Source organism: Xyrauchen texanus, chromosome 35, assembly GCF_025860055.1.
Source record: "Xyrauchen texanus isolate HMW12.3.18 chromosome 35, RBS_HiC_50CHRs, whole genome shotgun sequence".
NCBI lineage: Eukaryota > Metazoa > Chordata > Actinopteri > Cypriniformes > Catostomidae > Xyrauchen > Xyrauchen texanus.
This window is the reverse complement of record NC_068310.1, coordinates 781,477-925,655: the sequence shown is the minus strand read 5'-3', so window position 1 is coordinate 925,655 and position 144,179 is coordinate 781,477. Positions and strand designations below refer to the sequence as shown.

Sequence of the window (144,179 nt, the reverse complement as noted above, 5' to 3'; positions counted from 1 at the left end):
TGGAGGGGGAAGTCCATCCCGCTGCCACACATATGTCGTGAATGGAAATCCCGCTGGACCATGCCCACGAGGATGTCATGCCTCTAGTGGAGTGAGCCCTAATGCCCAACGGGCATGGCAGGTCTTTTGACGCGTATGTAGCAGCAATAGCGTCCACTATCAATCTAGATAGTGTCTGTTTCGAGGCAGCGAGACCTTTGGTGCGCCCTCCGAACGAAACGAAAAGCTGCTCAGAGCGTCTGAAAGCGGTGGAGCGCGCAGTATACAATCTCAGTGCTCTGACCGGGCAAAGGAGATTGGCGTCGCGTTCGCTAACGGGTGCTGGCAGCGCCGATAGGGAAATGACCTGTGCTCTGAAAGGAGTACCGATCACCTTGGGAACATAGCCGTGTCTAGGCTTTAAAATGACCTTGGAGTCACTTGGTCCAAACTCAAGACACGCAGCGCTGACAGACAGCGCGTGAAGGTCTCCCACACGTTTGACTGATGACAGGGCAGTCAGAAAAACGGTTTTGAGTGAAAGGTATTTCAAATCCACGGATTGAAGTGGTTCGAAAGGGGGGGCTTTCATAGTTTCGAGAACTATAGAAAGATAGGAACCGATGGGGGGCGCGGGGGGGTTCATCCTTCTAGCTCCCCTGAGGAAGCGGATGACCAGCTCGTTTTTACCCCATGACTGGCCGTGCAGGGGTTCAGCAAACGCCGCAACGGCCGCCACATACACTTTGAGCGTGGAAGGGGATCTGCCCTTATCCAGCAGCTCTTGTAGAAATACGAGCAGCGACGACACCCCACATGTTCGCGGGTCCAGGTCTCGGTCGGTGCACCATTTTGAGAACACAGACCATTTTGACGCATAGAGTCTTCTCGTGGAAGGGGCTCTAGCGTGTATGATGGTGTTTATTACTCCTTCTGGCAGAGCGACGGGTAGTCGCTGATCACCCACGCATGCAGCCCAGCTCTGGGTGGGGATGCCAAATTGTGCCGCGAGCTTGAGAGAGGAAATCTGCTCTCACTGGGATGGGCCACGGTGCTGTCAGTGACAGCTGCGTAAGCTCCGGAACCATGTCTGATTCTCCCAACGCGGGCTATGAGGAGCACCGAGTGACGCTGTTTCCTGATCCTCTGCATTACCTGTGGCAATAGCGAGATGGGAGGGAAGGCGTAAAGCGGCGCCTGGGCCAGTCCTGGGCCAGCTGCCCTCGCTCGAGAAAAATATTGGGCAGTGAGAGTTCTCTTTGGACGCAAAGAGGTCTATCTCCGCTCTGCCGAATAGGTGCCATAACGCCTGGACTGTTTGAGCGTGCAGGGACCATTCCCTGGGGGAATATTGTCTCTGGACAGTCTGTCCGGGCCGCCGCTCAGGTGGCCTGGCACGCGCGCCGTCCTCAGCGAGCGCAGGTGGCACTGGGACCAACTCAGTATGCGTTTGGTCAGATGGAAGAGGTTCCTGGATCTGACACCGCCCTGACAGTTTAGGTAGGATACCACAGATCTGTTGTCCGAACGGACCAGGACGTGGTGACCCTGAATGACCGGGAGAAAGCGCACGAGCGCGCACTCGACCGCTATCATTTCCAGACAATTTATGTGAAGGAGCTTTTCCTGAACTGACCATAGGCCGAAAACCGAGAGCCCTCGCGAGACCGCGCCCAACCCGTGTTGGACGCCGCCTGTCGAGATGACTTTTCGGCGAGATACAGCTCCCATTGTCACTCCCCGCTGATACCATTCGGCCACTGTCCAGGGCTGCAGAGCTGAAATACAGGTCTGAGTCACCTTGATGGGCTGGCGGCCTGTGACCAAAGCCCGGCGACACGCTGGTGTTTAGCCAATGCTGAAGCGGGCGATGTGCAGTAAACCCAGCTGAAGTACTGCTGCGGCTGAGGCCATGTAGCCTAGCACTCTCTGAAATTTCTTCAGAGGTGTGAGGCTGTTCATCTGAAATGACACGGCTAGTCGCTGCACACGCGCCGCTGTGTAGATAAGCTGAGCCGGCATTGCCACTGAGTCTAGTTCTATTCCAAGGAAGGAAATTGCCTGACTGGGCTGTAGTGAGCTCTTGGTCCAATTGACTGCAAGGCCCAAACTGTTCAGATGACTGAGGAGAACTGTCCTGTGAGACAGAAGCTCCGTATGTGATTGTGCCAAAATCAGCCAATCGTCCAAATAGTTCAGAATTCGCAAACCCTGACTCCGCGAGGGGTGCGAGCGCCAGCGTCCATGCACTTCGTGAAAGTACGGGTGCTAAGGACAGGCCGAACGGAAGGACGGTGTATTGATAAACCTGGCCGTCGAAGGCGAATCTCAAGAATGGCCTGTGACAGGGATTTATCTGAATCTGAAAATATGCATTTTTCAGATCGAGAGAAATAAACCAGTCCCCCTGGCGCACATGCGTGAGGAGTTTGCTGGTTGTAAGCATTTTGAACTGTCTTTTTGCAAGTGCTTTGTTCAAAACCCTGAGATCTAATATTGGTCTGAGGCCGCCGTCTTTCTTGGGGACAAGAAAATAACGGCTGTAAAACCCCGACTCGCTCAGGGGAGGCGGCACTCTCTCTATGGCCCTTTTGCACAGAAGGTTTGCTATTTCTGAACGAAGCATGCACGCTGCTTCCGTGTTCAAAGTAGTTTCGAGCCACGCTCTGAAGCAAGGAGGACGGCGATCGAACTGTAGCAAATAGCCCTGTTTTATTGTGCTTAACACCCATTCGGATATCCCTGGAATATCTTCCCACGCTTTGAAGCGTAATGTTAGAGGGTGAATGGCCAAATCGCTCTGATTGCCGCACACAGCAGCTGAACAGAATGTGTGAGCGCGCTTACTGTGCTTATGCTGGACTGCTCGCAGACAGCATGGACAGGCTGTTCTGTGAGTGACTTCCGATTGAGGTGAATGGGGAAAGAGTCACGTCTGTTAAGTGATGCGCAAGCATAGCCACGGGCACGGGACTTACATACAGAGAAGTGTTTGCTGGCCGTGTGACAGAGCGGGCAGAGAATGGGCGCGCGCACGTATTCGTGAGCGCATTTATTGACTCTAACACTCGAGTGGTTCGTAACCGCTTTTGAGTGTGCTCTGATGGGGACACGGAACGTGTAATGCTTGTGTGTAGAGGTGAACACTAGATCGTGGGCACATTTTCTACACATAAGGCTTTAATTTGGGCCGCCGTGGAAACGGCGTTTGAGTGCAGGCAAGCGGGTAATATCACCGGCTTGTTGGCTGCTGAATCCACCACTGCAGTAGCCTGAGAGAAGGGGACTGACAGGGGGCGTACGGGACTTACATACAGCTGGCCGTGTGACAGAGCGGGCAGAGGAGGGGCGCGCGCACGGGCTCGTGGGCGTTTATTAACTCTAACACTCGAGCCGGTCGTAACCGCTTATGTGAGTGTGCTCTGATAGGGACACGGGATGTGTAATGCTTGTGTGTAGGGGTGAGCACTGGATTGTGGGCACATTTTCTACACATAAGGCATGTTTACTCTTTACAAGATTTCTTTGGGTCGCCGTGAAAACGGCGTTTGAGTGCAGAGCAAACGGGTAGTATCACCGGCTTGTTGGCTGCTGAATCCACCACTCCAGTAGCCTGAGAGAAGGGGACTGACAGGGGCGAAGCTTTGACGGTGGTCCGGCCGTGGCGGGACTGAGCCGTCGTTTTCTCAACAACGCTAGGAGGACTTCGGTTGCTCAGGTTTCAGTACAATCTTAGGCCGAGGCCCGCAGGAGGCGGCTGTCTGAGCCGTGATTAAGGGCGGCCGCCCTGTCGACGCTGAGAAGTCTGGCTTGTTGAGCTGGGTGCTGTGAAGAGGCTCGTGCAGGAGGCTGGTCATGTGGGCGGCCTGCAGAGGAGCTAGCGCGACGAGGCAGAAAGAGATTCATGGCTTGGGCTTCGAGAAACGGTCAACAATGCCACTCACCGCGGAACCGAAGAGACCGGACAGAGAGAGCGGCGCGTAGTGCGTTCAGCTTCTCCCAAGTTGGCTAGTCAGATCTGAAACAGCCTCTGTCTGTAAGACGGCCATGGAATGCAGAGCAGATGCGGCTTGGCCGGCGGCGGTATAGGCGCGGCCAACACAGGCGGAAGTAGTTCTGCAGGCCTTAGACGGGAGCACCAGCTTAGACCGCCATCTCGCGGAGGGCGGGCAAAGGTGCGGCGTGGAGTCTGTTGGGAGCCTGTTCAGGGGGCGGTGACCATTCAAGCCCGAGGCGGTCGACGGCCTGTGTGAGGAGGCGCGTTAGTTCCCCTTCGACTCCGGCGCGGGTCCTGCTGGATTCCTGGGCCGAGGAGGAGGCGTGTGAGCCTGACCACTCCTCGCTGTCCGAAGCCATGATGGAACAGCCCTTATCCTCCGCTTCTTCGTCCGAGATGGCAGCAGAGCAGCCGCTCGGCGGCAACTGCGCGTCCGAGTGGGCGGGGAGGGTGAAGGCGATGCTCGAGGGAGGGGCTCCGGCGAGGCAATCGCTTCTACCACTGGTTCCGGCAGCCTTTGAGAGCGGCGCTTTTACTGCGCGGCTGAATGGAAGGCGCGGCGGCTTCGGTCCTGAGCGCTGAGTCGAGCCCGCAGGGTCGGCATCGAAGCTCCTCGCAGAGATCGCATCCGCCTTAGCGAGGGCGAGCTCTGCATGCCCCAGTCCCAGGCAGAGAGCGCAGATGACGTGACGGTCTCCGGTGCTGAGAGGGGCGCGCATGAGCGCAAGTGGAGCGAGGCATCTTTAAAAAGACGCTCGTACTCTTTTGTGAAGTTCATAAGAACTAGCTTGCTTTAAAAGGATACGTCGCCGGATGGCGTAGCTCGCAGGACGGCTGTAGGTGGCGAAGACGGCCGGCTTCTTCGAGCGCTGTCCACGCTTGCTTGATGCCCCTCGAACGGCGACGCGGCTTCCAGTTCAGAGATGCGAAGAGCTTCGCTGAAGAGATGAAAATCAGGGTTCCAGCCTACGAACTACGCTTATATGCACTCTAGTCACGCCCATTTTGGCGGGCTTTGTTGCAGTGAGCGCGCGGACGCCTCTCATTGGATGCGAGTTCGCCCAAGCTCGTCTATAGGCTGCAGCAGTTGCCGCAGAGCAACCTATGAGCTCGCTAGCTAGCCCGCTCAAGGTCTGCAGCTGCCGCACTGCGTTGACAATGGATACAAAAATTAAGGATAATTTTTTGGCTTCAATATCTCAGAAAAGATGAATCTTTCCCGTAGCGTAAGCTAGCTTACGCAATACGAGAGAACCTCTCGTAAGAGAACTACAACTCCCTAGACCCCTCTTCAGTACTTGTGTTGACGTCAGCACCCCAGTTGTAGTTACTCCGTTTTAGGGTCGTGCTAGGGTTGTGAAAACATATATCTACCCAATATATAAAATATCACACACTGTCTGATAAATAATTATACAGCATGTATATGATCTATGCTAAGAAAAGACAAAACATTTGCTGCTCTGCTCACGTGACGCAAAGCGGAATGTCCTCATCTCCATAGTAACGGCCACTGTTGCTACTTCCGCTATCAAAAATGTAAAAAAAAACCACACATTTATTTTTCATAACTGAAGGCGTAATTATTAAAACCGTCATATTTCACGTCATTTTACTGTAGTGCTGCATTATAAAACACAAATATCTTTAAGAAAAGAGATAATTAATTTTCCACTTAATGTCCGCCGTTTTTGTTTTCCCGACAGGAACCTCGAGAGTGAGGTTACCTTTTATATATTTATATATATATATATATATATATATATATATATATATATATATATATATATACACAGGTCCTTCTCAAAAAATTAGCAAATTGTGATAAAGTTCATTATTTTCCATAATGTAATGATAAAAATTTTACTTTCATATATTTTAGATTCATTGCACACCAACTGAAATATTTCAGGTCTTTTATTGTTTTAATACTGATGATTTTGGCATACAGCTCATGAAAACCCAAAATTCCTATCTCAAAAAATTAGCATATTTCATCCGACCAATAAAATAAGTTTTTTTAATACAAAAAAAGTCAACCTTCAAATAATTATGTTCAGTTATGCACTCAATACTTGGTCGGGAATCCTTTTGCAGAAATGACTGCTTCAATGCGGCGTGGCATGGAGGCAATCAGCCTGTGGCACTGCTGAGGTGTTATGGAGGCCCAGGATGCTTCGATAGCGGCCTTAAGCTCATCCAGAGTGTTGCGTCTCTCAACTTTCTCTTCACAATATCCCACAGATTCTCTATGGGGTTCAGGTCAGGAGAGTTGGCAGGCCAATTGAGCACAGTAATACCATGGTCAGTAAACCATTTACCAGTGGTTTTGGCACTGTGAGCAGGTGCCAGGTCGTGCTGAAAAATGAAATCTTCATCTCCATAAAGCTTTTCAGCAGATGGAAGCATGAAGTGCTCCAAAATCTCCTGATAGCTAGCTGCATTGACCCTGCCCTTGATAAAACACAGTGGACCAACACCAGCAGCTGACATGGCACCCCAGACCATCACTGTCACGTTCCTGTGTTGTCTGTCCCGTGTTTTCTGTTTTACTCAGCACTTCACACTCCATGTCAATTTCCTTGTGGTCTGGCCCGTGTTTTCACTAGTCCCTGTCTAAGAAAAGTACACTTCCCATCTTTCCTTGCCCTCACCACCTGCTAGCACTCACTCATTGTGTTCACCTGCTTATCGTTTAGTTCCATCACCTCTGTGTATATAACCCTGTTTATTTCTCCATTCCCCTGTCCGTCTTTGATGTTCGTGGACGCCTGTTACCCGTGCTCTTTGTCTTCATGTACTTCCCGTTGAACCCTTTGTATGCCCTCCGTGTTTTGTTTTACCTTTTCCCTCATTTAGTTTACCTTTTCCCATCATGGATGTTTTCTTTGTTTGTGTTTTTTTTGTTATTCAATAAAGCCCTGCATTTGGATCCTCTCTCCTTGTCTGCCTTCACTTACATTCGTGACAGAAAGACCGACCAATAATGGATCTAGCAGCGGTTTTCACCACACTGGCCCAGGCAAACCTGACCATTCGCGAGTACTCACGTCTCTTCTCCACAGTCGCCATCCACACCGGGTTCGACGACGCTTCCCTGAAGACTATCTACCAGGTCGGGTTACCATCATCCCAGCTGAGGGAAGTGCCGGAACCCGGAGACCACACATGGAGGGAGTACGTGAGTCTCGCTCTGAAGAAACTCGCGGCCGACGAACCACCCCTCGAGATCCCGGTTTTCGAGCCTGAGCCCATGCCTACCCGGATCAACTAGCCAGCGCTGCCAACTTCGTCCGCCCGGAGGAGGAGAACAAAAGCTTCCGCTCTTCAGCTCACGCCGGCCACGGTCAGCGAGCCAGCACCCACGCCTGCCACGGTCAGCGAGCTAGCGCCCACGCCTGCCACGGTCAACGGGCCAGCGCCCACGCCTGCCACGGTCAGCGAGCCAGCGCCTGTAGCCTCGACCGTCCCAGAGCCAGTGCCTGTAGCCTCGACCGTCCCAGAGCCAGTGCCTGTAGCCTCGACCGTCCCAGAGCCAGCGCCTGTAGCCTCGACCGTCCCTGAGCCAGCGCCTGTAGCCTCGACCGTCCCTGAGCCAGCGCCTGTAGCCTCGACCGTCCAAGGGCCAGCGCCAGCAGCCATGACCGTCCAAGAGCCAGCGCCAGCAGCCATGACCGTCCAAGGGCCAGCGCCAGTAGCCATGACCGCCCAAGAGCCAGCGCCCGTCGAACCTTCTAAGGCTCCGCCTCCCAAGTCTCTCGAGTCTTCCAGGGCTCCTCCCCCCGAGCCTCCCAGGGCTCCACCTCCCAAGTCTCTCGAGCCTCCCAGTGCTCCGCCTCCCAAGTCTCTCGAGTCTTCCAGGGCTCCTCCTCCCGAGCCTCCCAGGGCTCTGCCTCCCAAGTCTCTCGAGACTTCCAGGGCTCCTCCCGAGCCTCCCAGGGCTCCGCGTCTCAAGTCTCTCGAGCCTCCCAGGGCTCCGCCTCCCAAGTCTCTCGAGCCTTCCAGGGCTCCTCCTCCCGAGCCTCCCAGGGCTCCGCCTCCCAAGTCTCTCAAGCCTTCCAGGGCTCCGCCTCTCGAGCCTTCCAGGGCTCCACCTCTCGAGCTTCCCGAGCCTCCCAGGGCTCCGCCTCTCCAGTCTCTCGAGTCTTCCAGGGCTCCTCCTCTCGAGCCTCCCAGGGCTCCGCCTCTCAAGCCTTCCAGGGCTCTGCCTCTCAAGCCTCCCAGGGCTCCGCCTCTCAAGCCCCTCGAGCCTCCCAGGGCTCCGCCTCTTAAGCCTCTCGAGCCTTCCAGGGCTCCGTCTCTCAAGCCTCTCGAGCCACCCAGGGCTCCGCCTCTTGAGCCTTCCAGGGCTCCGCCCCACGAGCCTCCTCCAGAGCCTCCTGAGCCTTCCACGGCTCCGCCTCCCGAGCCTCCTATGACTCTTCTCCCCGAGCCTCCTACGGCTCCGCCTCCCGAGCCTCCTACAGCTCTGCACCCCGAGACTCCAGAGCCTCCCGAGCCTCCCTCGGCTCCGCCTCCAGAGCCTTCCAGGTCTCCGCCCCTAAAGCCTCCTACGGCGCTACCTCCCTCAGCTCCGCCTCCAGAGCCTTCCAGGTCTCCGCCCCTAAAGCCTCCTATGGCGCCCCCTTCCTCGGCTCCGCCTCCTGAACCTTCCTCGGTTCCGTCTCCTGAGCCTCCCTCGGCTCCACCTCCAGAGCCTTCCAGGCCTCCGCCTCTAGAGCTGCCTACGACGCCACCGCCCTCGGCTCCGCCTCCTAGGCCTTCCTCGGCTCCGCCTCCCAAAGGTCTGTGTCCCCTGTACCTTCTTGGTCTGTCTCCGTGTCCCTTGTGCCTCCTTGGTCTGTCTCTGTGTTCCTTTGTGCCTCCTTAGTCTGTCTTTGTGTCCCTTGTGCCCCTTTGGTCTGTCCGTTCTCCCCCTCGTCTAGCCCCCCTCTCCTGGAACTTTTGTTTGCTTTTGCTATTTTTTTGTTCTTATTTAGGACCGTCTGGAATCCGGTCCTTTTGAGGGGGGATTATGTCACGTTCCTGTGTTGTCTGTCCCGTGTTTTCTGTTTTACTCAGCACTTCACACTCCATGTCAATTTCCTTGTGGTCCGGCCCGTGTTTTCTCTAGTCCCTGTCTAAGAAAAGTACACTTCCCATCTTTCCTTGCCCTCACCACCTGCTAGCACTCACTCATTGTGTTCACCTGCTTATCGTTTAGTTCCATCACCTCTGTGTATATAACCCTGTTTATTTCTCCATTCCCGTCGGTCTTTGATGTTCGTGGATGCCTGTTACCCGTGCTCTCTGTCTTCATGTACTTCCCGTTGAACCCTTTGTATGCCCTCCGTGTTTTGTTTTACCTTTTCCCTCATTTAGTTTACCTTTTCCCATCGTGGATGTTTTCTTTGTTTGTGTTTTTTTTTGTTGTTCAATAAAGCCCTGCATTTGGATCCTCTCTCCTTGTCTGCCTTCACTTACATTCGTGACAATCACTGACTGTGGGTACTTGACACTGGACTTCAGGCATTTTGGCATTTCCTTCTCCCCAGTCTTCCTCCAGACTCTGGCACCTTGATTTCCGAATAACATGCAAAATTTGCTTTCATCCGAAAAAAGTACTTTGGACCACTGAGCAACAGTCCAGTGCTGCTTCTCTGTAGCCCAGGTCAGGCGCTTCTGCCGCTGTTTCTGGTGCCTGTGCACAGTGGCTCTGGATGTTTCTACTCCAGACTCCGTCCACTGCTTCCGCAGGTCCCCCAAGGTCTGGAATCGGTCCTTCTCCACAATCTTCCTCAGGGTCCGGTCACCTCTTCTCGTTGTGCCGCGTTTTTTGCCACACCTTTTCCTTCCCACAGACTTCCCACTGAGGTGCCTTGATACAGCACTCTGGGAACAGCCTATTTGTTCAGAAATTTCTTCCTGTGTCTTACTCTCTTGCTTGAGGGTGTCAATGATGGCCTTCTGGACAGCAGTCAGGTCGGCAGTCTTACCCATGATTGCGGTTTTGAGTAATGAAACAGGCTGGGAGTTTTTAAAAGCCTCAGGAATCTTTTGCAGGTGTTTAGAGTTAATTAGTTGATTCAGATGATTAGGTTAATAGCTCGTTTAGAGACCCTTTTCATGATTTGCTAATTTTTTGAGATAGGAATTTTGGGTTTTCATGAGCTGTATGCCAAAATCATCAGTATTAAAACAATAAAAGACCTGAAATATTTCAGTTGGTGTGCAATGAATCTAAAATATATGAAAGTTTAATTTTTATCATTACATTATGGAAAATAATGAACTTTATCACAATATGCTAATTTTTTGAGAAGGACCTGTATATATATATACCAGCACCCCAAAATAATTAGTATACTCAATTATACTACCGGAGTGGTGGTGGCGTAGTGGCTAAAGCACAGGGCTGTTAATCAGAAGGTCGTTGGTTCGAACCCCATGGCCACCACCATTGTGCCCTTGAGCAAGGCCCTTAACTCCAGGTTGTTCCGGGGGGATTGTCCCTGTAATAATTGCACTGTAAGTCGCTTTGGATAAAAGCGTCTGCCAAATGCATAAATGTAATGTAAATGTAATTATACACAGCCCAAAACAAAGATGAAAATAATTGTGTAACTACTTAGGAAATTAAGACATAGCCTAAGTATTGTCATTTTACTGTTTACATTTTTTTTTTATACTAATATTTATTCCTTTACATTTATTTTACAGTGCAGTTGTGTAGTAATATATTACTGTCTTAGGGATAATATCATAATTCAATTTAAATGTATTTGTATATCACTTATCACAATCGTAAAGTAGGCTTTCTACAGCTAAGAGACTATGCCCTGTTCAAAATAAAGACTATATATCAGATAGGTGTATGTGTGCGTGTGAGAGTGAGTGTGTGAGTGTGTGTGTGTGTGTGTGTGTGTGAGAGAGAGAGAGAGTGAGAGAGTGAGCAAGAGAGTGTGAGTGAATGAGTGTGTGAGAGAGAGAGATATCAAGAGAGTGAGTGAGAGAGAGAGCAAGAGAGTGTGAGTGAATGAGTGAGAGAGAGTGAGAGCGCAAGAGAGTGAGAGCGAGTGAGTGAGAGCAAGAGAGTGTGAGTGAATGAGTGAGTGAGAGCGCAAGAGAGTGAGTGAGTGAGTGAGAGAGAGTGAGAGAGAGCAGACACAGAAAAACATGGTTACCCAGAGAAGAAAGGGTGTGTGCTCACTGTACGACAGGTGAAGTTGAGACAGAGGTGCACTTTCTCCTTCACTGCCCAAAATTTAAAAATACAAGGGACATTTATATGGATAAATTAACACACAGCATAGACAAATTTATAACAATGACAGAACAAGAACAAATTAACATAATACTTGGAGAGGGACACACAGCAGCACTGGCTGCAAGATACGTTTTAACGTGTCACAGCCTGAGAGACAGCGGGTGAATCTGTGTTATGTGTTTTACCCCCGTGTGTCACCCCAATGTTCACCACAGTGACCCTCAGTTTATGTGTGTATATTCATTTATGTGTAAGTATATGTCAGTTCTCTTCAGTTATTTAAACACTGTGGTCTTCAGCAGTTCTGAACCTGTTTTATATTTACTTTTATTATTTATTTTTATATGTGTTAAATTTGTTAAACTAAATGTATAGATTAAGATGTAGTTCTGCTTTGGCAATATTGTATTGTTTACATTCATGCCAATAAAGCCCCTTTGAATTGAATTGAACTGAGCAAGAGAGTGTGACAGAGAGAGAGTGAGAGTGAGAGAGAGTTAATATACTAACATGTAGAAACATAAGCTGGAATAGCACACTGTTGGAGAGAGTAACAATACAATAGGCTATGTAAACTACAGTAGGTACAGTATATACAAACTATACACAACTACAGTGAAGCTATGTAGGGATGCGTAATACATTTCAACCAAAAATGTAATCCTAAAAAAAAAGACCAAGGTAATTTGTCATGTTTGACAGTTGTGAATCACCAGTGATTGGGTCGGGCCAGAGGGTGGGGACTAATGGGCTAAAATAATGGGTTTTTATTGTTTCATTGGAATTTGCAGTACATGCTCTAAACATAGAAATCTTGCAACAGCAGTAAAATAGCCTCAGGTTTCACATACAAGTTATTACAGCACTGACGTTTGGGTTCAACACACTGTGAAGACATCTTCTTAGAGTCATACACATCATCTCCCTAATAACTACTCTCCCAGTTCCTCATCAGTTGAGGAAGTATTCTCTAAGTCTTCCTCTTCAGAAAAGTCATCTAAGGACAATGTTTGCAGTCCAAGAATACTTTTGTATGTTGTGCGTGCTGTAGCCAGTTGTGCTTCAACTTCACACAATCTTCTCTTCAGCACACAGAGTAGTCCCTCACGTCCTTTCTCCATTAAGCCCTCTGTACTGCCTGAGAATGTGACATTAAAATATAAAGAAATGAGCCAATGGTTACCAGAGAAGCAAATTTAAGAAAAAGACTAACTAGTTATTGTCCTTACATTTCCCATTGGTGTCTTCAGTGAGCTGAAAGATAAACTCTTCAATCAGTCCAGCAACACTCCTCACATACTCCATGTGCTGCTTGACTTCGCGAACCACAATAACTTCTTCTTTCAGTCTAGCCAGCAGCATTACCTTGTCAAACACATTTTTTTCCCCGCCCAATTCACCATGACCTGCAATATATTACATCAAATTGTTATCTTACAACCTCCTATAAAAATATTGGGACAGACGATATTTTGCATGCTGTACTACTACAATAGAGAAATAAACCCTGACAGGATGAGATAGAACCCCAGCGCTTCGCAAAGGGGTTCGATCACATCCATTTACAAATTACTGCATTCTTTTTTTTTGCATATTGCCCAGTGTCTCATTTTTTTTACATCAGATTCCATATTTACATCAAGATGTGTGCATCAAACAATTTGTATTCAGTGCATTTCAGAGGAAGTACTTACATTCCCATGGTCAGGAGTAGTTGTCCACAGCCAGGAGTTCATTGGGAGGAGGCAGTTTTTCAACTTCCCCCACAGTAGCATTGTGGTCATTGATGGCAACTTCCAAGGCTTTCTTCTCAACAGCAATCTTTTTTCTCAGTTGATGCCTTCGCTTATTCCCACCTACAATGAGAAACACAAAATGAGTGTGCATTCACACAATGACTACACAAAAGCACCATACAAAATAAGACTTCACAATATGCATGTATGTGTTATGATTATTGTGACAGATGTTGTGTGATCATTTTTGCATCACAAGTTTCATTATCATTTGAAAAATTGGGAAAAAATTTGGGAATTTTTTTTTAGGAATCTATTTTAAACAATCATATTTTTTTGGAAATAGAGGACAAAATTGGTAGGTCAGGACATCTATGGAAATATTTGGATATTGCACTCAAACTTATTATGATTTTGACAGTTTTTCAGTAAGCTGCCCTGACTTGTAGTAAACCTACTTCAAAAGATGTTTTTTTTTTTTGTTATAAATGGCTTTGCTATTTTTACTATGTATAAATCAGTAGTGAATTCATTTTTTCACAAATCTGCATTACTAATGGCCTTTTCTGCTCTCACCAGACTGACGATACAGCTGAAATTTTCACTGTTTGATGCCCAAATATAGCCCCTCGATGGTCCTCTGCAGGTCATTTTGGATTGTTGCTCCTTTGGACGACAACAAACAAATTAATTAAGGCCCATTTCAGTTTACAATCAGCCTCTTTTCAGATCCCCTGTACAAGAGCAGAGCCAATGATTATTTAAAATATGCCATCAAATAATTTTTTCAAAGTACCTGAGGTCCACTGCTGAACATCAGACACCCACTGCTGGACTGTGTCTTGCTGTAGAGATAACTCAGCAGTGAGTTTCTCCAGGTCCTTTGTTGCCTCTGCAATCCTTTGTACAGTCTGTCCGAAATAAATATCCGTGTTAGCAAATGCTGAGACAAAATTTAAAAACAAAAATGTTATTATACATATTTGCCTAGTAAGTACCTTGATGTATCTTTTGGCCAGTGTCCGGTCAAGGTTTTCTGCCTTTCGCTTGTTCCAACCACTTGCCTGGATTTAACAATCTAACGCATGTCTGTGCGAACTTGACACACAATGTATGTGCAGTAATTTAGGTGCACAGTGAGGACCAAATGTCAGATACTACATTGCTCATTCTCCAGTATTGTCACATAAACCTGGAAATAATCATCCACTTAATTTACATTTATGAAAAGGGAAGAAGGCAATGGTAAATCTGGGCAATTACCACATAACAAATGAGGAAAGAAGTATTAAGGGAAAAAAAACTACATTTTCGATGGTCACATTGTCTTCAGTTGTGCTGGTAGACGGAGCACAGGAAGGTGTAACGCTTGCTGAAGAAACTGCAAAAATATGAATATCCATTTAGAACTTATTCAATGAATAATGAATGCAACTACTGATGAAAAAACAAACAAAAAACCAACCAGTAACTGAATCTCGCTTTCCTTTCTCCCCAGCTCTACATCTTTTTGGCATAGATTGACCATCTTTGTCCTCATCAAGCCAAACACACAGCTTTGTGGATTGTTTTGACTCTCCTTTAGTGTGTCCATGCTGATCCACCTATATAAACAATTGAGCCACAGAATAAACCACCACACACCAAGGTTATCGCCACCTACAAACATCTCATTATAAAACCAATGTTATAATATTACATTGTAAAAATTCAGTCTAACGGTTGTGGTACTGTACTGACAGATTTAGAAAACCCTTTCTACATAAAAAAAAAAGTGAAGCATTTTGACAGAATATTAAATTAAACTCTCACTGGCTCTAACGTGTGAACTCAGCTCAGCACTATAGCTTGCATTTAAATAAAGACATTGAACCAGGTAGGCCTACTGTAAAGGTGCACTTTGTTTGGAGTGTTTTCAGTTTTGCACCTTGATATTTCTTCCCTGCTATACATCAGAGTCTATTATGGACTTAGACCTAGTATTTAGCATGTAATTAGTATGCTTTTTCCACCACTGAGATAATGTTATTTACCTTGCACTCATCCAGGAATGCATCAACCAGGAATATGGCATCTTCGGGGTCAAGGTTATTCATTTGTTCAGCTTGGTCGAGTTATTTTTCCACGCTTCCTTTTCCTCCTTGTTTACCTTTTCCTGCTTCTTTCCCCTCGTTTCTTCTTCTTCTTCTTCGTGGGGGAATGACGCGTCAGTCTCTCTCTCTCTCGCGCGCAAACTCGGACACACTCTGTCTCTTTCGCGCGATCTCGGACACACTCGGGTCCGGCGCCTCATAGATGCTCCGCTCCACTCCCCACTCAACTCAACTCTTTTTTATTTATACTCAAACGTCTCTGCGAATTATTGACTGGCGTAATAATTGCGCTACACAACGAATCGATAATGAAATTCGTTGCCAACTCTTTTAATAATCGAATTTTATCGATTCGTTGTTGCAGCCCTAGTCCATAGCAACCAAAACGTTTCAGTTTCACATTATTCTGGCGAGATCTGAAAAATCTTCGCTACAACGAGCAAACGAGTGGTTATGTACATTCACTGAGTGAATATTATTAAAATATAATATATATTTCTCGCTAGAAATGTAATCAAAACTTATTTTTATGCAGAAACTAACACAAAATATAGATTTTTTTTCACTAAAAATGAGAGAAATGTCCGCCATGTTTTTTGTTCTCACGGCCTGAATCTTGAAAGTCACGTGACTTGAACGCAAACGAATAGGCAAAAAAAATGTAACAGTCATACAATTCAAGGGCCAATATTGTAACCCCTCTACGTTTTGCCCTTTGGACCAATGTAGTCAGGGTATGTTTTTATATGAGACTGGGTTGCTCCTGACACTTCGTTCTATGATATCTCGGTTTTGCTCATTCTGGGAAATAATACTGAAGGTCTGTGATGTCAAGTGTAGGGAACTCATCATACTATGGTCGTTCTGATGTTCCTTCGTCTGGAGATTCTGGGTCTTCCTGGGTCGTTTCTCTGGTAGACCCTGTATGGGAGGAAATACCTGTCCCATATATGTTAGCAACAACATCATCCATACTAGTACCTCCTTGAGCTTCCATTCTTTCCTCTGCGTCACACAACACTTCGTCCAGTGACTGCGTGTGTTGGCCTGTTTCATTTCCTTTAGTTGCGTCTCAGCAGGACGAGCACTTTCTTCTTGTCTTTCTCCTTCTTCACCTTCCTGGTCCTGTTCCTCTGTGACAAATACTTCCGTCTCCCTTTCTACGCTTTCCTGCTCCACTGTGGCACGTGCTTCAATCCCTCTTTCTGCCTCAGCGTGCTCGTCTCCTACGTTCGCTTGTCCCTCTTCTACTTCCTCTTCTCTTTCTTCAGATTCTCTAGCCAGTGCTTGCGGATCTTCTCCTTCCTCGGGTTCTTGGTTTTGTGCTTGCTGCTCTTCTTTGTCTGAATCTTGCCTCGTATTCATCGTTGGGAAGTCCATATTCATAGTAACTTCAATACAGTATGTCAAGTGCTCTGTACTTTCTGAATTCACTTTCTGGAGTATTTAGTTTTAGGTCAGCTTCATTGGAAAGGCCATCCAAGATCCCCAAGGCTGATTGTAGGGAACCCACTCTGCAGTTTGCTTTATTATAATTGTTCACCTGGAGATCCTGGTCCTTCTTGGGACGTTTCTCCGGTAGGCCCTGTATTGGGGGCAACACTTGTCCCAAGTATGTCAGTAATAACATCCATATTAATATGTCTTTCATATTCATTGGTATTGTAGGCCGCAATTGTTTTCCACCTTCTCTCCTTCAGTGGGTCATCCTGCCCAACTTGCTTCAATGATGGCAACAGCATGACTATTTCATTTTATATGCAGAAAGCACACTGTAATTACCTCATATGGTTACATGTTTTCTATTAACTAACAATCATTACTTTCTGCATTCATTTGGTTAGTATATTAAATGATTTCCCTTATTACAGTCATTTGATACACACACACGTTTGTTGCATCTCATTTCTAGCACTAAATAACACATGGGTCCTCTGCCTCCTCCAGGCAGGTGCCAGGCAGAGCCTGACTTTGTTCCAATTAAAAACATTAGATTCATCCCTTTAGTATCTATACACAACATTTTACATGGTCATTCACAGAGAGGCTATAATTCTCCCCAGAGGTGGTAAACTACCACAGGTGTTCCTTATCTTAAAACTCCCTACTCATTCACTTATCACATACATTTCATTTCCTCCTGTTTCCCAAGGTCTCTCAATGTCTGTATCACATTAATTAATTTTTCCTGCAAGCTAAGCTGTTTTTCATAGTTTCAGACTGCATCAGAGTAATTCAGAGTATTAAATCAATAAAAGAATGATAAAATATATAACATATCATTGGAGGAATCAATTTCCTCCCAGTTTGGTCTTTCTTTTGCATTGGACCATTTGCATAGATCAGTACTTCATCTGTTTTTTACATAATTATTTAATCAATGGTAACACCCAATATAATATTATTCCCCTCTCAAGAATTGTTGTTTCAATTATTATCCCAATTTTAGACAACCCTACCCCCTATTTCTTAAACAATTACATTTATATTGTTACAAACAAACAAGACAAACAATCTTAATCTTTAGTCACCACCATGTATCTTTTCCATTCTTCATTACTTTAATGTACATGAGTTCAATAAAAGCATAAGTAAATGTAATAAATCCCATGTTTCAATCTAAATTAATTATCATACAAACATTCCCATGTTTGTTTAATACTTCTATAAAAAGTCAGGCACTCAGGCACTTTGTCTGCAACGGCTCTCAAACCTTTACCCCCAAAACCAACCTATAAATAATCCTCTACACAGGGTATGATCCCCTGACAACACAGTGACAGAGTGCTTTGTTATTAAAATGCAGTCTGGTTCAGTGGAACTTCCAATTTTTGGGCAGGTCTCTTCTAGACCTCCCTTTTGATGCTTCTGATCTAAGAGCATGCATCCACTTCCTTAAACCCCTTTCAAACCTTCTTGGGCAGGTTTCCAGGATGGTGGCGCCCTGCCTTAGGCCCCCTCCTTTTTTACCTTTGGAGAGTTTTACCCGTCATCGGGTCGTCACCTCTTGCCCCTGTTCTTGATACTGCTCAGTCTTCAATCCTTAATAATTTGATGTCAGTAAAAAGATATTTTCTTTTTCAGGGAGTATCACCAGAGAACCGACACAGCCAATGGAACATCTACAAATGCTTAAATATGGAGACAATTCAAAACATGGTTAAATTCAAAAAGCATTATTAAAAATTCATCAATCTATTAAAATTGTCCAAAGTAAAAGTTAAATATGCTAAAATTTAACTCATTTATAGATCATTAATTTCCATTCAGGTTTTATTTCTGCTACTTTAGCAAATGTTATACAAAACATGTATCATGGTGATGACTAACATCAGAACAAAGCCCTGTCAAGCTTCTAGGAAGCTTAATTTAAAAACATCACCTTAATTCAATAATAGTCTCTAGATAGTTTTTGAACTATATTTATTCTTTCAGATGAATTTTCAACTTAATCTGTTGTCTTTAGTATAAACCCTTAACTTTAGATTGCCCTCTGAATATATAAAATCTCCTTCATATCGCTCTATCTAACATTATTGTCAAGGCACATCATTTTACATATAAAAATATATTTAAAATAAAATAAAACAATTTATGGATATTTCTTCAAAATCTGCTGGGGGGCATTTTAGAATCTCACAATAATATATTTAATTTATTATTCAATCATTAAAAATAGTGATATTTATAATAATGTATTATATTAACTGCTTTCAAACTTTCTCATCTCACACCATTTAAAAACAAAAAACTACTTTCAACTTACTTCTGTCCATTCAAACAACATACATAGAACCTTCAAATCTTTAATAAAACAGAACACAATGTCTTTTTCGACATTCTCTATATAATCAATTCAACTTAAGTTTAGCCTTCTGTTCATGCAGAGCTTTACATTTACAACACCTATCTTATTATTAATATATTATAATCCCTTTTTTATTGTTAAGTAATAATTTATTATTACTACTTTCTCCATTTCTTACACTTTCTCAGGTGAAGGAACTTCCATTCTATCTAATAAAATAATATAAATCAAATTTTTAAACTAACAGAAAAGTAAAAGTTTAAATATAATAAAGCCTTAAAGAGGCACAATGGAAATTCAAACATGTCTCTTTTCTTGTGTTTTGAAATAATTGCTCAGTACGTACACACTACATACTTTTAATTTCTCATGATACATAATACTTTCATGTATTAACTATGGCAAATGGAAATATTAGTAATATAAATAGACACTCAATCATCACTTTGTAACACCCACTTTTTTTTATTATGAGGGTACTCTCTGGAAAATTTGGGGGAGTAACCAGTCCAATAAGTAACTCTATAACTCTGCCATACGTTTGTAATATTTACTCTTCAAATCAATAAATCAGTGGTTAGCTGCTGGATTTAAATTTAGACCCTCAGAACAATTTAGACGGGTATTGAACCCATTGATGGCATTCTGGAAAATCATAAAGTGATCGTATAAGACTGAAATCAACTTTTCCAGAGAAATTTGAATCCACATTATAAATGGCAAATCAATAATGATTACCAGCAGTAATGAGCGCAGGAAGATCAATCAGATATTAGCCCACATCATTTTCAGGATTTCCTCCTGCAGCATTAGTAACTTCAATAAAATCATCTTTCTCAGCCATCTGCAATGGTGAGAAACTAGTTCCAGAATGAGTTAGTGAAACAACATACACATAATAATGACAAAAGAAACACAGAATAGACACATGAATATGAAGCTATTAACATTCCTAGTTGAGGAAGTTATGATGTTCAATTTAATCTTAACCTTTCTCCATGGGCTTCACCTGCCCCAATGACCAATTTTTAAACGATCCAAATCATTCTTAAATTTATTTTCCTTTAATTTTAGACTCAAATGCAGCTTCTCAGTCAACCCATGATCAGCCAAGACCTATTCTGTGTATACCAAACAAAAAATAAAAGATTAAAAATAAAATATATATCTATCTGCTATCTATCTTTTTCTAAATTCGGGGCCCCTTTCTGTCTGTCTGAAGACATCAAGAGAGGCCTGTTTCCCCTCAAAGTCATCCTCAATGCCCACATCAGACAGTCCCTAACAAAAATAAAAAATCTCTGCCTATCTTTTGTGGTTGATCAAGTTTACACCGATAACTCTGCACTCACATTTAAATTGTTCTCCACATCTCACATTTTTAAAATCATAGAAAAATCAAAACAACTTTCTAGTGTTTAATTTAATAATGTTAAAATAGTATTCTCTCATAAACTGGACCAAACAGAACATAAAACGGACACATGAATGTGAAGTTTTCACATTTAAGGTGCATAAGATACAAAATATAATTTTCTTATTAGTTATTTAATCATCATATCATTGGCCCTCTTTTACCATTTGCTTGAATATAACAACACTTCAGTCATACTTCCCACACTTTCAAACACAGATACTCTCACAAACACAGAAACTTTCACAATTTTTACAAACACAAGGCCTTTATAAACACAGAGCTTCTCAAAAAATATTATACTAAAACAAACCTATTACTTCTGCCCCTCCTTTTGCTCTCCTCTTTTTATCCCTCTCCTTTATTTCCATAAAACCCACTCATTATTTACAGTGGTTGATCACTTTATCCGTTACTTCTTTTTATATTAAAACCGATGTACTTCCACCCACAGCTGTCACTTCATTGATGCTAATTCTCCTTTACTCTCCCTAGTAAAAATCCCCTTGAAATTTTGGACTGTAATTTGTTCATAACTCCAGAAATGATCACTAATTCCCTGTGTTTCTATTATTAATCTTTTTAATTCTATTTCTTTTCTCCCCTCAGCCTGCCACCACATTAGGATTTTTGTTTCAGGAGGAAAACTGAGACAAGAAAAAAAAAGTCTTCTCTGTTTCTGTGCATGCTCACAGCCCTCCCTTTATTGCTCGTCTCTGCTCAGCCAGCCCCTCACCTACAGCTCTTCACAGCACTCAGTCTCTAGCATACTGTATGAGAGAGAAATGTTACCTGCTGCAATTTCTTTCCAGTCAACAAAAGGCCATTCTTGTAAGGTCTCCGCTAAGTTTACTACTTTAATCAGACCCTTCACCAGTTCCTTTTTCTTTTTTTAGTTAACTTCCTCCACTGCCCTGTATAATCTATATACTCTGATTCTTTCCAAAAATGATCACTGATCCCCTTTGACTCTATCAGTGTTTTCTCCAATTCTCTCTCCCACTCTTCAGATCTGCGTTGATCTCCAAACTTTACAAAACTCGCTTGTCTCTGCATTTTTCTCTAGTCTTGTTCACTGCAATGGAAAACATTTTGCCTTTTCTTTATCTTTTTCCCAATTATTCTATTTTTTCTCTTCTGAATCTCCTCTTCCTCTTGCTCATGGGGCTGTCCGTTCAGCCAACCAGTGAGCGAGAGCAAGGCAGGGAGATATCAGAGAAGCAGGTGCCGTTTTGTGTCCCCATTCTTTTTTTTTTTTCAACAATTGTTTTATCCAATTCACTATTTCAATTCATTTTTTCACTTTTGCTCTCGTTTAGCATTTCCTTATTGCACCTGATTCTCTGTATTATTCTGCCTCTGCACACTGTAACATCATCAACACTATAATCATGCATTTGAATAAACACAAAAACAGCGCAATTAGTACAGTAAGCAACAACATAGTTAGTCATGCACATTGTTCATTATCTCAGGCATGCACATAGTTCAACAGTTCCCCGTTTTCTGCACAGTCCGGGTTCCGTCAAACACTGCAATAAATAACATAATCTAACACCTGGAGGACTTTTACGCGAATTTCAGCTTCTACACTCGTGTTAGGATTTTCACCTGTACAGGATTTTCCACCACTCTTCTGGCCAAACCTTGAATAAACGCACCTAACCGTGAATTTTCACGCGTCGTCGCTTCTCGACTCACCTCCAGGCTTTTTCTATCTTCTTTAAATAACCTTTCTTAAACAATCCCACCCCCAATTTTTTAAATCTGGAACTCCCTCTATATTAGTCCAAATGATTCTATGTCCGGACTGGTAAGGCCGCCAGGGCGACTACTTACTGGTCTCACCTCATCAGATCACACAAAAACACCTTTAAGCTTACCTCATTTTTGTACCAGTGATTTTGTGCAATCTAGGTCAATCGGACCACAGCACATTCTTCACCCTTTCAGCCTCGATCCAGCCCCACGTTACGGGCGCCAATTATGTCGTGGAAAATCTTTGACGAATTTCTCTAAAATGCAAGAAAACTCTCGGAGTCCAGGGTTCCAGATGCCAAAGTTGTAGTTTACAAACTTGAGACCGGTCAGCTGTCTGTTCTGACTCTCTTTGTCCAAAACCTCCTCTTCTATACAGTTTGTTATCTGGCATTACCTCATTTCTACGCCCCTTCGTTATTGTTGTAACCAATGGATCCTATTTGCCACCATTATCTCACAGAGCCTTTTGATATATTTTTACTGGTAGAAACTTGGCTTTAGTCTATCTTTTTAATTAATTTGACCACTAGTTGTTTTTACTCCTTATCTTCAACTGTGTTTCAAAGTCCTTAACCTCATTATTTTGTTACAGCTGGGTGCTCTTTGTGGCCTCTGCAGCATCAACACTTTTAGTAACCTCATATGCTCTCTCCTGGGTCACACAAAGGCCAGGAAACTCATATAAGTACTTTGATATAAAAACATACTAGAATATTGAAAAATATACTATAAGGCCTCCAAGGACTTATCATTACACTATTAATTTATTCCAGTAAAAACTGGGCCTCCCAGAGGTCTTATAAAACATATCACATAGCATTCATACAGATAATTTCATGTACTTATTCTTTCATATGTAACAATTTGCATTCTTATACAAATAATGTAACGATCTTTAGTTTACTGTATTCTTGATAATTTTTTTTATGTAGTTACTTACAGGGGGCAGCATTGGTTGATACCCACACCTAAATAAATATTGTCTAAACTATGCAGATTTTCATTTAACAGGCTCTGCTAACCTTTTTAAATGGGCCCACGTAGGGGTATCGATCAGCCACCGCCTCCTGATGTCGGTTTCATTTGCTCCAGATCACGTCAGGGTCACCAAATTCTGTCGTGTTCGTTTTTCAGGAGACGAAGTCAAGTTTTCAAAGTAACATTTTTATTTATTAACGTTTCTCCAGTGTTCACTTCTTTTCTACATTTCTGACCCAGGGTGTATTCCTTTGTTCTCAGTTTTTTACTCTTTTGATTGGCTTATTTTGCCAGAGGGGCATCTCCAATATTCTAAGAGATAAGTTTCAATCATTCTGTTGGTTCGTTTTTGCTGCCATGGGATTACTGGTTTTGCCTCCTATTGGTTCATTCTTATCAGTTCCTTGCTTAAAGAATTTCCAATGTAGAAACTTTTTCTAGGTTCCCCATATCTCCTGTGTCAGAAATGCAGCTGCAGTTTATCCCACCTTCACATTCACTTATCCTTTTAGCATTTTTGGTTTTACATATATTTTCTAGTTAGTTACACACATCATTCATCATTTGTTAGCAGGCATACATTGTTTAAGATTTGTCACACACATATATACTGATTAAGATTGTAACACACAACAGTAGGTACTATGTTTGTATTTGAATTTACTCCACAACCATTAAAAAAGTATGTTAGATATGAATGAAATATTGACTCTTTTAGAATTCAGACATACTACCATGTAGGCATACTGTTTTTCGAATACTGTATAGTAGAGAAGTATTTGATTTTGGATATAGAGTTGGTGAAAGGAAATTTTACTAGAAAAATTCAGTTAAAGGGTTAGTTCAACCAAAAAATTAAAACAATTTCATAATTTACTCTTTAAACCTGTAAGACTTTAGTTCATCTTCGAAAACACAAATGAAGATTTGTTTTTTTTATGAATTAACTTTTTGAAGTGTTAAATTGGTAGTTAAATTGGCGTGGACTGTCAATGGAGGGACAGAAATATCTAAAATTTCATTAAAATATCATAATTTATGTTTCAAAGATGAACGAAAGTTTTATGGGTTTGGAACAACTTACGGTTGAGTAATTAATGACATAATTTTAATTTTTGGGTGAACCGTCCCTTTAAAATATAGCTGTGATTTTTGTCTCTCACAGTGGCAGTGAAGAAGAAGTGTCCAGAGGAGTTTTGGGGTTTGCAGTGAATTCTGAGATGGGGGAACTGAGATGGCTTGGAAAAAAAAAAGGAAATTTTTGAAATTTAAAGTATGTTCCTTACTTGATTTTTATTCAAATGTGTTACATACATATTCACGTTTTAGACATCGTATAAAGATTTTCTTCAAATGTTACGTGTGTATTTTCTTGTATTGAAATTATGGAGGGTAAAATATATTTTCAAAAATGCCCAAAAAATGTATTTGTAGAAAATGTATTTATGTCAATGTATTTTGACAAATATTTGAGCAAATATATTTTTTGGCCATTTTTGGTATATTTTGAAAAACCCTCTACAATTGTTTTGAGCAAATGAGGCCAGAAATTAGATTGGTACTGCATGTCCGCCCATAAAATATTCATTAAGATTAAAATTACCAACCGGTTACCAACACACAACTATTGATTCACGACGAATCCAGGAATTTCACTTTCCAGTGGCCACGACGAAAGATTCGTAATGTGATTATGTTGCCTTACGTAATGGTCACATAATTTGGCTAGCTGGGTAAGCGCTAAAGAGTATTAACTAGGGCTGTCGATTTAACGTGTTAATAACGTGCAATTAATTTAGTAAAAAATAACGCATAAAAAAAATTAACGCAATTAATCGCAATACCTGTTTGCACATGACGTCACGTCACTACGTTGCTGTGGTGCGAAATGCAGATGGAGGGCAGGAAGTGATTTTCTACATAGGATTATTGGCATACAAGCACTATCACAAACTCAAAATGCCTATGTTTTGCATAGTTTACGGTTGCTCAAATCAACCAAACCGAGAAACCACAAGGAGCTTTTTATCGTGGAGCTTTTTATTGTTGTTGTTCACAAGTGGGAAAATGCAAGAAATTGACTGAAAAACGCTGGACAAACTTCGTCTAAGGTAAGTTAATACAACTTATGTAGCTATGTTTATGTAACATTAGCTGTTTCCATACTTCGTAAAGTAAAAGAAATAGTTTTTTCTTTTCTTTGTTTGAGTTTGTACCCCTGTAACAGAACAAAAATACGTAATGATATCAAAGCAAATTACAAAGCCTTCACAGGCGAATGTAAATAACTTACCCTGCCATGCAATTGCAATGAGCTGCAATGACTTCTCCGTCTTGTTTCGCGATGATTAATGTTTTTAGTGGCGTTTCGGCGGACCTTTGAGAGTGGTTAACCTAATCACATAAACAACCGCAACGCTAACATCGAGAGGTGCCGCAGTGTTTAATGTTTTTTGCTAGGTTAATCCACAGGACAAAAAAGTTGTATGCCTACATACATATGCTTTCATTTGTGTTCTGGAGTAGAAGGATGTCTGGAGGACAAGGTAGTTGCTTATATCTACTGCCTCGATGGCAGGCAAGTATTCAGTTGAAAAATCGCTCCTTTTCAAAACATAAGGATCAAGTCCAACATATGTTGTGATTTTCTGTTTATTCCTTTCTCTCATAATATCGTCTAAACTAGTAAAGTATGGACTTTCCTCCATCTTGTCCATTGTGCTTTTCACTTCCTGCCCTGAATCTGAATTTCACATAAGAATCACGTGGCTGCAAACAAGCTATGTATTAAATTATATTTAATTTGACACAGTAACCTAAACATGTTATGTTTATGACGCAACACACCCAAGACGCTACACAAGCATGTCTGACGCAGGTGTACATTGATGGGTCCTTAAACAAGCCCTCATAATAATTCTCAGACTGATTGACAAATTCACTTGTGAAATGGATTGCTGTGAACTGAATGCCAATGATCAATAATATGGTAGTAAACAATACATTGTATTCTAAAGCCGCTTTTTGTATTGTCTGATCAATGATTAACACTTCTGCCACAAGAATGTAACGGATTTTAATTATCTGAATATTTTTTTCATTTTATGTGTATATATGTATACTTATTTCATCATATATATTTATATATATTTCATCATTATATATATTTGTTTTAATATTTAAAGATAACTCCATTATTTCATCATTATATATTGAATTATTGTTATATGAGGGGCTTTCCCAGCAAATATTTGTATATGCGATTTAAATGCGATTAATCATGATTAATTAATCAGGTCACCATGTAATTGATTCAATTAAAAAATGTAATCGATTGACAGCCCTAGTATTAACTTTTATTAAGTCTTGAATATTCCCTTTTGAATATGCATTGCATATTGTATCATTTATAGCCTTTTGAACTCTGTATCATTTATAGCCTTTTTCTTTTAGTTTATTTCTTATGCTTTCAGTTGTTCATGTTATATTGATTAAAGCAAATATAAAATAATATAATAAAAAACGGGCTCTTATCATTGGTAACGGCTGTCGGTGGTTAACTAGCATTTTACTACATAGACATCATATAGATAGACACCCTATCGACTGCTTCTGCCTACTGGCGCTGACGAGCCGCGGCGCCGCCATCTTAGACCGGTCACCCGCTCCACTCAGTGTAATCTGTATGGCAGGTGCAATGAACTGTCAGCGCATTTAATTAATCATACCTCACTGAATATCGAACTGATTTTCACGCTGAGTTTTTTTGCTGCAAAGGTCATTCATGTAGCTATGATACAGGACACATGGTTCGGCGTATTTTAATATTCATAGTAGGCTTAACAGTAATATAATATTCTAATATAAGATATAAAGTGACCAGACGTCCAAAATCAAAATATGTGATGTAGGATATAAGGTATTTTATAAATCACACACTATAAATTTGATAAAGAATCAGAAACAGATAGTTGCAGTAAAGTAACATATTTTAATAAGTTGAAGAAACTATTTATAATGATTTGTGACACACTCTCTCTCTCTCTCTCTCTCTCTCTCTCACAAACAAACAAACAAACAAGCGCGCACACACACAAACACGAATACACTGTCTCTCACACACACACACACACAAACAATCTCTCTCTCACACACACAAACACACACTCTCTCTCTCTCACACACACACACACACACACACACACACACACACACACACACACACACACACACACACACACACACACACACTCTCACTCCCTCACACACACTCTCACACACACACACACACACACACACACACACACACACACACACACACACACACAAGATTCAAGATTGAAATAGCTTTATTGGCATGGTAAAATAAATCTTTACATTGCCAAAGCATTCATAACACTATACAATACAAATAAGTAAAATTATAAAATAAATAAATAAATACAAATAAAGTAGTTTCTTTTTTTTTTTTACATGGAAATAAACATTGCAATAAAAAAAGTTTAATTTTCTAATAGTTATAATAGTGTCTCTAGGCGTATGGTTGGTAGCTCTGTCCTGCAGGAGGCTCTTTCTTCGTGACAGGACCTCACGTACCTGGCAGCCAGGCTTGAGCTCGCTGGGCTTTCTCCTAGCAGGAGTGGGAGTTTGTCCATATTTGATTTTTGGTGGAAGTCTTTCTGGTAGGTTGTAAAAAGGGGATAGAAAGTGTCCCTAATATTTGTATAATTGGGGCAGGATGTCAAAAAGTGTAGTTCTGTTTCCACTTGGTTCTCTGTGCAGTGAGGACACAGTCGCTCTTCCTTCGGCAGCCAGGTCTGTCTGTGTCTGCCTGTCTCTATGCTCAGTGTGTGTTCACTGAGTCTGTACATGCTCAGGACTTTCCTCAGTTTAGGGTCGCTTACTTTACTCAGGTATCCTGCCAATTCATATTTTCTGTTTAGGGCCAAATAGCATTCCAATTTACTCTGTTTGGCTGTTGCGTCTGTCCAATGTTTGAGGTATTTCTCTTTTTGTGTTTTAATTATTTGGTTTGGTCTGGCTATGTTTTTATTGTCAGTTTGTGATGTCAGCTCTAAGACCAATCGGCCGAGGGCGTTTTTCTCTGGCTTCAGCTCTTGGTAGGACAGGGCTTTGTCGCTATTTTTTAAGTGGGCATGGAATTTAATGGCTCTTTTTTGAATCGTTATTACAAGGGGGTATAATCCTAATTCTGCTCTACAGGCATTATTTGGGGTTTTGCGCTGAACTCGTAGCATGATTTTGCACAGCTCGGTCTGCAGAGTCTCTATTGGGTGTTTGTCCCATTTAGTGAACTCTTGGTCTGTGAGTGGACCCCAGACTTCACACCTGTACAGCGCGATGGGCTCTATTACAGTTTTTATTATTTTTAGCCAGATTCTGATTGGGATGTCAATTTGGATATTTCTCTTAATAGCATAAAAAGCTCTCCGTGCCTTGTCTCAAGTTGTTTACAGCTTTTTTTTAATTTCCTGTGTTGCTAATATTTATGTCAAGGTAAGTGTAGTCCTGCGTGTGTTCGAGGAGCATGTTGTTCAATTTAAAACTATGATATTGGTCTTGGCGGCTGGGTCTTTTTTGGAAAATCATTATTTTTGTCTTTTTGGGGTTAACTGACAGGGCCCATGACTGACAGAAGCTGTGCAGGAGGTCTAGATGCTGCTGTAGACCCTCTTTAGTGGGAGACAGCAGCACCAGATCATCAGCAATAAGAAGGCATCTGACTTCAGTGTCCAGTAGAGTAAGGCCAGGTGCTGTAGACTGATCCAGAGCCCTCGCTAGCTCATTTATGTATATATTGAACAGCGTGGGACTTAAGCTGCAGCCCTGTCTCACTCCACGACTCTGGGGGAGGAATTCTGTGTGTTTGTTACCAATTTTAACAGCAAATTTGTTGTTTTTCTCTCTCTCACACACACACTCTCTCACACACACACTCTCTCTCACTCTCTCACACACACACTCTCTCTCACACACACACACACACACACACACACACACACACACACATGTTGTGTTTCCATGTTTTATGGGGACTTTCCATAGACAAAATGGTTTTTATACTGTACAAACTTTATATTCTATCCCCTAAACCTAACCCTACCCCTAAACCTAACCCTCACAGAAAACATTCTGCATTTTTACATTTTCAAAAAACATAATTTAGTATGATTTATAAGCTGTTTTCCTCATGGGGACCGACAAAATGTCCCCACAAGGTCAAAAAGTTCGGGTTTTACTATCCTTATGGGGACATTTGGTCCCCACAAAGTGATAAATACACGCTCACACACACACACACACACACACACACACACACACACACACACACACACACACACACACACACACTCACTCACTCACTCTCTCACACACACTCACTCACACTCTCTCTCTCTCTCTCTCTCTCTCTCTCTCTCTCTCTCTCTCTCTCTCTCACACACACACACACACACACACACACACCTAGCTAACGTTAGCTGGCTACGATTTCAGTACAGTAATATCAAAGATCCTTGCTCCTTCTCAATTATCTGGTAATATTCTATTCACAAAATACAACCAATAGTATGGTAATGTTAAAACTTACTTGTGAAAAGTAATCCCCCGGGCCCTATTTGCGATGGTCCGCCGATTAGAACAGGAAAATGCTCCACAGTGCTCTGGCATCTTAACTGCTGCCGCGCAACGAAACTAGGAGTACGACCGGTTTAAGATGGCGGCCGTATTTCTCAGTGCGCAGCGGCCAATAGGGCATCTAGTCTCTATATAATATCTATGTTTTACTACAGATGCTGATGCTATTAAAAAAATAAATGAATGCATAGAGCGGTAAACTGATACCTTCCGGTCGTAAAATCGTCCGTAACTTCTCTTTTAAAACAGCATTATCATAGTAAACTGCACAAACATTTTCTTCCACAAAATAAAAAATGAGCGGGCAGGCGGTTAATTCATTAAATAATGAGCCGTTTCCTCAAAAAAGCGGCTTATACAGAGTTGTTAAGCATCTCCTCCGTAGACTTCCATTCTAAAGAACGGCCTCCTATATCCTCGCCAGTGTTCCGCCCAACTGGTGGATTCCAATCAGAAGAGCTTTGGTTTGCGTTGGACACAGGCGTATGTATTGTCGTGAATCTAAGAACGGCAGGGATACGGGCAGCGCTGGCCCAATGGAATTGAACAGATTGTACCACAACAGACAGGAAGGGGTCAGATTGTCTCCCACGTAATGAATTAATTAACGAATAGATACAAAAGTGCATATCTATCTGGCTGTACCAAAATTAAACATATTTATGAAATATTTTGTTAATTTGTAAATCGACCTTAACGGTGAATATCGCTAAACTGACCTAGTCGGGGGCTCATACTCCCCTATTTTTCAACAGCAACACATGGCTGAAGTGACAAGCGCATCAAAGGGACATAATATAGCCTATAATAATAAAACGTTTATTGTAATTTTGCATTGAAAACATGTCTGTTACATTTTCATCCGCCCGTCCTAGGGGGAAAGGAGAGGTCACTCAACAAACCATACAAAAGGTAGATTTCATTTGTGTGTTTGGACGGTATTTAATTGTGAATATTGAGCATCAGCGATCAACAGCGAGTCATAAACAAACGCACAATTCGACAGAGAAATAGTGTAACAGTGCGCGCGTTATCTCACCCTCAAGACTTTGTAATGCGGCTGTACGCTCCATCAAATATGAGCTGTATATTTGATATATTCCGTTACGTTTTTAAAACTCTTATGTTTATTTTTATTAAAAAAAATTAAATAAAGGAGGACCCTTGTTTTCGCAGCGCCTAAAATGTAGCATACTATAATTGAGATTTTACCTAGCTAAATGCAATGAACACAAGTGATTATAATACAATATTAGGCTACAGTTTGAGCTCAGTCACAGTACAACACATGTCCGTTACAGCACATAGATATTTGTGCCGTTAGATTTTTATCAGTTACAGTAAAATCAGTATTGCGGCGGTATACAATTTCGCCTGATTTGGAAATAATGTTTAAAACTTCATCACAAACTGTAATTCTTCTTTGTTTACATAATGCCCTATTAATAGATTTACTATTTTAGGTGTGTTTTTGTTTTAAATAATAATAAATAAATAAAATCAAATTTAAATAGTATTTGTAGTAATTTATTTTTTAGAGATGATATTTTAATGTAATTTAGGCTGATCAGGGCTGGTTTTAGGACCCTAAGCAGATTTTCAAAATGGGGCCCCTCTACCTGCAAGTACACCTATCCAAACACACCCAACATCAGCAAAGTTTAAATTGTGCTAATACACATGTAAATTTATTAAAAGTATAAAGTTTAAAAATTCAGAACATTCAACTGTAGTTTATCAACACAGGTATAACTATTTCAGAAGTAAAAAAAAAACTTTTTTTAAACAAACACATGATATGCACACATTACTAAATATATTGAATTAATTTTTGTGCAAATGAATAATTAAATTGCCAAATTTAGGTATGATAGGCTACAGTCGATGATATTTACACATACTGTGCGTTCAGACCAGAGGCGGCGAGAGTATCAAAATTTGCTCTGGCTGCCCTGCCAACAACGCTATCGAAAATTCGTGGATGCTCTGACGTATTTGAAATAGGCGGCAATGTTCGTTGAGGATACTTGGTTTTGTGAACTATATTTAAAGGGGCCACAAAACATCCAGACATGTCGACTGGTATCTTTTTGACGACATATCACAAGTATCGTATATCCTCATGAAATATTTCAATATATTATTATATAATATTATATAAATCATAATATCTACTTCATCAACTCACCTGGCACACCAACAATTTCAGACACCTTTGTCCACTCATCGTTTTTTTATTTTATTTATATACCTGTAAGCAAAGAGGGACAGATCAGATCAAAACCCGCCACGGCAATAATAATTTATCTTCCATTTTGTATTCGGAACTAATGTTTGGTGGGAACCAAAGTTTACACGGTTGTGTTCTCTATACTTCGCTAGATACTCCAATAGGTTGCCGCCAAACCGCGTCAAAGCTCATTACCATAATGTTGGCTGCACTTGAACTTTCCTCTGATGCCCACACCGCCCAAGACTCGCCGCCTAGAGACGCTGGCTGTCATAGAAAATTAATGACTTCCGGTCGATTTTACGCTCTCGCCTCCTCTGGTCTGAACGCACGGTTACTGTAAATACTGGCATAAGCTATTTGCACCCTGGTGCATAATAAAACAGTATTTAATCTAATGACATTAGTTTATGTCGTATAAGTATTGTGATGAAACTTCACTAAATCGCTGGCAATGGGAAGAACGCACCTGATGTGTCAGGTTATGGAAGCTCATAAATGCTGCCTTTAAATAGCAAGCGCAGCTTGAGAGAGAGAGAGAGAGAGAGAGAGGTCTCTTCAGGTCCAGCAAATGGGTAACCGAGTCACCGCCATGACCCCTCGCTTTCCGCCGGCTTTTTATGCCAAGCCGCTGGAAAAAGCCACCGTCCACGCGTTCCAGACTGGTAAAGGCGTGGGTGTGCCTGTTTCCTCCATTCAGGGAAACAAAGACGTTCCCTGTCATGTCAGTCACTTCGACGCTGCATCAGTAGCTTATGCTGTGGCAAATGTATACCATCACACTGTGCTACTGATGAATTCTTACAATCCAATGCACTAGCCAGTAGGGTAATTAAAAAGGCATTGGCATAGTCTACCCTTCTTATTGATCAAAAGGTAGGAAAGGAGAGAAACGTCAATAACCACTTATGGTTAGGAAGTATAACAATATTCCTAGCAATACTGCTAGCGATTTTCGGTTAAAGCTGGAACTTTGCTAATTTTTGTGTGTAGTTTTTTTACTTGTGCAACCGCAACAGGGTTTGAAAACTTTGGAATGCAGGGCCGAATCTAGTGGGCTGTTAAGGTTATTAAAACTTAACATTGTGGATCGTGGGCTATTTCAGACCTCTGGATTTATATATACATATATAGGTGGGGGTATCCACTGAATGTGCTTTCGTGCTTTCTGAAATTATCAACAGAGCTTTTGCCATGAACTTTAACACACAATCATGGTGTGTGCAGAAAACATTAATGTTTGTTTATAGAGAAATGCTCAAAAATCATGTGACTGAATAATTCATTAATTACTGGATGAACGACAGCGGACCAATCATAACAACTGAATTGTTGCCCTGGTCATTCTGAAATTCTGGTGTCCTGAAAATCCAGAGCCTGCATATAGCTTGCAGAGCAAATAAGTTAAACACAAACTTGCACTTTTTCCCGAAGAGCAGGGTTATTTATACTTTTAAAGAATATCTTATTGATCCACACCACAAAGTTATGATGGAGGAATGCACACACACACACACACACACACACACATAGTGCTCCCTGAACCGTGTGACGTGCTGTCATTTCCACTCATGAAACGAGTTATTAAAGTGTTTTGTCTGCGTGTGCTAAACCGCAAGTATTTTATTAATAAAAGAGTCACACAGTCGCTACAATTTCCCGGGAAGTGACATTTTTGTTCTTTATCCACACATTGTTTTTGCGATTATTCAGATTTTTCACGTAAATTAAATTCACAACTTGGATGGAAACATAGCTACTGCTTGTGTCTGATTTGCTGTTTGTTCAAAATGCATGAAGCGCGAGCTGGAATTGGTCTTGTGTCTCATGGAAGAAGTGCGTGCAAAGAGTTGTCACTCTTTTATTTTGGGAACACAAGGGAATTTATCTGTAATATGTAAGCTATCTATATTTAAATGTATGATTGCAAATGGGGCCATTGGAGATGGTAAATGTATGTATTTTGGGAGGTGGATAAAAAATATTTTTTGATAACTTTTTTTAATTTAGTTTAAAGTGCAATTTGAATGTAGAAATGTCTGAAAGTCTTTTGTGTTTCAATTTATGAATAACATTTTTAAAACAAAATCAATAAAGCAAAAAAATTCACTGACCCTTGGCAGGTGGGTTGACGATGTAATCGGATATCGCAATATTCTTTAAGGCAATCATCGCTAAAATATTTTTTACATATCGCCCAGCCCGAACACTGATGCCTCATGCCCCTTTCTAAAGGCTGTGAGCACCATACAGAGGGTGCCTGCAGCTTTAGGGGGCTGTGTACAACCCCCCAAAAATAGTAGTAAGTAAATGGTGCAACTGTAAATACTTGAAAAATTGAGACCTAGATATCCCAAATTACTGTTATATTTAAAAAAAAATTCAAAGCTCCGTTTTCATAAAGGTCACCAAGTGTAGCAACACCATCCATCCATTCTTCTCAGCAAAAGGAGGACTTGTTAATACATCATTGGGTGTTCAGCCATTTGCTTGAGGAAACATTTAGTTATTACTAATGGTTCCAGGGCAAGACAGCCTTGCCAGTTTCCCCTACCTAGAGAATGTTTTAAAAAAAAAAAAGTATTAATTCATTAGTTTGCACTGCCGCTAATGGTTGTTTATAAAGTCATTTTATCCATTCAATGAAAGTGTTCCCAAATCTGTACATTTCCAAAATTGATAGTCCCATTCCACCCTATCAAAAGCCTTCTAGGCATCAAGTGAGATGGCAGTGATCTGGTTCTGATCATTCAGTACTGACCACATAATATTTATATAACATCATTTGATCTATGTATATATAATAGATGTAATTACTCTCTTATTCGATTAGCCAGAATTTTTCAGTAGACAATATTTTTACATCTAACTGGATCAGGGAAATTGGACAATAACTTTTATATTCATTTTGGTCTTTATCTTTTTTAAGATCGAGACTAATCAGGGCTTGTGTCGTGGTTGGTGGTAGTTCACCTTTCTTTAATGACGAATTCTAACATAAGTGGAGCCAGTTATGTGACATAAGATCAAAAAAATTCTGTGGTGAAACCATCTGGCTTACCTGTTGGCAAGGCTTTAATTATCTCAACAAGGTTATGAGTTAATATATGAGTCAAGAAAGTCTTTTTAATCACTCGTCAATTTAGGGAGTTCTAATGGCTCTACAAAGTTGCTAATATCCTTATCAGTAGGCATGGACGTGGAGCTATAAAGATCGGAACATAATTCTACTTATCAATGTGATGACTGCTGCTCTTGAACTAGCACTACAAATACATGCCCACCCCATGCCCTGCCAAGTTTTTCAGCTTCCTGTGTGCGTTTCTTGAAGGAACACAAAAATATTTACTCTTAAGAAAAGATTCCACCTTCCTTCTATTCATAGGGTGCCCCAGCCCATTAACATCCAATGTAGAGTGAAACATTTGACCTATATTAAGGTGTGACATATTGAAACACAAAGAAAATTGAGTACCCAAAGCTAAATTATATAGACCACTATCTAACATTAATATAACCTTAGAATCCTTAATAACCCACAGAACAGGAAAAAAAGTGCTTCAACCTCACGCATAACAGTCCCAACTGGGGTTCATCATTCAGAAATCCAACGGTTCATGTACGCTCACGAGATTTTCCCGTGACACGTTTTACCAGATTGCTTACCAGATATTTATATATATATATATATATATATATATATATATATATATATATATATATATATATATATATATATTCATACACTTGCGCCAAAAGTTTGGAATAATCTACAGATTTTGCTCTTATGGAAAAAGATTAGTACTTTTATTCACCAAAGTGGCATACAACTGATCACAATGCATAGTCAGGACATTGATAACAAAAAAGTACTATTACAATTTGAATTTTTTTTTTCAGAACTTCTTAAACTACTTCAAAGATTTTTCATCAAGAACCCCTCCATGTGCAACAATGACAGCTTTGCAGATCCTTGGCATTCTAGCTGTCAGTTTGTCCAGATACTGAAATTTCACCCCGTGCATCCTGTAGTACTTGCTATGGGTTTAACCCTCTGGGGTCTGAGGGTGTTTTGGGCCCATTTTCAGTTGCTTAAAAACACATTAATGGCTAAAGTCTGATAACACTGTATTCAGCACAAACTGAGCTACAATAATATGTGTGCAACATGTTTGTATTTTTTGAGAAAATAACGTTTATACATGGTTTTTAAAAAAATTTATAAATGTTAAGTAATTGAAATAAGGCCATATAACACATACTAAACATTTGTCCACAAGCCTTTTGAGAACTGGATCTTGTAGCCTAGAGTTTTTGCTACAAAATGATGTGAAAACCATCCTGATCGCTCATTCATACAAAACAATATAGTAATTTAACTTTTGTAAGACACTTTTAGTGTTAGAAAGGTCATATGAGAGGAGGTGTGAACTATCATGAATATATATTGTAATTCACACCTGAGGAGACAAGACCCCTCCCCTGGGCCTATCAATGAGGAATGTGACAGAAAGAGAATGAATATGAGGAGACTTAATGATCAAAATCAAGTTTGAAGTTAAACGTAATCTGACTATACATATTTCTTACATAAAGACTTTACTTAATTTTAGACCTACACTACCATTTAAAAGAAGTCTCTTCTGCTCACCAAGGCTGCATTTATTTGATCCAAAATACAGTAAAAACAGTGATATTTTGAACTATTTTTACAATTTAAAAGAACAGTTTTCTATTTGAATATATTGTAAAATGCAATTTGTGATTAAACTGAATTTTCAGCAACATTACCGGTACTGCAGTCTTCAGTGTCACATGATCCTTCAGAAATCTTTATAAGATGGTGATTTTCTAATATTGGCATATTTAAAGTGCATTTTACTCATTTAACCTGAACACATATTTGCAAGCACAAGCTTTGTTGATGATAATGAGGCAGCATAAACACTAGATAAAATATATTCTAAACATTTATATTATTTTTATATCATATTACATATCATATTTATATCATACAGCATACAATTTAAATACCTGCTTTAGCCAAAACAACATTTAAATGTAACTAAACTTGCTTATTAGGACATATTTCAAATGTCAATACTCTGAATCCTGGCTGGCAAGTCTTTAAACAGTCGCACTAATAAAACATGTAAAATATGTACGTGTTTATATAAAAATAGCATGTCAACTAAAGAAAACTAAATGACTTACTCGTCCAAAATTGTATCCTCGGCTGGATCAAGTCTCTCTTCAAAATACAAATGTTCATCTCAGTCCCGCTCTTTTTCTGAGGAAAATGTGAACTCTTCGTCACTATCCACAGGTTTTCTCACATGTGTATCGTGCTGTCTTTCAAATGCACAGAAATATGAATGTACTTGTTGTTTTTAAGATCGGGGGCGTTTACCATTTGCATTGATCGTCTCAGCACATTAACGTATGAATGGCGCGCTCTGCTGGTGGTTACAGATTATATTGCAGGAGAATATTTGTTTTAAATTTGAATTTTTTTTTGTTTTATATAAAAGTACACATTTTAAGCTTTCTTTAGACATATGTTTGTGTATTAAGTATTCGCGGAGTTTCAGTTAATTTTTGTGATGTGTTTCAAATATATGCTCGCAAACCCAGAGACTGCTTACAACTCTCCCTTTTTATTTTCTTTATTTTACAAAAGCACAAGATTTTATTGTTATTGTGAGTGTACACAAATAAAAGTAGACCCTTTATAGTCTCTAATGATGTCTTACACTTATCCGTATGCCCAAAAATGACGGAGAATTTTATGTTGTTTCCGCTGTAATGACGAAAAAATCCAGCAGGACGCGCCGGCGCGTCCGTTGACCCCAGAGGGTTAAGATCCATAACACACTTTTCCAATTATCTGTTGTCCAATGTCTGCGTTTCTTTGCCCACTCTAACCATTTCTTTTTGTTTTTCTGTTTCAAAAGTGGCTTTTTCGTTTCAATTCTTCACATAAGGCCTACACCCGAGTCTTCTCTTTACTGTTGTATATGAAACTGGTGTTGAGCATGTAGAATCAGTGAAGCTGTCAGCTGAGGACTTGTGAGGCGTCTATTTCTCAAACTAGAGACTCTGATCGGCAGCAAGCCCCTCCTCCACTCACGTACCTCCTCCCGCCACGTTTTGGTGTACGGTAGGGAACTCCTTCACCCCTGGCAGCGACCCCACCACTCCAGTTGGCCAGCAGTGAGCCCCTCCTCCCTTGCGGATGGTGGCGGTTCCTCCACGTCCAGGTGGCCGGTAGCAACTCCTCTGTCCCCCGATGGATGGCCTTTGGGGTGGATGGTAGTGGTGAGGACTCTACGATGGCACATCCTTCCTCCTTCCCAGTCTTCGGCACCAATGTAATGTGGTTCAATGGAAAGGAGGCATCAAAGTAATATTTTTAATAAACTTAAACACAAAGACACACAAACATAAACAAATACAGGGCAGCTGCCTGTAGCTCTCTCTCTCTCTCTCTCTCTCTCTCCCGAACTGTCGCATCTCGATGCACTTATCCCTCTCCTCGGTTGATTAGCCCGATTGGAGGCTGGGCATACGTAGTCACGGGCCGGACCTGTCCTCCACCTTGTCACATTAACCTTAACAACTTTGTTTTCATCCCCACTGAGATGCAGAGGTGTGCTGACATAATGAAGTTTTTCTCACAATTAAGTTTGTGTGTTACACATATAATGTGTGTTCACGTGTGTGAGAGCTTAAGAGAGGGGAAGGAAGAGTGCAAGGGTTTTTCCCAGAGATATTTCAGATAATATAGAAACTGTTGTATTGATCAAGTGTATCTAGCTTTGATACATCTCAAGCCTCAACGTGTATGTGTGTGTAAGTGCAGGGGAGACGAGGGAGTGTGAGGGCTCTTTTTAACCAAAATTTACATTTAACATTTTTTATTGATTCCTACAGTAAATAAAGAAAAGCACAACATACGTATACACATACATAGAATCAATATTTAAACCTCACAACCACCCATCCCAATCCCCAACCCCACTCTGACCCCAACAAACATCCCTGTGGTCACACATGAGTATATATACATACACACACACACACACACAAAGCAAACAAACAAATATATATGTAGTTATATAATAATTACACACATTTATACCTCCGCCTCTCTTTCCACCAAGCCTATACAATCTAGAGGAGGTCCAATAAAATCTATGTAAAATCTTGAATTGCCTAAGGCACACCCTTGCATCTCTAGATGCAGATCTTAGCCCACATTCCCTCCTCCAATACCAAGTTTGAATCTTTCTCCCATAATCTCTTGATAGAAGTTAAAGCTCCATCCCCCAGACTCTGAATTACACAAATGCCTCATGACCTTTTACAAAGCTGTAATCACCATTCCCAAAGTATATGCCACTTTAGGAGGATGTATGCTACTCCCAAAAATAGTACAGAGCAGGTGTTGCAGCTTTAAATACCTATAAAACTGAGATCTGGGAATCCCAAAATGTTTAACCAAATTTTTAAAAGATCGCAACACTCCACTCACCTATAGGTCACTGAGTGTAGTTACTCCCAACTCAATCCACTCTGATTAACAGAAAGGGGACTTATTAATATATAATTTTGGGTTCTTCCATATGATCAAGGCAACATATAATTAAATGTCTGAATTCAACACTCTGGACACTTTTGTCCATACCGAGTGCAAATGGAGAGAACGGGGTGTAACCCAACTTCTCTGGTTAGTTTGATAGAAAGGCTTTGCAGTGGCAAAATAGAGGCAAGAACTTCCTGTTCAATTCAAAACCAGGGAGGGGCTCTCTCAGGTGGAAGCAACCAATGAACCAAATGTCTGCGACTGAATGATGATAATAATAATATAAAATCTTGGATAGGCCTAGCCCACCATTGTCAATCAGCCTATGTAACTTATTGAAATGTTATCTGGGATGTTACCATTCCAAATGAAGGACATCACTATTCTATCAAATTGTGTGATATAAGAGAGGGGGACATTCACAGGGAGAGATTGTAGCAGGTAGTTAAATTTTGGAATACAAATAATTTGAATAATATTAACCTTCCCAATCATAGATAAATGTAATGAAGCCCTCCTGCCCACATCGCTCAAACCTTTTTATTAAGGGGTCAAAATTAACTCTAAATCAGACAAATTTTCTGGGAATAAAATACCCAAATACATAATGCCCTGTTTGGGCCACTGGAAGGTGCCCAGCTGAAAAACTGTTACTGGGCAGTACGCTGTCAGAGCAAAAGCTTTGGATTTAAACCAAATTAATCTGTATCCTGAGAACTTTAGAAAAGGAACAAATAATTCTGTTGAGGCAAGGCATAGATCTAGTAGGGTCAGAGACAAATAATAAAATATCATCCGTGGAAAGCAAAAGCTTTTGCACCATACCTCCCGCCACCACACCTGGAAAATCATCTTCCTTATTGCAGCTGCTAATGGTTCCAGTGCAAGACAGAAAAATAATGTGGAAAGAGGGCAACCCTGACGGGTGCCTCTGCCCAAAGTAAAAAAAAATCTGAAATGAATCAATTTGTTTGTACCTCCACTACCGGGTGTCTATAAAGTAATTTATTCATCCAAAAAAAGTACTCCCGAACCCGTATATTTCCCAAATCTTAAAAATGTAATCCCATTCTACCATATTTGCCTTTTCGTTGTCAAGTGAGATGGCAGCGTCCGGAGTCATTTGCCACTGACCACATGATATTGATGAAACCCCATAACTTTGTCATTACTTAACTTAATTGGTTAGCCAGAATTTAACGTGTATATTTTAAATATTTTAACATCTAGCTGGATCAGGAAATTGGATCTTTGTCCTTTTTAAGAATCAGACTGATTCGGGCTTGTGTCATGGTTGGCAGAAGCTTTCCATTCTTTAATGATTCCGTATAAACTTCTAGCAAAAATGGAGCCAGTTTTGTAGCATAAGATAAATATTCAGCGGCAAAGCCATCTGGCCCCAGAGCCTTGCCTGTAGGCATGTCCTTAATTACCTTGCCAAGCTCCTCCATGGTTATCTCAGAATCAAGAGAGTTTTTTTGCTCAGTCATCAGTTGAGGAAGTTCTAATGGTTCCACAAAGTTTCTAATATCTTCATCAGTAGATGATGATGCGGAACTATAAAGATCAAGATAGAATGCATCTGCGCCACCTGCTCTGTATTGTTTTTGGGAGTAGCATACACGCCCCCTAAAGTGGCAGATACTCTGAGAGAGGTGATACCTGCTTTTAGAAAAGGTCATGAGGCATCAGTGTATCACTCCCTGCTAAATTCTGTCCCCCTGAGTCTGGGGACAGAACTTCAAATTATTTTAAGAGATTATGGGAGAAAGCATTGGAGGAGAGAGTGTGGGCTAGGATTCCAAAAATGTCACGTCTGCATCAAGAGATGCAATGGTTTACCATATGAAATTCAAGATTTTGATTTGGATTCTGTTCGACCATCTCTAGATTGTATAGGCTTGGTCTTAAAGACACACCCACCTGCTGGCGATGCCAATCAGAAGATGGAGACACAACCTATGTTTTTTGGGGGTGTCTTAAGATCCAACAGTTTTGGTTGAAGGTTTCAGAGTTTCATATGTGACGTTTTGGGCACTCAAATTACATTTTGCCCCAGACTCTGTATTCTGGGCAATGAGGCAGTCATAAATTTGGGTGACAAACACGTAAAAATATTAGGTCCTGACTAGTATTTTGATTGGCAGGTCGATTATTTTATGGGAATGGAAGTCAGATGGGGCTCCCTCTTTTGGTGTGTGGAGATGGGGAAGGCAGAAGCTTTTGAGGAGATGTCGAGCAGAGGGCTGGGGGTTCGAGTTTTGTTTGGTAAGAACTGGGGCAGATATTTGGTGTTTTGGGGGACTCTCCAGGAGGGGCTGTAGATAGAGAGTGGTAATAGTGTGAGTTAAATGTATTTATATGTTGTTGTGTTATATATTTATGTCAATAAATAAATTTAATTAGAAAAAAAGATCAAGAAAGAATTCTTTAAAAGCATTATTAATATCAATGGGCAAGGTAAACATTTCACTGAGGGAATGGCAGAAATTGACTCTATCTGCTTGATATATCTAGCCAAAAGCTTCCTTGCGTTGTCCCCCAACACAAAATATTACTCTCTTGCCCTGAATAGCAAAAGCTCCACCTTCAATGACAAAATAGTATTATACCTGTATTTCAATTTGGTCAATTCTCTGAGACCATCAGACGACATTCAGTGCCTCAGCTCTGCCTCGGTACTTTTAATATTCCCTTCCAACTCCGCGAGCTCTCGTGCTTTGGATTTTTTGGTGATGAGGCATACTACATATAGTAGTATGCCTCATAAGTCGACCCTTAAGAACTGCCTTAAGTGCCTCCCAAGCCACGCCCACAGTAGATACTGATGACCAGTTGGTCTCCATATAGACATTGATTTCAGCCTTTAGCATTTGTTGGAATTCAGGATTTTGCAAAAGGGATACATTTAAAGCACCAACTACATGATGTCTTGTATATCTTTGAAGCGTCACTGTAGCTCTATGGGGCTTACACACATTTGGTTCACTATGATCAAAGACTGCGTCCATCAATAGATTTAAGACTCCTCCCAATATTATATAATGAGGAGTGCCAGTGGCTTGCAACATCCAACATCTATAAAACAACATGCAACATCTATAAAAAAAAAAAAGCCCTGATCATCAGTAGGGATGTGCACAAGAAGTCAAATACTCATATTCATTCTGCAATAATTATTTGAATAGTAAAAATACTATTCGAATTTCGCAAAGTTTTTCTTTTCTGGCCATATATACAGTGAGATGCATGTTAAATCCTGAACAAACAAACTAAAACTTTCAGTTATAACAGAACTGCTGGGTGGTGCTGTTGAGTGTGTACACAAGTTGATCACATTTGATGAGCAAACCGTTCTGACAGTATGTTTAAAAAAAAAAGCAGGTTATTGTGAGAGTGTGGCTTACTGCAAGAAAGCTTGGTTCCTGTTTAAATGTACTGGATAAGCGGTTTACACTTTAATCCCTTATATGTGCAGTTCAACAGAAAGTAACATAATACCAGCGACACTGATGATATCCGAGATAGACTTTGCTAGCTGAGGTAAGGGACTTTCCATCATTTAAAAACACCTATAAATGAGTATAGTTTACTGAGCATGTGGATATGCTTGGTTTTTCTCAACAAAAACTATACTCATTTAAAGTGTACAAGAATATAATATATTATATAACTATTATATAAGAAGGTAACTATTATATGTTGTGTTTATTCGTCCTGTACGTTAACTGCGACCGTCTACTTTATTAGCAGTTTCTTTTTTCACTTTGTGTGTGCTTATTATATTAATGCTTTCATTCTACACTTTTTTGTTTTCACGCAATGCTTGTATAGAAGCTTGTTTTTTTTTATGGTGGCGCAACCTTTATCACAAAAAATATATTTTACAACATCTCTTTCTCATTAATTAGCTTCATTTAAATAATAGATTATTTGAATATAAATTCTTTATTAGCATAAATATTCAATTTCCAAATTATTGATGAATGCCCATCCCTAATCATCAGCGTTAAGTGTGATTTAAATATTATCCAAAATCAACCTTTGCCCCTGAATTTCTGCTAAAACATTAATCTCTTCCTAATTTATCTTTAATCTGTTTGAGACATTTTAATTGTAGATGCTTGCTTATAATGACTCCCCTGCTCTTACTTGAGCCAGTTCTAAAAAAAAACATGTCCACTCCATATCTTCCCAAATTTTTCTGCTTCCTGTGGGGAAAGATGTGTGAAGATGAAGAAACACTATATTATATTTCTTACGTTTAAGAAATAACCTTCCTTATTTTTATGGGATGCCCCAACCCATTCACATTCCACGTAGAGGGATACAATCCACTCATAATAGATTTTGTGTAAAAAAAAAAAAAAAAAAACATTATTATGACAATATTCCAACATTAATCAATATGCCAAATTCCCCCTGAACCAAAAAAACAGAAAAAATTAAAATGCCTGCTCATGACAGCACCAACCAGCGTCCATCCTCTAAACTCAAACAATCCATGTACACCTACGAGAGCCTCCAGGACAACTTTTCCATTGGATTGCTCAAGTCTTGTACTTCTATACACATTTTGTGAGAGTGTATTACACAACAGAAATAATCTATAAAACAAACTCCAGCCAATAAGAGGTATAAAATTAACATTTATTAATTTGGCAGACGCTTTTATCCAAAGCGAGAGGAACACATAAGTGAATCATCTTAAGGAGACAGTGGTACGAAAAAGTGCCATATTGTAAAGTTTCACCAGCTTCAGAATAGTAGAATTCTAAACAGATTAAAGTGTACAAGAATTTTTTTTTTTTTTTCAGTGACTTAAGTGCTGATGTGGTTAAGTGCTGATGTGTTTATAGCCATTTTTTTAAGACAGAAATTATGCATTCTATATCATTTGCAGAGGTCTAATTGCACATGCAGAGAGGCCTGCAGTGAGGGCATTACAGTGGTCCAGTCTAGATATGACATGACTGGACAAAAAGTTGTGTGACATTTTCAGAGATGAAGGGTCTTCCTGATATTGTAGAGTGTAAATCTACATGATCTTGCAGTCTTTCAAATGTGGTCAGTGAAATTTTGTTTATTGATGGTTACCCCTAGATTTCTGACCATTTTGTTAGGTGTTACTGTAGTTGAACCCAGCTGCCTGGTGATGTTGTATTCAACAGCAGGGTTGATTGAAAAGACAAGGAGTTCGGTCTTGGCTGGGTTAAGTTACAGTTGGTGTCCTTTCATCCATGCCGTGATGTCAGCCAAACAGGCATACATTTGAGCAATCACTGTGGTATCATTGGGTTGGTAAGACAAGAAGAGCTGTTTGTCATCGGCATAGCAGTGGTAAGAGAAATCATGTGCCTAAATGATGGGTCCCAGTGATGTTGTGCATATAGAGAAGTGGCCCAAGCACTGAACCCTAAGGTACCCCTGTAGCTGAATGGGGCTTGGACACCTTACCTCTCCAGGCTACCTTGAAGGACATACCTGAGAGATAGGAATTAAACCAGTCAAGCATAGTTCCTGTGATCCCCAGCAAATAGAGGGTGGAGAGAAAGATCTGATGGTTGACTGTGTCAAAGGCTGCAGAAAGGTCCAGCAGGATCAGGATGTATGAGCTGGATTCAGCTTTCGCCCATCTCAGCGACTCAGTGACAGACAGCAGGGCAGTCTCGGTGGAGTGTCCATTTTTGAAGCCTGACTGATTGTCATCCAGCAGCTTGTTCTGTGAGAGATAGGCAGATATTTTATTAAAAATTGCCCTTTTTGCCATGAATGGGATGAGATAAACTGATCAGAAGTGTTTTACTTGTGTGGGGTTAAGTGCAGGTTTTTTCAGCAGCAGGTTTACTCAAGCCTGCTTAAATGTTGTGGGAAAAGTGCCTGTAAGTAGTGATGTGTTAATTATGTGTGTGAGTGCAGGTAGGATGGATTGAGAGATGGCCTGGTGAAGGTGAGAATGAATGGGGTCAAGGGAACAGATGATGGGGTGGTTGGAGAGGAGAAGTTTAGAGACCTCATTGTCAGTCAGAGGAGAGAACATAGAGACAGAAGTGTTGCATACAGGAGACGGGTGTTTGACAGAGTGTGTTGCTGAGAATGTATTGCTGATGGCTGTAACCTTATTAGTAAAACATGTGGCGAAGATATCTGCTGTTAGTGATGTGTAAGGTGGTGGAGGGGGAGGAAAGAGAAGTGTGTTGAATGTTCTAAACAAGCTGTGAGTGTCTGTGGTGCTGTTGATCTTGTTCTGGTAATAGGAAGTTTTTGCAGATTTAACGCTATCTGAAAAAGTTGCAAGCAGAGACTGATACTTGCCTAGATCTGCTGGATATTTAGATTTCCACCATTTCCTCTCAGCTGCCCTGAGTTCAGTCCAATATTTACAAAGGATGTCAGAGAGCCAGGAGCTGGGTGATGTAGTATATGCTGGCCCAGAGGAGAGAGGACAGATGCTGTCTAGGCAGGTTGTAAAAGTAGAGCTTAGTGTGTCTGTGGCAGTGTTTACATCCATGGTGGAAAATATATTTTGTGTGGGATGACAGGTAGCATCTACCTGAACGGCAACTTTACAAGACTAATAAACACAGCCAACAGACAATTAAATGAAACCATAATTTAATGAAGGCCATAGCTTGTTGTGGGAATGTAAAATTATTGTGACCATCCTTGCTGTCAATTCCCAGCTTAGCAGGATAAAGCAGTGCAAAACTTACATTCTATTGGTGCAGTAATCTTTTTCACTTTTTGAAACTGTCTTGCCTCGCTTTTGTCACTCTAGCAAAGTCTGGAAGAACCTTGATGTTGTGGTCCTGCCAGCCTTTTGCCTCTATTCCTCACCACTCGTAGAACAAGGTCTCTTTTAGAACAAAGAATCTTACTAGGATAAATCAGGGTCTGTCACCCGCCCCAGGAGGCTGACCTAGATCGTTGTGGGTACACAAGTCGGCGGCCCACTGTGTCAATCTGATGTGATCGCTTGATATATTTCTGAGGCCCTCCATGTCAGTCAAGATTTTCGTTAGTGCTGCATAAATGTTTAAGATATTCCCACTTATGACATGAAGCTTGCTGTCACTATCAACTGGGCTTCTGGCATCTTGATCCTGTGAGGCATCTGATGTGTAAGAACGAAATTGCTTTTTAATATACCCACAGGCCGACGATTTTAAATTTTTCGACATCCTGCACTCCCAGCACATTTTAACTAACAGAACTATTATGGTTCTCACTGGTTAATATTGCTTAAAAGGATAAATGTAGCAAAGTCTAACCCTCTGGGGTCTGAGGGTGTTTTGGGCCTTGGAGAAGTTTTGACATGCCTTGACATTTGTGCCTTTTTCAGTTGCTTAAAAACACATTAATGGCTTAAGTCTGATAACACTGTATTCATCACAAACTGGGCTACAATAATATGTGAGCAACATGTGTGAACAGGTTTGTATTTTTGAGAAAATAACCTTTATGCATGGTATTTGAAAAAAACTCAATTTTTAAGTCATTGAAATAAGGCCATATAACACATACAAAACCTTTGAGAACTGGATCTTGTAGCCTAGAGTTTTTGTTACAAAATGATGTGAAAACCATCCTGATCACTCATTCATACAAAACAATATACAGGTCCTTCTCAAAAAATTAGCATATTGTGATAAAGTTCATTATTTTCCATAATGTAATGATAAAAATTAAACTTTCATATATTTTAGATTCATTGCACACCAACTGAAATATTTCAGGTCTTTTATTGTTTTAATACTGATGATTTTGGCATACAGCTCATGAAAACCCAAAATTCCTATCTCAAAAAATTAGCATATCATGAAAAGGGTCTCTAAACAAGCTATTAACCTAATCATCTGAATCAACTAATTAACTCTAAACACCTGCAAAAGATTCCTGAGGCTTTTAAAAACTCCCAGCCTGTTTCAATACTCAAAACCGCAATCATGGGTAAGACTGCCAACCTGACTGCTGTCCAGAAGGCCATCATTGACACCCTCAAGCAAGAGGGTAAGACACAGAAAGAAATTTCTGAACAAATAGGCTGTTCCCAGAGTGCTGTATCAAGGCACCTCAGTGGGAAGTCTGTGGGAAGGAAAAAGTGTGGCAAAAACGCTGCACAACGAGAAGAGGTGACCGGACCCTGAGGGAGATTGTGGAGAAGGACCGATTCCAGACCTTGGGGACCTGCCGAAGCAGTGGACTGAGTCTGGAGTAGAAACATCCAGAGCCACCGTGCACAGGCGTGTGCAGGAAATGGGCTACAGGTGCCGCATTCCCCAGGTCAAGCCACTTTTGAACCAGAAACAGCGGCAGAAGCGCCTGACCTGGGCTACAGAGAAGCAGCACTGGACTGTTGCTCAGTGGTCCAAAGTACTTTTTTCGGATGAAAGCAAATTTTGCATGTCATTCGGAAATCAAGGTGCCAGAGTCTGGAGGAAGACTGGGGAGAAGGAATGATGGTCTGGGGTGCCATGTCAGCTGCTGGTGTTGGTCCACTGTGTTTTATCAAGGGCAGGGTCAATGCAGCTAGCTATCAGGAGATTTTGGAGCACTTCAAGTCAAGTCAAGTCAAGTCAAGTGGTTTTTATTGTCGTTTCAACCATATACAGTTAGTACAGTACACAGCAAAACGAGACAACGTTCCTCCAGGACCATGGTGCTACATAAAAACAACAAAGGACCAACATAGGACCACATGAGACTACACAACGAAATAAAATACCTATATAAAAAAAAAAAAAAAAAAACCTATATATATCTATATAAAGTGCACGTGCAAACATGTGCAAAAAGTACAGGACAGTACAACAAATTACTGACAATGAACAGGACAATAGACAGTGCAGCGCCGACCAGTACTCAGTAGTGCAAAAAGATGACAGTTTCTAAAAATGTAAACATAACATACTATGAGATAATGTTCTATGCACATAGCAGTTATTGAGGTAGCAGACAGTTAGCAGACAGTTATAAAGTGACAGTTATTAAAGTGCAACTCAGGACACGTGTGTGTGTCAAACCAGTCTCTGAGTATTGAGAAGCCTGATGGCTTGGGGAAGAAGCTGTTACACAGTCTGGCCGTGAGGGCCCGAATGCTTCGGTACCTCTTGCCAGGCGGGAGGAGGGTAAAGAGTTTGTGTGAGGGGTGTGTGGGGTCAGTCCACAATGCTGGTTGCTTCTATGGATACAGTGTTTTTTGAAAATGTCTTTGATGGAGGGAAGAGAGACCCCAATGATCTTCTCAGCTGTCCTCACTATCCTCTGCAGGGCTTTGCGGTCCGAAGCGGTGCAAGTCCCAAACCAGGCAGTGATGCAGCTGCTCAGGATGCTCTCAATAGTCCCTCTATAGAATGTAGTGAGGATGGGGGTTGGGAGATGTGCTTTCCTCAGCCTTCGAAGAAAGTAGAGACGCTGCTGGGCTTTCTTGGTGATAGAGCTGGTGTTGAGGGACCAGGTGAGGTTCTCCGCCAGGTGAACACCAAGAAATTTGGTGCTCTTGACGATCTCCACAGAGGAGCCGTCGATGTTCAGCGGAGTGTGTTCACCTTGTGCTCTCCTAAAGTCAACAACCATCTCTTTTGTTTTGTCGACATTCAGGGACAGGTTGTTGGCTCTACACCAGTTAGATCAGCCGCTGCACATCCTCTCTGTATGCTGACTCGTTGTTCTTGCTGATGAGACCCACCACGGTCGGTGTCATCGGCGAACTTGATGATGTGATTCGAGCTGTGCATTGCTGCACAGTCGTGAGTCAGCAGAGTGAACAGCAGTGGACTGAGCACACAGCCCTGGGGGCCCCAGTGCTCAGTGTGGTGGTGGTGGAGATGCTGTTCCCGATCCGGACTGACTGAGGTCTCCCAGTCAGGAAGTCCAGGATCCAGTTGCAGAGGGAGGTGTCCAGGCCCAGCAGGTTCAGCTTTCCAATCAGGTGCTGGGGAATGATTGTGTTGAATGCTGAGCTGAAATCTATGAACAGCATTCGAGCGTATGAGTCCTTATTGTCTAGGTGGGTGAGGGCCAGATGGAGGGTTGTGGTGATGGCATCGATCCGTTGAGCGGTTTGAGCGATACGCAAACTGCAGTGGGTCTAGTGAGGGGGCAGCTGGGTCTTAATCTGCCTCATGGCCGAGCCTCTCGAAGCACTTCATGATGATGGGTGTAAGTCGCGACGGGACGGTAGTCGTTGAGGCAGGACACTGAAGACTTCTTTGGCATGGGGATGATGGTGGTGGCCTTGAAGCACGTTGGAACAACGGCTGCTCAGAGAGATGTTGAAGATGTCGGTAAGAACATCTGCTAGCTGGTCTGCACATCCTCTGAGCACTCTGCCAGGAATGTTGTCTGGTCCAGCAGCCTTCCGTGGGTTGACTCTACGTGAGAGTTTTCCTCACATCTGCCGTGGTAAGACAGAGCACCTGGTGGTTGGGAGGAGGGTGGACTTCCTCGCCATCACGTCGTTCTGCACTTCAAACCGGCGTAGAAGTCGTTCAGCGCATCTGGAAGGGAGGCATCTTTGTCACAGGCAACTGATGTTGTCCTGTAGTTGGTGATAGCCTGGATGCCCTGCCACATGAGCCGCGTGTCACCGCTGTCCTGGAAGTGACTGTGGATTCTCTGGGCGTGTCGGCGCTTTGCCTCTCTGATTGCCCGTGACAGTTTGGCCCTAGCTGTTCTTAGGGCTGCCTTATCGCCTGCTCTGAAGGCGAGTCTCGGGACCTCAGCAGCGTCGCACCTCCGCAGTCATCCACGGCTTCTGGTTGGAGCGTGTGGTGATGGTCTTGGAGAAAGTGACATCATCAATGCACTTGCTGATGTAGCTGGTCACTGATGCTGTGTATTCCTCCAAGTTGGTAGAATACGCCATATGTTGCAGCCTCCTGAACATGTGCCAGTCAGTACACTCAAAACAGTCCTGAAGAGCAGAGATGGCTCCTGCTGGCCAGGTTTTCACCTGCTTCTGAAGCAGTTTTGTGCGTCTGACGAGCCGGTCTGTATGCTGGAATTAACATAACAGAGATGTGGTCTGAGTAGCCGAGGTGGGGGCGGGGCTCCGCCCGTGCAGCGCCTGGGATGTTTGTGTAAACAAGATCAAGCGTTAGCCCCTCTCGTTGCAAAGTCCACATACTGATGGAATTTAGGAGCACTGTCTTGAGATTTGCATGGTTGAAATCTCCGGCGACAATAAACAGTCCGTCGGGGTGAGCGTTCTGCAGTTAAGCTCATAGCCCCATACAGTTCACAGAGCGCTTCCTTAGCGTTAGCGCTGGGGAATGTAAACTCGGTTATGCAAACTGGTGAATTCCCGTGGTAGATAAAAAGGTCTGCATCTAACAGTCACAAGCTCCAACAGCGATGAACAGTAACTAGAGACTAGCATAGAGTTCTTGCACCATTCCGTGTTGATGTAAACACACAAGCCACCACCGCGAGTCTTACCGCAGAGAGCTGTATTTCTGTCGGCGCGAAGCGAGGCGAGCCCGTCTAGCTGAATGGCGGCATCCGGAACTCTGTCGCTGAGCCACGTCTCCGTGAAAACAAAGGCGCAGCAGTCTCTAAACTCACGCTGCGTAGCCTGCTGGAGTCGGATATAGTCCAGTTTATTGTCCAGGGAGCAAACATTTGAGAGCAGGATAGGCGGGAGAGCCGGCCGGCTAGGGTTTGTTTTAGCCTAGCATGGACCCCGCCCTCTTTCCGCGCTTCGCTTCTCGCACACGCTACGGCGTCCTCTCCCCGGCCACCGGCATCAGGCGACGCCGAGGGCTGGAGGCCTGGTCTCCGCAGCAAGCCGAGTGCGGCGTGGCGCCTCCTGCAGGTCATCATGCAGCTTGGTTTTTGCATGAGTCTTATATTTGAGTAGTGTCTGGCGATGGTAGACACGAACACTGGTTGCTCCGATGTCCATGTGTTGCAAAAGTCGGGCTTTTTTAACAAAAATAGCACCATTGTGGATCCGGAGTGGCCGCTGCGTGCTACCGCGCCGCCATCTTGGATTGGTAAAAAAATGATGGAATTTAGGGAGCACTGTCTTGAGATTTGCATGGTTGAAATCTCCGGCGACAATAAACAGTCCGTCGGGGTGAGCGTTCTGCAGTTCGCTCATAGCCCCATACAGTTCACAGAGCGCTTCCTTAGCGTTAGCGCTGGGGGGAATGTAAACTCCGGTTATGCAAACAGTGGTGAATTCCCGTGGTAGATAAAAAGGTCTGCATCTTCATGCTTCCATCTGCTGAAAAGCTTTATGGAGATGAAGATTTCATTTTTCAGCACGACCTGGCACCTGTTCACAGTGCCAAAACCACTGGTAAATGGTTTACTGACCATGGTATTATTGTGCTCAATTGGCCTGCCAACTCTCCTGACCTGAACCCCATAGAGAATCTGTGGGATATTGTGAAGAGAAAGTTGAGAGGCATAAGACCCAACACTCTGGATGAGCTTAAGGCCGCTATCGAAGCATCCTGGGCCTCCATAACACCTCAGCAGTGCCACAGGCTGATTGCCTCCATGCCACGCCGCATTGAAGCAGTCATTTCTGCAAAAGGATTCCCGAGCAAGTATTGAGTGCATAACTGAACATAATTATTTGAAGGTTGACTTTTTTTTGTATTAAAAACACTTCTTTTATTGGTCGGATGAAATATGCTAATTTTTTGAGATAGGAATTTTGGGTTTTCATGAGCTGTATGCCAAAATCATCAGTATTAAAACAATAAAAGACCTGAAATATTACAGTTGGTGTGCAATGAATCTAAAATATATGAAAGTTTAATTTTTATCATTACATTATGGAAAATAATGAACTTTATCACAATATGCTAATTTTTTGAGAAGGACCTGTAGTAATTGAATTTATATTTTGTAAGACACTTTTAGTGTTAGAAAGGTCATATGCGAGGAGGCGTGAACTATCATGAATATGGATTGAATACGGATTCACACCTGAGGAGACAAAAGACCCCTCCTGGGTCTATAAATGAGGAATGTGACAGAAAGAGAATGAATGTGAGGACACTTAATGATCAAAATCAAGTTTTAAGTTATAAGAAGTAATCTGACTATACATTTTCTTTATTTAAAGACTTTACTTATTTTTAGACCTACACTACCGTTTAAAAGAAGTCTCTTCTGCTCACCAAGGCTGCATGTATTTTATCCAAAATACAGTAAAAACAGTGATATTTTAAACTATTTTTACCATTTAAAAGAACAGTATTCTATTTGAATATATTGTAAAATGCAATTTGTGATCAAAGCTGAATTTTCAGCATCATTACTGGAGTCTTCAGTGTCACGTGATCCTTCAGAAATCATTATAAGATGGTGATTTTCTAATATGGGCATATTTAAAGTGCATTTTACTCATTTAACCTAAACACATATTTGCAAGCACAAGCTTTGGTGATGATAATGAGGCAGCATAAACCCTAGTTAAAATATAATCTAAACATTCATATTATTTTTATATCATATTACATACCATATTTATATCATACAGCATACATTTTAAATACCTGCTTTAGCTGAAACAGCATTTAAATGTAACTAAAACTCGCTTATTAGGACATATTTCAAATGTCAATACTCTGAATCCTGGCTGGCAAGTCTGGAAACAGTCCCACTAGTAAAATATGTACATGTTTATATAAAATAACATATCAGCTAATGAAAACTGTCTAAATGACTTACTCGCCCAAAATTGTATCCTCTTCTGGATCAAGTCTCTCTTCAAAATAAAAATGTTCAGAGTCCCGCTCTTCTTCTGAGGAAAATGTGAACTCTTCCTTACAATCCAGGAGTTTTCTCACTTGTGTATCGTGCTGTCTATCAAACACGCAGAAAAATGAATGAACTTGTTGTTTTTAAGGCACAGTGGGGGGCGTTTACCATTTGCCTTGATCGCTACAGCACATTAGCTTGCCTCTAAGCAATCAAGCCTCTCACAGTATACCACGGTTTGAAAATTGTCTGTTATCATACCATGTACATTTGCTTATCTACGGTATTGAGAAAAAAATGCAACCAGATGGAGAATCTCACATGTGTGTGCGCATCTCCTTTATTCCTTGTCTGCCTGTCAGACTCGTGAACTTGCGACACACACACACGCAGCAGAGAAAATGTCAGAGAGAAGCAAGGCGAGGGGGTCTGACTTGAGTGTGTGTGTGTGTGAGTTAAAGCAGTGTTTCTGGGCAGCAGGGAAAGAACTATTCCATAGTTCTCCCATTGAAGATATTTCGGCGGCCCAAGTGAAAGTCTATTTAGGACTGCCGAGGCAGATTTAATGATAATCTCGCAAACAGCTAAAACAGACATAGGCAATTTTATGGCCCGCGGGCTGGATCAGGCCCTCCACATGGTTTAATGCAGCCCGCGGCTCATTTATCGTAAAAGCGTTTTTTCATATTTTTTTTCATTGGATATTTCAGTTAACTTGCATTGGGACCTAACACGTCTCCACAAGCATTTAACATGCTCAGGGTTGCCAGATAAGAGACGCAAAACCCCCAGTTTGAGATTTATACTTGCACAAATTGGAAGTATTCTGCCTAAAGTTATACTTATTTTGTGCAATCTGGCAACAATGCACGCGAGTGCGCTTTTTCTATCTGCTTTCCCCATAGAACAAACTATGCAATCTGTAGTGCAATATTCTGCTCAAGGAAAAGTTTTATACAGCCACTCTGTGTCCATTCTTGAGGCTGCTTGTGATGTTTGGTGCTACTAATTTTGCAGGTAAACCTCTTCAGTGATTAAATTAAATATAAAAGTAGATCTCGGTATCATTGACACACGGAGGGGTAATCATTGACATGCGAGCAAAAGCAAGCCAGAGACGAATATATACATGTATTATTTATTTGTGCAATTTAGAAATGTTAAAGTATCTTTGCACCTGTATGTTAATGTAACTCTTGCAGTAATTATTTATCATAGTCATGCAGCCTGTTATTCAGTTATGTGCTGAAAGTCAAACCATCGAGACCCGCATCATGACCCTCTTAGCATGTAAACGGGTAGCGTTTTAGAAAAAAATAAGTAAACTCACCCGCTTTGCGACAAACATTAAAAGTTCTATGCATTTTATTATTTTTTTATTTTTTATTAAAACAGACCCCTGATGTAGAGAGTGTTAAATTAACAGGGAAGTAGAGATGGTAAAATAGATTTATAAGCTCAGGCTTTATTCAGTTTTTTAATGCCTGATAGAAAAGTATCTACCTTTTGTAGAGCAATATAATACGTTAATTGCAGAATAGTATCATTAGTCACAGATACACTTAAGAAAATTGAGTACACAACTATTTCTGGGCTTAAAAGATACAAAAACCAAATCAATGCAGAACAATGTATCTTAAAAGTAATACAATGTGGCCCCCTATGCACTACTTAAATCCCGATGTGGCGCCTTTACCTAAATAGTTACAAATATTAATAATTACACACATCTTACTGACTTTGCTGACGTCATTGGACTTCCTGTTTCTGACGGCACAGCACGCACGCACGCTGCACGAGAGTTTGTTTGTGGCCTGCTTAGCACTGCTTATTCTCATACGTTCAACGTTATAGTCATCGTTCATAGTTATATCCTTTGTCATTTTACCGTGTCGTTCATAGTTATATCCTTTGTCATTTTACCGCGTTTCAGATTCTTCCGCTTTTTCTCCCGTTTCATCTGCGTGTATTTTACCGGTTGCTGCTGACACCTAGCTAGAGTCTGTGTTTGTAGCCTTTAATCCTTAAACATCTGCCATTTTTAAGCACACATCGGGTCTTCCCGTATTATTCTCTTATCGGGATTCAACTGCGCACATATTCCACCTGTATCCGCGTTCTATTTTTATCGCGGTTAAACTGCGTGCATTTTTTTCAGCGCGCACCCGTTTTTTCTCCTCTGCGGTACACAGATTATTGCATCGATCTCAAAGCACCGCCTATCAAGAACAACCACCACCAACAACAAACAATTTGTGAGGGATTCAAATCAATCTCAAAACCCTGACCGCTCAGGAACAACGAACAATTTGCGGTAAGTCATGGCATCGGCTCATGTTATTTGTTCATGCATTGCATGTCACATGTTTTCAATAGCCTCCTCCGTCAGCAGTGAGGGATTCACTTGTGATAAATGTAAGGAATTAGTCAGGCTGACGGAGAAGGTTAATGAGTTAGAGACTCGCATCCGAACGCTAGTAGAGGTCAGTGAGAAAGAGAAGCCGTTAGATACTGTTTCGGATGCGGGCAGTACAGAGAGTAACACACACACTTTGGTTCCGGTTATAGAGCCCCTGCAGCAGGGCATTTGGGTGACGTCTCGGCGGCATACTCGTTCAGCAAAGAGACACCACTCTCCCGCTCCTGTTAGGGTTTCCAATAAATTCTCCCCACTCAGTGATACACCCACTGAGAATCATATTGAAAGAGCCCTTGTTATCGGTGATTCTATTGTAAGGAACGTGGAAATAGAGACTCCAGCCACTATTGTTAATTGCATTTCGGGGGCCAGAGCATCTGACATCAAATCAAATTTACAAGTGCTGGCTAATGCTAAACGTAGATTTCTTAAAATTGTTATCCATGTCGGCACTAACGATGTCCGGCTTCGCCAGTCAGAGATCACTAAAGATAATGTTAAAGAGGTGTGCAGATTTGCAAAATTGCTCGTCGTGGTGACGAGGTTTATAGTAGATTAGTGTCACTGAATGGCTGGATGTCTGAGTGGTGTCTGCAGAATAAAATAGGATTTATAGACAATTGGAAAAGTTTTTGGGGTAGACCTGACCTGCTAAAGAGAGACGGACTCCATCCCTCCAGGGAAGGTGCTCCTCTCTAGTAATTTGGCTCATAGACTTAATAATGATATTAATTGACTAAATGGGGCCCAGGTCAGGAAGCAGACAAACTGGTTAATCCGAACGTCTGCTAGCTGCCTTGAGACGTCACACAGGTCACATAAACTACAACACATAGAGACTGTATCACCTAGATATCTCATAGAGACTGTGTCTGTTCCACGAACTACGAAACACAATACCCTCACTAAATCATTTAGAAAAAATTTGATTAAGGTCAAACCTGAACAAAACAAACAAATTTAAAATGTACATCATATAAAAATAGGGCTACTAAACATTAGATCTCTTTCTACCAAAGCACTAATTGTCAATTAAATGATTACAGATCATAGATTGGATGCGCTCTGTTTGACTGAAACCTGGCTTAAACTGGATGAATATATTAGTTTAAATGAATCTACTCCCCCAGGTTATTGTTATAAACATGAGCCTCGTCTGAAGGGTCGAGGAGGAGGTGTTGCTACAATTTACAGTAAAGTTTTTGGTGTTACTCAGAGGACAGGATATAAATGTAAGTCTTTTGAACTAATAATGCTTAAGGTGACACAGTCAAATACAAATATAAATAAAAATTATGTGTCGTCCTTTACCCTTGCTACAGTGTATAGATCACCCGGGCCTTATTCAGATTTCCTTAGTGAATTTGCAAATTTTTTATCAGATCTTGTAGTTACTGTAGATAGAGCCTTAATTGTTGGTGACTTCAACATTCACATAGATAATGAAAATGATACATTGGGATTAGCATTTATCGATATTCTCAACTCTCTTGGAGTCAGACAAAATGTAACAGGACCAACTCATCGCCATAATCATACGCTAGATTTAATTCTTTCATATGGTGTTGATGTTGATAATATAGAAATTCTGCAGCAGAGCGATGACATCTCGGATCATTACCTCGTCTCTTGCATGCAGCAATCAGCTAATGTTACTCAATCTACACCACGGCTATCGTTCAGGTAGAACTATTCTTTCGACCACTAAAGATAGCTTCACTAATACTCTTCCAGATCTATCTCATATACTCAATAAATCCCAGAAGAACTTGATGAAATAACAAAAAATTTAAATGAAGTCTTCTCTAGCACCCTTGATGTTGTCGCCCCACTTCGATTAAAGAAAATTAAAGAAATAAGCCCTGCACCATGGTACAATGATCACACTCATGCTCTCAAGAGAGCAGCTCAGAAAATGGAGCGCATGTGGAAAAATACCAAATTAGAAATATTTCAGGGTGCATGGAAGGATAGTGTCTGTAGTTACAAACACGCACTCAAAGCTGCCAGGTCAGCATATTTTAGTAAACTCATAGAAAATAACCACAACAATCCTAGATGTTTATTCAGTACTGTGGCTAAATTGGTTAGGAATAAAGCCTCAACCGAACCAGATATTACGTCACAGCTCAAGAGTAATGACTTCATGAATTTCTTCACAGATAAAATTGAAATAATCAGAAATAAAATTGGAATTATGCAATCATCTGTCATAGCACCTCAGAAAACAGTGTTGAATAATTTCCCTCATGTGCAACTTCAATCCTTCGCTATCATGGGTCATGAAGAGCTAACAAAACTTATCGAAACATCAAAAGCCACAACTTGTTTGTTAGATCCTATACCAACTAAGCTCTTAAAAGAGGTATCTCCTGTAATATCAGAACCTCTTCTTAATATCATTAACTCCTCGCTATGCTTAGGACATGTCCCAAGAAACTTTAAAATGGCAATTATCAAACCGCTAATTAAGAAGCCACAACTTAATCCTGGAGAACTTGCTAATTATAGACCGATTTCAAATCTCCCGTTTATGTCAAAAATACTAGAAAAGGTAGTATCCTCCCAAATATGTTCATTTCTACAGAGAAATAGTATATATGAAGAATTTCAATCAGGATTTAGGGCTCATCACAGTACAGAGACTGCACTTATCAGAGTTACAAATGACTTGCTCTTATCATCTGATCGTGGCTGCATTTCTCTTCTAGTGCTTTTAGATCTTAGTGCTGCATTCGACATGATAGATCACGACATTCTCTTGAATAGGCTAGAGAATTATGTTGGAATTAAGTGGAGTGGCATTAGCATGGTTTAGGTCATATTTAGCAGACCGCTACCACTTTGTCTATGTAAATGAGGAATTGTCAAACCAAACAAAAGTAAAATATTGAGTGCCACAGGGATCAGTTTTAGGGCCTCTGCTTTTCTCCATGTATATGCTTCCCCTGGGAGATATTATCAGGAATCGTGGAATACGTTTCCACTGCTATGCTGACGATACACAACTTTATATTTCTTCAAAACCTGATGAGATTTCACAATTCTCAAAATTAGCAGAGTGTATTAATGAAATAAAAGATTGGATGGCCAGAATTTTCCTTCTACTCAATTCTGACAAAACAGAGGTTCTAATTATTGGACCAAAAAACTCTAAAAATAAGCCACTAAAATATAATTTGACTCTAGATGGATGTACTGTTACATCATCTTCAACAGCGAAGAACTTAGATGTTGTATTTGATACCAATCTGTCCTTTGAAAATCAAATTACAAATGTTTGTAGAACAGCATTCTTCCACCTAAGAAATATTGCTAAATTAAGGCATATGCTCTCGGTTGCTGATGCCGAAAAACTAATTCATGCGTTCATGACCTCAAGACTAGATTATTGTAATGTATTACTGGCAGGATGTCCAGCAAGATCAATAAATAAACTTCAATTGGTTCAAAATGCAGCAGCCAGAGTGCTGACGAGAACCAAGAAATATGATCATATTAGCCCCATTTTATCATCGTTACATTGGCTACCTGTTAAATTCCGTATTGATTTTAAAATTCTGTTAACTACGTACAAAGCTTTGAATGGTCAAGCGCCGCAGTACTTAAGTGATCTTCTACCACGCTATATTCCAACACGTTCATTAAGATCGCAAAATTCTGGCCTATTAATCCACTAAAGGAGGAAGATCCTTTTCATATTTGGCTCCTAAACTATGGAATAGTCTCCCAAACACTGTTCGAGATGCAGACACACTCTCTCAGTTTAAGTCTAGACTAAAGACTCATCTGTTTAGCCAGGCATACACCTAATTTATCCTCCAATCCACAATTAGGCTGCTTTAGTTGGGTCTGCCGGAACCAGAAACCAGAAACATTGAGCATGATCTCTAACTCAAATGGCATCTACGCTTACATCTTTTTATTTGTTTCCCTGTCTCAACCTCGGGACTCCTATCCTGAGGTCACCAGAACTGGCTGGATCCAGCACCATTCCTGCTTCATGTTGGACTCCACTGCTACATGTCGCAGAATGATGATGACTAAATGCAGCCGGTGCCAGCCAAACATCACTTCAATCTATTATGACGGACTTCAGAGGATGAAATGATGCCAACTCCAACCTGCATCACCTCTGTCTATTTATGGACTACAATCTTGAAATGAAATGCTTAGACTAACTATTGCCAACAAAAGCCTTCATCAGCAAATTAACAAGGACAATTGCATCTATGTGAACTTCTGCAATTAATCAAGATGGACTTCAAAGTCTTTGGTCATTAATCTTACAGTTCAAACACAATCGATGTTTAATCACTGACCCTTAACACTTAGTTTAATAATTTTAAACCATGATTTTACCTATACATAATTAATAGAATAGAATAGAATCCTTTATTTTGGTCACACATTATACACACAGTTTTTTGCATATATACAGTGAAATTTATTAGTTTTCACATATCCCAGCTAAGCTGGGGTCAGAGTGCAGGGTCAGCCATGATACGGCGCCCCTGGAGCAGATAGGGTTAAGGGCCTTGCTCAAGGGCCCAACAGTAATATTTACATTACATTCATAATGTTAGCCAGAGGGGAACTGGCCCCCACAGTGAGTCTGGTTTCTCCCAAGGTTATTTTTCTGCATTAATCTACATCTTATGGAGTTTTGTGTTCCTTGCCACAGTCGCCTACAGCTTGCTCACTGGGGTTATTAATACAATTTAAATTATCTAAATTACACAATGATGATTAATCGACTTTATAGACATTACAGTTTTATCATCTGTTAATGCTGATATTCTGTAAAGCTGCTTAGAAACGATGTGTGTTGTGAAAGGCGCTATACAAATAAAATTGACTTGACTTGACTTGACATCACCTTTTACCAATTTGTTTCAGGATTTTACATGAGTAAAATTAACTGTTTTATTTTGACAAAATGTTATAGTTTCATATTAAATAATCTAAAGGTGGAATCTATTAGACCTCATTTTATATCAACAATGGCAGTTGTAGTTAAAGTTTCAAGATATGTTTCAGCTAGTATTTATTTTTCATAAATACATTAATTTATTATTATTTATATTATTTAAGACTAGCACACTGACCTAACCATGGTAATGAGGACCCTTTCCTTCTGTGTAATATGTGTATAAATATGTAATATTAGGTAACAAACAGGATAATAATGGGCTCATATAAGTAAATATGCTCTTAAATTTTTAAAAGGGGGAGAGACAACTTCCTGTAGATTTTGTTGTTGACATCATCAACAAAAATAATGAAACTTGATGCATGTCCTTGTACTGGAAAACCATGAACATGGGTCACCACTTGATGTCCACTGTAAAATCTGTCCTGAAGCAAAACCATTTGGGAACCACAGAGTTAAAGGTACAGACAGGAGCAGTCTGGCTGTGCTGTCACACACCTACAGTATATGTTAACTGTTAATAATCATAGGACATTACTTTAAAAGCTCACACAGCTGATGTTATTTTTCATTTAGTAGTTCATTTAACATGCTATGATAACATGTAAACTAACATGCTTTAGTTATATAACATGTTGTAGTTACATACATTTCTATTTATTTTATTTTTAAAGGGGGACTTTTTTTTACACATACTTAAAATACATTGCTTTAAGTTTCAATTATAATAAAGTGTTTGCTCAAAAATAAATAGATAAAATAACCCTTCTGTTTTCACTGATAATAGTAATTGTGTAATACTGTATACCGTGAAACCGTGATATTTTCTGAGATGGTTATCATACCGTGAAAATCTCATACTTTTGCAACCCTAAAAGAGTTTTACAAAAGTTTAATTACTATATTGTTTTGTATGAATGAGTGATCAGGATGGTTTTCACATCATTTTGTAGCAAAAACTCTAGGCTTCAAGACCCAGTTCTCAGAAGTATTGTGGACAAATGTTTATTATGTGTTATATGGCCTTATTTCAATGACTTAAAAATTTAGTTTTTTCAAAAACATGCATAAACGTTATTTTCACAAAAATACAAACATGTACGCACATGTTGCTCACATATTATTGTAGCCCAGTTTGTGCTGAATACAGTGTTATCAGACATTAGCCATTAATATGTTTTTAAGTAACTGAAAAAGCACAAATGTCAAGGCATGTCAAAACTTCTCCAGAGCCCAAAACACCCTCCGACCACTTAACCCTTTAAGTTGTCTAGACGTTTTTCCAACATACCCCAACCCACTAGAACAAAGAATCAAATAAACCACATGTGTAGAGGTACTAAACTATAAGAAAGCACAAAGCAACACAATGCACAATATCAAACATGGTAGTGTTAAAAGATACACAGTTCGTTGGACCACAAGCAGGGAAAAGAAAATGATGAACTCCAGAGCACATGAAAACAAAGAAATGTTTTCATGAACTTGAAAATACAAATTCTGTTGAAAAGGTGCTGTGCTCAAGTTTATATGCCACAATGACATGTGAATCTGGGATGGAGCGTCTATCTTCCAATAGATTTGCATAATTTAAAAGGCTTCAAATATTGCCACTCCTGCGAGGTGTTTCCCATAGCTTCAGTTTCTGTTGCAGCATCGAAATGACCAGCTTCAAAGGGAACTGTTTTCCATGTATGTATAAATCACTTAAAGAAAGGCAAGAAATAAAAAGTATAAAACTCAAGTAAGAAGGTTTATACAGAGATGCTTTATAGTAGACCTGTTGAGCTGGAAAACAATGTCAGGGGCCTTCTTTACCTCTTTCTTTGTTTGTTTTTGTTGAGCAGATGCTAGATGAAAATCATCATCTGATACAGTGCATTATGGACTATCAGAGCAAAGGAAAAACAGCAGAATGTACACAGTATGTATTTACAAAAAAAGAATGACAAAGAGAAATTACCCTTCAACATTTTATGACATCATTTTGACAGAACGGACAATAATTTTGACTCATCCTTTAGTTTGTAAAAAGAATGGAGAATGCATTTACAATAATACACTTGCAGTGAAATACTGTTTATTATTGAGTCTATTTCATGTTGTTTGAACTGGTTACAACAGGAGATGCTAGTGATTCTGTCATATTTTTTTATGGTGCTGCCCACTTGAGTGCTGGGCTTCGATGTAAGAGTATTACTGTAAAAAAATTTTTTATTTTTTTTTCCAAAAGTCAAAAACATTTTCTGTGGTAATCGACAGCATACCATGTCCTGTTAAAAAACTGAAAGTTCCTTTTATTTTGTTGTTGTTGTGTTTTTTTGTTTTTTTTTCTCAACTTGAATTTAGTCTAACAACAAGCCTTTGGTTTGTTTAACCAATGATTTCTTTTACATTTCTTTTTTCAGGTATCAGCAGATACTACACAGAAATTTGGTCTACCTAGCAACAATAGCAGACTCTAATCAGAATATGCAGTCTCTGTTACCAGCGGTATGGTATAATTGTACCCTTTACCAGCTTACTCAACTTTCTTTCTTTCTTTCTGTGCATATACAGTATTAGGGCTTATTCACACCAGGAACAATGTGATGAAGGGATACACAAAATAACACTGAGTGTAAAGCTAATTTTTGTCAGCTTCTGAGAAAAGTTCACATATACAGTCATTCACTTGTAATGCAAATTGTGTAATAGCGTGATACATTAATACATGAAACTAGTGGCAGTGGTTATTTTAACTGTTCTTTAAAATATTAATAAAAATAGCTGCAAAAGCAGTTACAGAGCGAGGTGGGTTGCAGAGTTCCTAGCTAAGAGTTTTTGCTTAAAAGCTATTTACAAAAATGCTAAGAGCTAGATTTACTAAAGGATCAGGGGAAATCTTAAAGTGAGATTAAAGTTAGTTGTCCTTGTTGATATGGATGAAGCTTGCTTTCTTAAATTGGCCCAAGGGATTCATTGACAGGAAACCACTACTGACAGTATCTGTCAGCAAATTCATTAGGCAGACAGCAGGAAGTAGGCCGATATATATATATATATATATATATATATATATATATATATATATATATATAGTCTTTATTATGTTATATTTTTTAAATAAAGTGTTTGCATCAATACACAAAGCTTAAAAGAAAAATAGTCAAGCACCACTTCATTAGTATGTGGAGTCATATTTGAATATGTTTTTCTGTTGACAAAAGCATCTACACCGATCAGCCACAACATTAAAACCACCTGCCTAATATTGTGTAGGTCCCCCTCGTGCCGCCAAAACAGCGCCAACCCGCATCTCAGAATGCTATTCTGGGATGCTATTCTTCTCACCACAATTGTTCAGCACGGTTATCGTAATTACCGTAGACTTTTTCAGTTCTAACCAGTCTGGCAATTCTCTGTTATCAACAAGACATTCCCGTCCACAGAACTGCCCCTCACTAGATGTTTTTGTTTTTGGCACCATTCGGAGTAAATTCTAGAGACTGTTGTCAAGTCATTTTTATTTGTATACCGCATACTAACGCATCATTTGAAAGCAGCTTTATAGAAAATCATGCATTAACAGTGAAAATCCCAGGAGATTAGCAGTTATAGAAATACTCAAACCAGTCCATCTGGCACCAACAATCATGCCACACTCCAAATCACTGAGATCATATTTTCCCCGTTCTGATGGTTAATGTGAACATTAACTGAAGCCCCTGACCCATATTTGCATGATATTATGTAATGCGCTGCTGCCACACGATTTGCTGATTAGGTAATCACATGGATGATTGTTGGTGCCAGATGGGTTGGTTTGAATATTTCTGTATCTGCTGATCTCCTGGGATTTTCACACACAACAATCTCTAGAATTTACTCAGAATGGTGCCAAAAATAAAAACGTCCAGTGAACGGCAGTTCTGCGGACAGAAATGCCTTGTTAATGAGATAGGTCAAAAGAGAATGGCCAGACTGGTTCGAACTGACAAAGTCTACGGCAGAGGTGGGTAGTAACGCGTTACATTTACTTGAGTAACTTTTTTTGGGGAAAATTAACTTTTAAAGTAGGTTTAAAATTGGGTCATTTTTACTCTCACTCAAGTAAATTTGTAATGATTTTTTTTTTTTACTTTTACTTCTTTACAATGTGTATTTTACATTACTGGGTTTAATTCGAATTAATGTGTAATTTATTGAGAGCTTATTGAATGTGACTTTCACAGAAGTTCACAGCTGCGCGTAATGAGACACTCCCACTTGAGTGATGAGACTGTCACTCAAGTTATCAGTGCAGCAGCATGAAACTCTTCAAAATGAAACACTTTCTTTGCTCCACACAGTGAAAAAAGAATAGTTTCATCATGAAATGCCTTCTTTTAACACCAAGACAGGCTGATATTTCAAGATTAAAGTCACAGCTCCAACTTCAAGTGAGCTTTGGCTCTAAATCTAACGCTGACTTTTCTGTGTAATTAGATGGTTATTTTCAGGGTGATTCTGTAACTGGGCTCTTATGATATCCATTTTTAAGTGTACATTTTTAAATCAGTGTAGCGATATATCAGTGTGCTTTGTTCCACATGTCATAAGCAATATTTATGCATGGGGGTACTGGAAAATATCGCTGCTACTTCAGGCGTATTAACTGTATAAATCCATGTAAACATCCAAGTTGAGTGGAAATCACTGCCATTCACGTGATCGACAACTGGAGCGTGATCAGACAGCATTTCTGCACGTGCACAGCGTGCGTTTGAGATGTGCAGGCGTGAGGCTATAGTGGCGACGAGAGTGGCTGTGTATGCAATCATTCACGCATTCACTATTTCCTATAGAGTGAATGGCAGTTAGTGAAAAATATCGCCGCAGTAAGTGAACAAACTGAGTGAATTCGGACAAGAGTGTCGGAGCTCTGGGGCTGGTGCACATATGAAATTTTTAAATACTTGGCCTTATTTGTTATTCTTATGAAACGATATATTAATACAATAAATCTTCATTCTGTATATCATTTTAATATATACTGTGTGTTAATATAAAGATTAAACACATTTGATAAAATAAAGAGTACATTTTAAAATGTATCTGTATGTTTTGTCTCTCTATATGTTGTTATTTGAATCGAGTAATGATTTTTCAAAAATGGATTTACTACATTCAGCATGAAATAAAACATTTCAGGGTGGATTGTTGGAAATTAACCGTCATTGAAATTAGAGTGCATTGTGAGTAAGAATGAGTGAACAAATGTAGGGAAGGAGTGGCACATTCAGAATTCAGACAGTCTTACAAAATAGCGAAATAGTGCACTATATAATGGATAGGGGTGGTTTCAGACACAGCGAGTGTTCCACGATCAGGGTTGGTGCCCTACGTAGGTTGTGTACTCTGCATTTAGAGAGCGGCAGTACTGCTGTACAGAACTAACGATCTAAATATTTACAACACTGAAAAATGTAACTGCACTGAAATAAGAGTCCACACAGGACTTTAAAAGCTATGAAATAGCTAAATAAGGCATTATATTTCAGCATTATATATAATGTTCTTGTGAGACATTTTAATTTTTTCACTGTAATAATTACTAGAAATGTTTCCAAACCTCTCTTGTTCTTGATAAATTCATCCAGATCTGACAAGAGCCCTTAAAGGGATAGTTCACCCAAAAATTACAATTCTCATTATTTACTCACCCTCATGCAAACCCAGATGTGTCTCTTTCTTCTGCTGAACTTAAATTAAGATTTTTAGAAGAATTTCTCAGCTCTGTAGGTCCACAGAATGCAAGTGAATGGGTGGCAAAATGTTCTGTTTCTCACCCACACCTATCATATCACTTCTGAAGACATGGATTTAACTGCTGGAGTCTTATGGATTACTTTTATACTGCCTTTATATGCTTTCTGGAGCATCACAAGTTTGGCCTACAGAGCTAAAATTTCTTAAAAAAATCTGAAATTATGTACTGCAGAAGAAAGGAAGACATACACATCTGGGATGGCATGAGGGTGAGTAAATTACGAGAGGATTTTCATTTTTGGGTAAACTATCTCTTTAAAGTGATTACTGAGCCATAATTAAATATTCACTCATGTTGTTCCAAACCAGTGAGGCTTTGTATTATGTGGAACACAAAATATGTTAGACAGAATGTTAGGGTCTCGATCACCATTCACTTTCTATATATATATATATATATATATATATATATATATATATATATATATATATATATATGTGTGTATGTGTGTGTGTGTGTGTGTGTGTGTGTGTGTGTGTGTGTGTGTGTGTGTTAATGTATGTATTAAAAAAACATTACCTGAAAGTAAATAGTGACTCAGGCAAACATTCTGTCTAATATCTCCTTATTGTGTTGCATGGAAGAAAGTAAGTCATACAGGTTTGGAACAACATGATGGTGAATTATGACAGAATTTCCATTAATAACAATAATAATAATAATTCTGTAGTACATGTTCAATGTGTATTATGTAATGGAATAAAGGGGAGTAACGTCTATTATGTAATTTGTGAAAGTAACAAATTACTCACTGGAGTACTCTTTTAATTCTTTCTTACTCAAGTAATTATTCATGTTAGTACTTTTACTTCTACTTGAGTAATTGTGTTTTTTAAGTATTTGTACTTTTACTTGAGTACAGTTTTTGGCTACTCTACCCACCTCTGGTCTACGGTTAATTGGATAACCACTCAATTGTACAATTGTGGTGAGAAGAATAGCATCTCAGAATGTCAAGATCTACATTTAGCCTCAAGATTGTGAATATGGACCCAAAAATGCATCTGATAATTTTTTTTGGTAATGATCATTTTTGATCCACACCATCTGAGCAAATATAATAAACACATTATAATTTTTGGAATATCACATCTATGGATTTTAAACAATTGTAAATGCAGACAGTTTGCCCCTACTCTGTGTAGTTTTACAAGGACAATGTAGAACAATTGATTCTCACTATAGGTGGCTTTGCTTTTTTGCAGAGGGGAAGGTTTAAATCTGATCTGAACAAAACTATCTAAACATTATTTAGATACATTTCTTGTCTTATTTAATCTGTCTCTTCCACTCTTGTCCATCTGTCTGTCTTCCTTTTTCTGTCTCTCTTGCTCTGTTGACCACTCAGCCTCCCAACCCCAATATAAACATAGGTTCAAGTGGGCTGGGGCAGGGTGCTGGCTCTCAGTCTCTGCACTCTCAGACTAATATGAATGATAGTATTGGCTCTGGCCTGCCGCCAACCTCACTAATGCAGACCCAAATAAGCAACGGTGAGACTTTCTGATAACAGTTTGCCTGAGTGTCTGTGCTGTACTTGAGCTTGCTGTTTTGGGTAGAAACATATTCTATGCACATAGAGATGTGAACATTTAGGCAACATGTTGCAAGTGTGCAGTCCTGTTATACATATTTTATGTGCACTCTTGTGTTACTGTGGTGGTAACAAATCTTAGGACTCGAGAGTGATGGAGTTCCCTGTAAATGTCTGTGCCATTAGGCCAGATGTGCAATTATTCAGTTAGCTATATATAAATATGTCGACAGTTGAACTAACTTCAACAAGATTCTTTTCAAACTGTTTTTCTGCCATTACTGCAACTGACCTGAAAGAGAAAAGTTACTTATTTTTCTTTATCTGAGCACAGTTGAGATCATAGTCAGAAGTGAACAAATTTCAGTCATAACTAATTTTTCCTGCATTTAACTCCTTGCAGCAATGCTGACAATGCAACACGTACCTCAGGACTTGCATAGAGTATGTTTCGGGCCACTCTTTCCTCCTTTCCTTTCCTCTTTCTTTGCACCGTGTCTTACCAGTTATATACACACCCTGCTTTCTCGAGCTTGCCCAACTCTCTTTTCCTAACACTTGCTGTTTACAGCACTACTGTAGACCTTCATTTTCCGTGTTTGGGTCATGGTGTTTTGATGAACTGAATGTGTGCTTTATCCTGACTGTGAGTGTGTGTTGTCAGGCCCCAGCCATGCCCCCATGCAGCAGCAGCCCACTACATCCATGAGCCTGCCCGCCAGCAGCCATGGCGCGGGGCCTGGGTACAGCCATTCGTTGCCCTCTTCTCAGGGCACTCCACTCCAGGGTCAGGGGGGCTACTCGTCCTCGGCCTCTCGAGCCAACCTCAACATGCAGTCCAGCCAAGGTGAGCCAGGAGAGAGCTCACCTTATGGTCACATCCAGCAGGAGGATGCGAATTGGATGAGATATCGGGGGAGTGTTTTAAAGACAGAGGAGGGGCAATTTGGGGATGTTCCATGCAAGAATAAAAGTGAAGAAAAACTGAATTAGACCAGTTTATTTAGAAATAAATTCACATTGTTTTAGAACACAATTTCCTAACTGATGGTATTTAGTGATGAGCAAATTGGTGAATCTCAGGATAAACTGTCTGTCACATTTCAACCAAAAATCAAAAGTAAAAAAGAGTGAGCTTGTTTTTGAATTACAGTAATGGGAATTTGGGGGGAAATTGTGTTAAAATGTCATGAAAATAATGCCACAATGCAAAAAAATAAATAATTAAAAGCCCTTTTTGGGGTTAAATATGACCCGCACATGTTTTTACCATGTTTTGTTGGATTCACCCACATGATACTGTCCTGTATTCCTTCATCTTCGATAATGATGTTGTTGATGTCATAACAATTTGTTTGACTCGGGAGAGATCGAACACATTCAGTTCATCAGCAGAAGTTGCTTCCTCTCCCTCCATTTGTTTGAACCCTCTTCTTAGGCCTTAAACCGCTGACATGCTGCCCTCTGTCCCAACTGACATTATTTCTGCCTGTTTGACTGAGAGCTTGACTCCCCAGTTTCTGTTGGTTATTAGTTTTTTGTCTTTTTAGAAACTGAAAAACAGCATTTTAGCCATGGATAAGACCTGATGTTTTTAAATCTTATTTGATAATGCTTGAGTTATACTGTTATTTTAATGTTGCAATGTTGTAATGCTGGTTCCCATTAGTTTCTATGATGCATCAGCAAGGCTCTGGACCGCATTACTCATCTAGCTCTGGTGGGGCTCAGCACTACCAGGGCCAGCAAACGGTTGGGATGATGGGACAAGGGAACCAGGGTGGTGGCATAATGCCACAAAGGCCCATGGGAAGTTATCGTGCCCCACAGCAAGGTATTTGCATTGACATTTATTTTGTTCCTCTGGTTTTGATTCTGTGCTTTTTGCTTGTTGTTTGTTTAGAGCGAATTATGTTATGTAGTGACCAAGCTTGTTCTGATAATTTGGTCCATGGCAAATGACAAGTATTTTGGCAGTGCAGTGTGCACTAAAATGGACTTCAATGGAGTTCATAAAGTACCTTTTGTTTAATCAGCCAATTTCTTGTAATTCTTAAATTTTCCCAACCCTTTAAAGTAACTGTTCTAAATAAAAGGATGATAGTCTGATGTTTCACATGGGATATGTACATGCTGCAAAGTTGTGTGTGTGTGTGTGTGTGTGTGTGTGTGTGTGTGTGTGTGTGTGTGTGTGTGTGTGTGTGTAAGACAGGAGTCACTCCTGAAATTGCGATGGTTGAATAATTGTAGTGAGAACCATGACAACATTTCAACGTTTTGTGGCTATAAATTAGAAACATTGATTTCTAAGCACCCTCAATTGAACCTTAGAGCACCCCCAATTGCAGACCAGGGCAAACTGCTGCCCTCTGGTTGATTTATAGATTTTAATTAGAGCTTTCATTAATCTGGCTATGGGACCTATCATGCATCCATAAGCTTTTAATATGCTCAGAGTTGCCAGATAATAGATGCAACACCACAATCAGAGATTTATACTCACACAAATAGAAAATATTTCACTTATATTTAATTTATGCAATCTGGCAACCATGCATGCGTGCAGTCTCTCCTCTTCGGAAAAAACCTTAAAGTGCTCAATAGTGCAATATTTTATGCACAAAGAAAAGTGTGATGTAGTCACTCCGTGTCCATTTGCGACGCTGCATGTGCGGTTTAGTGCCTAAATTAAAGGTTTACTCCGAGCAAACCTATTCAGTGATGAACTTTAGTAAAAATATATGTGAGCATATCCAAGTGAGAGAGGAAAATGTTTGTTCTTTGTGTTATTTGTAAAATGCTGAATTCACTCATACCTGTATGTGAATGTTACTCTTGCAGTAATCATTTATCAGTGTCATGCAGCCTGTTTTATTCAGTTGTGTGCTGAATGGGATGCCAAACATTGACGAGACTCACATCATGACCCATGAGCGTCTAACAGGTTAATAATGTTCTGAGAATAAAACAAATGTCGCAGCAAAGGGTCCGAACTAAAGTGTACGAGCAGTGCAAATGTGTTGCTGCTTGATGTGGGGATTTGGATTCCTCTCTGTGACATTAAATATTTTTGCCAGCAGTTGGCAACAAAAGACCATCTTTAAGGTGTCAAGAGTGAGTTGTGTTTATATTGACTGACGTTGTTAGTCAGTGTGAACGTTTCATTGACGTCACTGGCATTGTCTTTCACTCCATAATTGCTCAAATTACTGCTACACTACAGCTAAGAAATACTACTAGTATTAATAGCCCCTTTCCCACCTACAGTCCTAGTACTTTTCTTTTAGTAAATTTTGAGATGAGATCTTTTAGGAGGAATGGAACATCAAAGGAGACTTTTCAGTTGCATTCAAACTCACCATAACCACCCCTTTGTGATGTCCTGTAGTATCCACCATTTTTCTGTGATGTTATTTACATTTTAAGCTATTTTTATTGAAAATTTAGTTTTTTATGATTGTTGTTCCTCCCTTCTGAGGCTGATTTAGCATGTTTCGAACGCAGCCAAAAACACCACTTGTGCATTAACTTGGACACAGAAGCCAAGTTCTCAACAGAAACTGCTTGTATTAAAGTGTTTCTCTTAACAGCCTTTTGATCTCTTAAACGGCTGCATTCATAAATTACGTTTTAGAACGCGCTTTGTGCAAAACCTTTAACAAGTCATTTTTTTAATGCATGTAAACGTGATCACATTCTTGAAAGAATGAAGAATATAGGCCTATGTGGAATAAAAGATATAGGAGCCTCAGCAAAATAAAATTATCCACACAGCAAACTAACAAGGATCTCTAACCACAGGTTATGGGCAGTAGTTCCAACCACACAAATCGTTGAACTATGTTGTAACGATGAAACATATGACCATAGTTGGCCAACAATGCTTTTGGGAAATGCACCCCAGACTGAGAAGACAGTGGTTTACATGTTAACAGTGCCCTTGTGTGTACATGGCATAGCCTACATGTAAAACTCATTAGATTAACTCTGTTATTTCTTGAATTAACCTCTCGGTTAATTTTTAACCAATATTATTATTCGAGCAAAGTGTTAATGCCAGTTAACTGGTGAACCGTCTACATTTCTGGTTTTAATCACAAACACATGCATGTTCAGTTTAGGACATTAAGAAAAGAGAGTATAAAGTATTATTATAGCATAGTTTACATGCACATTGTAAATATAGTTTTTTATTACTATTATTCTAAGCTGCAAAACTACAGCTCTGCAATTACAGAAGAGCATGACTGAACGAAGAACATTAAATGGCTTTTCCATTTATTGATTCAGACTCTCCTGGTTATTTATGTTCATAATCGGGACTAAAATCCTGTTTTGATTGTTACTGTAGACAGAAAATCAAGTTGTAATGGTCAGTTATTTACCTGTTATTATGATGTATGTTCTTTGGTTTAAGTTTGAAAGGATGTAGTGATATCTGGAGTTTCTGCACACCACCAATAAAATACTCCCTGTTTTTGCTGACAAACGAAAGGTCATCAATTTTCATTTCATGTCATATCCATATTTTATTATTATTTTTTTTTTTTGGGATGGGTGGGGGTTTGATTACTCTGCATTTTTTGTGTTTATTTATGTGCATTATTCTCCTTTAAATGTTATACCCACAGGTCTTCTTGCACACAGGTCATATTAAGATTTTTCCTGCAGGTCTTTTAGTTTCAAGGACACTGACAACACACAAATACAAATCCTCAAAATGATTTCTTTCAAAATATCACAAAATTTTTTCCCCACTTATTGATCTGGAATACAACATACAATGGACACAGGCAGCAAGAGTACTTCCCCTAAACCACCCCAGTCCACCCTGCTAAAACGGCAGTCAGATCGGCTGATTAACCCACCCTGATGTCGCATGTCTTGCAGGATCTGCCCCGCAGTACATGGGCCAGGACGAGTTCTACAGCGAGCCGTATGGACACGCTCAAAGCTCCAGCGAGCCTGTTAGCCAGCAGTATTACTCAGATGGTAACAACACGTTCATCCAAAACTTTTCTACTCTTATTCATTCTTTCACTCATTCGTTCATTCATTCATTCATTTTGCATCCCTGCTTCTACACTCATTCCCAGTTTCCCAGTTATGTCTTTCTTATGCTGGTAATTGTTTTTCCAGTATAGTCCTAAAAGGTTTTCAGATCAAGATCTTTAAAGTGTGTCTTCATTGACTGTCAATCTTTTTTCTTTTTTTTTTTTTGGGTGTGCCGAAATTTCAGATCTGGCTTTCCTTCTTTGAATTCTTGTTGTTTTGCCTAATGACATTGTGCTATTTCTGTGTTCTGAGAGTTTTTATTTGTACAGATATTGTTCTGTGTGTTGCAGTGGAAGTTCTTTGCTTCATTTTGTAATTCAGCTGATCTGTGGTGGATATTTTCATGTCTGAATCTTCAACAGGTCATGGAGAATATTCATATCAGCAGTCTTCATATGGGGAACAGGGCTATGAGAGATCCTTTGACGAGTCCTCACAACACTATTATGAAGGCGGTGAGTCCATTAAAGGTTTGCATCACTCAATATGTTCAGAATATAATAATATGTCATAACCTTTATACTTATACATCTTTATTTTTTTCTTAAAGGGATAGTTCACCCAAAACTTAAATTTAGCCATTATTTACTCACCTTCATGTTGTTCTAAAACATTATGATGTTCTTTTTCTGTACACAAAGGGACAGTTTAAAAGAAAAATTATGCTCACTGATGTCATACAATAGCAGTGGATGGTGGCTACCTTTCCAATCTTCAAAAGGACACAAAAGTATAATTTAGAAATCTAATAAATTCTCTTGTTCAGAAACATACAATAAGGTTTGGTTATAAAACAAACCGAAATCCATTACTTGTTGAAAATCTTCATTGACGATCGCTCTCCTGTGTGCACTGATGAGACTGCACGAGAACAGGAAGCCATGTTGTGGCTTCTGCCACCTCTGTGAAAAATCACTCTCAATGGCTTGGAGTTTTGATGCCAGAAGATAGACTTTATTATCAGAGATAAAAAAAAAAAAAGAGTCGTCTGCAGAGGAACTGAAACATTTGGGTTTCTACCCAGCTTATATATGGTCTACTAAGGTGTGGCTAATACATTCCATACATTTATTTATCATTTTGTTCTGTGACTATAGTCTGTTGTTTTTATAAGAAGTGGACAGGAAACTCTTGTGGAGGGACCTCACCATATATTTTCTCTAGTGTCAAAACAGGAAACTCCGTTTACCATATGTGAGCACATTCCATTCCCACACAGGCCTCTACACAGACACATACATTAAGATTAGGGCTATCGATTTAACACGTTAATTCAGTGCGATTTAATTTTATAAAAAATAACGTGTTAAAGAAATGTACGCAATTAATTGCAATGCCCCCGGACCATAATAAGGAAGATTCCTGAGAAATGCAAGCTTGTAGTACCACCTGTTTACTCCAGAATTAAAATTATTTAAAAGTAATTGAAATTTCAGCTGTGTGGCAATGCGCAGTTTATACAGTGAAGAAAACACGTTACGTTATTGCCTTCAAAGCAAGAAGATTTCGAACTAAGGGATCTCAAGATGTGTTCTAAGTATTAAACTATATTTAACTTGACACAGTGACCTAAAAATTGTATGCACCCGAGACACTACACAAGCATGTCTGATTCAGGTGTACATTTACGGGCCCTTAAACAAGCCCTCATAATAAATCTTGAACTGATTGATAAATTCACTTGTGTAATGGATTGCTGTGAACTGTATGCCAATGATTGTCTTATGTTCAATAATATGGTAGTAAACAATACATTGTATTCTCAAGCCGCTTTTGTTTTATCAATGATTAACTCTTCTGCCACAAGAATGTAATTCTTTTTGATTATCTGACTATTTTTTTTTATATATATATTTATATATATTTAAAAATAACTATGTATAATTATTTCATCATTATATATTGAATTATTGTTATATGAAGGGCTTTCAGCAAATATTTGTACATGCAATTAATCGGGACACTATGTAATTAATTTGATTAAAAATTGTAATCAATTGACAGCCCTAATTAAGATACATGTTTGACCATCAGAAATGATTGTAGAATAAAATGGCTTTATTTATATTGATTATAATTGATTAATTTATATTCAAATTTATAAAAATATTCCACAGCCACAGAAATATTAACAATATAATGCAACACAGCTGCACACAAACCAGAGAACTGAACTTGCAAAACATTTGTAAAAAAGAAAAGTTGATGAAGAGATGCCTTTCTATGCCCAGCCTTGATGTATGAACCTCAGTACTAAGAAATCGAACTGAGAGAAATGGAGGCTAAAGCAGCTGCAGTCAGTATAGGAGTATGCAGTGTTTTGCTTACCGGAAGTGGACTGGAAGAATCGGAGAGAAAGAATGAAGGAGCCGGTATGTCTGTCACCTGTTCTCCATTCTGCGTGTGTGTGTGTGTGGGACAGACCTCCAACTGAAGAGAGCGAGACCTCAGCAGAACAGTCGTTAAGTGTGACACCCTCGGCCAAAATTAAGTTGTTTTTAACCAGATAGTGAGATGCTGGCTTCAATAGAGTACTGTTATGAAAACGATTTTGGACCAGTGACAGTACACATTGGATGGGACTACCCACCGCAAAAGGAAACCAAGGGATGGACATGTCCTGTCACTTGTCACAGCTGGTTTGGACAAACATGAAAAAGATATCCGATTTTTGTTTTTATCGTGTGTTGGGTTGTGTCTGGTTAGGACAGGGTTTGACTGCAGCTGCCTCAGCCGCCTTCATCTCTCTGTTTGATTTCCTAATACTCTTGTTCATTCAAATAAGGCTGGGTATAGAAATGTATCTCTTTGAATTTAAACTCTTACATGTTTTGAAAAGTTTGTGTGCAGCAGTGTTGTTTTCTTTTTTGTGAATATTTTTTGTGTGCTGCTCTAGTTATAGCTAACAAAGCAACTCTTGCTTAAACGGCCCTCTTGGGAGAGTGGGCTGCATGAACTGCTGCTCTTGTACACTCTCGTGTGTGCAAACAGCAAAGCAATGGTCGTGAATATTTTCACTAAATAATACATTTGATTTCCATTTGTTTCTTGCCAAACCTTATTGTAAACCTATTGAATAGTTCATTAGACTTCCGAATTATACTTTTGCTTCCTTTTGAAGCTTAAAGAGGTGGTCACCATTGTTACGACCTGTCTAGGGTCAGGTTGCAACAGAAAAGAGTTGTGAGATCAAGTATAAAAGTAAGGTGTCATTTATTTTACTGTAAGGAATTTGACTTTAGTGGCCTGTTGCACGAAGCTAGTTGAGCATTCTCAGATTTTTAGAGTAAGTTTCAGGTTGACAAATAGATCCAGATAGAGCCAAACTGATTTAGATTGAGTTTAGCTACCTTAAGACAAACGTTCTCTGTCAACTCATGTTTTGATCCTGAGTTCAGAATTAACCCTGAAGCTTGTTCACATGAATGGGTGATGTTTGCCATGAACAGCTAATGCATGAAGCTTGGAGAGCTTTGGCGTGATTTACTACTTGTGAGAAATACAGCCTGATTTATGTCTCTGCTGAATATCAAGAGATAATTATGAAATAAGTTAGAGTTTGTACATTTACACAACATGAAACACCTCTGCTCCCACAAAAAAATTTAAATTACTGAATATAATGTGTAATATAATTTATATAAGTTCACAATAAGCACATACAGGCTTATTAATTTTACAGCATAACATTCTCAATCATGCATTCATCTTTCCCTCGATCCTGACTAGTCTCCCAGTTCCTGCCACTGAAAACCATCCGCACAGCATGATGCTGCCATCACCATGATTCACTCTAGGGATGGTATTGACCAGGTGATAAGCGGTGCCTGTTTTCCTCCATACTTGACGCTTGCCATTCAGCGCAAGGATTTCAATCTTTGTTTCATCAGACCGGAGAATTTTGTATCTCATGACCTGTGGTTTCTAACTTTTTTACCTTGATGCCCCCCTCTATTTGTATTGTATTTCAGAAAGTCTATACATACTGTATATCACAGCCATGGATGTGTTCATTCTCTCCCAGCACACTCTGTGCGCTCGCATGCACGTGCGAGAGAGCACTCTCATCATTCTGATAGGCTACATTTCTAGTGGTTGACACATTTCTGCTGGTGTATCATCCATCCCATGCAGAGGCCCTTGTAACCATATTCAAGTGTGAATATGCCAACAAGGGATGCAGTTTTAAGAGGCAGTTTTTGCAGTCTTGCAGTACATGGTTATGTTGTAGTCATACCATTCATTTTTTAAATACAAGGGAAATAATCTCACAAGCACTTGGCCACTCAACAGCCAGCGCACCTCCGTTGAAAGTAGAATATCTTTTGTGCGATGCATCCTCACGCAGTTGTGCAAATAGGCTCTGGTTGGTAGAGCCTAATTTAATTTCAGACCATGACCAGGTTGTTTGGAGAGTTTACATTTTTCTTTTGAGATTTTGCTTCTATCACATTGAGTTAGACGAACATGCTGTTTCACTAGTATCATGCATTTATGGATCTTTGACCAGCACAAAGAATTTTGTGGCACGTCTTGCTATTTTTCCTGAAGTTGTTAAGACATCTGTCAATCCGTAATTATTTATGTCATGATTCTGTCTGGATTGAGCTAAATAAATGTTATGCTTGTTTCGAGGGAAATAACACCGCCCTCGCATAGAGAGCACTCGCGGCCGACACTACATAGGTTGGTTCACTCTCCGTCTCTGTTGTGGATGTGTCAGGAGCACAACCTCTCCCTCAATGTCAGCAAGACCAAGGAGCTTGTTGTGGACTTCAGGAGGAAAGACAGAGAACACAGCCCCATCACCATTAATGGAGCACCGGTGGAGAGAGTCAGCAGCTTCAAGTTCCTTGGTGTCCACATCACAGAGGAACTCACATGGTCCGTCCAAACTGAGGCCGTTGTGAAGAAGGCTCACCAGCGCCTCTTCTTCCTGAGATGGCTAAGGAAGTTTGGAATGAACCACCACATCCTCATACGGTTCTACACCAGCACTGTAGAAAGCATCCTGTCTGGCTGCATCACTGCCTGGTACAGCAATAGCACCGCCCACAACCGCAAAGCCCTGCAAAGGGTGGTGCGAACTGCCAGACACATCATCGGAGGTGAGCTTCCCTCCCTCCAGGACATATAATGTATACCAGGCGGTGTGTGAAAAAAGCTTGGAGGATCATCAGAGACTCCAGTCACCCGAGCCATGGGCTGCTCTCACTGCTACCATCAGGCAGCCAGTATCGCAGCATCAGGTCCCACACCAGCCGACTACATGACAGCTTCTTTCCCCAAGCAATCAGACTTTTGAATAATTGATCTCTCACGATCAATATACATCAGCACTGCACTTTATTAATCTTATTATCTCACACTGGACTGCCATAAATTATATTCTCTTTGCAATACAACCTACTGTATATTTTGTTTATACACTTATTTTTTTTTATTTTATGTGTATGTGTATTCTATATTGTGTGTATTGTTTATTGTATATTGTATATTATTGTTGTGTAATGACAGTATGTGTACATTAGATATGCAAATTTTGTTGTGTAATTATGTTGTTTATTGTAAATTGGTATATGTCTTGTCACTGTCGTGACAGCTATGTTGCTCGGAATTGCACACAAAACTTTCACACACTGTTGCACTTGTGCATATGGTGATTTGATTTGATTGTCTTCTGTTTTTCTGTTTTTGAGAGTGTTTTTGTTTTGTGTTTTTAACACATGGCTTTGTTTGTGTTTGTTACACCTCCTTGTCTTGTTTTTGTTGTGTTAATTGTTGTCACCTGTTCCTCGTGTGTTTCCCTCTGTCTATATCAGGGCTCTTCAACTAGAAACAAACTATCAAATCAAATCACTTTATTGTCACTCAACCATATACACAAGTGCAACAGTGGGTGAAAGTCTTGGGTGTCGTTCCGAGCAACATAGCAGTCATGACAGTGATATACCAATTTACAATAAACATCAGATTTACACAACACAATTTACATATCTAATGTACACATAATTACACAATATACAACCCCAATTACAAAAAAGTTGGGACAGTATGAAAAATGCTAATAAAAATAAAAAGTAATGATTTGTAAATTATATTCACCCATTGCTAAATTGAAAACACTACAAATACTCATTATGTTTTACCTTGTGAATTTCATAGTTTTTTTTAAATGTACAGTAATTTCAAATCGGATGATTGTAACACGCTCCAAAAAAGCTGACACAGGGTAATTTAAGACTAGTAACAATGTGATTATGTGTTAAAATAACAAGGCAATGTGAAACAGGAGATGTTAAACAGGTGAGGCAATCGTGTCGTAGTATATAAGAAGCCTCCAAAAACAGCCTAGTCCTTCAAGAGCAAGGATCATTCAAGACTTGTCAATTTGCCTACAGATGTTTCAGAAAATAATCCAACACTTTGAAAACAATGTTCCCCAAAGACAAATTGGAAGGATTTTGGGCGTTTCACCCTCTAATTGCACAATATATTTAATAGATTCAAGGAATATGGTCAAATCAAGGTGTGTAAACAGCCAGACGAAAACCACTCAATGCACGTGATCTCTGATCCCTCAAACATCATAGTCTTAAAAAACATAATTCATCTGTAATGGCTTTCATGAACATGGGCTTGGGATAACTTTAGTAAACCTTTTGTTAGTCAACACCATTCGCCGCTGCATCCACTGATGCAAGTTAAGACTTTACTATGCAATGCAGAAGCCCAACTTTAACACTGTCCAGAAGCATTGCTGACTTCTCTGGGCTCGGGTCTTCTATTAAATGGAAAGTAGAACAGTGTAACCATGTTTTTTTGGACCATGAGTCCACATTTCAAATAGTTTTTGAAAAAAACCGCCATCATGTTCTCTGGACCAAAGAGGAAAAGGACCATCCAAGATTTTATCAGCTTCAGGTCCAAAAGCCAATATCTGTATGGACCACATCTGTGAGAGCACCATTAATGCAGACAGATATGTAAAAATTTTGGAGCAGCATATACTGCCATCCAGCACAGTCTTTTCCAGGAATGTCTTTGCATTTTCAGCAGGAAAACTTCAAACCACATACTGGCCTAATAAGCAGAGAGTGTGGGTGCTAGATTGGCCTGCATGCCTGCAGTCCTGACCATCTCTAATTGAGAAGGTATGTTGGATTATTAAGCACACAATACGGCAACGAAGACCCTGTGCAATTGTACAGCCAAGGATAATGGATGAATGGGGGAAAAATTCCACTTTCTATACTTAACAAACTTTTGTCTTCAGTGCCTAAATGCTTAAAAAGTGTTATTCCAAGAAGTTTCACAGTGGTAAACACTCAACTGTCCCAACTTTTTTGAAGTGTGTTGCAATCATCTGATTTGAAATAACTTTTTTTTTTTTTTTAATGTAATGAAATTCACAAGGTAAAACTGTAGTACTCTAGCTGTAGTACTTTAAATATAGCACAGGGTGAATGTAATTTACAAATAACTAATTTTACTTTTTATTAGCATTTTTCATACTGTCCCAACTTTTTCGTAATTGGGGTTGTACAAATAATACAATATAATGTACAGTATACAATACACACAATATAGAATACACAGTATAAAATAAAAATAGTACATATAAAATAAACGTCTAGGTTACGTATGTAACCTCCGTTCCCCGATGGAGGGAACGAGACGTGTCAGAGAAGCGACACTAGGGGTCTCTCTTGAGCGCCGATATCCACCTCTGATCTATGAAAAAAGGCCAATGAGAGTTGGCAACCAGTATTTGCATGTCCCGCCCCCGGACATACGGGTATTTAAGCGGCGCAAATACGGGAGTTCATTCAGGATTTTTCTGAGGAGCCGGAAATGGTCCGGCCACAACAGGGGCTCGGCTCAGCGACGTGGCAGGGGAGACACAACGTCTCGTTCCCTCCATCGGGGAACGGAGGTTACACACGTAACCTAGACATTCCTCTTCTGTCGCTCTCTCCACGTTGTGTCAGAGAAGCGACAATAGGGGTCCACTTAAAAAGAGCCATGCGCTGAGCCGTGTACGTGATCTGCTGATACAGGAGCGAGCAGGTATTCCTACGTGCAGAACGACCAACTGTATCAGGCTGCACGTACCCTTCCCCAATGCCCCATTTAAGCCATCAGGATTCCTTATCGTTACCCTGGAGGGGGGAACAAGGTGACGGCTGCCAACATGGGAACGGGCCAGCCTGGCTGGGCCTCTTTTCTCTCTATGTTTCTCGCATAGAGCAACTACGGCCGGGGCCCTTACATGCATTGAAGGAAGGGGGTCTTAGCCCTTAGTAGGGCGGAGAAGACCCTGCGGAGGCCACACCTACCCGGGAGGGGAGGCAAATTTTGAGTGGCGAATACATCGCATGGCCTATACTTAGGTCTTATGCGGAACAGTAGTGTGGTGGTAGATCCAGCCTCGCAGAGGGGGGAAGCATACAGCACAGCACCCGAGGCAGCTGTAACTGCCTAAGGAAAACACGGAGTCAACTGTCGTGAGGGGACAGAACCGTGGTTTTACACACAGGGGGAGTCCGAACAGGAGGCCTTACCTGTGGGGCACCTATACCAGTACAGGTTAGCTAGTGGTACCCGCAGTGGTTTGGGTCGGCGAGTTCCTCCGCAGAACTGCGACCCACGAGGGCTAGGGAGGTTTCAACCAGTGTCCCAAACCTGGGATCTCCTGGGAAAGAAGGCGCACTGTTTCCCCTGGTTAGGGGGAAGGGCGCTGGGTGCAAGCGATTCACCCGGTCAGATCGTGGATGTGCCACCGAGTTCTATGGGCTCGGTACCTGAGAGAACACAGGACGATACTGACTCAACTCGGAGATTGTAGAATCTCGCAAAAGTGTTAGGTGTTGCCCAGCCCGCTGCTCTACAAATGTCTGCTAGGGCAGTGCCCCTAGCCAGTGCCCACGAGCACGCAACACTCCTGGTGGAGTGCGCTCGGACCCGCAAAGGGGGGGGCATGGCCTGGGTGTGATAAGCCAGGGAAATGGCGTCGACAACCCAGTGGGCGAGTCTCTGCTTGGAGACAGCATTTCCTTTCTGCTGTCCCCCAAAGCAGACGAAGAGCTGCTCAGAGCGTCTGGTGCTCTGTGTGCGGTCCAGGTAAATATGTAAGGCACGTACTGGACACAGCAGTGAAAGGGCTGGGTCTGCCTCCTCCCGGGGCAGCGCTTGCAGGTTCACCACCTGATCCCTGAAGGGTGTGGTAGGAACCTTGGGCACATAGCCCGGTTGCGGTCTTAGGATCACGAAAGTGTCTGCCGGACCGAACTCCAGGCAAGCGTCGCTAACAGAGAACGCATGCAGGTCCCCGACCCTCTTGATGGAAGCGAGCGCGATCAGCAGGGCGGTCTTGAGAGAGAGGGCCCTGAGTCCAACTGAGTCAAGCGGCTCGAAGGGGGGTCTCCAGAGTCCCATAAGGACGACCGAGAGATCCCAGGAGGGAAACAGGTTAGGCCGGGAGGGAGTCCTCCTCCGGGCAACTTTTAGGAACCTGACGATTAAGTCGTGCTTACCAAGAGACTTGCCGTCTACCGTAGTCAGTGGTGGGCAGCGATAGCGCAACATACACCTTGAGGGTGGAGGGGACAGCCTCCTCTCCAGCCTCTCCTGAAGAAACACGAGCACTGACCTAACTGCGCACTTCTGCGGGTCTTCGGCTCGGGAAGAACACCAGTCCGCGAACAGACGCCACTTCAGGGCGTAAAGATGCCTGGTCGAAGGGGCTCTGGCTTGGTTAATAGTGTCTATGATGGCCGAAGGTAGGCCGGCTAGATCCTCCGCGTCCCTTCCAGGGACCAGACGTGGAGATTCCAGAGGTCTGGATGCGGATGCCAGAGCGTGCCCCGTCCCTGAGAAAGAAGGTCCTTCCTCAGGGGAATTCGCCAGGGAGGGGCTGTCATGAGGAGCGTGAGATCTGAAAACCACGTCCGGTTGGGCCAGTAGGGGGCCACCAGAGTGACTTGCTCCTTGTCCTCCCTGACCTTGCATAGCACCTGTGCAAGAAGGCTCACTGGGGGAAAGCGTACTTGCGCAGCCCCGCGGGCCAGCTGTGTGCCAGAGCATCTGTCCCAAGGGGAGCCTCTGTGAGGGCATACCAGAGCAGACAGTGGGAGGTTTCCTGGGAGGCAAACAGGTCTACCTGGGCCTTGCCGAACCTGTCCCAAATCAGCTGGACCGATTGGGGGTGGAGCCTCCACTCTCCGCCGGGCAAGGTTTGTCTTGACAGCGCGTCCGCTATCACATTGAGGTTGCCGGGGATGTGAGTGGCGCGCAGTGACTCCAATCACTGCTGACTCCAAAGGAGGAGACGACGGGCAAGCTGTGACATGTGGAGGGAGCGTACTCCGCCTTGGCGGTTTATGTAGGCCACCACCGTGGTGCTGTCTGTCCTGACTAGTACATGCTTGCCACGAATCAACGGAAGAAATTTCTTCAGGGCAAGAAAAACGGCCAGCAGCTCTAGGCAGTTGATGTGCCAGCGCAGCGGGCCTCGGTTCCACTGGCCTGCGGCTGGGCGCCCCAACCCAACTTGGAGGCGTCGGTTGTAACCAAAACGCGACGGGACACCTGCTGCAAGGGTACTCCTGCCCGTAGAAAGCAGAGGTCTGTCCAGGGTTTGAAGGTTTGGAGGCAGGCAGTGGTAACTTCCACGCCGTGCGTGCCGTGGCGCCATGCTCGTCTCGGGACTCGAGTCTGGAGCCAATGCTGAAGTGGTCTCATATGCATCAACCCCAGTGGCGCGGCCGCCGCGGAGGATGCCATATGCCCCAGGAGCCGTTGGAAACATTTCAGCGGAACCACGGTGCCTGGTTCGAAAGAAGCGAGGCATTCCAGCACTGACTGAGCACGCTCGTTGGAGAGACGTGCTGTCATTGAGACTGAGTCTAACTCCAAACCGAGAAAAGAGATGCTCTGGACCGGGGTGAGCTTGCTCTTTTCCCAGTTGACCTGAAACCCTAAACGGCCGAGGTGCTCGAGCACCTGGTCTCTGTGTGCGCGTAGTAATTCCTGCGAGGAGGCCAGAATGAGCCAATCGTTGAGGTAATTGAGTATGCGTATGCCCGCTCCTCGTAGCGGGGCAAGAGCCGCCTCTGCGACCTTCGTAAAGACGCGAGGGGACAGAGACAGGCCGAAGGAGAGTACCTTGTACTGATACGCCTGGCCGTCGAACGCGAACCGTAGAAAGGGTCGATGTCGAGGGCGAATTGAGACGTGGAAGTACGCGTCCTTTAGGTCTACTGCTGCGAACCAATCTAGATGCCGGACGCCAGACAGAATTTGTTTCTGGGTAAGCATTTTGAACGGGAGTTTGGACAAGGTCCGATTGAAAACTCGCAGGTACAAGATCGGTCGTATGCCGCCGCCTTTCTTGGGTACAACGAAGTAAGGGCTGTAGAAACCCTTCTTCGTTTCGGTCGGAGGGACAGGCTCTATTGCGTCCTTGATTAGAAGGGAGGCGATTTCCTCGCGCAGGGAGTGGGCATGTTCGGCGTGCACTGCGGAGGAACGAACGCCCACGAAGGGGGGCGGAGACCTGGCAAACTGAATTGCGTAACCGAGTCGAATGGTCCGGTGCAGCCACCGTGACGAGCTGGGCAGTGAAAGCCATGCCTCTAAGCTCCGTGCTAGGGGCACCAAGGGGATGAGTATTTTGGACGTATCCGGCGGGGCTTCGCAGCGGTGCGGAACAGGTAACGCGGCGTCGGGAGGCGCTGTGGTGTCCCGAGGCTCTGGTGCTGAGAATAAACTCAAAGCACTTACCTTGTTCCGTGCACCCGGCAGGGGGCGGGTTCGTGACTGAGGAGGAGGTCTGATGCTGCCGTCCTCTGGACTCGTCTGAACCGGCCGGCCGGGGAACAGTCGTGGGGCTGAGGGCGGAAGCACCGCATCCTGGGCGCCGAGACTGTTGAGGCCTGAAAGCAAGGTGCCGTGAGAAGGGCATTTGCGGGCCATGTGACCCAGAGGTAAAGGAAATAGCTCTTTTATTGAGAATTTGGGTACCGGCAAATGAAAAAACAAAAGATTCTCCTCCCGGCCCTCCACCGGGGGACGGAGCGGTCTTACCATCTCCGGAGCTAACTTCTCGTCCTCTGGGTCCGCTGTCTCAGGGACGCTTCGGAGCCTTCCGGGTCCTCGACGGGGTCCGTGAGGCAGGGGGCATATGCTTCCTGCGGTTTGCTCGACGCCGGGGCTGAGAGCTGGGCCCAGGTTGGGGCGGAGCAGAAGGTCTTCTGGCCGCGGGAGGACGCCCTCGGCGAGCAGGTGGGGCCTGGGCCGTGGCGGCAAGCTTGCGGCGCGGCATGATGTGCGAAATGGCCTCCGTCTGCTTCTTCACCAGGGAGAACTGCTGGGCAAAGTCCTCAAAGGTGTCGCCAAAGAGGCCGAACTGGGAGACAGGGGCGTTGAGGAAGCGAGTCTTGTCGGCTTCACGCATCTCAACCAAGTCCAGCCATTGCTGACGTTCCTGGACCACCAGGGTGGCCATCGCCTGCCCGAGAGCCTGCGCTGTGACCTTCGTCGCTCTCAGGGCGAGGTCGGTCGCTGAGCGCAGTTCCTGCAGCGTGTCGGGATCAGGGCCACCCCCATGCATGTTACGAAGTGCCTTGGCTTGGTGGACCTGCAGGAGAGCCATGGCATGCAGGGCGGAAGCGGCGCATCCGGTAGCGCTGTAGGCCTTCGCGGTGAGCGAGGATGTTGCTCTACAGGACCGGGAAGGGAGTACAGGGCGGCCCCGCCAGGTGGTAGTACATCGTCCTCAATCCCGTGGGAAGAAGGAGCGACGCGGGGGGCGGCTGGAGTGGCTTGCTTACGGTTGTAAGCAACATGCAAATACTGGTTGCCAACAACCAGGGGGCGGGACATGCAAATACTGGTTGCCAACAAAAGGCATTGGCCTTTTTTCATAGATCAGAGGTGGATATCGGCGCTCAAGAGAGACCCCTAGTGTCGCTTCTCTGACACAACGTGGAGAGAGCGACAGAAGGGGAACATTAGGTTGTATTGTGCTGTATTGACATTCAGGCTGTCGGTTGATAGTCAGTCACCATTGTGTTGATAAGAGAGAATATAATTTATGACACTCAAGTGTGAGATAATAAGATTAATAAAGTGCAGTGCTGATGTATATTGATTGTGAGAGATCAAGAGTTCAAAAGTCTGATTGCTTGGAGGAAGAAGCTATCATGAAGTCTGCTGGTGTGGGTCCTGATGCTGCTATACCACCTTCTGATGGTAGCAGTGAGAACAGCTCATGGTTCGGGTGGCTGGAATCTCTGATGATCCTTCTAACTTTTTTCACACACCGCCTGGTATATAGGGAGGGAAGCTCACCTCTGATAATGTGTCTGGCAGTTTGCACCACCCTTTGCAGGGCTTTGAGGTTGAGGGCAGTGTTGTTGCCATACCAGGCAGTGATGCCGCAAGACAAGATGCTCTCTACAGTGCTGGTGTAGAACCGTGCAAGGATGTGGTGGTTCATTCCAAACTTCCTCAGCCATCTCAGGAAGAAGAGGCACTGGTGAGCCTTCTCCACAATGGCCTCAGTGTGGATGGACCATGTGAGTTCCTCTGTGATGTGGACACCGAGGAACTTGAAGTTGCTGACTCTCTCAATCGGTGCTCCATTGATGGGGATGGGGCTGTGTTTCCTGTCTTTTCTCCTGAAGTCTACCACCAGCTCCTTGGTCTTACTGATGTTGAGGGAGAGGTTGTGCTCCTGACACCAGCCTGTCAGAGTGTGCACCTCCTTTCTGTAGACTGTTTCATCATTGTCAGTGATCAGACCTACCACTGTCGTATCAACAGCAAACTTAATATTGGCATTGGAGCTATGTGTTGCCACACAGTCTATGTGTATGTGTGTACAGGCAATGCAGGAGAGGGCCGAGAACACAGCCCTGCAGGGCTCCAGTGTTGAGGGTCATTGATAAAGGTATGATGCTGCCCATTCTATCCACCTGGCATCTGCTTGACAGGACGTATGGGATCCAGCTGCACAGCGAGTTGTTTAAGACCAGAGCCTGGAGTTTCACAGGAAGCTTGGAGGACACTATGGTGTTGAATGTTGATTTAGATTGCTTTGGTACAGGCAGAATGGTGGATGTTTTAAAGCATGTGACCTCAGACAAGGAGCATTTGACCACAGACAAGGAGAGGGAAAGGTGGAACATGTCCGTAAAAACACCAGCCAGTTGGTTTGCGCATGCTCTGATGAATGCCGTCTGGACCCGCGGCTTTATGAATATTCACCTGTCAGAAGGATCGTGTTACAGCCGGTACAGAGATTGAGAATGAATCTCTGTAGCTTCAGCCGTGAAGGCTCTCTCTCAAAAAGATGCATCTCTGCTTTTTCCTCGGGTCCAGTGACTGAGAGAAATGCAGGCGATGGTCAATGTTGATAGAAAACGAGGGAGAAGGGAAGCTGGTCACCTTTCCGTTTTCTAAATATCACTGTTGTCTTGCAGTGAAAATTAATGAACCGGTTGTACAAAGTATACTACGAGACTGGAACAAAGCTAAGTTAATCTTACTCTACCGTGGCCAAATAGTGAGGCTAGAAAAACTTGGTCTCTCTTTGTCCTTTGTCCAGAAGGCGGGAAAACTCATTAGTTTGTCTCTTTTCAAACCGCTGGCTTAGAAGCTGGGAGCAGAGAGGCGAAAATGAAATCTGTCTGTGAGGTTTGTTTCCAAGATGACGTCATCGGTCATAGGCCGCTTTTTAACCAATGGTGTATGAGATTGGGTCCATGGGCGGGACTTAACATCCAGCTGTGAAACTGTAAAGGACTCTGGGAAACTGAGTTCAATGCTCACCTTTGATCATAGAACAAAGGGCCATGTGGTCTCCGCTGCCATTTTGATTGGGCAAGATCTTACAACCCCCCCTTTGGTCTTAAGGTTGGGGTTCCTACCACAGTCCTTGAGAGCAACCCAACAGTTGAGCAGTTCCCAGGTTCCTGGAAACAACTCAAAGGTTGAACAGTTCAGTCCCTGATGACAACATGAAAGTTGTTCAGTCCAGTCCATGTGTCCTGAGTTCGCCAGAGCTTAGTTCCTGGAAGCATTAACAGTTCATAAAGGCTTTTGACACTTGAGCAGTCATAGTAGACAACATCTGGGCAGATGAATTCTAACTAGGCTAACTAACATAAATTTATCACAACATAGCATTTTGCATCGGTAACACATCAAACATTGCAACAAACCTTTGTTATCCCTGAGTTTTCAATGATTGTGAAATGAAAAATGGGAGAGGTATTTACCGTTAGTAAGGTGGTTAGTAAGGCAGTCAAACTGATGGGGTGTTCTTGATAAGACGATGACTTTCCTTTATGATTGAAAAATGTAGTTGTGAGTCCAGTCCCTTCAGCTAGAAGCTGCTGTGGTAGGGTATAGTCAATAGTGAGGTTGTGACCTCTGAATGCATCCATCATCTCGAACTCCACGTTGTGTCTTTCTGCACTGAGATGGTGGAGGACAATGTCGGCTATATGTACAGTGGCCCCTTGTGGGACCTTCAAGAACACAGTTTGGTTTGGGATTGCTGTTTTAGTGGCTGTGTCATGATGGTCGTATGACATTATGATCTCAGTGGCAGGGGTACTGGCAAGCCATCAACTACCAGCCCTTTCTACCCTAGTTTCCATTCCTTTGTCTTTAACAGACATACTAACCTGGCATTTTTGCTCTGGGGTGTCACCCCTCAGACCGCACAGGTGGTCGGTTATGTCTCTGATCAAGTGGTTACTAGGGCAAACCCAACATATCCTTGGTGTTGGTACACATGTTTAGGTTGGGAATAAGATAGAGAGAGGGGTTATCATCGTGGTATACGAGCACAGGGGTGTTTTGATATGTATGTGTACATGATCCTTCCAAATCCCAACATTCAATATGGATTTCAGTCAATAAATGTTCTGTATCTCTTTAATGGATAAATCCTATCTCTAGGTTCTGGGGATTTACCTGGATGGGAATTGAACTGCCAAGGCTGTATGCCAGATGTATCTGAGAAGTTTGCACAATGGTGGTAGTGGCAGATCTAAGGACTTGTTCAACCATGCTTGGGGGAACTAGGTAGGATGGGATACTTCCACCACTCAGGCTGTTAACTGAAGTTCTGATTTCCCTCACAAGGTTGTGCATTAGATCTCTAACCATTCACACATATGTTATGTCTGATCTCACAACTTCTGACAAGGCATTCAAAGCATGCAAAGTGTTATTTAGAATTGTGGAATGCATGTTTATAGTTACTATGGTATCCTGCAGGGTTTTTCCCAGACTCTGTAGTTGTTCTTTTTGTAACTGGAGTTTCTCCTGGATTTCTGGCATTTCCTCATTAAGTTCTCCCATTTGTCTTTGTAGTGTACCGAGACTGATGGTGTTGTTTGCCGAAAGGCGGATAGAGAACAGGGAACCAATGGCCGATGCTGCTGTTAGCAGGCCACGAGAAACCACCTTGGTCATTTATTCCCACTGAGTTCTTCCTCTGTTCCAGGATGTGGCCAGTTGTCAATTTGACATGTTCAACTGTGTCCTGGGTTTGGCTTCCGCTTACCCTGCTCTCTGTCATTTGTGGAGGTAACCAGTTTTTTTTGCAATACACATCCCAAGGGTCTAAACAAACATAGACTCTTTGGGTGTAGAGGTGACAATGGGTGATTAAGAGCCCGGGGGTCTCCTGTAGGACAATACCAGTTGGTAGGCCGGGTTCTACTACCTCATTGGCTTGTGCGAGCTGTAGTTTGAGGAAGATACCAAGGATCCAAAGAAATTTCATCCTGAAACATACAAGAGTCTCATTACCTTGTGGTTGCGGGAATCCTTTTATGTGTTAGTGCATGCTATTTGTTGTGGGTAAAGCATGCCACAGCTACTACAGGGGACACTATTGCTGTGGGTCCACCCCCCTTTGGCGTGGAGACTGTTCAAAGGGCTTGATCTGGTTGGAATGGTCCCACTTGTACACTGGTGTTTGGTTTGGCTTTGAGATCCGGATTCGGAACCCACCAATAACCCACATACTCAACCTTTCATCACTGCCACCATGAAATGAGTGCCTCTATCAGAGTCGATTGAGAGATGTAGTCCCCAACGGCTGAACACATGGTTCATCAGCACGAGTGCTGTGGTTTCAGCTGTGTCATTGGGTGCTGGTAAACACTCCACCCACTTTGTGATGGCACAGGTTACAGTGAGGAGGTATTTGTTACCTCGTGGTACTGGTCCTATCCAATCCATCTGCAGATTGGACCAAGGGAACGTGATTCCCTTGACCTGCAGTGGAGCTCGATTCGTTGGCCAGGAAGGACTGAATTGACAACAGACTAGACAACATTTTAGTGTCTTTCAGCATGAATGGCCAGTATGCAACCTGTTGGAGGGTGTAGTATGTAGCTTTGTGACCCCCTGTGGGAGCCTTGTGGGTATGTAGCAGCATCACCCCCCCTATGGTCGGTCGGAACGACCCACTGGGGTGGACCTGGACTGGGAATATAGACCTTCACGCCTTTCTCTAGATTTAGGTGTTGTTGCACCTGACAGAGATTTTAACTCCTTTGAGTCCTGCAAAGAGGGTGGCAGGGCCCGTTGGTTCTGAGGTTCCATTAACTGCTGCCAGATTGCCTGGATCGCCGGGTCCTGTTCCTGCATGGCACACAAGTCTGTGTCGCCTGGTTGTCGACCCAGGTTCAAAGTCTGCAGGCAGTTTTGGAGATTTTCCTGGTTCTCTCTTGCTTGTCTATGGGTGACGGCATTCACAGAGCACGATATTGTTTTTGGGAGCCACTCCTCCTTAAATACCCATAGTGGGCCTGATACTGCACCTAACTTAGCTAAGCGATCAACCTCATTGTTGCCCTCTTTGTCAGGGCCAAGAGTTTGTGAATGACCTATGACCTTCTTCCAATAGACAGTCATCTCTCTGTCCATCACAAGTTGGTCACACGCCAAGAAGAGTTCAGAATGTTTGACCTCTTTACCTCTGGTATTTCTCATGCCATTTATTTCAACATAGGGAAGTGTGAGAGATGAAGCTGTGGTAGGCATAGTTGGAGTCGGAGCAGACTATCAACTGCACAATAGCCGATGCTGAGTGCTGCAGCAATCTCCTCGTACTGGCTAATCTTGGCACCAAGTTGGTAACTGTCTGGTGCATCACTGATGTAACTGACCCAGACCATGCCCACTCCAGCTCGGGTCTGGCTCTCATGGTGGAATGAGCAGCCATCCACATAGACCTTAGGGAGGTCTTGACAGACAGTTTAATCGAATGATGATTGGAGGGAAGAGAAGGAGTAGTAACCAGGAGGGCCGAGGACCCTGCCTGTCCTTAATGTTAGTACTCGGCTAGGCCCTGACCCAAAGCCATCTTGTGGTTCTGAGCATGCCTGATTCTATGTCATAGCCTTGCAGTGCCATCATCCACGATGCGATGTGGCTGTTGGACACTCATCCTTCTCTTAGCCGCTGTCTATTGAGGAAGGAGACAGAATGGTGGCAAGTTTCAATGACTACCTTCTGGCCCCCAATGTAGCTGCAGGAATTTTCCACAGCCCAGACTGTGGCTAAAAGGGCTCTTTCACAGTCGGAGAACTTCAGCTTTACACTGTTCAGAGGTCAGCTTGCGTAGGCAACGTCTCTGTTCTCCTTGTTGTACCTCTGTGCCAGGGCGGTGCTAAGGCAGTGAGAGGAGAAGCTCGCCTCTAAGTGGAACTCCTTATCCTTGTCCGGGTAGGCGAGGTAAGGAGCTGAACAGAGTTTTACTTTCAGCTCTCTGAAAGCCAGCTTTTGAGTGTCTTCCCATTAAAATACCTGTCCTTCCAGAGGAGCACGGTAAGGGGTCTGGCAATCTCTACATAGTCCTTGATGAACTGTCTAGAGTAGTTTCAGATGCCCAAGAAGCTTCTGAGTCCTGACACATCAGGGGGGGGCTTTGATGTTTTGTATGGCTTGAACTCTCCCTGCTTGGGGTTTAACACCATTGGAACCCACCAATAAACCCACATATTCAACCTTGTTATGGCACCACTGACCCTTGTAGAGGGCCAGCTTGGATCCTGCGCTGGAAAGCTGTCAGAGTACATGTCGTATTTCGGTCAGGTATGATTCAAACGTCTGACTTCGCATGAGGATTTCATTCACATAGATCAGGTTGCCATGGGCAGCAGCACCACTCATGGCTTTGTGCAGGAAGATATTAAACTCAGCTGGGGAGTTTGAATATCAAAATGGACATCAGTTACACTTGAACTGTCGATTGCCGAAAGAGAAAGACAGCTTGTACTGATCCACTGGGTCGACTTTCATTGTCCAAAACACATTGGACACGTCAACGGTCGAAAAGAAATGGGCTCTTTTCACTTTTGCAAGCTCCCGATCCAGGTGGATCATGGGCCATCCTGAAAGAGGTCGATCGTCAAGCGCCACTTCCCATTTGGCTTCAACACTGGCCATAATGGTGAGTTGTATGTGGAGTTACACTCCCGAATGATGCATTTCCTCAGCAATGCGTCAAGTATCTCTTGGATTGACTTGTAGGAGGCTAAAGTAATTCTGTACTTGTGTGTGAATGTTGGTGGTGCATTTGGGTCCGTCGGAATACGAACTGTATGGAGTTTGTTGATTCTACAGTCGTTGGAATCCCTTGAGAAGACCTGTTGGAATTCATGGAACAACTTCCACAGTTCTTGTCTTTGATGCTCCGAGTTGCTGTTCTATTTCACTTTCAAACCACAGATATGGTTCTTCTGGTGGGAAGCTGGCTCCATCACCAGTTGAACTCATGTCGCCAGAATGAGAAGAAAGGGCATACACAACCATATCTGTTTCAATGCCCAAGGCAGCGCTGCAGATTGGTTCATTGTGTAGCGCCTCGTGACAAGCAACAGTGATCATCTTGGTCGAAAGGTGAGAGGGAGGGGTTCAAGGTTCTCCCCCCTCGTCAAGGATGGAGGCAACTCTCCAATCATGGGCACTGTCAGCTCGAAGTCATGAAACAAACTGTCGATCAGCAGCCCTAATTGTTGATGTGCATTCACAACAATTGGTATGTTTGTTAGGTTCTGGACAAACAAGTAAACCGTTAGCATGCCCACTTCCAGCTATGCAGTGGCTGTACAACGCTGGGTTTGAGTTTCTTAGTGAGCAAAGGAATGATTCGTTGGTGCTCATGGTTCCACCAAGCCGTGGTGTCTGAGTTACAGATGACTTAAGAGTCTCAGAGCCAAGATTTGTCTGGATGTCTGGGTAGTGACAATGCGCTGGCTCAAGCACAGTGTCCCTAGTGGGCTCTCCTGACTCTTGGACATAAGTGACTCGGATGTCTGAAGCATGACTGCTACCGGGTAGGCTGACCGGATTCAGGGTTGCAACCTGGGCCCACGTGTGCCCGCGAATCAGCGGGGCCAGTCGGTCCAGCAGGTCCTGGCCGATAAGGAGTTGTTCTGTGTCAAATGCACAGATGTAGATGGGATGATTGAGGGTCATCTCCTTGAAGATGATATCAAGCCAAGCTCATTTTGTGATAGGGGCCCTGTTTTGTGTGTAGCTGGCAAGGCTAATATCACAGTGCTTGTTTGCTCTGGTTTACCCAGAGAGAACATTGTCCTGGTGTCTTCTGCGAAAGTCTCCTCACACATAAGGCTGATTTCAGACCCAGTGTCCAGTAGCGCATGATGTCTGTGCACCTCCCTACCAAGACTGAGGTGTATTTGCATCTGGAATTATCCTTGTGGACAAGGTCTCCCAATAATTGATGGATTGTAGCATAGATATTTGGCTGGACTGCCACTGGGAGCGACTGTACCTCCCCTTTGTTCTTACCTCAGCCTACGAAGAAGACTCTCTCGGTTGAGGGGGGAAGTGCTCTTCTTCCAGACTTGGCTCATTACTTCCAAGGACGTATGCATTCCTTAAATGCCTAAAATACTCCCTGGGAGGTTCCAAACGCTTCTGTTGGATGTGGGTGGCACTGAGGGTGGCTGATGTTTCATCAGTATATGGCGAGTACTCCTCGCTCAGAACTCTGCAAAGCCTCCTGTAACTGTCCCGAATGTGTGACCACTTCCTCCTCCTGTTGAGGGAGGTCCCCTGCTGGGGCGGGGCTTGACAGACGCCTGAGGGAAGGATTGCAGACTTGGGACCTTGCCCCCTCAATGTGGTGGACTCATGTCCAGAACAGGGATGCGCTCTAGCTCCGGGATTTGTGACAACGGTTTTGGAATACTACCTGAACCAGGGGTGGGGTATTTCGCCTTAGTGCAGGTCTCGGAGTCCTCTGCCACACTCTTGTCAGAGGTGGGGTAGCGGAGCACTTCTTGAGCCCTGGCCAGTACGTCTCGGCTCTCCAGCCGGACTCGGTCGTCCGCAGCTTCTCGGCTATCTGTTTCAGCCAACTGGAGTCTTCCTACACACTCCTCCAGCATCGTATTCATGGTCTGGAGGTCTCTGTGTAAGGCACGATTGCGTGTATCGAGCCAAATCCCATGGGCTGTAAGTGTCTATACCTCACCCTTGAGTGTTGCTATCTGCAAATGGGCCTTGTGGTGGTAGAGCAGGAACAGTTTGCCAACTACTTCCTGGATAGTGGTTGCCATCCCTTTAGGATCGTGTGCACTATCAACCAAGGTGGCCATTTCAGCATCACACTGTGATTGTGTGTAGCTGTTAAGCTCCTCCCTTTCTTCTCTAGGGACATGGAGGAGGTCAGAGACACAGTTGGACAGTGAGGTTTCCTCACTTGACCAGAGAGCTTCAGCACCGGACACTGATGGGGACTGGGAACTCATATCTCCCTGGTTAGGCAGGTGAGAGGGTGATGTCCAGTGGACCCCTATAGGAACTCTGCGAGTTCACAAATTTTAAGCTTAAACTGAGTTTTGAAGGTGAAGATTGACGACACCTTTTGCTCTGTGGAAAACACTGACGCACCAGTTGTTATCCTTAGAAGAGAATGCACAGGGGAGGACCACTTACCTGTCACTCAAGAGCAACTGCTTTGCAGTATTAACTGTTTCTTGAGCTGCTAATTAGGTGTTAACAATCACTGTATCAGTACATCAGACTACTTTGTTAGTATCTAGTGACTGAATCTCTCACACAAAAACAAATTAAAAGGAGTAATGAATTAGTACAAAACTAGCAAGCACTAACACAACACTTGCAATAATTCACAACCACAGCCGGCACCACTGCCGGCCTTATACCTTAGCAATTTGGACTTCCTGAGGAAAGGGAAGCCAAGAGGGAAAACCGCTGGCTACTCTAAAAACAATATTTAGTTATTTGCAAAAATATTGGAGAAAGCCAACAATTATCACGGCCTCACACAGGGCACCAATTTATGTAGGGTGCTACTGGTATTCTATGGTACCAATTTCTGATGGTTTACTATCAGAAATAATTAATAATCAATAATTATCAATTACTAATTGAATTAAATGATATAATTTAATTAAATTCTATCCTAGGGGCACCACTCTTTGACAAAAGAAAAATTATAGTAAGTGACTGATCGAGTATCATAAAATCTTCCCTAAAGGTTGAGTATTTTGATTAATAATAAAAAAGGGAAGAAACTAGTCAAATTATTGCCATACAAATCCAACAGTAATCTGGTTACAGTTGGCTTCTAACAAAAACAGAATAACAATACACTGAAGTAATAGGGGAGTTCTTGACGTGGCAGAGGCTGGCTTCAACTCAATATTCAAACAAACAATTAGGATGTATTATAATCAAACAGCAATGAACACCGCCAATACTATATGAATATAACACAAAAACATAACATGGAAATTCTAACTAAATAGTGGAGCTACTGTACATATTTCTTTCCAATTTTGGTAACACTCTCAACTGTCTTCCTCCACAAATCCAAATGTAATCCGCTATAGCTATTGTTTGTTCTTCATATATTCTAATTACAGGGGAAGCTAGAGTCTGATTCTCACAATTTGTATGGCAGTTTGTAAGTCTACCCACACATCTTGTACCTTTTATTACTGTGAAATGTTTCTCTATTGTGGCTGTTGCATACAGCCCCACCCCCACTTCCCCCCAACACATTTTTGATTACATCTCCCTGATCAAATTTTGTTTATCTAGATGCCATTGTATTGCACAATTTCCTCTAAATTCTCCCACATCTACCTCTCCTTTGGATTTATTAAAGCACTCAATTCCATTGATTTATTATATATGTTAGAGGGCTTTCTAATTTTCTCATATCTATTCTAATGTCTAGTCGTCTGCATTCATCCCCCCAGCCTTCCATGCTATAGTATCTGTTGAATCCTGGATTTCCTAGAAGGGGCATTCAGCTGGGCAAAAGTATGTTTTTTTTCTCCTTCAAAACACTTTTTTGTGTAATATTGTGTGCAATTCATATATTAATATCGAATTGGGACTATTGTATTCTATTTCATGTGTGATGGTGAGCTTAGCGTGTAACTAGACATTCCTGATTGCCTTACAGCGTATTCAGCCCATCTAAACCAATCATTTTGATGTGCATTTTTAAAAAAAATGTTCCTGTATTAATGATGGGTCAACTTCAAAGTCTAAATCATCATATATTGTTATCAGTGGTGGTTGTATAGGCTGATATGTAGGTGGTGGTGGTTTTGTAACTTGATATTGCTTGACATTCTTGTGTTCTGTTGATTTTCTAGCTTTTGGATCATTGTAATCATAATACTAATCATCATACGAGGGGTCAAAGGACCTCCTCTTAATGGATCTATTTACTCAACTGTACACTTGCATACACAACACAATTTAGCATAGCCCAGCAAACACCAGCACAGTATAATTGAAACCAGTAGCACATATAGGCATACAATGCAGTCAGTTCCACACATATTTCCACACAACACATATATCATTTTCTCAGTTAACTCTACACCCTACCAAGCCCATGCTTTAAATATTTCAAAACTTTTCAATGCCACTTCTGGAAACCTATATAGGATTTTCACATCCCCCTTCTGGGTAATCATGCTACTTCTGCATGGTCTATCAATGCCCGTTCTCTCAGTGGTGCTGCTTTGGGATGCAGTGCAGTCTTAATGTAGGCTCCTTCTCATCCCTGGGGACCCGCTGTGAGCGTCATCTACAGAATTCTGCGCATTTCAAATTATTTACAATGTCTATTCACGTATACATTTACATTACATTTTTGCATATTGGCAGACGCTTTTATCCAAAGCAACTTACAGTGCACTTATTACAGGGAAAATTCCCCCAGAGCAACCTGGAGTTAAGTGCCTTGCTCAAGGACACAATGGTGGTGGTTGTGGGGTTCGAACCGACAACCTTCAGCTTAACAGTTTAGTGCTTTAGCCCACTACGCCACCACCACTCTTATATGCATGCACATTGTTTGAAATCTGGAACCCACTTTTAATTCTAACCAATAAGTAATTTAGCTGGGCTTGGACTGGTCAAGGCTTCTTAGAGCAACCACTTACTAGGTCAGACTTACATCAGATAACACAAAAACACCTTTAAGCAAAATGCTTACCTCAGTTTTGGCGCCAGTGATTTTGTGCAATCCATGCCAGCAGACCATCCGTGGTCCCTCCACCCTTCCAGCCTTGATTCTGGTCCTAGCGGGGTCGCCAAGAATATGTTGTGGAGAATATTGAAGAGTGCTTGTTTTTGCTCTGCATGTTTACTGAGGTCATAAGTGCCTGTTTTTCCTCTGTTATACTGGCTGAATATGTTCCATACATGTGCTTTTCTCATAACAATTGGTTATGTCACATGTACATATCTTGTAGTTTATAAAATGCTTGTTAATACTTTTATTTCTATGATTAATATAGAAAATATCCAATAATAACTGGCTTGTTTATGCTCCCCCATGTTCCCGAAATTTTGGTTCGGGTAGATCCGTATAGTTTTGGTCAGTACTACATCATCTATGTACTTCCTGATGAAACACGTTACGCTATCAGCATGGAACTCGATGTGGTCATCAGAGGTGGACCAAAGCATCTCCCAGTCCATGTGATCAAAACAGTCTTGTAACATGGAATCTGATTGGTCCAACCAGCACTAGAATGTTCTGAGGGCAGGTGCTTCCTGTTTCAATTTCTACCTGTAAGCGGGCAGAAGCAGAACGGAAGAGTTGTCTGATTTTCCAAATGGTGGGTGGGGGAGGGATTTGTATCCATTCCAGAAGGGAGAGTAGGAATGGTCCGAAACCCAGTCCCCTCATGTGTTGGTAATATTTCAGTGCTATTGACTTGAGGTTGGCTTTGTTAAAGTCCCGGTCACAATAAACGTGACCTCATCGTGCACAGTTTCCTGCTTGCTTATACTCCCTTACAGTTCCTTGAGTGCCCGGTCTGTGTCTGTTTTTGGCGGGATGTACACAGCTGTGATAACCACTGTGAATTCCCTCGGTAGCCATAATGATCGACAAAGAAGCATGAGAAATTCCAGATTAGGAGAGCAGAAGACTTGATAGAATGTACGTTCCTCTGATCACACCAGGATTTGTTAATCATAAAACATATACCACCTCCTCGGTTTTACCTGAGAGGTCTTTCATTCTGTCTGCTCTGTGCACGGAGAACCCCACAGGTTCAATGGCGGAGTCTGGAATCTCCGCAGACATCCAAGTTTCTGTAAGGCAGATAATTCAGCAGTCCCTCGCAGAGGTCCTCTTGCAGAGCTTTTTTGTCCAGAGACTGAACATTTGCAAGTAGAATACTGGGTAGCAGGGGTCGATTTGTGTGACATCTTTAGTCTGATGAGAACGCTAGCTCTCCTTCCCCTTTTGCGGCTGTGTTTCGATTAGATCTGTCTGAATAACAAACATGAAAACTTACAAAACAAGTGTTTAACAACTTTACTTTGGAAAATAAAAACATAAGGGTAATTTTAGGGCTATTGTGTGTAGCACCCTGCTAAATTAATATATTGTTTATTTTGTGTTCTGTAAACAGAAATACAATATATCCTGAAACATAGGCCAGTTCAATTGTCCCTGGTGTATAATACAATTTTGTATTAATATGTGTTAATGCAGTATAAAGTGGAGGTGTTGATATATCCTCTGTTGTGAGTAACCTTTGAATCGTCTGTAATTTTATTTTGTATTGGCTGGCTAGGTGTCAGTTTTGTTTGTTATCAAATTAGTGCCATCCAGAGATCAGTTGGGCAACCTATCGGGTTTTTGAGGGGGCGGGACTAAAAAAAAAATAATTTGAGCGAGACAGAAAAAAGTGGGACGAGGAAAAGAAGAACCGGAGAGATAGTTACGAGCTAAAGTTAGTTCTAAGTTCTGTATGATTGATATAGTGCTGGTCATCGAAGTTGAGAGCCAGGGGGATTTTATTTACTTTTTTGTCAAGTTTGTAACCCTGTTAAAACGGGAGAGTGAGCTATGTTTTGGAGCTGTTTAAATCGTCCACGGAGATTCTGTTGAAGTGAAGCTAACGCCATATCCACGTGCGAACTGCTACTACATAGCCAGAAACCACTTTGCCACCGAGTTTCTGAGTGAGTATAGACATTGTGAACTAGAATGGAATTGACATTTAGTTTTTGACAATTGCTCATTAGAGTTTGTGAACTTTTTGTTAGTGTGCATCAGATGCTGCACCCATGTTGCTGCAATAGATGTGCTCAGGATTTGCGCTGCAGGACGGAGGTGTCGCGTTTGCACAGGGATGGACGGAACTTCAGGACGGGTTTCCTCATTGCGTATCTCACCATTGGATGGAACGGTTTGATAGACGGTCACAATAATCTTTCGGTTACCGAGGAATCGTGAGTACAGAGACAGTCTTATTTGGAAAGGTTTCAACTGAGCTCCAACAAGCGCGCCAACGTTGTGGTACCACAAAAAAAACTGAGATATAAAAGTAGGAAAAAAACCCCGGGGTATGGTTCATTGTCATTTCATTTGGAACATGAGGACATTTTAAAAGGTTAACTCACCTAGTTCTAAAAAACAATATAAATACATTTCAAGTATAACATTCAACCGTTGTGGTCTGATATTTAAGTGTGTGCGATTGAAATGTGATTGGTGTGATTTTAGTTTCATTGTTGCACATAAGGGTTATAGTGGCTAAGTATATGTGCATGGGAGTTTTATGCTCACAGTAAAAATAAAATAAAATAAACTAACACAGTATAGCAATATTTAAGCTAACCAGGCCTCTCTACACTCTAGTCAGAGTTGCATGCCCGAAGTTTTAGTTGCTGTGAATACATCCCGATTTTAAATTCTAGTAACCTCTCACCAATTCATTCCCCATGCACATGATAACTCCTTAAAAATAAAGTGGAATTGTGCTTAGTAGGGTTACACGTGGGGGCTCGTCCGGGATTGTTGTTTACTGTTGTTTTGTTTTGTGAGCAGATTTATTAAATGAATAAAAAGTTAGTGACAGTCATAGCAAAGTCAGTGTTAAATGAGGTAGCGTAATAGCCCTATAGCCACTTATGTGTATTTAAGAGATTTTTTTTTTTTCTCTTTTCTTTCTCTGTGTATATAAAGCTAATATAACATGGAGTCAGAACAGATTTTCAAATGGTGTAAAGACAAAGGTATGGATGCAAAGAAAGCATTTGTGCTTAGTAGGGTTTCTCTTGGTGTTACTGATGAGACTATGTATAAGGTACTGGATGAGGCTGAAGTTTTTGGTCCCTGTAAAATCAGAGGACGGTGTGTAGAACACGTCAGTAAAGGCCAGTTAGTTTTAGTCGAAACTATTAATGATATGACTAAGACTGACATACCTGAACAGTTACTAGCTGGAGATGAGTTTGGACCTTGGATGGTGAATGTCACTGAGATCCACAGTGTTCCTGTAACTGGTAAAGGAGACTTCCAGTCCAAGTTGCTGTCATTCTTAGCAAATGAAGGGAAGACATTAGCCGATGTCACAGGCTTACTTACCTCTGCTTCTGCTCCACCCACTGCTCCAGACCTGAACACAAATCTGGTGAATGCTATCTCCTCACTGGTTGACAAATGTCAAGCCACACCTGTAGATGGACCGGGCTATCGCAAGCTACGCATGTTCTCAGGTATGAAACCCACTCCACATAGAGAAGAGGAGTATGACGCTTGGGCGGAACAGACCACCCACATGTTGGACGAGTGGCAATGTTCTGATGTTGTCAAGAGACAGAGAGTAGCTGAGAGTCTTAAAGGGCCAGCAGCAGATATTATCCGAGGTTTGCGAGTCACTAATCCCCAGGCCACTGCCAATGACTACTTTAAAGTCCTTGAAACAGCTTTTGGAACCACAGACAGTGCAGCTGATCTCATGGTAAGGTTTCGTAATACATTCCAGCAAGACAGTGAGAAATTATCAGCTTACTTACTCAGATTAGACAAGCTATTGCATGCAGTCCATCGTAAAGGTGGAATTGACGTGATTGACATGAACCGAGCGCGCATTGATCAAGTTGCTAGAGGCTCTCTGCCTCATGACCTTGTTGCCCTTCGCATAAGACTGACTTACAAACTCAAGCCTCCTCCCAGCTTTACTGATTTGCTTCGGGATGTAAGAGAAGAAGAGGAGATGATCCTTGAAAGACCGATTGTAAAGAAGGGTGCATCTTTAGTTATTGGTAGACGTGCAGAGTGTGCTACAGCCTCAGTTGTACATGTACTGCCAGAGCCTGCGCCAGTCTCTGACATAGCAGAGAAAGATCCTGCAATAGAGAGTCTAAGGAAAGAGTTTCAAGGTCTCAAGACTGATGTTGCACGCCTCCTCTCTGCCTCTGTGACTGCATCAGCAAGTGTGGCACAGCAAGTAGACCAGAACCCCAGCCAGAAAGCTACTGGAAACTCATATGCACGTGTGAAAGAGAGGGCTCCCAAACCTCAGTATCGTGCTGATGTCTTTTGCTACAGATGTGGTGAAGATGGTCATTTCCAGCGGGAGTGTCAGAACCCAGAGAATCTCAGAAAAGTGAACAAGCGTCTCTTGAAAATAAAACAGCCGACGGGAAACTTTCCAGGGGCTCAGTAGAGGAACGGCCTGACGCTCCGGAGAAGATACGTTCCACAAGGTGTGACACGCTACCAGAAAAGAAGGCTAACTTGCCAGAGGGTTTAGTTGGACCTAGCTCTATTGTCTCAGTACAAATTGAGGGCATTTACGCCAAAGCTTTACTTGATAGCGGGTCTCAAGTTACCATACTGTATTGCTCCTTTTATGACAAGTATCTGAAGCACCTGCCTTTGATCCCTATTGAGTGCCTGGAGATTTGGGGCCTCAGTGCAAAGGAGTATCCATATAATGGTTATATGTGCTTGAAGCTTGAGTTTACTGGAGATGTAGTGGGAGTAGCTGAGACCGTAGAAACACTTGTGCTTGTGTGTCCAGATCCGGTCATGAAAGGGGATGTTTCCATTGTGGTTGGCACAAACACCTCTATAGTTCGAAGACTGTTCCATTCATGCAAAACACATGGAGGAGACCATTTTCTTAACACCCTGTCTGTTCATCCAGTAATAAAAGAAGCTTATGAAAAGTTTCAGGAAACTCCTGACGACACAGCTGAGATAAAAAAAGGAACAGTCTGGTTCACACGAGACAAGCCTTTCACTCTGCCACCTGGCGGCGTTGCAACGGTTGTTGGTATTCCAAAGTTTCCTGGAGGTCTCTCTAGCCAAACTGTTCTTATAGACCGTCCGGAGGAGGATTGTTTTCCTGAAGAGCTTCTGGTCATGCCGTTTGTTGAAAAGTCCACCGCTGTCCACTGTCGTCGCATCACAGTCACCATGAGAAATGTGTCCAGTCATAATGTGACATTAAAACGTGGAGTTCCTATTGCTCATCTATTCCCTGTAGATGTACTAAATACAGTTCTTGAAAAGGAGGGTTCTAAGCTGTCAACACTTAAATTGTCCCCGTCCTCTTTCAACTTTGGTGATTCTTCTGTGCCACCTGAGTGGAAGGAGCGACTGTGTAAAAAGATGATGGAGAGAAAAGAGGTTTTCTCCTGCAGTGAGTTTGATGTGGGTTGTGCAAAGAGCACACTACACAGCATTCGGGTGACAGATGATAGACCTTTCAGAGAATGTTCTAGACGTTTACCACCGGGTGATTTGGAGGATGTGAGGAAGCATCTGAATGATCTCAAAGAGGCAGGAATCATTTCGGAATCCAGAAGCCCCTATGCTTCTCCAATAGTTGTGGTACGCAAGAAAAACGACACCATACGAATGTGTGTGGACTATAGGACAATAAACAGGAGAACGATTACGGACCAGTATACAGTTCCTCGTGTGGAAGATGCTTTATCCTGCCTGGGTGGTAGCCAGTGGTTCAGCGTGCTTGACCTCAGAAGCGGCTATTACCAGATCCCTTTAGCTGCTGTTGATAAAGAAAAGACAGCCTTCACTTGCCCAGCAGGGTTTTATCAGTTTGAGCGGATGCCGCAGGGGATTTGTGGGGCCCCGGCCACATTTCAACGAATTATGGAAAGGACTGTTGGTGATATGAACCTACTGGAAGTGCTAGTGTATATGGATGACGTGATTGTTTTTGGAAGAACATTAGAGGAACACGAGCAGCGCCTTCTTAAAGTCCTCGACAGATTGAAGGAGGAAGGATTAAAGATATCGTTGGATAATTGTCAGTTCTGCTGCCCCTCTGTTACATACCTTGGCCACATTGTGTCTAGAAATGGCATTGCTACAGATCCTGCAAAGATTGAGGCTGTGAAATCATGGCCACGTCCAGAAAACATCACTGCTCTTCGTTCCTTCCTTGGCTTCTGTGGATATTACAGACGTTTTGTAAAGGATTTCTCCCGAGTCTGTTATCCACTCAACCAGTTGCTTTAGGGCTGCATTGTGGCTGGAAGGACAGGGAAAGGGGCAAAGAAAAATAAGGACATCAAAGAACAGAGGAAAGAACAAACAGGCACAGCAACAAAAGATTGGTACCATCCTTCTGAGAGTTTTGGGGCTAGGTGGGATAAAGACTGTGAGAAAGCTTTTGAGGCTTTAAAGAGAAGTCTTACAGAGGCGCCTGTGCTGGCAATCGCCAACCCAAAACTGTCATATGTGCTGCATGTTGATGCGAGCCGAGAAGGATTGGGAGGTGTCCTCTATCAGGATCAGGGAGAAGGTTTGCGCCCAGTTGCTTTTGTCAGCAGAAGCCTCTCGCCAGCAGAAAAGAATTATCCCACGCATAAGCTCGAGTTTCTGGCGTTAAAATGGACTGTTGTCAACAAATTGCATGATTACCTCTATGGAGTCAAGTTTGAGGTCCACACTGATAACAATCCATTAACATATGTCTTAACTACAGCTAAATTGGACGCAACAGGGCATCGATGGTTGGCGGAATTGTCAACATATGATTTTAGTCTGAAGTATCGGCCTGGAAAACAGAACGTGGATGCGGATGCATTGTCACGTCGTCCTCATGCAAATCACAATGCTTCACATGAGAAGGAAACACTGCTTGCCGCCACAGTCCAAGCTGTGTGTCACATGTCCAAAGTCAGAGTACCTCACTGTCGCCGGTGCAGAGCTGTGGATCTCATGGGCTCATCCAAAGGTGCGGTGCCCAGAGCCTATTGCAACTTGTCCATTCTGAACACTCAGCAGTTGCCCAAATTGAGCGCAGCAGAAATCTCAAATTCTCAGCAGAAAGACCCATGCATTGGAGAAGTGTGGCGTGCTATCATTCAGAAAAGTGCCAACCACGCCAATAAAGAGAAACATCCTGATGTGTCATTGTTGTTAAAAGAGTGGGATAAGCTAATGGTCAAAGACTCTGTGTTGTATAGAATGAGCCATCCACCAAATAAACCAGCTCGGCAGCAGCTGTTGCTCCCACAAGAGTTCACAACAACTGTGCTCCAGTCTTTGCATGACCAAGCGGGCCATTTGGGGGTTGACAAGACATACGGCCTGATATGAGAGAGGTTTTACTGGCCACGCATGAAAATTCAGGTTGAACGGTAATGCAAGAGCTGTCCGAGGTGTATTCAGAGGAAGACGCTGCCTAAAAGAGTTGCTGAGTTGTCACATCTTAACAGTGATGGACCGATGGATCTCGTCTGTATGGATTTTCTGACAATTGAGCCTGACTCCAGAAATATCTGCAATGTGCTCGTAGTTACAGATCATTACACAAGATATGCTCAAGCTTTTGCAACTAAAGATCAGAAGGCATCGACTGTCGCTAAGGTTCTGTGGGAACAGTACTTGGTCCACTATGGTTTGCCAAGAAGGGTGCACTCAGATCAGGGCAGGGATTTCGAGAGTCGGCTTATCCATGAACTGTTGAGCATGCTTGGCATAAAGAAATCCAGGACCACTCCTTATCACCCTCAGGGTGATCCACAGCCTGAACGTTTTAACAGAACTCTTCTTGACATGCTTGGAACTTTGGAAATACAATACAAAAGTAGATGGAGTAAACACCTCAGCCATCTTGTACATGCGAACAATTGCACAGTGAATGAGTCAACAGGTTATTCTCCATATTTTCTAATGTTTGGATGAGAAGCCAGGCTGCCAGTAGATGTGACATTCGGGATCTCAAGTGATGGCACATCCACAAAATCCTACTGGAGGTACGTCAAAAACATGAAACGTGAGCTCCAAGCTGCCTATCAGTTGGCTGGGAGTATGGCAGAGAAGAAAAATGCCGGGTACAAGCAACGCTATGATCAGAGAGTTCGTTTCTGTCCATTAGATTCTGGGGACAGGGTCTTGATTCGAAACCTTGGTTTACAAGGGAAGCACAAGCTTGCTGATCGGTGGAAAGATACTCCTTACATTGTGGAGCGTCAATTGCCCGGTTTGCCCGTATTCAAACTGAAGCCAGAGAGTGGACATGGCTCTGAAAAGATACTGCACCGTAATCACATTCTGCCGATCGGACAGGAAGTGCAGCTGCGGCCTGAGATGAACAAAGAGCCTCCAAAACAAAGGAGAGTCAGTAGACGGCTCAAAACAAAGAGAACAGAGAACTGTGACACTCCTTGCGTACTAGCATCTGAACAGGATGATAAGATGGAGGCAGCATCTGACTCCGACGATGATGAAATGGGTGTATGGCATGACTATTATGTACCACGAGAGTTGCCAGGACCAGAACCTCAAAACATTGATCACTCTGAGCCTTTCAGTCTGGATTTGGATCTGGCTGTTTTGACAAGTAGATCAGAAACAGATGAGACTTCAGCTGAAGAACCTGCTGCAGTGGCGGGGGATGACCATTTGATACAACATGTGACTGCAGAAATTGTGGAACGAGAAAGAGACACTGAAATACAGATGTCAGACGAAATAGATGAGAGACAAAACAGTGTAACAGATGTTGGCTCTGACAAGACAATTCGACCTCAGAGACTAAAGAAAGCTCCAACCAGACTAACTTATGACTTTCTAGGTACCCCAATGTCAGTAGCCGTTGGTACACATAGTGCTACCGTAGTTGAAATTAATGACAAAAAAGATTCTTCAGTCCTATCTCCTATTAAGAGATATACAAGTTATTTTTACAAGTGGATAGGTTAAGGGGAATGTTAGTAATCTTCCTAACACAATCTTTTAAGAGAATGTGTTTATTTTCTTGAATGTGATTTACGGTGTTAGACGTGTCATAAGGGCATGACCATTTTTTTTGTGGGGGGAGAATGTAGCACCCTGCTTAATCAATATATTGTTTATTTTGTGTTCTGTTAACAGAAATACAATATATCTTGAAACATGGGCCAGTTCAATTGTCCCTGGTGTATAATACAATTTTGTATTAATACGTGTTAATGCAGTATAAAGTGGAGGTGTTCGAAGACTATCCTCTGTTTGATATATCCTCTGTTGTGAGTAACCTTTGAATCGTCTGTCATTTTATTGTGTATTGGGTGGCTAGGTGTCAGTTTTGTTTGTTATCAAATCAGTGTCATCCAGAGATCAGTTGGGCAACCTATCGGGTTATTGAGGGGGCGGGACTAAAAAAAAAAACAATTCGAGCGAGACAGAAAAAAGTGGGACGAGGAAAAGAAGAACCGGAGAGATAGTTACGAGCTAAAGTTAGTTCTAAGTTCTGTATGATTGATATAGTGCTGGTCATCGAAGTTGAGAGCCAGGGGGATTTTATTTACTTTTTTGTCAAGTTTGTAACCCTGTTAAAACGGGAGAGTGAGCTATGTTTTGGAGCTGTTTAAATCGTCCACGGAGATTCTGTTGAAGTGAAACTAACGCCATATCCACGTGCGAACTGCTACTACATAGCCAGAAACCACTTTGCCACCGAGTTTCTGAGTGAGTATACAGGTGAAACTCGAAAAATTAGAATATCGTGCAAAAGTTCATTAATTTCAGTGATTCAACTTAAAAGGTGAAACTAATATATTATATAGACTCATTACAAGCAAAGTAAGATATTTCAAGCCTTTATTTGATATAATTTTGATGATTATGGCTTACGGCTTATGAAAACCCCAAATTCAGAATCTCAGAAAATTTGAATATTGTGAAAAGGTTCAGTATTGTAGGCTCAAAGTGTCACACTCTAATCAGCTAAACACCTGCAAAGGGTTCCTGAGCCTTTAAATGGTCTCTCAGTCTGGTTCAGTTGAATTCACAATCATGGGGAAGACTGCTGACCTGACAGTTGTGCAGAAAACCATCATTGACACCCTCCACAAGGAGGGAAAGCCTCAAAAGGTAATTGCAAAAGAAGTTGGATGTTCTCAAAGTGCTGTATCAAAGCACATTAATAGAAAGTTAAGTGGAAGGGAAAAGTGTGGAAGAAAAAGGTGCACAAGCAGCAGGGATGACCGTAGCCTGGAGAGGATTGTCAGGAAAAGGCCATTCAAATGTGTGGGGAGCTTCACAAGGAGTGGACTGAGGCTGGAGTTACTGCATCAAGAGCCACCACACACAGACGGGTCCTGGACATGGGCTTCAAATGTCAAACGTCTTACCTGGGCTAAAGAAAAAAAGAACTGGTCTGTTGCTCAGTGGTCCAAAGTCCTCTTTTCTGATGAGAGCAAATTTTGCATCTCATTTGGAAACCAAGGTCCCAGAGTCTGGAGGAAGAATGGAGAGGCACACAATCCAAGATGCTTGAAGTCCAGTGTGAAGTTTCCACAGTCTGTGTTGGTTTGGGGAGCCATGTCATCGGCTGGTGTTGGTCCACTGTGCTTTATTAAGTCCAGAGTCAACGCAGCCGTCTACCGGGACATTTTAGAGCACTTCATGCTTCCTTCAGCAGACAAGCTTTATGGAGATGCTGACTTCATTTTCCAGCAGGACTTGGCACCTGCCCACACTGCCAAAAGTACCAAAACCTGGTTCAGTGACCATGGTATTACTGTGCTTGATTGGCCAGCAAACTTGCCTGACCTGAACCCCATAGAGAATCTATGGGGCATTGCCAAGAGAAAGATGAGAGACATGAGACCAAACAATGCAGAAGAGCTGAAGGCCGCTATTGAAGCATCTTGGTCTTCCATAACACCTCAGCAGTGCCACAGGCTGATAGCATCCATGCCACGCCGCATTGAGGCAGTAATTAATGCAAAAGGGGCCCAAACCATGTACTGAGTACATATGCATGATTATACTTTTCAGAGGGCCGACATTTCTGTATTTAAAATCCTTTTTTTATTGATTTCATGTAATATTCTAATTTTCTGAGATTCTGAATTTGGGGTTTTCATAAGCTGTAAGCCATAATCATCAAAATTATATCAAATAAAGGCTTGAAATATCTTACTTTGCTTGTAATGAGTCTATATAATATATTAGTTTCACCTTTTAAGTTGAATTACTGAAATTAATGAACTTTTGCACGATATTCTAATTTTTCGAGTTTCACCTGTAGACATTGTGAACTAGAATGGAATTGACATTTAGTTTTTGACAATTGCTCATTAGAGTTTGTGAACTTTTTGTTAGTGTGCATCAGATGCTGCACCCATGTTGCTGCAATAGATGTGCTCAGGATTCGCACTGCAGGACGGAGGTGTCGCGTTTGCACAGGGATGGACGGAACTTCAGGACGGGTTTCCTCATTGCGTATCTCACCATTGGACGGAACGGTTTGATAGACGGTCACAATAATCTTTCGGTTACCGAGGAATCGTGAGTACAGAGACAGTCTTATTTGGAAAGGTTTCAACTGAGCTCCAACAAGCGCGCCAACGTTGTGGTACCACAAAAAAAACTGAGATATTAAAGTAGGAAAAAACCCCCGGGGTATGGTTCATTGTCATTTCATTTGGAACATGAGGACATTTTAAAAAGTTAACTCACCTAGTTCTAAAAAACAATATAAATACATTTCAAGTATAACATTCAACCGTTGTGGTCTGATATTTAAGTGTGTGCGATTGAAATGTGATTGTTGTGATTTTAGTTTCATTGTTGCACATAAGGGTTATAGTGGCTAAGTATATGTGCATGGGAGTTTTATGCGCACAGTAAAAATAAAATAAAATAAACTAACACAGTATAGCAATATTTAAGCTAACCAGGCCTCTCTACACTCTAGTCAGAGTTGCATGCCCGAAGTTTTAGTTGCTGTGAATACATCCCGATTTTAAATTCTAGTAACCTCTCACCAATTCATTCCCCATGCACATGATAACTCCTTAAAAATAAAGTGGAATTGTGCTTAGTAGGGTTACATGTGTATAAATAATGAACATTTAAATCTGCTAAAGCCCTCTAAAAATATTAACCCACATATGAAAACAAAGGCAATATAGAACTGGTTTCTATGTTTCCTTAATAATTCATTTAAATTGAATTTTCTTTTTGGGGAAAAATATATATTCTTTTTCTCTACAATAACATATCATTTTATTCAGTGAAGAAAATTAGTCCTGCTGATAAGATGAGACTGTTTTACACCTCAAGAATAGTGAATATAAGAGAACTCTTCAGTATATTTCAATACATCTTCAGTTATATTCAGTTTTCAATTGATTTCTCTTTTGTTGCCTAAGATGTGAATATTCGCTGACAACATTACTGTAATTGCTGTGATATATTTTTTCGTCTCTAGATTTGACACCATAGATTGTTGTTAAACTCACTGCTGATTGCTGTGAATCACTCCTATTAACACTAAGTTTGCCGCAGAGACCACTCTGCTATTTCAGATTGCATGGTAATGTTATCAAAAAGCAGCAAGAGGGCCAGATAAATATGACTGGATTTGGCCCATGGAGCCAATTGACTAGCCCTGGCCTATATGGTGCCTTTTCTGAAAAAGAGGATGTAGAAGAAATGGGGACCGTGCCTGAGTTGGCCGCTGATCGCAGTGAGGCACCCGAGTCCAGCACTGACGACCAGGATGCTATTGAGTCCACAGCTGACTGTCAGAGAACGGCAGAGTCAGCAGCTGACTGACAGGGGTATGCCAAGTCTGCCACAATTCTTCCCATCACACTCAAGTGGAGGAGGAGGAAGAGACAGCTCCCTGTTTTCAAGTACACTGTTGCTCTCCAGGAGGGGTCAGAGTTTGCTGCAACTTCCCTGGCAGCCACCAATGGCCCATCCATCTCTCCAGTGGCCAGAGAGTCTGACCCTACCCCTGCAGCCACCATATAAGTCCCTTTCCCAGAGGCCGCAGTAAGATATTTGGTATAAATTGCCCTCATTCTCACATTATATGTAAGTATATTTGGTATGCTAAATTTAGAAGGGAATTTAGGGTCTCAAAATATGTGAGCTATGCACTAAATTAAACTGTCCTTATTGTACATTATTAGGTAATGAAATGTAATTTATCTCATTTATAATGGTTGTTGAACACACATTATACTAATACATACCTACATGTTATAAATGAAATGCATTTTTTTCTATCATATGTCATACACGCATATATGCATATTCAAACACCTAGATTATTTGTCTTAATAGATTCTCCACCATTAAAATTGTAATAACGCTTTGTTGTATCCACTCACAATTTCTACTGTAAGGAATTAGCTTTTAATAAGTGAATTATGATTAATTCACTTACTGGAGTGATATTATTCTCATGGCTTATTGAAAATAATATCACACATATTTAGGTACAGATTTGAAGTGAAATCTTTTAGAAACAGGGATGAGATTATTTATCAAAATATACCACAGTCAATCATCTTTGAATACATACAAACTTTATTACTATTCTAAACATAAATCTAATCTAACGCATATTCACATAAGACATAAGAAAAGAGTGCCAGAATGTGAAATAAATGATTGCTCTGGGAGATTGTCATTGTAATAAGTGCACTGTAAGTCGCTTTGGATAAAAACGTCTGCCAAATGTAAATATCTTGAGAATGGTACAAGAGAAATGATATTCGTTGTCATCAGCTTACTCTGCATACGCCAGTGAATGCATGTTTACATACTAAACATTACCTTTTTTTTCATGGATATTATATGTGTAGGTAACAAAACATGAAAATCCCTGGTTACAAATCATACTGGTTAATTCCTTGGTTGGATAAAACATTATAAAACATGGATAAAACATTACACACATTTTAAAGAGGTACATCAGGCTATAATCGTTAATTTGTCAGTTACCACTGTTCAAAGCAATTTTCAGCATTACCTAGCGAGCCTAGGTATTGTATAAATCATGGATTTAAACGCATTCTGTACATTTTAGAAGGTTAAATCGGTAAAGTACTGTGACTTTGTGTAGAATGTTCCTGGATTAAGCTGAAATGTGTTAGTATTCGAGTCGTGCAAATCTGATGGTCTTTTGGAAACCTTTCAAAGAGAAGTCCGCTTTAACTCCTTGTGGAAGTTCAGGAGGTCGTGCAGAGGGGCCTTTGTGAGCAATGTTGATGCTTGGGCCATCTAATTTATGGCATTGTGGAATTCCAGGATTAAGATTGGGTAAATCCTAGATTCAAATAATTTTGTTTCAATTCTTCTGCATGCATAATCCAACATTACCATATTCAAATTATCAGAAGGAGCAATGATTTTCTTTTTAGATCAAGAGTAAAGTGGATATTTGAACTGGTGGTGACACTGTGGAGTTTGGCCTAGAGACCCCGAGCTTGGTCGAGGGGCTATTGGTACCCACACCTATCAGTGTACCAGATATCTTAATTTGTTTATTTACATTTCATATTTCTGCCTTAAACTCCCATTAAGGAGAAAGAATAATAATATTAATAATAATAATAAGTAGCAATGATCAAGCTCTGCAGCTATACAGTAAGCACAATAAAAAGACTTAATATAAATTAAGTAAAATTAATAAAAAAAACAATATAAATTCAACTTTAAGTCTTACCTATGTAGGGATTAACCCTGAAGATATTGAACTGTAACCCTCAGCATTACATACTGCGCCACTCAATCAACACTCTCAGCTATGACAAAGACACATCCCAAGGTTAGTTAACACACAAAAGCATGACCATATAACCACCTATGAGATCAACAAGGTCCGGATCTCTGTACATTTTTCATATTCAAAAATATAATTTGAAGATACACAACTGATTGAAAAAACAGTGGTTGAAAATTTCTACTTTGAGTGTGCATGTATAATAAAAGTTGGCTAGATTGTTTAGTGTCTGCTGTGTGTGAGAGAGTTGTGGATGAGTGAACCCTTTCCACCCAAAACTTTGTAATGTTGGTACTCTGACAGTTATCAAAAAGACACTGCTGGCAGCATACCGCATTCGTTAAAACAAAAGCAATAATCATCATGACATTATCTGTAACTTTTTAAAAACAGCAGCCCACTACACATACAGTCAGGTCCATAAATATTGGGACATCGACACAATTCGAATTTTTTTGGCTCTATACACCACCACAATCGATTTGAAATGAAACGAATAAGATGTGCTTTAACTGCAGGCTTTCTGCTTTAATTTGAGGGTATTTACATCCAAATCAGGTGAACGGTGTAGGAATTACAACAGTTTGTATATGTGCCTCCCACTTTTTAAGGGACCAAATGTAATGGGACAGATTAACTATCATAAATCAAACTTTCACTTTTTAATACTTGGTTGCAAATCCTTTGCAGTCAATTACAGCATGAAGTCTGGAATGCACACATCACCAGACGCTGGGTTTCATCCCTGGTGATGCTCTGCCAGGCCTCTACTGCAACTGTCTTCAGTTCCTGCTTGTTCTTGGGTCATTTTCCCTTCAGTTTTGTCTTCACCAAGTGAAATGCATGCTCAATCGGATTCAGGTCAGGTGATTGACTTGGCCATTGCATAACATTCCACTTCTTTTCCTTAAAAAGCTTTTTGGTTGCTTTCGCAGTATGCTTCGGGTCATTGTCCATCTGTACTGTGAAGCGCCGTCCAATGAGTTCTGAAGCATTTGGCTGAAAATGAGCAGATAATATTGCCTGAAACACTTCAGAATTCATCCTGTTGCTTTTGTCAGCAGTCACATCATCAATAAATACAAGAGAACCAGTTCCATTGACAGCCATACATGCCCACGCCATGACACTACCACCACCATGCTTCACTGATGAGGTGGTATGCTTTGGATCATGAGCAGTTCCTTTCCTTCTCCATACTCTTCTCTTCCCATTACTCTGGTACAAGTTGATCTTTGTCTCATCTGTCCATAGGATGTTGTTCCAGAACTGTGAAGGCTTTTTTAGATGTTGTTTGGCAAACTCTAATCTGGCCTTCCTGTTTTTGAGGCTCACCAATGGTTTACATCTTGTGGTGAACCCTCTGTATTCACTCTGGTGAAGTCTTCTCTTGATTGTTGACTTTGACACACATACACCTACCTTCTGGAGAGTGTTCTTGATCTGGCCAACTGTTGTGAAGGGTGTTTTCTTCACCAGGGAAAGAATTCTTCGGTCATCCACCACAGTTGTTTTCCGTGGTCTTCCGGGTCTTTTGGTGTTGCTGAGCTCACCGGTGCGTTCTTTCTTTTTAAGAATGTTCCAAACAGTTGATTTGGCCACACCTAATGTTTTTGCTATCTCTCTGATGGGTTTGTTTTGATTTTTCAGCCTAATGATGGCTTGCTTCACTGATAGTGACAGCTCTTTGGATCTCATATTGAGAGTTGACAGCAACAGATTCCAAATGCAAATAGCACCCTTGAAATGAACTCTGGACCTTTTATCTGCTCCTTGTAAATGGGATAATGAGGGAATAACACACACCTGACCATGGAACAGCTGAGCAGCCAATTGTCCCATTACTTTTGGTCCCTTAAAAAGTGGGAGGCACATATACAAACTGTTGTAATTCCTACACCGTTCACCTGATTTGGATGTAAATACCTGTCATGTTCTCTATTGTCTTTTGTTTTTGTACTGTTATTTTGAAGTTTAGTTTAGTTCCTGTTTTCTGTTTGGTTTTTGTAGTCCTTTGTAGTTTCTTTTTATGATTGGTTTCCCCTGATTAGTTCTCCTTCCCTGATTGTTCCCCAGGTGTTCCTTATTCCCTTGTTTGTTCCTTTTTGTATATAAGCCCTTTTAGTTTCCTTGTTCCCTGTTAGTTCTTGCATGTGTTATGCTCTGTACTAGGTTTCCTTGTTTTTTTCCCCTTTGTCCTGAGTTTTCCCGTTTTTTTTAATAAAGCTGCACATAGATCCACAACCTCTGCCTGCCTACGTCACAGAAGAACTAATCAGGGGAAAACCAATCATAAAAAGAAACTACAAAGGACTACAAAAACCAAACAGAAAACAGGAACTAAACTAAACTTCAAAATAACAGTACAAAAACAAAAGACAATAGAGAACATGACAATACTCACCAATTAAAGCTGAAAGTCTGCAGTTAAAGCACATCTTGTTCGTTTCATTTCAAATCCATTGTGGTGGTATATAGAGCCAAAAAGATTAGAATTGTGTCGATGTCCCAATATTTATGGACCTGACTGTATGTACACTGTGCTGTGTTGTATTGACAAAAATATTGGGTTGAGGTCTGCTGTTTATTGCTTGACAGAAAACAGACACCAAGCAGGGCTGTCACACAGCATCTAATTTTAAGAATGTATTAATAATAAAACAAATTTATTTATTTTTTATTTATGGGCAGCGGGGGCGGTTTTGCACTCTCTCTATCGCACCGTTGTCACAAAAAGAGAGCTGAGCCGAAAGGCAAAGCTCTCGATCTACCTGTCAATTTTTGTTCCTGCCCTCACCTATGGTCATGAAGGTTGGGTCATGACCGAAAGAACTAGGTCGTGAGTACAAGCGGCCGAAATGGGCTTCCTCAGAAGGGTGGCGGGCTTCTCCCTTAGAGATAGGGTGAGGAGCTCAGTCATCCGTGAGGAGCTCGGAGTAGAGCCGCAGCTCCTTTGCATTGAAAGGAGTCAGTTGAGGTGGTTTGGGCATCTGGTAAGGATGCCCCCTGGCCGCCTCCCTAGGGAGGTGTTTCAGGCACGTCCAGCTGGGAGGAGGCCTCGGGGAAGACCCAGGACTAGGTGGAGAGATTACATCTCCACACTGGCCTGGGAATGCCTCGGGGTCCCCCAGTCAGAGTTGGTTAATGTGGCTTGGGATAGGGAAGTTTGGGGCCCCCTGCTGGAGCAGCTGCCCCCGAGACTCAACTTTGGATAAGCGTTTGAAGATGGATGGATGGATGGATAATAATAAAAATATTAAACAAAAACAATGTGATGTAATACTAGGCCTATACTACTGTAATAAACTGTAAATATAGGTCTACACTGGCCTTATTATCATGAGATGTACAGTATTTTGATGCTGTATTCCAGTGTTTCTCAACTGGTGGGTCGCAACCCAAAAGTAAGACAGCAGGGAAAGAATGATGCAATGATTCTACCATTGAGCATTTTTTGTGGCCACCCAAATGAAATTTAGGATTGCAGAGCTAATTGAATGATAATCTCGCATCTAGCTCTTTATACACATAACCTTTTTACAGTTGCTTAACAACACATTATTAGCTAATGTCTGATAACATTGTATTCAGCACAAACTGGGCTACAATAATATGTCAGCAACATGTATGTACATGTTTGTATTTTTTGAGAAAATAAAGATTATGTGTGGTTTTTGAAAATACAAAAATTTTAAGTCATTGAAATAAGGTCATATAACACATACTCAACATTTGTCCACAAGACAAATCAGTATCTTGCAGCCTAGAGTTTTTGCTACAAAATTATGTGAAAACCATCCTGATCACTCATTCATACAAAACAATATAGTAATTTAACTTTTGTAAGACACTTTTAGTGTTAGAAAGGTCATATGCGAGGAGGCGTGAATTATCATGAATATTGATGTGATTCACAACTGAGGAGACAAAGACCCCTCCCCTGGACCTATCGCTGTGGAATGTGACCGAAAGAGAATGAATGTAAGGAGGCTTGATGATCAAAATCAAGTTTGAAGTTAAAAGAAGTAATCTGACTATACATTTTCTTTATATAAAGACTTAATTTTAAACCTACAATACCTGTCACAAATAGGGAAGTCAGGAGAAGGCAAACGAGAGGTGAGGATCCAGACGCGGCTTTATTAACGGGCAAACAATAAAAATACAACGCAGGAACAAAATAAAAGGTCCACAATGGGAAAAGGAAACTAAAACACGGGAGAACATAGAGGGGCAAACACTGGTTGGGAAAACATCCACAGGGACAAGGAAACCTCAAACGACCAGGAAGGAGTCAAGAGCAGTGAACATGAACAAAACAGCAACATTCAACAACAATCGACAAAGACTGAACAAAGAACCAGGTTTAAATACAGGAGGGAACAAACAAGGGAATGAGGGACACCTGGAGGAAACAATCAGGGAAAGATAACCAATCAGGGGAACACCAATGATACAAAGAAACTACAGAGGACTACAAAAACCAAACAGGAAACAGGAACTAAACTAAACTTCAAAATAACGGTACAAAACAAAAGAAAACAGGGAACATGACAGCATAAAAGAAACTACAAATGACTACAAAAAACTAAACAGGAACTAAACTAAACTTCGAAGTAATGGTACAAAACAAAAGACAACAGGGAACATGACAGCATAAAAGAAACTACAAAGGACTACAAAAACCAAAACAGGAAACAGGAACTAAACTAAACTTCAAAATAACAGTACAAAAACAAAAGACAACAGTGAACGTGACAGAATCCCCCCTCAAAGGATCGGATTCCAGACGATCCTAAACAAATAAAAATAAATGACGAAAAACCCCCCCACAAAAAACAAAGTGAGGGCACTAGGGGCAGACAGACAGACCAAGGGGCACTAGGGGAAGACAGACAGACCGGGGGGGCACAAGGGGCAGGCAGACAGTCCAAGGGCGCACAGAGGGCAGGAAGGCAGTCCAAGGGGGCACAGAGGGCAGGTGGGAAGTCCAAGGGGCAGGGACAGGTTCAGGAGACCTGGGAGGTGGCCATAGGACAGGGACAGGTTTAGGAGGTCTGGGAGGAGGAGTGGCCGCTGAGAGAGCTGGCGGAGCCAAGGAGGACTTCTGAGGCGGAGCCGAGGGAGGCCCGGGAGGCGGAGCCGAGGGAGGCGATGGCTTTGAAGGCTCAGAAGGCGGAGCTGAGGGAGGCTCAGGAGGTGGAGCTGAAGGAGGTTCTGGAGGCGGAGCTGAGGGTGGCTCTGGAGGCGGGGCTGAGGGAGGCTCTGGAGGCCCAGGAGGCGGAGCTGAGGGAGGCTCAGGAGGCGGAGCCGAGGGAGGCGAAACCATTGAAAGCCCTGGGGCCTCAGGAGGCGGAGCCATGGGAGGTTCGGGAGGCGGAGCCGTAGGAGGCTCGGTAGGCTCAGGATGCTCGGGAGGCGGAGCCCTAGGAGACTCGGGAGGTGGAGCTGAGGGAGGGTCTGGAGGCCGGGCTGAGGGAGGCTCGGTGGCGGAGCCCTGGGTGGCTCGAGAGGCGGAGCCCTGGAAGGCTCGGGAGGCGGAGCCCTGGAAGGCTCGGGAGGCGGAGCCCTGGGAGGCTTGAGAGGCGGAGCCCTGGGAGGCGGAGCCCTGGGAGGCTCGAGAGTCTTGAGAGGCGGAGCCCTGGGAGGCTCGAGAGGAGGAGCCCTGGAAGGCTCGAGAGGAGGAGCCCTGGAAGACTCGAGTGACTCGAGGAGCGCTGGTTCTGGGACAGTCATGGCTAATGGTGCTGGTTCTTGTACGGTCATGGCTACTGGCGCTGGCTGTTGGACGGTCATGGCTACTGGCGCTGGCTCAGGGACGGTCGAGGCTACAGGCGCTGGCTCAGGGACGGTCGAGGCTACAGGCTCGTTGGCTGTGGCTGACGTGGGCTCAGGCTCGCTGACCGTGGCTGACGTGGGCTCAGGCTCGCAGACCGGGGAGGCGTGGGCTCAGGCTCGCAGACCGGGGCAGGCATGGGCCGGGAGGCGGAAGCCCGTCTTCTCTTCCTCCTCCGGGCAGACGAAGTGGACTGTGTTGGCTTGTGGAGGGCGACTGGCGTGACAGGAAGCGCCATGGGTGACTGGAGAGTCACCACTGAGGGAGGAGAGATAGGGTCCTCCTCAGCGACGCCCACGGTTAACGGCGAGCCGCAGACCTGCAAAGTCACCTTGAAGCTGCCGAGAGTCCACTCGCGCGTTGCCGCTGGCAACCGCTCCCTCAGTGAGGCGTTCAGATTGCCCTGAAAGAAAGATACCAGGACTGAGTCCGGGAAGTCAGAGACATTTGCCAGCTCGAGGAAGTCGCTGATATGATCCTCCACCGGTCGGTCCTCTTGTCGCAGGCAGAGCAGGCGATAGTTGGCTTGTTGCACCGCTGGATCCATTTTGGTCGATCGTTCTGTCACGAATAGGGAAGTCAGGAGAAGGCAAACGAGAGGTAAGGATCCAGACACGGCTTTATTAACGGGCAAACAATAAAAATACAACACAGGAACAAAATAAAAGGTCCACAATGGGAAAAGGAAACTAAAACACAGGAGAACATAGAGGGGCAAATACTGGTTGGGAAAACATCCACAGGGAAAAGGAAACCTCGAACGACCAGGAAGGAGTCAAGAGCAGTGAACATGAACAAAACAGCAACATTCAACAACGATCAACAAAGACTTTACAAAGAACCAGGTTTAAATACAGGAGGGAACAAACAAGGGAATGAGGGACACCTGGAGGAAACAAACAGGGAAAGATAACCAATCAGGGGAACACCAATGATATAAAGAAACTACAGAGGACTACAAAAACCAAACAGGAAACAGGAACTAAACTAAACTTCAAAATAATGGTACAAACACAAAAGAAAACAGGGAACATGACAGCATAAAAGAAACTACAAAGACTACAAAAACCAAAACAGGAAACAGGAACTAAACTAAACTTCAAAATAACAGTACAAAAACAAAAGACAACAGTGAACGTGACAATACCGTTTAAAAGTTTTAGAAGAAGTCTAAATACTGCTATAATACTGCTTCTTCTCACCAAGGATGCATATATATAAAGAGAAAATTTTTCTTTTATATTGTAAAGATTTCACAATACCTCTGTTTTTACTGTACTGTATTTGATCCAAAATACAGTAAAAACAGAGATATTGTGAACTCTTTAGAATTTTCTAAAGAGAAAGAATTTTCTACGTTCCCGATTTCTACAAGAATCGGGGATGTCGAGAGATGGATCGATTATTTGGATAAGAAGATAATAACCTTCCTTCTTTTATCCCAAAAGAAGGAAGGTTATTTCTTTTCTTAAAAGTAAGAAATATGATATAGTGTTTCTTCAAATTTATGAAGATAAGGGATGGACATGTTTTCTTTAGTGCTGGCTCAAGTAAGAGCAGGAGAGTCATTATATTGATAAGTAAACTTCTACAATTCAAATGTCGCAAAGATAAATTAGGGAGAGTCATTATTTAATTACTGAAGTTTAAGCAGATCTGAATATCTGAATGTGGAGCGGAGGGGGGCGGGGCCGGTCTAGAATGTTGCACGCCCGGTACCCAATCGGCCTGATGGGGCGCGCGAGGGATAAAGGCGGCCGGTGACGATGGTTCCAGAGAGAAAGAATTACGGGCATGTCCATCATGTGTGTGTTTATGTTTGTGCTTTTGGTTTAAGTTCTCATTAAATTATTATTTATATTGACAAGCCGGTTCTCGCCTCCCCCTTGCCCATCTTAACCCCTTTACACTGAAGTTTAAGCAGAAATTCAGGGGCAAAGGTTGCAAACTGCCTCATGATATAATATTGGGAGAAGACTTTAATCTATTGATGGATTCAGTCCTTGATCATAGTAGAGCAAAAGTATGCAAGCAACATTGAGCAACATTTATGCTTCACAGGATGTGTAAAATTCTTGGACTATACATTTTTTATCATTCCATAAGATTTATTCTAGAATACATATTTTTTTCATATCTAAGTCCCTCATTTCATCTGTTGTTGATTGCTCAATTGGAAACATTTAATCTCAGATCATGCCCTGGTGAGTTTAGAAGTGTTGCCACATACAGAGAAAAATAAATCATATAGTTGCCGCTTTAATGTATCCATTTTGCAAAGTCCCAACAAATGTTAAAGGTTGAAATCAATGTTTATATGGAGAACAACTGGTCCTCAATTGGGAGAACCTTGGGAGGCGGTTCTTAGGGTCCGGATCATACAGTATGCCTCATTCATCCAAAAATCCAAAGCATGAGAACTCATGGAGTTGGAAGGGAATATTAAAAGTGGCGAGGCAGAGCTGAATGTCATCTGATGGCCTCAGAAAATTGAACCGATTGAAATACAGATGTAATACTATTTTGTTGCAGAAGGTAGAGTTTTGGCTATTCAGGTTCAGACAGTCATACTTTGGGTCAGGGGACAAAACAGGAAGCTTTTGGCTAGATATATAAAACAGAGAGAGTCTTTTTCTACCATTCCCTCAGTGAAATCTGCTGGTGGTGAAAAATGTCCCTCTGCCATTGATATTAATAATGCTTTTAAAGAATTCTATCTTGATCTTTATAGTTCCACGTCTATTGATGAGGATATTCGAAATTTTGTGGAACCATTAGAACTCCCTAAACTGACGACTAAGGAAAATATTCTCTTGATACTGAGATAACCTTGGAGGAGCGTGGCAAGGTAATTAGGGCCAGATGGCTTTGCCGCTGAGTTTATTTAGATCTTATCCTACAGGACTGGCTTCACTTTTGCTAGAAGTTTATACGGAATCATTAAAGAATTTAAAGCTTCTGCCAACCATGACACAAGCCCGGATCAGTCTGATTCTTAAAAAAGACAGGTCCAAGCGAGTGTAAGAGTTAACGTCCAATTTTCCTCATCCAGCTAGACATAAAAATTTTGTCCAAACTTTTGGCTAATCGATTAATTCAAGTTATGACATTTCTTATACATATAGATCAGGTGGGTATTGTTTGGGCTGCAGCTCTTCTGACAACATTAGGCAACATCAATATTATGTGGTCAGTGGCGAATGATCAGACAAACGTCGCTGCCATCTCAATTGATGCTGAAAAGGCGTTTGATATGGTAGAATGGAATTATCTTTTTAAAGATTTTGGAAATATATGGGTTCGGGAATACTTTTATTGGATGGATTAAGTTACTTTAGAGACACCAGGTAGCGGTGGTACAAACAAATGTAATAATTTCAGATTATTTTACTCTGGATAGGGGCACCTGGCAGGGTTTTCCTCTTTCCCCATTATTGTTCTCTCTTGCCCTGGAACCATTAGCAGCCGCGATAATTAGGGAAGATGATTTTCCAGGGGTGATGGCGGGAGGTGTTGTGCATAAGTTTTTGCTTTAACCCTCTGGGGTCGACGGACGCACCGGCACGTCCTGCTGGATATTTTCGTCATTACAGCAAAAACAAATTAAAATACTCCATCATTTTTGGATATACAGATAAGTGTAAGACATCATTAGAGACTATAAAGGGTATGCTTGTATTTGTGTACACTCACAATAACAACAAAATATTGTGCTTTTGTAAAATAAAGAAAATAAAAAGGGTGAGCTTTCAGCTGTCTCTGTGTTCATGAGCATATTTCAGAAACACGTCACTAAAATGAACTTAAACTCTGCGAATTCTTCTCACACAAACATGAAACATATGTCAAAAGAAAGCTTAAAATGTCTACTTTTAAATGAAACAATTCAAATTTAAAACAAATGTTCTCCTACAATGTAATCTGTATGAAACAAAGTGATGTACAGTTTTCCTGGCTCAGCTTCATTATCTGTAATGTGATCACACCCACCAGCAGAGCGCGCCATTCACACGCTAATGAGCGGAGAAGATCAAGGGAAATGTACACACCCCCGACTGCGAGATTTAATATAAACACAACGCAACTCAACTTTTCTGCATGCTTGTAAACTCCTGGATGTAAGGATGAGTTAACATTTTCCTCAGAAGAAGAGCGGGACTCAGATGAACATTTGTATTTTGAAGAGAAACTTGATCCAGCCGAGGATACAATTTCAAACGAGTAAGTCAATTAGTTTTCATTAGCTGACATACTATTTTATATAAACGTGTACATATTTTATTAGTGGGACTGTTTTCAGACAGGATTCAAAGTATTGACATTTGAAATATGTCCTAAAGGCAAGTTTTAGTTATATGTAAATGTTGTTATTTACATTGTATGCTATATGATATAAATATGATATAAAAATAATAAGATTATATTTTAACTTGTTTATGCTGCCTCGTTATCATCAACAAAGCTTATATGTATTCAGGATAAATGAGTAAAATGCACGTTTAAATATGCCCATATTAGAAAATCAGCATATTATAATGATTTCTGAAGGATCATGTGACACTGAAGACTCCAGTAATGATGCTGAAAATTCAGCTTTGATCACAAATTGCATTTTAATATATATTAAAATAGAAAACTGTTCTTTTAAATTGTAAAAAGAGTTCAGAATATCAATGTCGTTTCTGTATTTTGGATCAAATAAATCCAGTCTTGGTGAGCAGAAGAGACTTCTTTTAATGGTAGTGTAGGTCTAAAATTAAGTAAAGTCTTTGTTTAAAGAAAATATATAGTCAGATTACTTCTTTTAACTTAAAACTTGATTTTGATCATTAAGTCTCCTCACATTCATTCTCTTTGTCACATTCCTCATTGATAGGCCCAGAGGAGGGGTCTTTGTGTCCTCAGGTGTGAATCACATAAATATTTGTGATAGTTCACGCCTCTTCGCATATTACTATTCAACACTAAAATTGTCATACAAAAGTTCAATTACTATATTGTTTTGCATGAATGCGTGATCAGGATGACTTTCACATCATTTTGTAGCAAAAATTCTAGGCTACAAGATCCAGTTCTCAAAAGTCTTGTGGACAAAGTATGTGTTATATGGCCTTATTTCAGTGATTTAAATTTTAGTTTTTTCAAAACCCACTCATAAACATTATTTTCTCAAAAATACAAACCTGTACATACATGTTGCTCACATATTATTGTAGCCCAGTTTGTGCTGAATACAGTGTTATCAGACTTTAGCCATTCATATGTTTTTAAGCAACTGAAAAAAGCACAAATGTTAAGGCATGTCAAAACTTCTCCAGGGCCCAAAACACCCTCAGACCCCAGAGGGTTAAGCAGATGATATTTTATTTGTCTCCGACCCCACTAGATCTATGCCTTGCCTCCACAGAATTCATTCCTTTCATTCATTCTCAGGATACAGAGTTAATTGGTCTAAATCTGAAGCTTTGGCTCTGACAGCGTATCACCCAGTGTAGGGTATTACATATATAATTTAGAGATGTGAACAGGATCAGTTATGTAGTGTATTTAGCAGGTAATTTGCATGCATTCTACCACCATTATATGTAAGGATATTTGGTATGCTAAATTTAGAAGGGAATTTAGTCTTGAAATATGGAACTATGAATTAAATTATGCTGTCCTTATTGTACCTTGTTAGTAAAATGAAATGTATAACGGAATTAGTCGTGCTCGACAACAATTATAAAGTAGATAAATGACAAATAACTAGATTATTTGTCTTAATAGATTCTCCACAATTAAAAATTGTAATACAACATTTTGTTGTATCCGCTTACAATTTCTACTGTAAGGAATTGGCTTTAATAAGTGAATTATGATTCATTCAATTATTGGAGTGATATTATTCTCATGGCTTATTGAAAATAATATAACATGTATTTAGGTACAGCTTTGAAGCAAAATCTTTTAGAAACAGGGATGAGATTAATTATCAACATATACCACAGTCATGTCGTCTTTGAACACAGACAAACTGTATTACTATTCTAAACATAAATCTAATCTAATACATATATATACATAAGACAGGTTGGTGAAAAGAGTGATCAGTACTATGAAAATGTATTTAATGGAGTCTGTTGGCAATACCTTAAGAACCATTTATCCTTCTTTGAGTCTACATCGATTTGCTATCGGATTACCCAAATTATTTAATTAATACACCTGGACTTTGAGCACAATATTGGAGATGTACTTGCGTTCTTTGTGTTGCTTGGTTCTTGGCACTTGGTTGAAAGTTCATTCCGTCGATGTTTTGATCTCTGTATGGTCGAATTGTATTGTCTGTATGAATGATGATTTTAGCTGTGAAGTTAGGCCTTCTCATGGGTTTGTGAACCATAGAGAGTGATGAGCTCCCTAGGACCTCACATGGCATGGACCTGGTTCTGACGAGATCCCGAGAAGACCACGAGGGAAGAGTCAGAGCGAATTCTGAGCATTCAGGAAAGGCCGGACGAGAGACGATGACAGAAGAGCAGAGAAGGAAGAGAGTTCTTCCTGTTTGGAACTATTTTAACTGAAATTGGCCGCATCCCCAAAGGTGTCCTGCACCAATCAGAAGTGACTTTTCAGAGTCACATGGTTGACTGGGCTGTCTTTCCTGATTTTATGGTTCTTTGTTCCAGTCTTACAAATTTCCCGCTCAAAAATAGTGCATATTTAATCATGAACTTTATATCTTGCAAATGGTACAAGAGACATGATATTTGTTGTCATCAGCTTTCACTATGTCACCAAACAAATGCTTGTATACCAAATATGCCATTTTTATGGATATTATATGTGTAGGTAACAAAACATGAAAATCCCTGATTACAAAATCATATTGGTTTTACACATTATTGCATTTTATCAAGTTAAGCCTTATAGTTACCATTCTTAGTAGAATGAGAGGTATCATACAGAATTAAAGATTAGATTTATCAAATATAGGTGATTGCACATCGCTACACACATTTTAAAGAGGTCCATCAGTCTATAATCATACAAACTTTAACACAGTTCAAAGCAATTTTCAGCATCCTCTAACAAGGCTAGATTAAGATGAAATGTCTTAGAGTTGTGCAAATCTGATGGTCCTTGTCCCTTACTCAGAACAGCTTGGTGTAACTGTGTGGGGGTTCTCCGATTAGTTTAACAGAAAGGCTTTGCAATGTCAAAATAGGGGCGAGTATTTAATTTAGACATTTACTTAAATGTTTCCTCAAGTATATGGCAGGACCCAAAATTATGTATCAATAAGTTCCCTTTCTGTTGGTCAGAGTGGATTGTGAGGGAGGTAAATACACTCAGTGACCTATATGAGAGTGGAGTGTTGATCTTTTGAAAATGTGGTTCTCCATTTTGGGATCCCCAGATCTCAGTTTTATAGATATTTACAACTGTGCCACCTACTCTGTACTATTTCTGGGAGTAGCATATACCACCTAAAGTGGCAGATACTGTGGGAGTGGTGATTACTGCTTTTGGAAAAGGTCATGAGGCATCAGTGTATTTACTCCCTGCTAATTCAGAGTCTGGGGGACAGAGCTTTAACTTTTATCAAGAGATTATGGGAGAAAGATTTAAACTTTGTATTGGAGGAGGGAGTATGGTCTAGGATTATTAAAAACAATTCTAGAGATGCAAGGGTGCATCTTATGCAATTCAAGATTTTACATAGATTTTTATTGGACCCCATCTAGATTGTATAGGCTTGGTCTTAAAGACACACCTAACTGCTGGCGATGTCAATCGGAGGATGGAGACATGGCCATGGAGACAATTCTGGTTGAAGTTTCAGAATTTTGTGTTATGTGGTGGGCACTGGGGTTTCATTTTGCCCCAGGTTTTGGGTGATGGTGTGGTCATTGAATACTCACATAGAGAATTGGGTTCTGACCTGTGTGATAATCACTAGGCAGATTATTTTGAGGGGTTGGAGGTCTGCTGGTGTGTCCGCATTTCCAAAGTGGTGCATGGAGATGAGGAAGGTCACCTTTTGAAGAGGTGTCATTGGGAAGATGGGGTAACTCAGATTGTTTGTCAGGAAATTACTTGGAGTTTTTGGAGGGCTCTCAGGCTGGGGCATGGAGAGAGTAGTGTAGTTTTGATTGAGTATGATTATATATATATATGCAAGCTTGTAGTACCACCTGTTTACTCCAGAGGGCAGAAATTGAAATTTCAGCTGTGTGGCAACGCACAGTTTATGCAGTGAAGAAAACAACCAGACAGCATACAACAGACATTCGTTATGCTCTTGCATTCAAAACATTTGATGGAGGTCAAATTCGAACTAAGGGATCTCAAGATGTGTTCAAAGTATTAAACTATATTTAACTTGACACAGTGACCTAAACATTTTATGTTTATGACGCAACGCACCCGAGACGCTACTCAATCATGTCTGACTCTTGTTGAAATTGACGGGTCCTTAAACAAGCCCTTATAATAAATCTCAAACTGATTGACAAATTCACTTGCGAAATGGATTGCTGTGAACTGTATGCCAATGATTGGCTTATGTTCAATAATATGGTAGTAAACAATACATTGTATTCTAAAGCTGTTTTTTGTATTGTCTTATCAATAATTAACTCTTTTGCCACAAGAATGTAATGCATTTTAATTATCTGAATATTTCTCAGCAAATATTTGTATATGCGATTAATCGCGATTAATTAATCGGGACATTGTGTAATTAATTTGATTAAAACATTTTATTGATTGACAGCCCTAATATATACACATATATACTTATATATATATATATCACACACACAGATATATATACATATACACATACATTTATATATATGTATGTATATGTATATGTGTGTGTGTGTGTGTGTGTGTGTATGTGTTTATACATATATACACACACACAGATATATATATATATATATATATATATATATATATATACACACAGATATGTGTCTATATATATATATATATATATATATGTGTGTATACTGTATATGTGTATATATACAGCCACTTCAGGACGAAGATCTTTCCTCAGGGGAATTCGCCAAGGAGGGGCTGTCGTGAGGAGTACGAGGTCTGAGAACCAGGCCCGGGTGGGCCAGTAGGGAGCCACTAGGGTGACTTGCTCCTTGTCCTCCCTGACCTTGCGCAGCACCTGTGCAAGAAGGCTCACTGGGGGAAATGTGTACTTGCGCAGCCCCGAGGGCCAGCTGTGTGCCAGTGCGTCTGCCCTGAGGGGAGCCTCTGTTCGGGCATACCAGAGCGGGCAGTGAGAGGTCTCTCGGGAGGCAAACAGGTCTACCTGGGCCTTGCTGAATTGTTCCCAGCTGGACCGACTGGTGGGTGAAGCCTCCACTCTCCACCGGGCAAGCGTTGTCGTGACAGCGCGTCCACTACCACATTGAGGTTGTCGGGGATGTGAGTGGCGCGCAGCGACTTGAGGAGGAGACGACAGGCGAGTCGTGACGTGGCGGGAGCGTACGCCGCTGTGGCGATTTATGTACGCTACCGCGGTGGTGCTGTCTGATCTGACTAGGACATGTTTGTCTCGAACTAATGGGAGAAACTTCCGCAGGGCAAAGAAAACAGTCAGCAATTCTAGGCAATTGATGTGCCAGCGCAGCGGGGCCCCTTTCCAACGGCCCGCGGCTGCATGCCCGTTGCACATGGTGCCACAACCCAATCTGGAGGCCGTGACCAGGATGTGTCGGGACACCAGCTGCAAGGGCACTACTGCCCACAGAAAGCAGAGGTCTGTCCAGGGTTTGAATGTTTGGCGGCAGGCGAGGGTGACCATCACACGGTGCGTGCTGCGGCGCCATGCTCGTCTCAGGACTCGAGTCTGAAGCCAGTGCTGAAGCGGTCTCATATGCATCAACCCCAATATGCAATATGCCCCAGGAGCCTCTGGAAAAGTTTTAAAGGGACCGCTGTGCCCGGCCTGAAGGTGACGAGGCATTCCAGCACCGACTGCACACGCTCGTTGTTGAGACGTGCAGACATTGAGACTGAGTCTAACTCCATGCAGAGAAAAGAGATGCTCTGGACCGGGGCGAGCTTGCTCTTTTCCCAGTTGACCTGAAGCCCCAAATGGATGAGGTGCCTGAGCATCTGGTCTCTGTGAGCGCATAGTAACTCTCGGGAGTGGGCCAGAATGAGCCAGTCGTTGAGGTAATTGAGTATGCGGATGCCTGCTTCGCGGAGTGGGGCAAGGGCTGCCTCTGCGACTTTCGTGAAGACGCGAGGGGACAGAAACATGCCGTAGTGGAGGACTTTGTACTGATACGCCTTGCCATCGAACGTGAACCGTAGGAAGGGTCGTGTCGAGGCAGAATTGAGACGTGGAAGTACGCAACCTTCAGGTCTACTGCTGCGAACCAATTTGCGTGATCGTTTTGAATGGGAGTTTGTGCAAAGCCCGGTTTAAAACTCGTAAGTCCAAAATCGGTCTGCTGCCGCTGAAAGGTCCGCTGTCTTTCTTGGATACGATGAAGTAAGGGCTGTAGAAACCCTTCTTCATCTCGGTTGGAGGGACAGGCTCTATTGCGTCTTTGACTAAGAGAGTAGCGATTTCCGTGTGCAGGAATTTGGCCATGTATTGCGGTAAGGCGGACGCCCGTGGCAAGAGGCCTGGCAAACTAAATTGCGTAATCAAGGCGGATAGTCCGGGAAAGCCAGCGTGACTGGTTGGGAAGTGAAAGCCACGCATCCAAGCTCCGTGCTAGGGGCACCAAGGGGCCGATTATTTTTGATGTTTGCAGCGGGGTGGAGCAGGTAGTACGGCGTCAGGAGGCGAGGACGTATCCCGAGGCTCTGGTGCTGAGAAAGGACTCAACTTACTGTTACTCAACGTACTTACCTTGCTCTGCACTCCCGACAGGGGTGCGGAGCAAGGCCAAAGCCTACCGGACCTCCTCCTCAGTAAGTGACTGAGGAGGAGGTCCGGTAGGTCCAATAGAGGCGTCCTCTGGACTCATCAGAACCGGCCGGCCGGGGAACAGTCTGTTGGACTGTTGAGGTGTGGTGGCAGAGTGCCGTGAGAGCGGCATATGACCAGAGACAAAGGAAATAGCACTTTTACTGAGAATGTGGATACCTGCTTACCCGCTCCGTAGCTAAAGTCTTGGTCCCTGGGTTGACCATCTCAGGAGCCATGAGATGAGGCGTCTGCTTCCTGTGGGGTGCTCAACTCGTGGGCTGAGAGCTGGGCCCGGGTTTGCGGCGGGGCAGGATGTGCGAGATGGCCTCCATCTGCTTCTTCACCACTGAGAACTGCTGGGCAAAGTCCTCGACGGTGTCGCCAAAGAGGCCGAACTGGGAGGAAGCGCACTTTGTCGGTCTCACGCATCTCGACCAAGTTCAGCCACAGATGACGTTCCTGGACCACGAGTGTGGCCATCACCTGCCCGAGTGACTGCAACACATCGGGATCAGGGCTATCCCCGTGCAGATCTTTAAGTGCCTTGGCCTGGTGGACTTGCAGGAGGGCCATGGCATGCAGGGCGGAAGCGGCGTGTCCGGTGGTGCTGTAGGCTTTGGCAGTCAGTGAAGACGTTGTCCTACAGGCCTTGGGGGGAGCACAGGGCGACCCCGCCAGGTGGTAGCGTATCAGCCCTGTCCACCTGGGGAATTGCCATGTACCCGTGGGCCGCCTGTGGCCGTCTGAAGCGGAGAGCACTCTACCGCATCCAGGAACTACACAGGGGTGGAAAGGAATCTTTAAAAATATGCGTCCTGAAAAGGACGTTCAACACTGCTGTGCAAAGAGAGGAAAATACTGTTTTATAGAGAAAATCACTCTTTTAAATAAACTCTTATGTTTTTTTGCGCTATTGAAGTGCCCAGGGGCAAACTGCACTACCGTGCAGAGAAGGAGAAAAGCCGCTGAAGTGCGCCGTAGATCCAACAGCAGGCAAAGCTCAGAGGAACAGGAACAGGTGTGTGACTCTCAGCTGACTGCATACACAACCATCAGCTCAGAAGAAAATTTCTGAATGAACTAGATGTATTTCCCCGCTTTTATACCCGAATGTACGGGGGCGCGGTATGCAAATACTGCTTGCCTACATCTAATTGGCCTTTTTTCATAGATCAGAGGCATATTCGTCGCTCAAGAGAGACCCCTAGTGTCGCTTCTTCGACACAACGTTGGAGTGAGCAGCAGACGGGGAACTAAAGCTAAAATAGATATCTTGTTGTGAAGCTGAAGAGTAAATGCCCTGCTGTGATGCTGAAAAGCCAAAGCCTGTTTTTAGACTGGGAAAAACCATTAAAGCTTGATTTACCTGGACTGCCACACTGATTACTGCTTCCTTATTGTTGAATCCTCTGAATAGATGCAGCCTCAAATCATGGATGATCCTGATTATACCAAGCTTCATTTCGATAGGACAAAGCATTTTCAAAATACAGCGTCACCACCTTATTCACGTCAGTCTTTTTTACTTTGCAATGCTGTAATTTAATCTCTGTGTGGCTCGGTCTGAAGATTATTTTTAGCCATTGTTTGGGCAAATAAGATCTAAGATGGCAGACGTCATAATCTAAGATGGCAGAAACTGTAATTGGTGGCGTTTTAAGGTAAGAGTGGTCCATTAGAATCAGCATAAGGCGAGATATATATAAAAAAAAAAATCTTGGATACTGTTTCAAAAGATTTGCACAAAAGAATAGTACATTTTTGAACTGATGGTGGCACTATGGAGACCCCTAATTTTGTCTGGGGCTATTCATACTGAACTTCATCAGTGTGCCAAACTTCATTATTTAGCTATAAACGGTTCATAGGGCTGCCATTGAAACCCATTTAAAGAGTTAGAAGAAGAAAAATTATGAATACAATATAACTTTGTGCTTGGCCCCTAATTTCTGAAGGTATGTACGGTTTAATTTTGCCTTTGTTTATGATCTCAATGGCCCTTTAGGAAACTCTCAATACAGTCAACAGCAGTCACAGTACCAGCAGGGGTCCGGACAGCACCAGCCATTCAGTCAACAGCAGTACCCTTCACAAGCAGGCTACAGTGCTCAGCCTCAAGGATACGGTAATACACATTATACCTCATCAATACTGAAATCATACCAGATTACACTGCTTTCTGTAGTAATAAATAGATCTGCCCAGCAAACTGAGCTGAGCTGTGCTGTTTGTTTGTGAAGGCCCGGGGCAAAACTCCTCATCTCAGTACTCTCAATATCAGCAAGGTCAGGGTCAGCAGTACACCTCATACCGCTCCTCACAACCGGGACCCGCCACTCAGTCACAGAGATCCTACACCTTTGAACAGGTGAGCTCTATTATTTTCCCATAGAGAGAGAGGTGCTGTTTGTGACCAACACAAAGCAGTGATAAAAGGAATAATAAACCCATAAATAAAAAAAACAATCGTAAAAATCATATTTTATTCAACTTTGCTCCTTGCTTTGGAGTCATACAGTAGTTTTGTGTGAGAGGAACAGACTGTTTTAAGTTGTCAAAGCTCATGTCCAACCCATGCTCGAAAATGGAGCATCACATTCAGTTACTACTCACACAAGAACCAATGCTGTATTGGTGCGAATGTGGGCTGGACACAAGCTTCTGCGGAGGAGAATAAAACTTAAATAGAACGTCTTGAAGCAAAACTTAAGTCACATAGCATTTCAGAAAGCTGTAAATTCCTTAATTGTAGCACATTAACAGCTATCTTTTATTTTTTTCTGTGAAGGGTCAGTATGGAAACTATCAGCAATAAAGCAGCTATGGAAAGGTGGAAATAAATAATGATGCTTGCTTTTGGATGTCATTAATCTACAACCCTAATTATACTGAAGAACAGGAAAATGGAGGCTTCTGTGTCAGTCCCTGACCACAGCCACTGAGTCAAACGCTATATAATACATTTTAAGAGTGATATATTACAGTATCTGTTTATAAACATCTTGGTGGAAAGGACAAGTAAAATATAATGGCAGATAAAAATATAATGGCAGATAGAAGGGTCTGTAGTTTTAAATTCAATCCTTCTTTTATCAAGTAGGATGGGCCATTTATACCTGTGGATTGTAGCCTCAGTACAGATACATTTGCTTTTTTCTGGAAATATTTATTTATTTTGCACTTTAAGTTTTACTGATGACTGACTGAATAAATATTATTCAGATTGCACAACTCTTTCACAGCATATCTTTTCTTTTTTATTATTATTTACTACTGTAAACAATTTTAAAATTGATGGGGACACGGACTTGCAGGTCTTGGCCCTGTTAAAAAATGGCCAAATTTGAAAACCTACAAATTTTATATGTTGAATACAGTACTATAGATTTATTTATTAGAATCATTATACACTGGCGGTCTGGTGAAAAGTTTGGAATAATGTACAGATTTTGCTCTTATGGAAAGAAAATGGCACTTTTATTCACCAAAGTGGCATTCAACGTATCACAATGTATAGTCAGGATGTTAATAATGTGAAAAATTACTATTACAATTTGAAAAAAAATTCAGAACTTAAACTGCTTCAAAGTGTTCTCATCCAAAAATCCTCATTGTGCAGCAATGACTGCTTTGCAGGTCCATGACATTCTAGCTGTCAGTTTGTCCAGATACTCGGGTGACATTTCACCCCACGCTTCCTGTAGCACTTGCCATAGATGTGTCTTTTCTGGCACTTCTCGCGCACCTTATAGTCTAGCTGATCCCACAAAAGCTCAATAGGGTTCATAAGATCCATATCACTCTTTTCCAATTATCTGTTGTCCAATGTCTGTGTTTCTTTACTCTAATCTTTTGTTTTTCTGTTTCAAAAGTGACTTTTTGTTTGCAATTCTTCCCGTAAGGCCTGCACCCCTTAGACTTCTCTTTACTGTTGTAAATGAAACTGGTGTTGATTTCTCAAACTAGAGTCTCTGATGTACTTATCCTCTTGTTTAGTTGTACATCTGGTCCTCCACATCTCTTTCTGTCCTTGTTAGAGTCAGTTGTCCTTTGTCTTTGAAGACAGTAGTGTACACCTTTGTATGAAATCTTCAGTTTTTTTTTTCAATTTCAAGCATTGTTCATTCCTCAAAACAATAATTGACTGACGAGATTCTAGAGAAAGCCGTTTCTTTTTTGCCATTTATTTTTAACCTAATATTGACCTTAAGACATTTCCTTCTGAAAAAGCTAAATCTGTACATTATTACTGCCAGTCTACATGTTTGTTTCTTTTAGTAGAACAAAGTTCTTTAACAGTCTTAAAGTTTGAAGTGTCCTTGTGATGTGTTTCATTATATTTTAGGGGACTGAGTGTTGTTTTGAATGTGGAATTAAAGAAAATTTCTTGCCTTATTGTTACTATGACACTGTTTAATATGAACAAATGTTAAGGTTATTTCTAAACTCAAACTTAAAACTTATTTATGGTGGTATAAAGATAGATTCACCCCTAAGGGGACAGCACACCACAAACATGTGACAAATGGACTTTAACGATCAATTTTACTGGCTGTCAAACAGCTTTTATTCCACATTACACTAATCTGTGACAATCGTGGAATATGTGTTTATTAGTCATCATTTATCTGTGATTTGATTATTGGTAGTATAGTGTATTCTGCCGTTAGATCATCATGTTAATATGATTGTACTGATGTGTGATCATTTGACCAATTTGTCTCCATCTTAAATGTTTTGCATTGCTTGTGATATATGAACACATTTTTGTAATTGATAAATATGAAAAATAAAGCAAATTTCATCATATTTTTTCAATTGTATTAGTTGAAGTGAAGTTTTACCAGTTTTTTAATTATTGACTAAAAATGTGTCTTGCCACCCATGTTGGAGGGAACTGAAGGAGACTAAAAATGTTGAAAACTTCTATATCAACAATCTCAATACTGTGTGTCAAAACTTCTTGAGGTATCTTTTTAAACAGTATTGAAAGAGCACTTATTGGCTGCTTTTCTTTATTATTTGGTCCAAGTCATCAATTAAAAAAAAGAAAATGTTTTTATTTATTTGATTAAAATTTAGTTTTATAATGAAATAAATTAATATGGTGGCACAATTGTATTTTTCTCTACAAAACTAATTTAAAACATTTAACCATATGCCTTCAGATCAAAAGATTTATAAGATCATGAGAAACATTTCAGTCTAGTGTTGCAAAACATTTGACAAGTAGTGTATGTCAAGGTTTTTAAGCATTTTAATAGAATCTGGAGAGAGGGTATATTACCAGTGAACCGGAAACGGGCTGTAGTACTTCATTTTGTCAAACCTGGTAAGGAAGGATCCATAAAGCCGTGTGAAGTAGCACCTGCAGCACCTCCTGGTGTCGAGATGGTGGTTGTTCTTTTCTTTTTTCTGTTTTTTATATTACATTTTTTTATTAATGGATTAAAACATTTTGGATGCATGTTTTCCTAAAAACTGTATGCTTGAGGAAGTCTTGATTCTTGAGAAATAATTTACAACATTTAGTAGTGTCATAATTATTTATAAATCATGAGGGTCTTCATCTCAACAACCACTGAACGCCAAGCCCCGTTTGAACTATTTAAAAAATTGGAGCATCTAGCCTCACATCTCATAGTAATGCTTTTGGTTTATTATAAGCTGCCGCCGAGTAGTTAAATATTAACAGTTGTCAGTTCCTTTTAACAGTCGTTTAGTTTGGGCTTTTAAACCTAAAATGTGGATATGTAGCCTACTTGTTTGGGAGTAGAGTGGAACATTTTCACTGGATGATCATGCACTACACGGACAGGTTTAGCCTTTGCGCAGCCTCTCTATGGCTTACATTTCTTTGATAGATTGACTTTTTTTGTTCAGTTGTGCTGTTCTATGTTATTTTTTACCTCAACGCTTGTTTTTCTCTACGCAATGTCATTATGTTTATATTCGAATATTGTAAGGGATATTCATGATATGTTAAAAAGAAAAGCTATTTTTTATCTTAAGAGATTCAAGGCTGAATGTCATTTTTTTGCAAGAGACAAATGCATTAGGATCTGACTAAACATTTTTGAGAAATCAAAGGGGAGATTATGTTTGGCTGTCCTATGGAACCAGTAACTCTGCAGGTGTTGTGATTTTAAGTGGAATGTTTAAGGGGAAAGTACTGAAAATGATGTCCACTCATCTGGAAGATGGATCATTTTGGTAGCTGAGATAAAAGATAATATTGTTATTTTAGGAAACATTTATGGTTATAATAACTTAAATCAAACTTTGTTGCAGAGTTTTGAAGAGGAGATTTCAGAAATGATGTTAACTTTATCTAACGCTAATTTGGTTTTTGGTGGAGACTGGAACACCATCTGTAATCTCTTATTGGATAGTCTGCCTCCACGATATTTTAGACAGTATAGTTATTTTTCTTATATTAGTGATTTATGTTTGCAACTTAACTGTCTTGATGAATGGAGAAATAGGAATTCTGGGAAAGTTGAGTTTACATGGAGTATTAAGGATGGTTGCAGACAATCCAGAATAGATTTTTTAGCTATTGTCTAAAGAATTGGCACATAAAGTTAAAGAAATGTATGTATTACCTTCCATTCTTACTGATCATAAAATGATCCATAGAAGAAAATATGATGCACCGAATGACAAAAAATTATTAATGACCTATGATTTATGATTATGATTTACTCAGTTGTTCATTTGTCCTTTGCGTCCTCCTCTCCCCCGCCCCCGTGTTGGGTCAGCTGTTCTGATATCCCTGCGCTGTAGCCGAGATCATCTGTATATTTAAAAGAGTAAAAATGATTAATCTTTAATGATGTACAATGTTTAATGGAAAACTGAGATGACAAAATAATGCATGGTATAAGACTTGTTTTCTCTCAACTCAAACAAAAAAGTTGATGTAATCATCGAGATGTTGATAAAAAACATGATAAAGTAAAGATAAAGTCATTTTATTTTTTATTATTATTGTATGACATAAAAAGTAGTATTACATTTAAAATGTGTTTAAATTATGTCTTTAATGGGGTGAAATGCTTGGTGACAAAACTGAGGTGTATTTGTATATGAATAATTTTTTACTTTTAACAAAGTGGTGAAAATGTGTTTCTAAAACAGATGATATCTTGTATAGAGTCTTGTATAATCAGGCCAGGAACACACTGAATAAGGAAATCAGAGTGGCTAAAAGAAGCTACTCTGTGAAGCTGAAAAGCAAGTTTTCATCTAACGACCCTGCATCAGTGTGGAGTGGCCTGAAACAACTTACTAATTACAGGACTCCTACCCCCAACCCTGTGGCGGACCAACGACTGGCTGACAACCTGAATGTGTTTTACTGCAGATTTGAAAGGACCTTCATTTCACACAACCATTAACACCTCCTGCAACCCCCCTCCTCCCCCCTCCTGCTACACTACCTGCACTCAAGATCTGTGAGGACGATGTGTGCCGTGTCTTTCGGAAGCAAAGGACAAGGAAGGCTCCAGGACCAGATGGCATCTCACCAGCTTGCCTTTGTTCCTGTGCTAACCAACTGGCCCCCATCTTCACTCAGATCTTCAATAGATCACTGGAGCAGTGTGAAGTCCCATGCTTCTTCAAACGCTCCGTTATTATCCCCGTCCCTAAGAAACCTAAAATCACAGGACTTAATGACTACAGACCTGTCGCCCTGACATCTGTGGTCATGAAGTCATTTGAGAGACTGGTGTTGGCCCACCTGAAGGACATCACTGGACCCTTTCTGGACCCCCTTCAATTTGCTTATCGAGCAAACAGGTCTGTGGATGATGCAGTCAACATGGGTTTGCATCATATCCTGCAACATCTGGACAGACCGGGGACATACGTAAGGATCCTTTTGTGGACTTCAGCTCGGCTTTCAACACAATCATACCAGATATACTCCGGACTAAGTTAAACCAACTCCCTGTTCCCACCTCTACCTGTCAGTGGATTACCAGCTTTCTGGCGGACAGGCAGCAGCTTGTGAGGCAGGGAAAATTCACTTCCACCACCTGTACCATCAGCACTGGTGCCCCCAGGGATGTGTGCTCTCCCACTACTCTTCTCCCTGTACACCAATGACTGCACCACCAAGGACCCCTCTGTCAGGCTCCTGAAGTTTGCAGACGACACCACTGTCATCGGCCTCATCCGAGATGATGATGAGTCTGCATATAGAAAGGAGGTTGAACGGCTGGCTTTCTGGTGCAGTCAAAACAACCTGGAGCTGAACACGCTCAAAACAGTGGAGATGATTGTGGACTTTAGGAGGAACACCCCAACATTGTCCCCCCTCACCATTCTCAACAGCACTGTGGCAGCAGTGGAGTCATTCAGGTTCCTGGGCATTACCATCTCACAGGACCTGAAGTGGGAGATACACATCGACTCCATTGTGAAAAAGCCCCAGCAGAGGTTGTACTTCCTTCGCCAGCTGAGGAAGTTCAACCTGCCACAGGTGCTGCTGAAACAGTTCTACTCAGCAGTCATTGAGTCTGTCCTCTGCACTTCAATAACTGTCTGGTTTGGTGCAGCTACGAAATCAGACATCAGAAGACTACAAAGGACAGTTCGGTCTGCTGAGAGGATTATTGGTTGCCCCCTGCCCCCCCTTCAAGAACTATACACTTCCAGAGTGAGGAAAAAGGCTGGTAAAATCACTCTGGACCCCACTCACCCTGCCCACTACCTTTTTGAACTGTTGCCTTCTGGCCGGCGCTTCAGAGCTCTGAACACCAGAACCATCAGACACAGGAACAGTTTTTTCCCTCAGGCCATCCATATAATGAACAATTAAATTGCCCCATTGAGCAATAATTATGTGCAATACACAGTTTATTTTTCATTTTAATCTATATTATCCAACATATCCACTTCTGCCATTACTTACATTGCTCTGTATATAATATACAGGTTTTTGTTCTTTATATACAGATTGTATTAGATTTGCACTACGTGTGTGTATGTGGGTATGTATGAAGGTGAGTGTATGTACGTATATGTATAATTATTTATTTTGTGTTCTTTTTTGTTTTTAATTACCTATGTCTTGCTGCTGTTTTTGGTATTGTTTGCATTGTTGTTGACTGGAAGCTCCTGTCACCTAGACAAATTCCTTGTATGTGTAAGCATACTTGGCAATAAAGCTGATTCTGATTCTGATATCGACTGAAGCAAACTCATTCAGATGTTCACTTTAAAATGATGAATAAATGTATGCATTTGGCAGACACTTTTATCCTTATTACAGGGACAATCCCCCTGGAGCAGCCAGAGCAGAGTTAAGTGCCATGCTCAAGGACACAATTGTGGTGGCTGTGGAGATCGGACCAGCGACCTTCTGATTACCAGTTATGTGCTTTAGCCCACTACACCACCACCACTCCATAAATAAATGAATAAGTGGTTAACAAAGATAAAGTGTTATTTTAGACTAGAGAACATTAGTTTTTTTAAACAAAATGTATCAAGTTAAAGTGGGCAAGAGCCCTCAAGTGGGTGGAGTGTAAACACGCTGTTAAGTCATACAGGATGATTATTTCACAACATACTTTCTCTTAGGAAGCATGTGTGTTTTTTAAAAAAAGTAATTATTTGACCAGAATGATGTCACCTTTTCGCAGTTAGATGCTGGAACAGGAAGGTTTTTTGATTCCCAGCTTTAAAAGTGTCATCTCTCTTGTGTCAATTTTTTAAAAAGCTGATCACCTTTTGCCCGCGAGTCATGATAAGGGGGTGTTTATGACCCAAACTTTAAGGTGTCGATCCAGGGGATGTCTGTATTCTCATGGGAAAATGTTTAGGAAGTGTATGGTTTTTAAAGTAATTATTTAAACAGAACGATGTCACCTGTTCACAGTCTAAATGTTTGGAACAGGTTTTTTTGATTCCCAGCTTTAAACGTTTAAAAAGTGTACCAATGTTGTTTTATTCAGTTCTAAACTAGATACAAGTGTATCACTGTATACACTTTTGTACTGTTAATATTGTAAATTTCATGTCTGTGTTTCTTCACACACAAGTGTCTACAAAAAATAAACAAAAACAATCAATAATAGTCTAATTAAAAGTAGATACGGAGTTAAATCACAGGAGCCAAATTTGTGTCTAGTCTAAGAGAAGGGGATTTTTCTGTTGAGAATTGTATCAAAGAGACATGCATAAAATATGTTGGAACCTGGACAACTGAGCTGGAAATACAAGCAGCTGCAGATTTGTTTGCCAAGCCTATATTTACCTACAGTCATAACGAGTGGCTCAAATATTGCACATCCAATGTAAACTCAAACAATTTACTTGAATCATTGCAATGAGTGACATTATTGAAATTGTTGTGTGTGCCAAAATAATACATTCTGCTGATTGTGCTCATACTTGCAAAAGATTTGACAAATGCAATGTAAGTTTAACAACACGTCGTAAACTTGAAAGACAAAAGCGGGTATACAAAAGCAATGGAGACATGAGACAATTGAAATGACTATGAAGCGTTATCGAGACAGTGAAGTTCACAGAGAGAATGACAAAGGAAGTGCAAGTTCTCGATATGTCACTGATGAAAATTATGGAATTGAACTTATGAAATATGCAACCAACGAGCACCATTGTATCAATGTAAAAGAACAGAGCGGACAGAAGTATGCCTATATCAAATCTACCAATGTCGTTTTATTCAGTTCTAAAAGAGTTTTTAACTAAATATACATCCAAGAATTAGTTTACTCAATGAATCACTGTATACACTTTTGTACTGTATATCGGGGTTAATAAATATCTATGTGTGTGTTTCTTCACACGCAATCGTAGAACTCTGTATCGATTGAAAGCGCTTGTGAAAGGACTTTGACCAGAAAAATGTAAGATTCTTTGTGCTACATTTTAAATGTAATTTATGATATATGATTCAAATGTTGTTTGTTGAAATAAAAATGTTAAACACATTTTATGTTAAAGTTTTTTGTAATAATTTTTAAAGTTAATTTGATGTGCTTGCAACCTAATGTTTAAAAACACATTTTCTTCTCTTGTCAAAAGTAAAAATGTAAGGTATCTTTTGTTAGAGCTATTTCTAAAATTACATGAAATGCTTTATAATGTTTAGTAATGTAACTCAAACACAAAACATTATTTTTGTTAACGATTTGTTCATATTTAAATTGGATGCGTGTTTTTCTGCATAACAATAGTCTTTGTTTTAGAAACCCATTTTATCTCATAGTTAAAATTAAAAATATAAAAAAAAATTGTATTAAAGATACAGTTAGAATTCTATAAAAATAATTATTGTGTTTTAGTAAAATAAACCTTTTTGTTAAACTAATGCCAAACATTAGCTTGGAATTACATTTCATAAATCAATCGTACAAGCAACACATACTTTTGAAAATAAATGCCATTTTAAAAGAGTAATGCTATGCGTTAAACAACCCGCTGCATTCTCACACACACATGTGAATGTCTCAACTGTGACACTTGTACACAAAATACACTAGTCATTCTGTTTTAAATGGGGTGGGGTTGTGGTGGAGAGGCGTACCCAAATCTGAAAAACACCTTTCATGGTAATTAGTTTTATACTATGGCTTAAAATAAAATTATTTTAGATTGACTACCAATTAATACACGTGTATAAACATCGTAAAATCATTTTGTAGGAAATAGCTAATAAACGATATATCCACTTACAGAAGTAAAGAACATATGGTGTGAAAGTGAAAAACATAATCAGTTTAGTATGCTTTTTACAACAAAAAGAAAAAGAGATAGTTACATCGTTTGTAGCTGTTTTTAATTATAATATTATTGATAGTTTTAGTTTATTTTTAGTAGACGATTGCGTGTGAAGAAACACACACATAGATATTTATTAACCCCGATATACAGTACAAAAGTGTATACAGTGATTCATTGAGTAAACTAATTCTTGGATGTATATTTAGTTAAAAACTCTTTTAGAACTGAATAAAACGACATTGGTAGATTTGATATAGGCATACTTCTGTCCGCTCTGTTCTTTTACATTGATACAATGGTGCTCGTTGGTTGCATATTTCATAAGTTCAATTCCATAATTTTCATCAGTGACATATCGAGAACTTGCACTTCCTTTGTCATTCTCTCTGTGAACTTCACTGTCTCGATAACGCTTCATAGTCATTTCAATTGTCTCATGTCTCCATTGCTTTTGTATACCCGCTTTTGTCTTTCAAGTTTACGACGTGTTGTTAAACTTACATTGCATTTGTCAAATCTTTTGCAAGTATGAGCACAATCAGCAGAATGTATTATTTTGGCACACACAACAATTTCAATAATGTCACTCATTGCAATGATTCAAGTAAATTGTTTGAGTTTACATTGGATGTGCAATATTTGAGCCACTCGTTATGACTGTAGGTAAATATAGGCTTGGCAAACAAATCTGCAGCTGCTTGTATTTCCAGCTCAGTTGTCCAGGTTCCAACATATTTTATGCATGTCTCTTTGATACAATTCTCAACAGAAAAATCCCTTCTCTTAGACTAGACACAAATTTGGCTCCTGTGATTTAACTCCGTATCTACTTTTAATTAGACTATTATTGATTGTTTTTGTTTATTTTTTGTAGACACTTGTGTGTGAAGAAACACAGACATGAAATTTACAATATTAACAGTACAAAAGTGTATACAGTGATACACTTGTATCTAGTTTAGAACTGAATAAAACAACATTGGTACACTTTTTAAACGTTTAAAGCTGGGAATCAAAAAAACCTGTTCCAAACATTTAGACTGTGAACAGGTGACATCGTTCTGTTTAAATAATTACTTTAAAAAACCATACACTTCCTAAACATTTTCCCATGAGAATACAGACATCCCCTGGATCGACACCTTAAAGTTTGGGTCATAAACACCCCCTTATCATGACTCGTGGGCAAAAGGTGATCAGCTTTTTAAAAAATTGACACAAGAGAGATGACACTTTTAAAGCTGGGAATCAAAAAACCTTCCTGTTCCAGCATCTAACTGCGAAAAGGTGACATCATTCTGGTCAAATAATTACTTTTTTTAAAAAACACACATGCTTCCTAAGAGAAAGTATGTTGTGAAATAATCATCCTGTATGACTTAACAGCGTGTTTATACTCCACCCACTGGAGGGCTCTTGCCTACTTTAGAAACGCACTATGGTCTTGGATGCCCTTGTGAATAGATTTTGAACGGAAAAATATAAGATTCTTTGTGTTAAATTTACCGCTAAAATAGTATCAAATGAAATATTGTTTAGTAAAAATAACCCTGTTTGTTAAACAAATGCCAACATTATGTTTTGTTAAACCCTAAAATAACACTTTATCTTTGTTAACCATTTATTCATCATCTTAAAATGACCAGCTACAATTAAATGCATTACTGTGTTTTAGTAAAATAAACCTATTTGTTAAAATAATGCCAAACATTAAGTTTGTTATACAATTTTTTAAAGTCAACATCTGAATTAGTTTGCTTCAGTCAATAGAAACACATTTTCACCACTTTGGTAACGGTAAAAATTTAAGATTATTTGTGTTAAAGCTACAGCTAAAATGAAATATTGTGTTTAGTTAAAATAACCCTGTTTGTTAAACTAATGCCAAATATTATGTTTTGTTAAACCATTTATTCATCATTTTAAAGTGAACATCTGAATGAGCTTGGTTCAGTCAATATCCACTGTTATAGAAACTTTCTTATACCAAGCATTATTTTGACACCTCAATTTTGTCACCAAGCATTGCAACCCATTAACAACACATCATTTAAAAACATTTTAAATGTAATAATTCTTTTTGTCTTAAAATAATAATAAAAAATTAAATGACCCCACACACATTACTTAATCATGTTTTTTATCAACATCTCGAGGATTACATCAATGAATTGTTTAATCAATCACTATTTTTTTGTTTGAGTTGAGAGAAAACAACTCTTATAACATGCATTATTTCACATCATTAAAAATGAATAATTTTTACTCTTTTAAATACACAGATGGTCCTCGGCTACAGCACAGGGATATCAGAACAGCTGACCAAACAAAACAAACAACATCCTGTACAGAACAGCTGACCAAATATGTCATACCACATATTGTACAACTGCTGGAGGGAGGGAGGAGAGATTGTCCACTGTTAGGTCGTAAATCATAGGCCATAAATCATTGTTGTCACACCGTGACAAACCCTATTGTAAATAATTTTTTTCAAACCCTATTGTTCTTCTAAGGATTATTATTATGGCCCAAGCACTGAAAGTTTAGAGCCCTATTGTTGTTCTAAGGATTATTATTATTAAGCCCCAAGAAATGAAAAAGCAGAGCCCTAATGTTCTTCTAAGGATTATTATTAGGGCCCAAGCACTGCAAGTTTAGAGCCCTATTGTTCTTCTAAGGATTATTATTATTAAGCCCCAAGAAATGAAAAAGCAGAGCCCTATTGTAGTTCTAAGGATTATTATTATTAGATCCCAACACTGAAAGTGCGGAAGCAATATTGTTCTTCTAAGGATTATTAGGGCCGAAGCATTGAACGAGCCGAAGCCCTAATGTTCTTCTAAGGATTATTATTAATAAGCCCCAAGAAATGAAAAAGCAGAGCCCTATTGTTCTTCTAAGGATTATTATTATTAAGGCCCACGAATTGTAAAAGCAGAGCCCTATTGTAGTTCTAAGGATTATTATTATTAGGGCACAAGCACTGAAAGTGAAGAAGCCCTAATGTTCTTGTAAGGATTATTATTATTAGGGCCCAAGCACTGAAAGTGAAGAAGCCCTATTGTTCTTGTAAAGATTATTATTATTAGGGCCCAAGCAATGAAAACGCAGAGCCCTATTGTTGTTCTAAGGATTATTATTATTAGGGCACAAGCACTGAAAGTGCGGAAGCCCTATTGTTCTTGTAAAGATTATTATTATTAGGGCCCAAGCAATGAAAACGCAGAGCCCTATTGTTGTTCTAAGGATTATTATTATTAGGGCACAAGCACTGAAAGTGCGGAAGCCCTATTGTTCTTGTAAGGATTATTATTATTAGGGCCCAAGCATTGAAAATGCAGAGCCCTATTGTTGTT

The 144,179-nt window shown here is 41.4% G+C and overlaps 1 protein-coding gene and 1 long non-coding RNA gene across 11 annotated transcripts; one reads left to right on the top strand and one right to left on the bottom strand.

Moving 5' to 3' along the window:
• Positions 1–10,518: 10,518 nt before the first annotated feature.
• LOC127628718 (uncharacterized) lies at positions 10,519–18,429 on the bottom strand. 4 transcript variants are annotated; one of them, XR_007968697.1, is made up of 8 exons: positions 14,424–18,423; positions 14,266–14,339; positions 13,957–14,056; positions 13,755–13,869; positions 13,535–13,624; positions 12,917–13,078; positions 12,452–12,628; positions 10,519–12,360 (listed from the first exon to the last, which is right to left on the bottom strand). It is a non-coding gene; the product is annotated as an uncharacterized LOC127628718 (long non-coding RNA). The 4 variants fall into 4 exon arrangements; XR_007968695.1 differs by having other exon boundaries at positions 10,525–12,360; positions 13,957–14,150; positions 14,424–18,424; XR_007968696.1 differs by having other exon boundaries at positions 10,529–12,360; positions 13,957–14,339; positions 14,424–14,562; positions 14,992–18,429.
• A 12,017-nt stretch (positions 18,430–30,446) lies between these two features.
• Positions 30,447–133,846, top strand: LOC127628713 (calcium-responsive transactivator-like). Of its 7 annotated transcripts, none has more exons than XM_052105530.1 (11): positions 30,447–30,581; positions 62,403–62,479; positions 62,964–63,048; positions 67,695–67,839; positions 68,545–68,727; positions 69,550–69,714; positions 72,771–72,872; positions 73,298–73,390; positions 131,063–131,182; positions 131,298–131,425; positions 131,846–133,846. In XM_052105530.1, the coding sequence occupies exons 1-11, from the start codon at positions 30,513–30,515 to the stop codon at positions 131,870–131,872; spliced, it is 1,194 nt and encodes a 397-aa protein (XP_051961490.1). In that variant the 5' UTR covers positions 30,447–30,512; the 3' UTR covers positions 131,873–133,846. The 7 variants fall into 7 exon arrangements, with proteins under 7 accessions (XP_051961490.1, XP_051961489.1, XP_051961494.1 ...); XM_052105529.1 differs by having other exon boundaries at positions 73,298–73,405; XM_052105534.1 differs by lacking the exon at positions 68,545–68,727 and having other exon boundaries at positions 73,298–73,405.
• The last annotated feature ends 10,333 nt before the right edge of the window (positions 133,847–144,179 follow it).

Bases quoted from the DNA above. Each gene is read 5' to 3' on its own strand.
- LOC127628713 (XM_052105529.1), top strand. From the start codon at position 30,513: ATGTCTGTTACATTTTCATCCGCCCGTCCTAGGGGGAAAGGAGAGGTC. The intron at 30,582-62,402 runs GTAGATTTCATT...TTTGTTGAGCAG, and splicing joins CTCAACAAACCATACAAAAG to ATGCTAGATGAAAATCATCA. The intron at 69,715-72,770 runs GTATTTGCATTG...CATGTCTTGCAG, and splicing joins TTATCGTGCCCCACAGCAAG to GATCTGCCCCGCAGTACATG.